The sequence below is a fragment of the Mya arenaria genome, chromosome 1 (genome assembly GCF_026914265.1).
Source record: "Mya arenaria isolate MELC-2E11 chromosome 1, ASM2691426v1".
Taxonomy (NCBI): Eukaryota; Metazoa; Mollusca; class Bivalvia; order Myida; family Myidae; genus Mya; species Mya arenaria.
In genome coordinates this window covers 44,690,381-44,797,970 of record NC_069122.1, presented here as the reverse complement: position 1 = coordinate 44,797,970, position 107,590 = coordinate 44,690,381, and the positions used below count along the sequence as shown (strand labels likewise).

The 107,590-nt window shown below is 35.2% G+C and overlaps 5 protein-coding genes across 8 annotated transcripts; 4 read left to right on the top strand and 1 right to left on the bottom strand.

Moving 5' to 3' along the window:
• The first annotated feature begins 4,480 nt into the window (after positions 1 to 4,480).
• On the top strand, positions 4,481 to 7,539 carry LOC128236284 (partner of Y14 and mago-like). The gene is made up of 3 exons (XM_052951175.1): positions 4,481 to 4,601; positions 5,250 to 5,346; positions 6,175 to 7,539. The coding sequence occupies exons 1-3, from the start codon at positions 4,550 to 4,552 to the stop codon at positions 6,635 to 6,637; spliced, it is 612 nt and encodes a 203-aa protein (XP_052807135.1). The 5' UTR covers positions 4,481 to 4,549; the 3' UTR covers positions 6,638 to 7,539.
• An 867-nt stretch (positions 7,540 to 8,406) lies between these two features.
• LOC128234742 (protein FAM221A-like) lies at positions 8,407 to 18,040 on the top strand. The gene is made up of 8 exons (XM_052949201.1): positions 8,407 to 8,548; positions 12,572 to 12,650; positions 13,046 to 13,140; positions 13,412 to 13,602; positions 14,721 to 14,930; positions 15,386 to 15,499; positions 15,719 to 15,843; positions 17,301 to 18,040. The coding sequence occupies exons 1-8, from the start codon at positions 8,472 to 8,474 to the stop codon at positions 17,391 to 17,393; spliced, it is 984 nt and encodes a 327-aa protein (XP_052805161.1). The 5' UTR covers positions 8,407 to 8,471; the 3' UTR covers positions 17,394 to 18,040.
• Positions 18,041 to 19,446: 1,406 nt separating this feature from the next.
• LOC128240129 (uncharacterized) lies at positions 19,447 to 27,665 on the top strand. The gene is made up of 3 exons (XM_052956651.1): positions 19,447 to 19,570; positions 26,348 to 26,497; positions 27,166 to 27,665. The coding sequence occupies exons 1-3, from the start codon at positions 19,510 to 19,512 to the stop codon at positions 27,375 to 27,377; spliced, it is 423 nt and encodes a 140-aa protein (XP_052812611.1). The 5' UTR covers positions 19,447 to 19,509; the 3' UTR covers positions 27,378 to 27,665.
• Positions 27,666 to 35,636: 7,971 nt separating this feature from the next.
• On the bottom strand, positions 35,637 to 76,842 carry LOC128239462 (uncharacterized). The gene is made up of 21 exons (XM_052956107.1): positions 76,802 to 76,842; positions 73,482 to 73,545; positions 73,082 to 73,204; positions 72,295 to 72,389; positions 71,596 to 71,714; positions 65,862 to 66,016; positions 64,586 to 64,755; positions 62,791 to 63,019; positions 61,487 to 61,575; positions 59,618 to 59,744; positions 59,006 to 59,076; positions 51,582 to 51,837; positions 49,720 to 49,868; positions 46,789 to 46,885; positions 45,332 to 45,531; positions 44,557 to 44,683; positions 44,028 to 44,093; positions 43,431 to 43,515; positions 41,991 to 42,195; positions 38,199 to 38,334; positions 35,637 to 36,341 (listed from the first exon to the last, which is right to left on the bottom strand). The coding sequence occupies exons 1-21, from the start codon at positions 76,805 to 76,807 to the stop codon at positions 36,196 to 36,198; spliced, it is 2,715 nt and encodes a 904-aa protein (XP_052812067.1). The 5' UTR covers positions 76,808 to 76,842; the 3' UTR covers positions 35,637 to 36,195.
• Positions 76,843 to 79,278: 2,436 nt separating this feature from the next.
• On the top strand, positions 79,279 to 101,754 carry LOC128239523 (uncharacterized). Of its 4 annotated transcripts, none has more exons than XM_052956173.1 (8): positions 79,279 to 79,431; positions 84,032 to 84,218; positions 84,735 to 84,893; positions 87,447 to 87,634; positions 88,444 to 88,612; positions 92,164 to 92,266; positions 93,761 to 93,915; positions 98,877 to 101,754. In XM_052956173.1, exons 1-8 carry the CDS (start codon positions 79,426 to 79,428, stop codon positions 99,266 to 99,268), a joined length of 1,359 nt encoding a protein of 452 aa, XP_052812133.1. In that variant the 5' UTR covers positions 79,279 to 79,425; the 3' UTR covers positions 99,269 to 101,754. The 4 variants fall into 4 exon arrangements, with proteins under 4 accessions (XP_052812133.1, XP_052812126.1, XP_052812159.1 ...); XM_052956166.1 differs by lacking the exon at positions 79,279 to 79,431 and adding an exon at positions 80,248 to 80,271; XM_052956199.1 differs by lacking the exon at positions 79,279 to 79,431 and adding an exon at positions 82,165 to 82,262.
• The last annotated feature ends 5,836 nt before the right edge of the window (positions 101,755 to 107,590 follow it).

The following is a 107,590-nucleotide window of genomic DNA, read 5'->3' as shown; positions in this document are numbered from 1 at the left end:
AAAATATATGACATATTCGTTGCAGATGTATCAAGTTGAATCATGTTTAAATAGTGATTAATGAATTAATTCAATATAATCATGGCTGGGAATCGCACCCCAGATTTTGACAGGAGTATTCTACTCTCCCCGGAGCGGGATGCAGTGTCGTCAAATGTAGACAAAGGTGTTTTTGTTGCTGAAGAAACATAATCTATTTAAAAATCATTTAAAAAACGCAAGATATATTTTAAAATGGATTTTCATTTTGCACTAGTCTCTCCGTCCATGTGAAAATTACCGACGTAAAAGGAGTTTCTCACTATTTGTGATTTAAAGAAACTTTCATTGTTCTTTTCCGGTATCAAAATATAATATATCTGGGACCAATAACAAAATCGTACTCCCTTATGATATAGATCGCCCTAGTGTGAAATTGATTGAATTAACGTTTAAACTATTAAATATGTAGACTGGTGACCACTGGGGATTCTAGAACCGGTAATGCTCGACGAAAAAAAAACGAGCGCAAAGTATTGTTCAGCGCCAATGTTGCTATCAAGTGAAGCCTACAAAATGATCGTTTTAACATTGAATCACGACAAGACTGTGATTCTTGCGTTGAATTCAAGGAATATTATAGACTCATACCCTTAGCAGATTAACTTCCTTCTACAAACATACGCTTCATGGACTAAAGGCATTCCGAACCGGATCTGGAAAAATAAGGTGGTGTTTGTTCGAGTTTCTGAATGAATCTAAGGTCTAAGTGGTGACTCATATGGGTTAAAGGGCTGATCGAACTCACGAAGTGGCGACTTCTTGGCAACATATCTTTCTTATGCCATTTATTTTTTAGTTTCAGTCCGCTAAGTGCTTGCAAGTGTGATGTGTGTCGGCGATTTCATAAAAAGTATATCTAATTAATAAAGCGACCGAAATTGACCAAAAATCGTTTTTGGAATTTAACAAAGCAGTCCAAAGTTCGATTCAAACATTAGAAATGGATTATGATAAAGATAAGGAATATACTGACCCACAGTATACACCGCGCTTAAACAACCAAAACCAAAACGTCTTTTCAAACAGGAAAAGTGTGTGTTATTAATTTTAAATACACTTTGAGTCGTGATGGCGCCACGGTGAGATGAAACCATACTGTACAATGTAACTTACTAGCGTGGGCAGACATTGGAACAAGATGCAGAATGACACGTTATTCGTGCTTTGCTAACATGGATGACGAGCACGTACGTTTGCAAACAGTAGTACAGTATAATAATACAATGGAAAATACAGGAACAAAATGCAAAATGACACTGCATTCGTGCTTTACTTACCTGGGTGACAAGCACGTACGTTTGCAAACACTATAACAGTATAATAATACAATGAAAAATACAGGGACAAGCCCAGTAGTTAAAAATATGAAAATAAATCCTGGTCATAAAGCCATATCAAATTGATAATATGCATTTCTACATGTTCGGATGGGTTGGTTTTCAGCTTTCTGAATAAAAAGACAATTTATATGACAAAAATATATTTTAAGCAAAAAAAATATTTTCTAAACTTTATTAATTAAAACAACAGTTATCTGAGTTAAGAACTATATCATTTACAGGGAGAACATTTCCAGACGTCAATAATAACACCAAAGGGCCAGTAAGTCCTTATGCAATTATATTTTAATAATCCAAATGATCCCAAACTAATAATACATGAAGTCAGGATGCATCTATTCTAAAAAATGTGGCCAGTGTTTTGAATTAGAGTAAATTACCATAAATTTGGACTGCGCCGCGTATGCATTGCTATGGTGATTTACCGTAAACATTTATATTTAAGCTCATGTTTATGGGCCTGCAAATGTATCTTGATACATTGATTAAAATTAGTGAACTCTGATATCAAGGGCATGATTAAATTTTAAATTAAATCTGGCCATGCTATTCTATGTAACAAAGTATTGTATTGGCTTAAGTAAGTTAGTGTTATATTTGGCATGGATTAAAATCACACTGCTGCATGTTTGAAAACTGAAGTAACATAAAATTTTAAGCATAATTTAGCATATACATGTATGGAAGTTGTCAATTATGTAAATTGTAAACATATGGTCAGTTCTATTTGACAGTTTTTTTGTTCAGAGAGTTCCAGTAAATAAATTCAAGTGATTGGTGACATTCAATGTTGCAATGCATGATATTTATGTTGAATAAAATATGTTTAAATTAATAGATGCACACGGTAATCAAATTAAGCATTTAGCTTAAGCGGAGTTGGTACCATTGGAACAATTAATCGACGCATTCATAAAGCCTCTGGCATACCAGTTCTTGCAAATTTATTTTAATATTAATTAATTTTGCGTTACTGCATTGTGCTGTTCTTACCTTAGGCATGCGATTGTATAACATACTATTGTTCATAGATTGACTTACATGTATTGTAATATTCACCCGCAGATTTTAATTTAGTTGGAAGCAGCTTGTGCATGTAGTTGGTTCAACTGACAGATTAATGTTTACCTGAACAGTTCTGGTAAGCATGTTTGCCATACATGTATGACATATTTTTTTCTTTGCTGTATTGTTTATTTCAAATATTGTTTTCTTATATTTGAAAATCTATTTTAATGGTCTTAGAGTAGGCATGTTACAATTGTGTTTTTCACCATTTTTAAATCGTTTTAATATCGTTATTTCATCGAAGTACATTCATCAAATTGAAACATCAGCCTGTATAGATGAAATGTTTTTCTTTAACAGAGAACTATTTATAAATGCAACAAAATCATGAATGTAAAACCATTAATGAGCGGAAAATATATTTATGTTTTGCAGCAATATACACAATGAAGCTTGTCACGATGATGATGTTCATTTGGGCCTCGTTCATTGGAATCTAGCCTGGTGTAAATAGAGAGAACATGTTACATTTTCAGTAGATTGGTATGCTATTATATATTGATGTTGTAATAAATGATTGGTATTGGAAAAAATCGTGCTTTTCATGTACTGCTACTGGTTTGTAAAACATACTGAATTAAAAAAGGAATAAAGGTATAAATTGTTTAAAACAGTTGCTTAAATTGTAATCAGACATTTTCTGAATATCTCACAGATATCCAATTTAATAATATTCTTCATATTATTCGTATAAAATAATAATTGAAACAGTCTTTCTTCGCCTCAGACCGTGAGACCGTCAAAAGTTTTTTAGACAACGGGGAAAGGAACATTTATCACTAGTGTAGTACTTAGTGTTGCTGTTAATGTTTGCATGATGGCGGTTTTAGCGTTAGGTCTGCCCACGCCCATCAGCTGCGTTAGGCTTGATCCCGCGCGCGCCGTTCGTCCTCTCGAGACTTCACTGTATGTATTTTTTTTAAATTCAAAATCGGGCACGAGTTCGAAGATGAGCGACAGGTTCTGTAAAGAGGTCAGTTTGCTTTCATTAGATCATGGAATAGAAAAGCTCGCCAACTGTTGAAGAGTGTTACGTGCGCCGTCAATCAAGTTTACAAACACCAGATAGCTGAGCTTTCTGGCGTAATGAAACAAACACCAACAGATCCCTTCAGGGAAAAGCATGCTCGACCATGAAGGGGTCCACTGGTCTTTATATACACTAACTTCTCTATTCTCACATAGCCCGGGCTTTGCTAATTTGCATATTACCAACCAAGTTTACATCCGGTATGAACGTACTTCCGTTTTATACGGATTATTATTATGAACGCACCACCCGCCGCTGTAGACCTCTGCCGCCTACAGGGGACTGTTACACTTCAACCATCAGGAAAGCTGAGCTTTCTAGCAAGTGCATAGAAGTGGAGACTGTGAACGCACATCCGCCTATAGCGGACCGTTACAAGAGTAAGAATCTTCACAGTTGCATTTTCTTCGAACACCATGCTGCTTATCTGTAAGGACACCATTCTTGTCGATGTGATTCATCATATAACTCAATGAGATGTGTTTCAGGAGCTTACAACACATGAAGGTCAATGACACAGGTCGGTAATTGCTGGCTTTGAAGCGATATTTTCTCTTGAAAAATGCAGACATATTTTACAGAAGGTAGACGTTTGATAAAGATGTGACAGGAGTATATATGATATGGGAATCATGACAAAATCCTTAACCCAGATATGATGTACACTTGCTGACTAGTTCCTCAAGCACACGACGACTGGTATTGTTGGTTTAAATATTTGCTGTGGCAACTGGTTCTTTACGAAGTTTTCCTCCATCTTTCTTCCATAAGTGTACAGGGACCACCCACCCTGGAGGATCTTCGTCTTTCAGGGATGTGAAGCCCAAGGCACAACATTCTTTTCGATTATCATTTTGAGTTCCAGTTCAAGTTTTCAATAAAAAAATAAAATAAAAACCAAACAACTACAATCATAAAAGAAACCTCGAGCCGGTTGCCTTTGAATGGTTTTCTATGACCATTTTTCTTTTTGGTTTTATTTCTTTCCTTCGATTTTGCAACGAGTACTACCCGAGAAAGCACAGTGCAGTCGGTTTCTTTGCCTTTGGTTTCTGTTAGAAGAAAAGAGATGGCAGCTGCCCCGATCGAACGAACGGGAATTGTTCAAGATGAATTAACAGGTGTTTATCATTTTAAGTGTATCTTTTTTGTGGGTTGAAAGCTAGGTAGTGAAATTGTGTGTAGAATTCGGATACACTAGTTTCGGATCTTAAATTTATAAGTTATAACGCGGACCTATATAAACCATGTTTAGTTAATAGGTCCGTGGTTTTAAATTTCACATTCTCGCTATTTATAATTTTATATTTTGATGTAATTTTAATACGGCTAAAACTAAAAAAAAACATTTTTCTAGCTCAAATTTTGTAACATGTTAACATTCGAACATTAGTTTGCTATCAATGTAATGCACCAGTCAATATTGTATAAACCAAGGCCCACCCAGGTCCAGTGGTATACCAGGGATAGCTGGAGAAATGGGCCATGGTTTCACCTTTCAGGTGGCCCCGCTGTGCCGGGTGAATACTACGGTTTTGTCTTTGCAACAAAAATAGCAGGGTTACCTATGGTCCCTGGGGTGCGGAGGCATTTACTTGGGATTTTACCGTAGGGCGGGGATTTTACCCAGGCTTGGCTGGACCAAAAGTCAAAGTCCCCTTATTCTCTGGACCTGGGGGGCAGTGGTTACAATTGACTGGTGGATAATACTGCTGTACTCATGTCGCCTTTGACATCCAGTTCATTTTATTTATATTTCTTCAATGCAGGTGAGAAATTTATTCCTGCAAGCCGGCGCCCTGATGGGTCATGGAGGAAACCACGTCGAGTGAAGGAAGGTTATGTTCCACAGGAAGAAGTGCCAACGTAAGTATATCAGATGTATAAAATAAGGCTGAAATTGAGCCCAACTCACATTTGCTTATTTTGAAAGAATTTAAAATATAGCACTGAATTCTTTTTTTAAATTATTGTATAAAAAAGATGTCAGACTTTCAGTGACTACCAAATAGGAACTACATCGCTTTTTTTAACCAATTTTGGGCTGAAATTTTTGTCCACATTCCCAGTGATAAATCATATATACTTTTGAACCAAGTGTGAAGATAAAATTCCAAATTGTGTGGTATTTTTTGTCAAAAACTATTTTTTTGATATTAATTTTTTTTTAATTTGACACTCACATTGTTTTTGTATGAAATAGTTGATAATTATACCTTTAATCTTTTATGTCTATTTTTTAAAACCAATCTTGTTCATTTCTAGGCAAATTTTTAATTTCCAAATTCAGTCAAAATAGAGCATTTTTACCAATCTGAAAACAGTGGTTGAAATTAACACAAGCCTGCAAGCCCTGCACTAGTTAAATGTGTTCCGGACTTGCTCAAATTCTGAATTTTGTTATAGCAGGGCTTGTTAAAAAAATTCATGCCAAGCAGTAATAAAAGAATTCAGGCTTGTTCATCCAAAAGTTTTATTTCAATGACTGTGAAAAGGCCCGGCTTAATTCCTAAAATGGTAAAAATTATGGTCTGAGTCGAACATTTAAGGTTTGAGATATCTTTCGTGAATTTTTTTTAGATGAAATTAAAATCAACATACAATGTACCTTCTCTGATCAAGTATTTGAAGGAATCCAGGTATATAATTTTTTGACATTAGATAAGATCACTGACACGACAAACTATTCTTTAGGTATGAGAACAAAGGTGTTCAGTGGCAGAAGAGCAGCATGTCTTCCCTTCCACCGGGCCTCAATCCTGATACAGCGCCACAAGCAAGCAACAAACAACCATCAGAAAACACAGAAAACATGTCCAAGGCAGCAAAAAAGAATGCCAAGAGAAAAGAGAAGAAAAAACAACAGGATGGTCAGACAGTGTCGGTAACTCAATCAGGACTTCCGGTTGTGAATATCTCAGAACAAATGGCTAGAACTTCTTTGAATGCTAAAAAAGACAAGGTTGAGGGTGACAAGCATGACACGCTGAGGAAAGTCAGACAGTTGAGAAAGAAGGTGAAACAGATTGAGGACTTGGAGAGAAGGATAGAGACAGGGGAGTTGAAGCAACCAGAGAAGGACCAGCTGGATAAGATCTCAAAGAAGCAGTCCCTAGTTGATGAGATGGAGGAGTTACAATTGGAACTTGATGATTGATTGTTGGTTTATGTAAAGTTTTAACTTTTAAGTGTTTTAATTTAGATGCTGATTGTTTTAATTGACAATCAATTTAATGAGATAGAGGAGTTACAATTGGAACTTGAAGGTTGATGATTGGTTTATGTAAAGTTTTAACTTTTAAGTGTTTTAATTTAGATGCTGATTGTTTTAATTGACAATCAATTTTAATGGAGTTGAAACTTGGTGATTTATTTACAGAAAGTGCATTTAAATTGGAAAGCTCGGATGGAATTGTATAACATGCAATTAAAAAGAGTCATGACCGAGAAATTAAAATATGAACTTAACATAATGCAGAATGGCATATAGTTAGGGAGTCAATACATAGTGTTTTAATTGTCATGTTTTATTTCTTAAACAATCTGTGAGTTCATGTATACTTGATAAATAATGTAGTAGTTGATATTTAAATGTATCATAATTTTATTCAATGTAAATACATGTAAGGGTAGTTGTGAAGTAAGGAAATGAATATGTCCATATAAGACTAAACAAGTTTTTAAAAAAAACCACTGTACACAGTGATTAACAGTCCTGGGGTTCGTTGAATTTAAGGTCTTTAGGTGTAAAGTGAAAAAACCTTAGTCAAGTTAAAAATAAAAATTTACTGATACCTTTAGACTTAAGTCAGACAATTTAAAACACATTTGAGGAAATGAAAGAAGCTAAATTGTTACCAGTTGTGATGTTCCTACCATTATAAGATTTGTGGAATTACGACAAAGATCCTCCAAGGTGTATATACAGATGTGTATATTTTAGCATTTGATTTGATTGGTGTGATAATTATATTTTATTAACTGATTGTTATTACTTACATGAATGATTTTTACCCATTGCAATGTAAATACAAAATAAAAATAAATAATAAATGTAAAATAATATTGATGTTTTTTTTCTATGATGCTGGTAAAAGAGCAGATTGAACCCTTTCATGTCATGCACGCAGAAATCCTTCTATGATAACAAAGGTTTTATATATTAAATGAATGTGTTATGAAGTAAACAATGGACACATCTGCATTTAAGGGACTTAAGTCACAGTTTAATATGATGATTTTAACTGTTTGCGCTGATATTTGAAGGGTCTGGAAATTGTAACACTGCCAGTGATGTAAACCATCGACTCATTTTTCACGTGTTTGAAAGATTAGCAAATATTGATACAAAATAAAATCAGTTGAGATTTTACAATACTTCCAAGTGTTGTTTTCATAAAGAGTAACATGATTGTAGGGTCCCTTATACTCTTATACCCTTAACCAATCACAGATTCAGGGATGGGGGATGCACACCAGTCCTGCTAATATTTTCTCAGTGAACTTTTTATTATAAATATGGCAGAAAAATATTTAAAAAATACTGTAGAATGCCCAATTAGATACCAAGTTTTTTTTTTGCATGAGAATCCCAAACCTCTGAAACTCGCTTACACAACATCTTTTTTGGATCTAGGCTGGGGTGGACGTCAAAGTATAGCCCCCTTTTACACCAAATCCAGGATCATGAGTATGAACACAGTTGTTTTAGAATATAATGGAAGCTGAGAGGATTTTTATAATAGCGTATATTAAGTGCAAATAATGAAATGGTTTGAAGTTTAAAGTGTTGAATTGATAAAAACAATAAAATGGGTTTAATGATTGATTTTATTAATACAAACTAATAGTTGCTTTTAGCCTGTCACAATGTTAGTAGTAGTGTTTAACCAACCAAGCGTCTAGTTAACACAGAGTTTGTTTACATATAGCAACACACATAATTTTGACAGTTACATTGATTTGTCATTTTCTACGTTGAAAGCAATAAAATGGGTGATCGTATGGTGCATATGAAGTTTGGAGGAAATGCTGCAGCCAGTGTGGACGCTTATCTAGAATACAAAAGGTAGGTGATCTAAAATATTGTCACGAGAATCACAAGCAATATGCATGTTTGAATAAGTGTAAAATCTAGTAGAAGCCTTACTTTGTGGTAATTATTACAGTCTAAAAAATAGACGTGTTATACGGGATTCTTCCAATCCCTAATGGTGAAGGATTTGCCATATCAAAAATCGTAAAAAAACCGTCAACGTATCCTTCAGTAAAAGGTGTCTGCAATTTGGACTAGTATTTTTACTGAGTTGAAGCTGGAACGTACTGTCCAGTAATGTTTAAAATGTGTTGTCAGCAACATTCTGAGAAAGTACGATGAGACATTTAATTTGTTCTTTTTTGATATTTTGGATGTATGTCATATCAAATTCGTTAGAAAACTTGACATACGATTTTTTGGACTACATGACACCTTAGTTCCATAGACTAACGCATGTTAGGCTGTAAAACTCATGTAGATTGCTCACGTGCCGTCTTAATAGGGTATTAAGGTATACGACCCACACAATAGCTAGTTACTTAATCTCTTGCATTTGCGATGATGTTTAATGTTTAATCATCACATATAAACTTCATATTTCTTTTGGAAAGTGTATTACTTGTTGATAAATCATAACACAATGATAACATTACTGTATCAGGGTGTGCAGTGTGTATTTTTGTTCGTTATTTAAACTAAATTTGGATGTGAAATGAACAATTTTGCAATCTTTCAATGTTCCAACAACCTGGTTGTTATACTTAATACGTACATTATTAAATGCCCTATTTTCATTCAAAGCTTGTGTTACGTTTTCCCTTCATCCATACGAGTTCGACCCGGCCTGTGACTTAGTACTTTGACGTTGAGCAATACATAAAATACGTATCATGGCGTATGGCACAGTATAATTCCATATGCATTCTTTATCTAGACATAAAACCCTTTCAAATGCTGCCGAAATAACATGGGCACACCAAGCATTCATTGTTTTTAACTTAAGCACACATGTACAGTCTAATACATATACAACCTGTGCGAGTGTAAAGTTTTATCGTAATATCTATCTTGTGTCAAAAGTAACGAAGGCAAAATCTCCATTTCCTGCCGAAAAGGGGTCGCTTACCAGTATGTGTCAGTTTCATGCATGGATATTGTTAGTATTTACGCATAGATAAAACAATCGTTATTTTTTCAAATCAAGAATGTGAATAATTTAGTATCTTAAAAATATTATACATATCTGTGATCATTTGAATTACACATATATAGTTCATCATATTTTTGCTATCTTTTGTTCTATTGTTTGTCAAAAATATGTTGAATAAATGAAGTTTAAACTGTCTTCGTCAATACTGTATTGTACACAAGTATATAGAATGGGTATTGGGTTCGCGAATAGCTTTCTTTATCGATGTAAAAATTGTATAGAATTTCAAATAAATGTCATGTTGCCAAAATACATGAATTTCAAACTAGTCTATTCATTGTTTAAACTATATTAATTTCACGGCGCAATACTATACAGTAAGTGCGAATAATTTGTCAATAATCCCATGCACTTACATCAAAGTACAATTTCAATCATAATAAAGTAAATAAACACATCAAATGGCAAGATTTTAGGGAGAAGGATAAGCATGCATTGTAAGTTAACAAAGAATGCCATATTGAAACTACATGTATGCAAAACATATATATATCTGCAATACAATTAAGCTTTTCAAAAGTAACAGAAACAAGGACGGTTTCTGTTTGGTCTTTTCTTTTCAAAATAGCGCGAACAGATGGCATGTACAGAATGGCGATTATGAACTCCACAATATGGTGGCCAATAAAACAATTACCTGGACACTGTACCTGAAACATTCAATTTAGATAAATGTTATCTATGATGTAACAGATATCTTCTTTTAAATTGCATATATTCATTTAGGTGCATTGAATTTGCAGTGTGAAGAATGTTTTTTAAATGTAAGGTAGAGCAAGACGGCGCAACAAACGACGCCAAGTGACGTTTCATTTTCTACTTTCAGGTGATTTATGGAGATTCATTAGTGAAATAAAAATAATAGTTCACTGTTTCAAACTGTTTTTAAATGTTAGCCCGCTCTCAATTCCAATTCAAACGTCACCGCGCACAGGGCTGGGACACAAATACAGCGGCGTCATTTCCGAAATGACCTTTCGTTCGGAAACAATTTGGCGTGCTTTTTTGATAAATTACAATGAACTGTCATTTCAAATCCTTTTTGGGCATAAAATAAAATTAGTACTTACACAGCTTGACCGATTTAATTTTTGTATGTTTATTTGTTATAAACCTCGTATCACATGTATTATGTGTGCAGAGTATACAATAAACTTTGTAACTTTGAAATTTTTTAGGCATAAAATAACAACGAAATTGTTTGTTTAAGGTGACCGGGTAAATTCATTTTTGTGAGTGACTTTATTATTATTATTATTATTATTATTATTATTATTATTATTATTATTATTATATACCATATTTCTATAGCACTCTTTTCATACATAAAGTATGTTCAAAAGTGCTTTACAATGTGATATAAAACAATAGACAAACTAAAATGCTTATAACAATATTAACGCTAGTCAATTAAAACAAAGTGTTTATGCATAGTACATATGTACAAAATTAATATAATATAAAATGTTTGAAATAACTATAAAATAATAGAATAATAATTTCAGAGTTAGTGAAAACCAATAAAATTTAAAGATAAAGTAACAACAAGCTGTTAAATCCCGGATAGATCCATGCACTCGGAAATAAAATAATAAAACACTTATCGTCCATAATACTGTATAAAATAGTGGGTTTTCAGAGCCTTCTTAAAACTTTGCAAGGTGTTACAGTCTCTGATGTCAGATGGTAGGGCATTCCATAACTTAGCTGATGCTGACTGGAAACTTCTGTCACCATAACGCGCCGTCCGACATTTAGGCACAACTAACGTCAGTGACTTATTTTTCGACCTCAGATTTCTGGATGCTCTGTATATTTCTAACATTTCCACAATGTACGCAGGCGATTGGTCATGGAGCGCTTTAAATGTGTGTGTTAGAATTTTGTACTCTACTCTGCATTGAACCGGGAGCCAATGTAGTTCCTGTAGCACGGGGGTTATATGGTCGTACCTTGCTGTCCTCGTAACAATTCTAGCTGCCGTATTTTGAACAGTTTGTAGTTTGTTTAATATCTGCTTTGGAACACCGTACAGGAGAGCATTGCAGTAGTCTATGCGAGATGTAACAAGAGAGTTTACCAGAGATTTGGTTGCGTTCAGTGTTAGATAAGGTCTTATATGGCCAATGTGTCGCAATTGTGCTTATTGACGTGTTGATCCAGCTTCATGTTTGAGTCAAGATAAGCGCCCAGATTCCTAACACTTGGTGATTGTTTGATTACAGAGCCATCGACGGTGACGGAGACATTTGAAACTGTTTTTGAGTTGTGCTCAGATGAGAATATGATTAATTCTGTTTTGTCCGCATTTAGCTTTAACATGTTGTTGTTCATCCATTTCACTATGTCATTCAGACAGTGTTCAATGCGATTGACAGATTCTTCAATTGAAATTGTGTTTAATGGTTTGAACGATAAGTATAATTGCGAATCATCCGCATAGAAATGGTTGTCCAATTCATGGTTTCTACAAATAACAGGCTTTGTGTACATTGTATAGTTTTTGGCTTATAATGACTTATAATTATTGGTGATGAAGAAAATTCAAGATTGTCCAATGCTTAATGTTTTGTTAAATGAGAACGCGTATTATCTCGACGAAAATAAGTTTTATGAAAAATACAAGAAATTCGTGCTCCGTTCACATTTTGACGTCATCATTTTCTATCACTTCCTTCATGCCTTTAAGCCTGATTCTCAGAATGTTTTTTTTACCTTATACTGCTCATACATAGACGAAAATCCGCAATCTGTTCAGACAACAGTGTTCTTGTAAACTGTATATTTGTTGACGCATCATAAGGCTCCGTCAACGTCATGCAGTTTTGTCTTTTGTTTTACAGAATAGTGGGAGAAGATGACGGCGGTGTAACGTTTACACCAGAGCAGTATGAAGCCTACAAGAAGAAAGTGCTTCCCATGGTATGTGCAAGAGAACTAATGGAAAAGCAATGTCAGTTTGCTGTCTCATACAATCTTTGAGTACAAAAAATATGAAAGAAACAACGACGTATATCCCGCTTTTACCATGTTTTTAATATGGGAAAACTTCTATAAGCCGCGAAACACGATTTGGGGCTCTTTGAACTGCATGTATCACACAACTATTGATTCAACTAAACGAGGAATTGGTAACTTTCAATACACTTTGTTGTTGTTGTTCTTCTTCTTCAGTAAAATAACTTCTTTATATATATATTATTACCAATATATATATATATATATATATATATATATATATATATATATATATATATATATATATATATATATATATATATATATATATAGGTTTACCATATGGTCGATTATTGCAGCGGATGAAAAATCGCCTATTTACCGCCTGGACATCGTCAACTGGCATGGACTGTAATCTGATTGGTCCCCAGCATAACTGTTTCTGTGAACATAGGTCAGTTGTTTACCATCAGTGCTGTAGACCTTATTAGGGTAAAAAAACACCAGTATGGAATGCGTGGGGCAGTCGTCAGACAAGTTGACTAGTACAACAACAAAATTGAAAACTTTATAGGTAACTAAAATTGTACATATACTTAGTAAACCGACATTTTGGCCTATAGATGCCTATAATTCTGTCTGGGACCAGTGTTAATGGTGATTAAAGAAAGAAATCTTTGAGGTAACGAATTTGATAATGACCAGGAATGTTATTTAATAATCAGGTACCATCAACATAAGACAGACTTTGAAAAAATACCCACGGAACGTCCAATCCTGCTCCCATGTAAGGTGAAAGGCTGTGGTTGCCTGAGCTACCATTTTGTCCCCAAGGTCGGTACTCAGCCCATCCGGTGTTCCTGCAAACATTTCTCCACAGATCACTCAGCTGTTCCGCCACACAAATGCAAAACAGGTATTCATCTTTAAAGCTCGTCTATTTTCCAAAAAAATGTCATGGTTTTGTGAAAGCCCTCGTTTCGTCGTCGGCGTCGTCGGCACCGCTGTGCAAATTTTTTAACCAATACTCAAAAATGGCTCAATATATTCGAATACAACTTGGTATACATGTTACCAGAGACAATACGCTCATTTACAGCAGGCCCATAACTCTGGCTGTAATTTTTGTCCTCTTATGTCCCTTGTTAGACTGAAAAACACACAACCCAGACGAGTGCTCTCGTTTGGAGAATGAATTTTCTTAAACGGTAGTTACTGTGAGCCGTTCTTAGAATAGCCGTTCGTTGCCAATCCTAAATACTGGCGTTTTCACTCTTAATTACATAGCTATTGGTATTTTTGGTAAATTCCGTTTTATGGCCTTTTTGTGTGAGATAGACAGTCCAAATAAATTCGTTCGCTCTTTTGTTTGGAGAAAATAGCGCTAAACTTTTAATTATATAAATGGTTTATAAGTTGTCTGGTTTTCGAAGAAAGAAATTGAGGTAACGTCGTTGTCGGCGTCGGCCTCGTCGTCAATCTATCGGAACATCTCGGTCACCATCTAACAGGTCAATGCCAAAAATGGCCGAAGTGTAAAGATTGTCCGTCAGCGTGTTAAGCCTTTAACTTTGGTCATAACTTAAAATGGTTCAAGGTATTCAAATGTGCACAAACATACGTTACTGATAAGCCAACGTCACACATTAAATAGAACATTTCTATGAATAAATCAAACACATATTGTTCGAACTGACCAATCAAAACCCTTTAAAAAAACTATCACAATACAAAAAGTGATACGTTATTTGGCGCTCGTACCTTAACTTTTCAGGCAGGTGTACATGTGGCTGTTTCACCAGCACATTAACCTGTGGCTGTGGTCAGCCATAATTATCCAACTCAATATGATTGGCGACGAAGACATCGTTGAAAGTTTCAAAGATACTTCAGAAATTAGTTCCACTGGTACGCTATTCTAGGCTTTTCCAGTCTTCCACACCTTGCTTCTCACACATCCATGATTGTTGTCTAAGGAATGGCTGGAGCTGCTCATGGATCACTCTTGTAGATTATCAATTTCTGTATATCCAGGCAGTTGCAAATGTGGCGGTTTCACCAGCTCCTACACCTGTGGGTGTGGTCAGCCCTACTTTGCTCACTCCATGGTTGTTGAGACCCGAGAGGAGAGGTTGGCCCGAGGGCATCCCGTGGGCCAGGACGTACCTTACCAGGCCATGGGAGGACTGACGGGGTTCTCGTCTCTTGCGGAAGGGTACATGCGATTAGATCCTAGTGGTCAGGGTATGTGTGAGTTGATCTTATTGAATTAAATTAGGTTATTCTGAGAACGTAAAGTGTATTAAATGACTTTACTGTAAATGTATATAGTACATTTGTATATATTTCTACATATTCACACATAGTTATGAGGGGTGGGTACGGACAGAACCTGACTCTCCATTTTTATTTCTCACACCAAAAAATTCATAAATCGACGAGATGTATAATAACGCTTTGTACACTACATGTATAATAGTTTCAGAACGTGTAGTTCGTAACTTACACTCTGCTTCTACTTATCCACTGTTTTGTGGTAAAACGAATATACCTGTAATTCTAATATATACGTCACTAATACCGGTATGTTCAATGACCTTAACATTATGCATGATTAATTTGTATATTTTAACAAATACTAATCTTATATTGATTTTAAGTCTGTTTGGAGACTAGACTTTAAATACCCTTTGTTTCAGGAGCGCCGCCCGATGAGTTTCTTAACCAGCCCATAACATCATCAGACCATCCGTTTCTACGTGTAAACGCAGAGTCTATAAAACAACATAAGACCAACCAAAGGGCTATTGCAGGTTCAAAAAAATTAATCAAAGTGCCATTTCTCTTTTTAAATGAAATAATATTTATTTCTTTTCTAAAGAAATACTAGTACGAGACCAACCATGTTTTGCTAACTAGTGCATTTTGTACTTGGTATTAATAATTCAAACGTGGAATATATATATAAAAAAGAAGTCATAACAATCCAAATTCAATGATAGTTGTCTCATTCCATTTGTCCCATTTTTAAGCCCGACACGGTGGCCAGGGTCCCAGCCAAGAGGAAATAGATGCTGATCTGGCTGAAAGAATGTCGGCCATGAAACGGCCAGGGGAGTCTGACATGGACTTCTACGAACGGAGATACCAGGAGAGGGTAGGTTTTAAGAATCACAAAAAGCTGCTTTTAATACCTTTGTAGCTCTGAAATAACGGACGCTGCATTTACTGGTCCTCATGGACTTCTAAGAATTGGCAACAATGCAAGTAGCGGGCACCAGTAGATAGCATGTTTGTTGTTGCCTATACTGGTGGACTTCCTCGAATGGACTCGCATGCAGCTTTACCAAAAGTTTTGTAATATTGCTAGTAGTAGATAACGCAACTGGTAATACTGGACTACTTTAAGAATAATTACCAGGAGAGGGTAGGTTTTAAGAACCGTATGTAGCTTTCACCTCTGATGTGTATCACTGCAAGTAGCAGGCACCAGTAGATAACATGTATGTGGTATCTACAAGAGAAGATACTGAAGCGGGTAGGTTTTGTAACCTCTGATTTGTATCACATCAAGTTGCATGCACCAACTACAACATTCTACCAGAGGTGATGCACGGAAAATGTTGGTCGTAAAACCCCCAAAAAGCTGTTAACTAAAGTAGCTGACACTAATGGATTACTTCCTTGGAAGAGGTACAGCGATAGAGAAAACATGTTTATTGGACAAACAGGTGTTGATATTTGAATCCAGCATCTCAACATGTAGCACCAAAAGAAGTCGGTAATAAAACTAATACTCCTTAGTCCTTACTCATAGATTAATTCGAGCGGAGAATAAGCGTCAGTCCTCTGTAAAACCTAAACGCTAAACGTATTGTCATATCACTGTTGTCAACGTTATCGTCATTTGATTGTTGTTGTTTCCGCTGTAAGTACTTTTTTGTTGGCCATAACTTGGATATATAAGATGCACTCTTACTCCCAAATCAGATGTACCACAATTAATACAATTGTTTTCATTTATCGTAAAGGATGAATAAATAGCGAAAACAATGATTCTAATGAAGGACACCGTGTTTAATTTGAAAGAAAACACGGTATTTCTACCTTATAACTGATCACTGTAAATCTTTTATGACCCACCAGTAAATTAAAATTTGTGTATTTTCAGCTATTAAATACACGATAACATTCTTGTTATCAGTAATTGACATTTTCCATAAATGCATTGCATGCATTTAATAAGTAGTGAAAGGTTTATCACTCAAAACTTGTGTTTGTTATACAGGTGTATGTATTGATTTTAAATACAAATGCCACTTTAAGGATATCCGCATGGAACTTGGTATCCATTTTAGAGATGATATGCACATGTAAAGCAAGTCTCATAATTTCTGGATAAAATATCTGTCAGGTTATGTCCCTTTTTAGACTGGATAGGTCCATTTAAGACTGGTTGTGTCCCTTTTGAGACTGGTTATGTCCCTTTAAGACTGGTTATGTCCCGTTTGAGCTGATTTTGTCCCTTTTGGGACTGGTTTTGCGCCTATTAAGACTGAAGGTGGCATGGGTTACCGTTGCTGTTGTTATTCGATCTTGCTTCACACATTTCAGCAAAAGGCCGAACGAGAAAGAGCACGGGCGTCCCGTGCATTGCCAGCCGGTAAACAAAGAGTTGGGAGAAGAATCGAGCCTCCAAAGAAGTGATTTTGTTTATAATTGTCCATATGGCTATGTTTTATATAAAATACTATTTCTCAATATGTGCTATTGTTAACATGACCACGCCTCTAAAAGCTGCACTCTCACAAATGTTATGTTGAAAGATATAGTTTTTTTAAAGTTGTTAAAATCATCAAACATCAACAAAAGATATCATTTGAACCGACTTTGGTAAATCCAAGCCCAAAAGCATTGAATCTCCAAGTGCTAGTGCAGCTTTTCGGCAAAATAGAACATTTTCTGTCACTTTTTAAAATAATTATTACCAAAATATTTCTGATTTTAACTTTTGATGACATTTTATGTTTGTTACAAGAATTTCGTTTACACACACGAACTTAGTTATTTCTATGTCTGACCCTAAAAACGTGGACGAGTCCCTTAAAGGGGACAATTACACCAGAGAGAATAAGTTTATTGAAAATGTATTAACTAAGCTATAAAACAGTGAACTATTTTTTTGGATTAAAATCGAAGATCATGTATAAATAAGTATATTTATGTAGGTCTGTTACGGTGATCATTTTGATGATTTTTTTCTTCATAATTCATTGACAAAATGTTGTATGACCATGTCTTGGGTGGGCTTGTTTGTTTAGCTTGTTGTGTTTGTTGAATAAATCTGTGTTTTATATTGCCGTTTTACTGATAAAATTTGTTTTATTACCATAATATATGGAGTGTATTGATTTGGAGGTCAGTTTGTCAAAGGTCAATATCGCGGTGACCTTCAGTTGAAAATTGGTTTAAATTTTACTCTGAAGAACACTTTGGTGCAGGGACCTCAGTTTTTGTTATTATGATTTGTCATGACCAGCAAATGAACCATATTAATTTAAAGGTCGATGGATTAAAGGTCAAGCTGTAGGTGGCCGAAAGCTGAAATCGGTTTCCAATCAATATTTGAAGAACGCTATGGCCCAAGGACCTCAAACTTTGTTGGTAGGCTGGTCATGACCAGGAGATAAACCCATTGCTTTGAGGTCAATGCGTCAAAGGTCATGGTTGTTTTGACCGGAAGTTTAAAATAACGCTTAATCATAGAGACGTCGAATTTGGTAGATGTCCCAAAAACATGACCAGCACCCTAATTAGTTTGACTTTATTTGGGCAAAAGTCAATGTCGTGGTGACATTGAGCTAACAATCCGATTTCGTTCTATAATTGAAGAATGTTTGTATCCAGGTACCTCGAAAACATTCGCGGCGTCTTTGACGCGTTGCATCAAAATTAGTCAAGTGATTTACTTAAATACAACCTGTTACATGCTTAGCTTAAATTCAACCTTTAAAAATGGTTAACATTAATACAACCTAGTATATGGTTAACATAAATAAAGCCTGTTTCTTGGTTAATAAAAATACAACCTGTTATATGGTTAACATAAATACAACTTTTTATGGTAAACATAACATGTAAACATAATAAACATAACAAAAAAACATAATAAAACTGATGCTATGCATGAGCCATAACCATTTAAGGCACCAACTGAATTTATAATTAGTCCATGACCTTTTCTCGGTTATATATAAAAAATGCAGACCTGATACTAGGAACTATATGCCTATTTTATAGCTACTATCAAGTACGCATTTTTTATTGCTAAGTTAATGATTATTTTGTGGATGGAATGATACACAATGACTTCAATCATGGTCACATCACAAAATGGCGGATACTGACATTTAACCCTTTGCATGCTGGGTAAATTGTCGTCTGCTCAAAAATGTCGTCTGCTTTATTCTAAATTTCTTTCAATTTACTTAAAACTTTGGGGATATATTGACTGAGTGGCAAACAGCTTGGAACCTGACCAGGCGCCGAGTTACTCGGTGCCTGGTCTGGTTCCAAGTTGTTTGCAAAGCCTTTAAAATCGCCATCAGCAGCCTAAGGGTTAATTTCTGAAATTCGAACCTAGGTGGTAATCGAAATTTATAGTACGCCAATAAATGAAACACAGGACATAAATGACTTGCTCTTGTTAACTGATTTGAAGTGATGATATATCCTACAACAAACACAGGAAGAACAAGTACTTTGTCATCGATTACTAACAGTTATATCCTGTTCGTGCGAATCTTTTGAATAAGTTGAATCTATGTATATTGATGACAACATGGATAAATTAATAATTAAAATGATATTGATGATGCTGCCGAGTAAGATTTATTATTTTCAGACTTTGTATTTATTGATACCAATGTAATAAATTATCAATATTCTAAAGAAATAATTTAAACAAATAGTAGAAAAAATACTCTTTAGATCAATTATTGATTATGTTTTCTTTATTGTTCACGGAGAGAATCATAACGGGACAGAATGTTATCAAGTTATTAAAACTAAATCTAAATCTATTGAATGTTAAGAAAATCATCGAACTACCTTGATCAGTTGTTTGTATATCAATTGTGCACCGAATTTAGTCATGGAGACGAAAGAAGATAAGAATACATATATTGCAGGTTAAAACTTTTTGTTTGCAAATAAACTTAGCGAAAGGTGATTGTCAAGATACATATCAAAGCCGTGTAAATAAGAGTCAAAGTAATTGCATTTTAATGCATCAATTTCAATTCTAAACATAAAAAGCGTTTAAAAGTACATAATAATGGATCAGTCAACGAACAGTATCTGATGACGTAACAATTATACCGCAAGTCACAGACTACAGTACACAGGTCATGGTTCAAGATCACGAGTGTTTACAAACAATCGCCACATGTTGAATGGATTTAATTCATGTTGATATTGTTGGATGTTCAAAACTCAACCGATATAGAGATATTTAATTTATGTTGTAGTTAAGATTTTGTCATTCACCACAGGAATGAAATTAACTATCGTTCAATGCTGCACTGTTTTTAGTCATTCTAAAATGCCGTCCAGGCTTTTTTTTAATGATGGTTAGCCTAGTCTATTTGATACGATAGTATAGTGTGGCTACTGTAGTCGCCCTGTTCTGTGTTCTGTTACATGATACGATAGTATAGTGTGGCTACTGTAGTCGCCCTGATCTGTGTCCTGTTACATGATACGATAGTATAGTGTGGCTACTGTAGTTGTCCTGATCTGTGTTCTGTTACATGATACGATAGTATAGTGTGGCTACTGCAGTCGCCCTGATCTGTGTTCTGTTACATGATACGATAGTATAGTGTGGCTACTGTAGTCGTCCTGATCCGTGTTCTGTTACACGATACGATAGTATAGTGCGGCTACTGTAGTCGCCCTGATCTGTGTGCTATTACACGATACGATAGTATAGTGTGGTTACTGTAGTTGTCCTGATCTGTGTTCTGTTACACGATACGATAGTATAGTGTGGTTACTGTAGTTGTCCTGATCTGTGTGTTATTACACGATACGATAGTATAGTGTGGTCACTGTAGTTGTCCTGATCTGTGTTCTGTTACACGATACGATAGTATAGTGTGGCTATTGTAGTCGTCCTGATCTGTGTGTAATTACACGATACGATAGTATAGTGTGGTTACTGTAGTTTTCCTGATCTGTGTTCTGTTACATGATACGATAGTATAGTGTGGCTACTGTAGTCGTCCTGATCTGTGTGTTATTACACGATACGATAGTATAGTGTGGCTACTGTAGTCGTCCTGATCTGTGTTCTGTTACATGATACGATTGTATAGTGTGGCTACTGTAATCGTCCTCATCTGTGTGTTATTACACGATACGATAGCATAGTGTGGCTACTGTAGTCGTCCTGATCTGTGTGCTATTACATGATACGATAGTATAGTGCGGCTACTGTAGTCGCCCTGATCTGTGTTCTGTTACATGATACGATAGTATAGTGTGGCTACTGTAGTCGTCCTGATCTGTGTCCTGTTACATGATACGATAGTATAGTGTGACTACTGTAGTTGTCCTGATCTGTGTTCTGTTACATAATACGATAGTATAGTGTGGCTACTGTAGTTGTTCTGATCTGTGTTCTGTTACATGATACGATAGTATAGTGTGGCTACTGTAGTTGTCCCGATCTGTGTTCTGTTACATGATACGATAGTATAGTGTGGCTACTGTAGTCGTCCCGATCTGTGTTCTGTTACATAATACGATAGTATAGTGTGGCTACTGTAGTCGTCCTGATCTGTGTTCTGTTACATGATACGATAGTATAGTGTGGTTACTGTAGTTGTCCTGATCTGTGTTCTGTTACATGATACGATAGTAGAATGTGGTTACTGTAGTTGTCCCGATCTGTGTTCTGTTACATGATACGATAGTTTAATGTGGCTACTGTAGTCGCCCTGATCTGTGTTCTGTTACATGATACGACAGTATAGTGTGACTACTGTAGTTGTCCCGATCTGTGTTCTGTTACATAATACGATAGTATAGTGTGGCTACTGTAGTCGCCCTGATCTGTGTTCTGTTACATGATACGATAGTATAGTGTGGCTACTGTAGTCGTCCTGATCTGTGTTCTGTTACATGATACGATAGTATAGTATGGCTACTGTAGTCGCCCTGATCTGTGTCCTGTTACACGATACAATAGTATAGTGCGGCTACTGTAGTCGCCATGATCTGTGTCCTGTTACACGTTACGATAGTATAGTGCGGCTACTGTAGTCGTCCTGATCTGTGTCCTGTTACACGTTACGATAGTATAGTGTGGCTACTGTAGTCGTCCTGATCTGTGTCCTGTTACGATAGTATAGTGTGGCTACTGTAGTCGTCCTGATCTGTGTTCTGTTACATGATATGATAGTATAGTGTGGCTACTGTAGTCGCCCTGATCTGTGTTCTGTTACATGATACGATAGTATAGTGCGGCTACTGTAGTCGCCCTGATCTGTGTCCTGTTACATGATACGATAGTATAGTGTGGCTACTGTAGTCGTCCTGATCTGTGTTCTGTTACATGATACGATAGTATAGTATGGCTACTGTAGTCGCCCTGATCTGTGTCCTGTTACACGATACTATAGTATAGTGTGGCTACTGTAGTCGTCCTGATCTGTGTTCTGTTACACGATACGATAGTATAGTGCGGCTACTGTAGTCGCCCTGATCTGTGTCCTGTTACATGATACGATAGTATAGTGCGGCTACTGTTATCGCCCTGATCTGTGTTCTGTTACATGATACGATAGTATAGTGCGGCAACTGTAGTCGCCCTGATCTGTGTTCTGTTACATGATACGATAGTATAGTGTGGCTACTGTAGTCGCCCTGATCTGTGTCTTGTTACATGATACGATAGTATAGTGTGGCTACTGTAATCGTCCTCATCTGTGTGTTATTACACGATACGATAGCATAGTGTGGCTACTGTAGTCGTCCTGATCTGTGTGCTATTACATGATACGATAGTATAGTGCGGCTACTGTAGTCGCCCTGATCTGTGTTCTGTTACATGATACGATAGTATAGTGTGGCTACTGTAGTCGTCCTGATCTGTGTCCTGTTACATGATACGATAGTATAGTGTGACTACTGTAGTTGTCCTGATCTGTGTTCTGTTACATAATACGATAGTATAGTGTGGCTACTGTAGTTGTTCTGATCTGTGTTCTGTTACATGATACGATAGTATAGTGTGGCTACTGTAGTTGTCCCGATCTGTGTTCTGTTACATGATACGATAGTATAGTGCGGCTACTGTAGTCGTCCCGATCTGTGTTCTGTTACATAATACGATAGTATAGTGTGGCTACTGTAGTCGTCCTGATCTGTGTTCTGTTACATGATACGATAGTATAGTGTGGTTACTGTAGTTGTCCTGATCTGTGTTCTGTTACATGATACGATAGTAGAATGTGGTTACTGTAGTTGTCCCGATCTGTGTTCTGTTACATGATACGATAGTTTAATGTGGCTACTGTAGTCGCCCTGATCTGTGTTCTGTTACATGATACGATAGTATAGTGTGACTACTGTAGTTGTCCTGATCTGTGTTCTGTTACATAATACGATAGTATAGTGTGGCTACTGTAGTCGCCCTGATCTGTGTTCTGTTACATGATACGATAGTATAGTGTGGCTACTGTAGTCGTCCTGATCTGTGTTCTGTTACATGATACGATAGTATAGTATGGCTACTGTAGTCGCCCTGATCTGTGTCCTGTTACACGATACAATAGTATAGTGCGGCTACTGTAGTCGCCCTGATCTGTGTCCTGTTACACGTTACGATAGTATAGTGCGGCTACTGTAGTCGTCCTGATCTGTGTCCTGTTACACGTTACGATAGTATAGTGCGGCTACTGTAGTCGTCCTGATCTGTGTCCTGTTACGATAGTATAGTGTGGCTACTGTAGTCGTCCTGATCTGTGTTCTGTTACATGATACGATAGTATAGTGTGGCTACTGTAGTCGCCCTGATCTGTGTTCTGTTACATGATACGATAGTATAGTGCGGCTACTGTAGTCGCCCTGATCTGTGTTCTGTTACATGATACGATAGTATAGTGTGGCTACTGTAGTCGTCCCGATCTGTGTTCTGTTACATAATACGATAGTATAGTGTGGCTACTGTAGTCGTCCTGATCTGTGTTCTGTTACATGATACGATAGTATAGTGCGGCTACTGTAGTCGCCCTGATCTGTGTTCTGTTACATGATACGATAGTATAGTATGGCTACTGTAGTCGCCCTGATCTGTGTCCTGTTACACGATACTATAGTATAGTGTGGCTACTGTAGGCGTCCTGATCTGTGTTCTGTTACATGATACGATAGTATAGTGCGGCTACTGTAGTCGCCCTGATCTGTGTTCTGTTACATGATACGATAGTATAGTGCGGCTACTGTTATCGCCCTGATCTGTGTTCTGTTACATGATACGATAGTATAGTGTGGCTACTGTAGTCGTCCTGATCTGTGTTCTGTTACATGATACGATAGTATAGTGTGGCTACTGTAGTCGCCCTGATCTGTGTCTTGTTACATGATACGATAGTATAGTGTGGCTACTGTAGTCGCCCTGATCTGTGTCCTGTTACATGATACGATAGTATAGTGCGGCTACTGTAGTCGCCCTGATCTGTGTCCTGTTACACGATACGATAGTATAATGCGGCTACTGTAGTCGCCCTGATCTGTGTCCTGTTACATGATACGATAGTATAGTGTGGCTACTGTAGTCGTCCTGATCTGTGTTCTGTTACATGATACGATAGTATAGTGTGGCTACTGTAGTCGCCCTGATCTGTGTTCTGTTACATGATACGATAGTATAGTGTGGCTACTGTAGTCGCCCTGATCTGTGTTCTGTTACATGATACGATAGTATAGTGTGGCTACTGTAGTCGCCCTGATCTGTGTGCTTTTACATGATACGATAGTATAGTGCGGCTACTGTAGTCGTCCTGATCTGTGTCCTGTTACACGATACGATAGTTTAATGCGGCTACTGTAGTCGCCCTGATCTGTGTCCTGTTACATGATACGATAGTATAGTGTGGCTACTGTAGTCGCCCTAATCCGTGTTCTGTTAAATGATACGATAGTATAGTGTGGCTACTGCAGTCGCCCTGATCTGTGTTCTGTTACATGATACGATAGTATAGTGTGGCTACTGTAGTCGCCCTGATCTGTGTTCTGTTACATGATACGATAGTATAGTGTGGCTACTGCAGTCGCCCTGATCTGTGTTCTATTACATGATACGATAGTATAGTCAGGCTACTGTAGTCGCCCTGATCTGTGTTCTGTTACATGATACGATAGTATAGTGCGGCTACTGTAGTCGCCCTGATCTGTGTTCTGTTACATGATAGGATAGTATAGTGTGGCTACTGTAGTCGCCCTGATCTGTGTCCTGTTACATGAGACGATAGTATAGTGCGGCTACTGTAGTCGTCCTGATCTGTGTTCTGTTATATGATACGATAGTATAGTGTGGCTACTGTAGTCGCCCTGATCTGTGTCCTGTAACATTATACAATAGTATAGTGTGGCTACTGTAGTCGCCCTGATTTGTGTTCTGTTACACGATACGATAGTATAGTGCGGCTACTGTAGTCGCCCTGATCTGTGTTCTGTTACATGATACGATAGTATAGTGTGGCTACTGTAGTCACCCTGATCTGTGTTCTGTTACATGATACGATAATATAGTGTGACTACTGTAGTCGCCCTGATCTGTGTTCTGTTACATGATACGATAGTATAGTCAGGCTACTGTAGTCGCCCTGATCTGTGTTCTGTTACATGATACGATAGTATAGTGTGGCTACTGTAGTCGCCCTGATCTGTAACAGGACGACTACAGTAGCCACACTGTACTTTCATAGCATGTTATGGATCACAGATCAGGGCGACTACAGAAGCCACACTATTCTATCATTGCATATTATGGATCACAGATCAGGACGATTACAGTAGCCACAATATACAATGTACTATCACAGCATGTTATGGATTACAGATCAGGACGATTACAGAAGCCACACTAAACTATCATAGCATATTATGGATCACAGATCAGGACGATTACAGTAGCCACACTATACAATGTACTATCATAGCATGTTATGGATCACAGATCAGGAAGATTAAAGTAGCCACACTACACTATCATAGCACATCATGGAACACAGATCAGGACGATTACAGTAGCCACACTATACTATCATGGCATGTTATGAAACACAGATCAGGACGATTACAGTAGCCACGCTACACTACTATAGTATATTATGGATCACAGTTCAGGACGACTACAGTAGCCACAATATACTATCACATCTTTAATCAAACCCACTTCAGAAACACTACAGTAGCCCTGATATACTATGATACTAGAAATTGAACACAGATCATAAGCCAACAGACTAAGAAACAAGTAACAGACAGATTTTAATAAAGTTTACGATATATATAAATTAATGCTAGGCCAGTGCAATATAAAGGGAGATACTTTGTGTATATATACTAACGTATGAATTTCATGATTTCAGGTCTATGCCTTTCCATGAAGTGTTTTGAGTGTAATTCGGAACAGTTGCCACGGGAATGCAGCTCCGTCTTCAAGTTGACCAAGGAAAATGCTACCTACATCAGAGATGACTGTGACACGTGTCTCAAGGTGTATTTCGTTAATGGCTCAAGTAAGTTACCAATTGTGTTCAAACAGCGTGATTTTAAAGACTATAATGTTATATATATAACGAATAAGTTGCATATAATATTTCCAAGTTATTTAAATACTAGTAGCTAAAAATATCTACACCCAATGCCTAGTCATGAATCCTTGATTGCAGTGTGTGTATACCACCTGATAAATTACGTGCTACGTCGGAATGCAACGTTTTGCTCCGAATGAAGACTTTATATAAAATAGCGCAGTCCACGCCGCTTTCGGAGCCCCGCCTTTGATCTTTTATCAGAGTTTGATTGAGAGTTTAGTTTCTTAAAACATCTCGATAAACCTTTTCACAAAACGGCCGTCTGACGGTGCACTGTCAAAACATTACTTTGAAAACAGGTTTGTCGAAGTGTTTGATGAAACTAATCACCTTAACAAACTCCGGTAATAAAACGAAGGCAGGATTCTTCAAGCGTCATAGACTGCCCTTTGTTTCATTTAAAATGGTGTAGTAAAAGTAAAGTTTTCTTTGTTTTAAGTCTTCATTTTAAACAAAAAATGCCTTCTGGTGTAGCATATATGACGTAGTTTATCACGTGGTTTATCCAGATTGAGATATCAGAGTATTTTGTTCATGGGCTGTCCTATAGAATGCGAGAGTCCTATTTAACAGTGTCATCGCATTTTCAGGTTACCAGAGACATTGTCGACCCAAGGTTTCCAGTGGCTACCACCTATCTCTCGGATGCGAGAAGGATGGGGACAAACGTACATGTTATTGTCAAGAGGAATTGTGCAATGGAGCTAGGAGTGAGCTCGCTGCGTTCACTATAATGATTTTTGTTTGCATATCTGCCTACCTTTTGTATAGTTTCATGTCTCCGGATACCCTTCATCTCTGAATGATAAATAAATACTCGGATGAAGTTTTATCCGTACCTTATTCGACGCAAGCTTTGTTTTATTACGTTGAATGGAGAAACCACAAACTATCATTACCATTGCTAGTGTGAACTCTTAAACAGGATCTTGGTTAAAATTTAGGCCACTGAATGGGCTTGTCTCTGTACAAAGTTTCCATTGTTTTATCTATGTATACAAATCTATATCAGTTTTCCTTTTAACTCGTTTACAGGCCTGTTTGCGAGTGTTTCCGTTTTTTTCTTCCTTAAAATAAACATAAAACTTGTAAAGAATGAGTTGTTGTTTTCAATAAGACCCTTAAAGGATTTTAATGTAACATTCTGGAAAGTCAATCAGAAACACGAACTAATCGCTCTTTTTATCGTTTCTTTCGGGTTGAAATCTACTCAATAGGCTTTAAAAACGGTTGTCGACAATCAAAACTTAAATCCCATTTTATTGTATTAGTAATTTACTAGTTATTCTTTCTATTTTTTTTTCACAATCTGTCATAATGTTATATACAACAAGGGTGTGGGGTTGGGGTATGTAATAAACACACACATGGACACAACTGAATGAATTTAAAAGACGTTTCAATCGTTATTATTTCGTAAATACCCTAGGATCGGGTACGCTTGCCAAGGATTTTTCGGCGATAGCTGTTCAACTTCAGTTTTGACCTATATATCTAGACAAATGACCTTTTTCTGCACAAATCCGAAACAAAATCGAATAATTTCAAATCCACTGTGTTCTTATTTGTAAACAAATCGAAGATATATCGACAAATAATCGCCAAGAAAGGGTATCTGATTTTCAATATTCTGCACTACCTCGCAGCTGGGACCAGTATCAAAATCAAAGCACTGAGAATGTTGCACGGCTTAAGCGATGATTTCATCTATTGGATTTTTAAAATAGTTCATATAAATAATAGCAATCTTTTACATATTAGGCCAATTAATAGTAACAATGCTATATGGAAAAAGGAACCATTAAAATGTTCATTATTCATAAAATTAAAAAAGCAAGGGTGTATACTTTTTGAACTTGCACAAACATACATAGCAATGCAGAGAAAAATGACCAAGCTAAATACCAAGAAGTTAAAGTATGATCCCCAATATATATGTTCGCAGAATCCGAGGTATATATTAATGGATAATGACATAGGATAAATGTTCTTCTATCTAACATAAAATGCTACTGGGTATATTTCGAACATTTAGCTAATTTAACTGCTAGAGCAGTGCAGAAGGATGGAAATTGCACTTAATCAATTATGTATTGTATATCTGAGTTACATCCCTTGTGGTATCTTACTTTTAAATGAGGTCAAAACGAGAACTGCCAGGAGTTTTCAAGTTTAAAGGTGTTTTCCCTTTCATATCCGTGTTTGATGAGTATGTTACTGTAAGTATACGCAAACTATTACGCATTCTTACTTCAGAATGGATATGAACTTATTTTATAAATAAAACATTATTCCAGGTATGGTTCACAATCTGAATTTTATTGAGATCTGGTACTTTCGCGTATGTTTTCAACTACACATAAACTCAGTTGAATTTTGTGGCCTATTTCAAAAGCATTGAGCTAATGCACCCGTCTAATCATACACTCAGCTTGCCACACTGATCTGAGTTTGACGAACCAAAATATAACGTTGGAAAAACCAAACCAGTTCAGAACTTGCCACTAATCATTCTGATACGTCAGATTAATGCCATTGTGATAACCATGATGTCTACCTAGTTGTGCAAACAGTTTGCTTTGACTATAAAAGGTACTATACGTATATTGAAATAAGACTTGGCACATACCTTCTCAATGTTATTACGCACATGTTTAGCAAAAACAAATACTCTGCCATTAATATTATCACGGACCTACGCTACAGATCCTACAGGTCCTACAGATCCGTGATATAATTGAGTAAGAATTGTGTGTAAAACTAAACTTTTTTCAACCTCAGCATTACTTAAAACACTATTGATATTTAAATAAAATCATGTGCAAGTTGATAACTAGTCTGATAGATTCCATATCTCCTGTGTAATGGCTCTTTGTCAAAAGCTAAGCATTTAAGGATTGATTCTTATTTTTTGTACGTTCATGCAATATGAACGCTCGGCCGCGATTTTGCATATCCATGAACAGCGCTAGCTATTCTTCTTTTATATGAGGGATACCATTATATCATTCTTATGATGAAAGCAGATCGTAGTAAGATATCTATGGACGGTGATTCACCAGCGCCCAATCAGAGCGTTGCTTTCTTGCAAAACTCCGCCTACAAAGGTCACGAAAGGTCGACCGGTTCATGCAAAATGAAAAAAAAAATATCGTTCAGAAAATCAAGTACGAATGTATATATATTGACATGACCATTTACTTACTTAAATTACTTGAAATTTATCCACTTCTTACTTAACAAGGTTACAATATATCATATCTTGGTTACATTTGATTATCGGTCTGGTAGCTTTACAAACTACTGAGTTACGCCCCTTGGTCAAAATTCGACAAGGTATTGTTTTTTTTTATGTTATTGACAATTTAACACCTTAAAAGGGTATAATAATCTCGCATTTTGTATTTTACACACTTTTTTTGAAGGAAAAATACCATAGATTTCTACCTATTCGGTACGAAGGAAACACTAACGCAGGCGTACACATCTTAGGTTCATATTTTAATGTTCATTAACAACATTTTTTAGGTGGCAAATCGATTAATGGCGACCAGTGGTGTTTATGCGCGTCTGAACTACACATACAGGGACAGTCGTTGGACAGTTTGCCATGTAAACAGTGAAGAATTCAAATCAAATCAAAATTCCAAGTAAACTTGTTTTGCTTGTATGGCCAATTTAACGTTAAGGTTTGGAATGTAATGGATGGCACGAGAGTGCAGATAATAAGATGTAGATCATCTTCTACTTAATCATATTTTATTGCTTTTTTGTAAACATAATTATTTTGCATACAATTTACACGTACATTTACAATCAAATAAAACAAAAAGAACAAATGGGTTGGGCTACAAGTTATTACAACATTAGTTACAGCCCTTCCCAGACGTCAATATAGCGTCAATGTCGTTTAAATCTATGATTAAACGTAACTAGAAAAATGAGAAAACGTTAATTACTTTTGAGAAAAAAAAAGAATTGATTGCCACCAAAAGAAAATACAATGTTATAACATCCCAGACCGTTCATATTGTGAATGAGGGTGATATCAAAAGAAAGGTTACGTTAATTTTATGTACTTGAGAACTTCAAGAAAAAACACACTGTTTTCATCGACTGTGTTATCTTCTATCCCATATAATAATTTAGATGTTCTTAAATGATGAAATATTCGAGTATTTCGAAAAAATAAAACGCGTACTTTGCCGTATTTACTACATATAAAGAAATAATGTTCTACATCTTCTGTGCCTTGTCTACAGTCACAAATAGGATTATCACGAAGAAAGTGTATGTGGAGATATGCATTAAGGTTGCTACAAGCATTTCTGATTCTTGTATGGTGTATATTTGAAAGTCTATCTCCGACAAGATAATATTTCGGAACAATTGAGCCTTTGTATGTATCTTTTAAACGTGCCTTAAATTCATTAAGCGTGTTTCTGTTACGAAGGTGAACATCAAGCCGGTTCCACAAATCTATGGAAGATGGGATTGTTGATTTCGAGTAAATACTTACACGTCTATAGAGCTAGGTATGGTGATATAATTATGTCTGTTTCGAAGCGGATAATTGGTTGTTTGTTCAATTGTCTGTGGTATTTGTTCGCGAAGATACTGTGGCAAGCTACCGAACTTTTGACGATACATGAAAATTATTTTTTGCATTTCCCTGCGCTCACTTGGTGGAATCCAACCAATTTCAATTAAAAGTCTATGATTAGAAACTGATCGGGTTAACCCAGTTACAATTCTAGCCGCTTCTTATTGCATTCCTTCTCATAGACGGCACTATTATCCGAAACTATAGATGAATATTCAAGCAAAGGTCGCATAAACGAGATGTATATTTGATTAAGCGTTTTTCTACCAAGTTTATATTTTAACAATCTCATTGACCCAAGCACTTTAGAGACTGATTTAATAATTTGGCTTATATGTTCGTGCCATGCTCCATTTGCTGTAAACCAAAGCCCTAAGTGTTTATGGTTTTGAACAAAAGTTCAACATGTTGCCCTCGAACACGATATTTGGTAGAATCTGATTGCACAGCGTAAAAAAACATAACTTCTGTCTTAAGGGGATTGAACTGTACAAGCCATTGTTTTGCCCTATTTGAAATCTTTTTAAGATCGCTATTTAATGTAGATTCAATATGGCTGGTTTATGACGAAGAAACGGCTAGAGAGCTATCGTCGGCAAAGAGTCGCGTTGTACTTACAAGGGAGTCGGCAATATCGTTAACATAAATAAGAAAAAGCAGCGGACCAAGTACAGACTCTTGAGGTACTCCAGCATTGACATTGCGAACTTCAGAAAACGTTTGTCCAACAATAACTCTTTGTGACCTACTCGACAAATATTGATAAATCCAATCTTTCACATTGTCTTCAATGCCATACTGTTGTACATCTTCTACTACGTGTCTGATAGCTATGTAATTGCAAAAAATCAGGTTTTATCATTTAATTAATGTTTTTTTAATAAACCTTATACCCACACCCGCCGGGCTTCCCTTCATAACCTGCCTTTCTAATACATTCTACAACCACCATCCTGTTGGACATAGTCATTATGTACTAGGGATGGGTTTTGTATCACGATAGTTTATCAGCGTATCGCAATATGTGTCGCGGTGTATCCCGATATTTCATCAGTGTATCGCGTTATGTACATGTATAACATTTGAAATAAAAAAGAAAGGAATCATAATTAATTAAGTGTTCATGTTTATATCATCATTATGTTTGTTCACATAAAAATCCAAGCTACATGAGTGTGTTGGGGTGATACTGAATTATTAAGGCCATTGCAGCCGACCGTTTCGTTCTGCCAAAGACTGTATTGGTTGTTGCAACGCAAATTAGTAATGCATTTAATGGTCTGAAGAGTGAGAAAGAAAGCACAAAGAGTTAGGTGATGACGGGTGATACATAGGAAACAAGGGAGCGCGAAATATAGTCAGGAATACAACAATGGGCACTGGGGAAAGTTTACATGACCACATTAATTTCAAATCATCGATGCAATTCTGAACAAAAGTACAGATATTGTTGTTGAAATCGAGGTCGAGGGCGGTATTTCCATTGGAAATGAGTCTACTTTCGTCCTTTTCAATCCCAGATCCGGATGCGTGTTCATAGTCTGCACGAACCTGTTTAACCTTGAATGGCATTCACTCATGACATACTGAAGTCGACGTTCATGCTAGAATTTGAAATACCTCTTATCGGCGGCATGCGTATAAAACACGTTTAAGAACAAGTATTCATAGTGTCATTTGGAAGCTTATGTTACAACAGGCATTCGTGTGGTTACCTTTCTACTTTATTTGATATGTTTTAACGATTGTGAAAACGTTAAAGGTTTGGTTGCAAGTAATTATTAATTCAGACGAGTAATATATTACAATTAGTGACTAGTGAGCCATTGAATATGATCTGGTATTTACTGGCATATACAGTAGTCAGCGAAGCGCAATTGGTTCCCGTTTTATTCGCAAATTTATAAGACTTTAATAGAAAACTAAGAACCAAACAGGAAAAAAGTTGAATTTATTAATAGATTGGCATTCTATATTTAGATAAGGATCATGAGATATGATATATTTTGCCTTGTCAATGGCTTAGTGGACCAATAAGAGACTATTTATTTTTAGGTCTCATTCTTATTTTGATGATTTGTCTATCTGAGCCGTGTTGTTTGTTCATATTCTTTTATTTTTTATATTAAGTCGGATGCCTGGTAGCTCCGTGTTTGTTCCATTTTCAAGCACTCATTGATACTGAGTGTAGCGAAGGAATAGGTTAATAGGTCACGGACCGTGATTTTGTTCATGCTTTTTGAGTTTTATCAGTGAATTAACAACAGTGTAAATTTCAATTTGATAACTAATACCTATTTGGTTTTTGGAGATCCTTGTCCTGTATGGAGGCTATTCGTTGCTAAAAGTCCAGACGTGTAATTCCCACAATGTGCTTCTTAATCGTACTAAATAACTCTTACATTTATCAATGTAGACGTGCTATTTGTTGTTTCTATTCGTCAGTTTTTCCGTATTGATTTGTCATTTGTCATTATAGTAGTCAAAATGTATATTTGTCAGATCGACCCTGTATAAACTCACTAAAACATAGATCGTATAACTTGCCTTTAACAATATGATGATCTAATATAGAAAGCCGAATCATGCATATGTAAAACTGTTATCCTACAATCGACACTCGCATTCGTAGAATGAACATTTGCAGTCCAACAAGTCCAGGTTTACAAAAGTCAATTGACAAGTTCAGAATTACAAGGATAGACGATTTCGCCTATACCTTATATGGTAAATGTCACCGAAAGAAACGAAGGTGAATGGGCGGAGCTAACGAATCAGATTTTCTTTCGTTTATTTCCGTCGAATCAAGCAAGGGAGATGACATCTTCGCCTACCTCCTATGTGATAAAATTGTGAAATCCTTGACGGACGCTGGTCTTGATGTTCAATTGTGTAGGTCGCAAACAATGGATGGGGCTGGTAATATGTCAGGAAAACAGGCCGGATGCGCGGCACAGTTTAAGTTGATCTCACCAAAGGCAAACTACCATTACTGTTCAAGACATGATCTTAATCTGGCATTGTGCCAATCTTGTAAAATTAAGGAAATTCAATTCATGCTTGATACACTTTAACAACTTGGTTTATTTTTCAAATACTCACCAAAACGAAGTAGGCGGTTAGAGGAAGCCATTGCCGATGTCAATTATAATGTGGCAAACTCAGATCAAATTGCAAAATCGAAATTTCATGTTTTTTTGTGAAACTAGATGGGTAGAATTTTTTTCTACTTTGCGTGACTTTCACACTATGTACGAACCGATGGTGGACTGTCTAGAGGCAACTGGACAAACTGAAACTGGCTGGGATACAAAAGCGACCACTGATGCGTACGGCCTTTTGGAGCGTATCACTAACTCGGGCTTTATAATGTGCTTCCAGACAGTTTTACACATGTTCGGATATGTAACTGGGTTAAGCAGCAAACTGCAGGGCTCAACACTGGACATCATTGAGGCATATGAAATGGTCAATACTGTCAAAAAAGCTGTGTCTGCTGCCAGAAATACCGATGCTGAAATCATATTTCAAGAGTCGTCTAAAACAGCACAGAAAGCAGGTCTCGATTGCCTCCAAATGCCCAGACGGTGTGGCAGACAGACCCAGAGAAATAATGTCCCAGCTAACAATACCGAAGAGTACTTTATTAGAGTCATTTTTAACCCCTTTGTAGATTCACTTATTCAACAACTGGACATGCGATTTAATACAATGACTAGTCAAGCATGTTTGGCTCTCTGTCTGTTGCCCAACAACATCGACAAATTAACGGAAGACTCCGTCAGGTCACTAGTAGATCACTACCAAGATGACATGCCGCAGCCGGAAACATTCCAGCAAGAGCTACAGCTTTGGAAACGGACTTGGGGAAATAAAGACGAAAAGTCGAACATTTTATGTACCCGAACATTATGAAAATTCTAACGTTGATGATGTTACCATCAGTTAAATCTGCAAGTATTGAAAGATCAAATTCATCTTTGAGTTTTATCAAAAACGCTCACAGAAGTACAATGGGACAGGATCTGTTTATTCATAGAGATATCAACTTAGATTTAGAGCAGATAATAAATATGTATGCCAGAAAATATCCTCGCCGTATGCTACTTCTAGATCCTTTATCAGAATAAAGATATACTTGTATATGCACTTAAGTTATTCATCGACGAAATCGTGTTTGTACTTTACTGTTCTCTCTCGCTCGCTCCAACGCTGTTTAATGTCCAATAACTTAAAAACAAAGAATAAAAACAGTCATAATAGCTGTCCTATAAGGCTTGAGCAGAACCAACAAATGGCAAAAAAGTTACGCCCCCCCCCCTAAGACCAAATCCTGGATCTGCCCCTGTTTAAATCAAGGGCTAATCGGTATGCACGGTGAGAGGGGGTTACGCTCTAACGGAACAACTTCTTTTTGGAAAAATGACGAATAGGCGTTTATGTGGCCTGCATTTTTAATTTACATAATTTGACAAAACTAGATTATTTAGCACTGTGTTACCGCAACTGTAACAGAGAAACAGGAACACAATAGCATGCCTTCTTTTAAACAGAGTTTCAACGGTAGTAGAATAAAACAATAATGCCATCGAATGTAAGAAAATTGAAAATAAGGTATGTTCGTTTTAACTTACAAAATAGCTGTTGAAACAAAGAAACAACACTTCAACATGCAGAACTTTTTAATGATAAATCAATTATTTATTAAAATGTCATCAAAACTTACCGGATTTTGTTAAACCTGACCTCGATTAATAGTATGTAAAATCCTTCGATGTGTTTTATCCAATTAAAAGGACAATTTGATAAGGAATTCACTCATTGTAAATGAAGTCTCAATATTAACCTTTCATGCATTATAAGATTTTCATAAAACATACCACTTAAATAACATGACAAACTAAACGTTAACAAATACAAAACATTTCAATGTCGCTAAATTGCCTAAGATATTGGAATGAGTACACAAATCTGATTATTTATAATAGGAGAATGTTTGTCAATTGATGGGAGCATTTTATTTAAAACTATTTAAAACTCGGCGTTTATAAGCCAGCATTCCACCAATTATTGATGCTTCCATCAGAATGATAGCCAATAGTCCTCCAACTCGAGTCCAGAATTCAACACTTGAGAAGCAGGGATGTCCAAAGATGATGTCATCTAAAATATTAAAGTTATATGATAATGTAGCCCATATTAGTAAATTAAAAGGCGAACAAAGTGTTACCATATTAAACATATTCTGGAGTGACGATACTCCAGAAGGATGAACTACATCCAACATACAGTGAAAACTACAATGAAAAAAGTAGTAGAAAAAATAAAAATATACCTGTTTAGAGGCACAAAGCAAGGGCCAAAACGACTGTAAACGTATAAACACCACAAACATAAATATAAACACCACAGACATAAATACAAACACCACAAACATAAATAAAAACACCACATATTGACCACAGACTACTTTCAAAGTTTAAAATATAAATCATTCCGTCAAAACACTGTCAAAATCCACTAACACCTATTTCCAAGGGTCATTGAGACATAACCAACGACTCAGAAGGATCATACAGTACATAGCGACACTGGTTGCGAAGTACGGGGTACAGCCACCACAAATCACAAAATATAAGCTGTAAGTGTAGCTGTCCTGCCTGATCAACATGTGCATCTCCGGTTGTATTCATAACACGTCTAAGTGAAACTTTTCGACTTAAATGCATTATGCTCTAAAGTTGAATTTCAAGAAAACTAACAAAAGTGTTTACACCAAAAAACACGTAAGCTACCTATACACCAAGTTCATTAACTTCACTCCAATCCTACCTTTATTCATTGGTCGGAAACCATTTTTTCTACTTAACCTTGACCTTGACTCCTAAAAGTGTAATCTCTAACTAGTTCTTTACATAATGTTCATACACGACAAACTTTATTACTTTCTATCAATTGTAACTAAAGTTTTGGGGCGGAAACTATTTTCCTCATAAGAAATTCCAAGCTAGCTCTATACATAATCTTCCTACTCACCAAGTTTCATCACTATTCATCAATCCTTACAAAAGTAAATGGGCGGAAACCGTTTTTTTTTCTATTTTAAGTAGCCATGAGCTTTACCTTGAACCCACACATCTCAAAAGCAATCACAATCTAGCTCTTCAAATGAACTACCTACACACCAAGTTTCATCACTTTTCGGTAATGGTTTTATAAGTTGAACTTTTTTCACTCTAAAGCTTTATGAATACGGCACATCTGGTCCATGGGTAAAACCATTCAGTTAAGTGTAAATTATTACGAAATTCCTATCTTGAATTTGCCTGGCATTTATTTATTTGATAGCTATATATCGAAACGGTCTAAATTCCATCGAATGTAAATTAAGTTGAAAAAAGTAAGCAAACATATTTGTTGGTTATAGTTTTTTTTTTTACCATAGATGAGGTTTCTAGCAAAATCCAATTGAAAATTAGGCAAAAGGTATGAAATTTTGACAAAGCAGTAGGAGAATGTAGTTTATAATACGAAACTCGAACATGAATATAAGTGAGTTATACACAGTATGATTTATTTACATCACTTAAAGAACATTTTATAAAACAACTAACATGTTCCGAACATGTCTTAGACCTATTTCATTAAAACTGTGATATAATTAAGCTGTTGATGACAGTTTAAAGGTATTGAACATTGTATAGCGAGTACGCAAACTCAAGCTGGTTTTGAGGCGCTTTTGCCTCATGTGGTAACTTCGGAAAATATAATTCAACGAAAATAGAGCTTACTGGACAGAAAAGAGTTGAAATAATAGAAGCGATTGTGAAGAAGTAGGACAAAAGAAGGCATTTATAAAAAGTAAAAATCAGTAGGAAAGAGTAGGAACGCTGGAAACCCGGCATAGTGTGGCATATGTCTCTTTCAATACATGTATATTTAACGATGTAACCATAGAAACTACAGGGACAAGCCCAGAAGCCTGACATTTAATTAAGCCTGAACAATATGTAATTTTACCCTTCTCATATTCCGGCTTTTCCTCTCGAATCGCGTCTTTAATTTCAGTCGAATCATTCCGATGTAACTTCAAACTTGTTATAGCCCTCCTCCCGGAGCCTTCCTTCTTTCTGTCCGATGACCGACGTTTCCGGCACTATAAATATCATACAGCATTATTTACGACTTGCAATAAGGGTGTTACCATTTACAGTTCTCAAAAAAACAAAACGTTGCCTGTCTTATCTACCTACTTTCAAATATACAATCTTACATACAAAGTTTTATTTAATACTACTGTAGCGAAATTTGGCCGTGTGATAGGTCATTAAACTGTTGTCTGCTTCTTTTACAGTAAGGCATAGGATTTTGCCGTTATATAATTTCACTTTCGTTTTGAATAGTTAGAAAACCTCTTGTTTTTCAATCGTCTTAAAGTAATATTTTTCATTAGCAAATAAACCTTAAAAGAATAAGAGGAAATAGAAAATAGTTAGTATTCATAAACAACTATATCTTTGATATGTTCCCAATGCTTAAATTTTAATATGGGTATGGAATTAGTGAATTTATCTATGAAAACAACAGCTAATTACACAACATGTTAGTCAATTGAAATAAGATGGTTGAATAATAATAATCTTGATGCAAACAGCGATTTATAATATAAGTGTTGTTTTCTGAAATTATGAAAATATGAGCTGACCCCCTATGGAAAAGACGTAAGGAACTTAATGTTAAAAATCGACTACTCCAAGTGGTTAGGACCGTCCAATGTGGTCACGTGATATCGTGAATATAAATACAGCAAACCAGCGGGTTTTATTGATCTTTATGCTGACTTCTGCAAGTAAACCAAATTGGTAAAACAAGGTGTAATATATCTATTTTTTGTCTCTAATAGGGACTAAACACTATTTGTCCTAGCGGCATATATACATGTTAATTTCCTAGGGATTTATACAGAACTATCTATATTTATAAGTGATGGGCCGATGATCGCCCATAATCGATTATATCGGCAGACATTCGTAACTCGGCGATCGGCGACCTCATCGTTCCTTAATCGAATAATCGAAACAAAAAGTTTGCTTGAATCTAGTAGAAGTAACTTAGGGAAGTTTAATACAATGTAACCGCTACTTTGAGTTTTAACAGTACTTTCCCTTAGTTTTTCTTTGCGTTCAAATCGCTTTTTGATGGCAGACAGCGACCCCGATCAAAATCATTTGATTACCCTGGCAATCGGTCGTCCAGGTGCTGGTAAAGTGCAAATTATTCCAGCGAAATTGTTAGAGTCATTCAAGCCCAGATTCTTATGAAACTAGGCTTGATCGAACCTAGCTGTGCTCACATATTGAAATGAACGTCAAAATCACTCGATGTAAAAACAAGAAATATTTGAAGGTTCGAAATATTTGCCGTCTTATTCCGAAAATACGTGAAAAAAAGGTTTGCTGTTTTCATTTCCGATAACTCATTATTTTTAATAGCTAATACCATCCAAAATCAATTTGTTATGTCTCATCTTTTTCAATTTAATTTTCAGAACCAGTTCAAGTCATCGACAAATGACAAAACATATGTATTATACAGGATAAGACATGGCTGACCATCGCTTTAAGTTGATAATTGCCCTAGTGAAGAATAATTACCCTCGGGAAATTATTCTTCGCACTGAGGAAAATTATCATCCAAAAGCCAATGTCAACAATGTATAATTTTATAAATAACAGTCAACCTAAGTAAACCTCACCATAAATGTTCCCTTACTTCATAAACCTTGGAATATTAATTTTTAGACTTATTCAATGTGCCAGAAATCATATCTGTTTTCCGACTGAAGCATTAGAAATGAAATATACATGAAAACTAAGGTCCTTATTGATATATATCAGAAAATGATGCTTTTGTGATACTGTCCGATTACAACCGATTAATCGGATCGATCAGGGTCTCCGATTTATCGATTATGAGAATCCAAGCCGATTGCCCATCACTAATATTTTTTTTATCGATGAAACTGTGAACCATAGAGTAATAATAGAAAATCACCTCCTTAACAATAGAAGCCATGGAAATAAACTCAAACCTCCTTACCTTACATTGAAATAATACCCTAAGAACATTTTTAAATGGAAAGCTAGGGATATAAAAAAGGAAGATAAATTAATATTCCAATCGTTGTTGATTAATCATTGATTGAACGATTATTATTTTCACTATCCAATCATTTTAAATAATTATTAAAGTAAATTATTTGGCAAATAGCCAAAGAGGAAAGTCTGATATATAACCATTAGCCCCGGCACGTTACACTACGCACAAGTGTTATACAAAACAAAACAATGAAATCACGTTTATATTTCCTCATTTATGAGTTGCAGCATTTTCATTGTGTTGTATTGTATTAGGTATGTTTACATTTCATAAATGCACATGACATTAGAAAAAGGATCAACATATTTTTTCATTGGTGAACGTTCATTTAAAAAGACGCAACAATATATCAAACGAAGTTAGGATCAGGGCAACGCCCTGGCCAGGGATTCAAAGGGTTGAAAGTGTTTTCCTAAAAAAAAATGACATTGGAAGAATGTTTTGGTCATCGTCGGTTACATTCTCGTCGGCGTCGCTATGAATGCCACCGTCGGCGTTATCAATGCAACCGTCGTCGTAATGAATGCCCCCGTCGGCGTATTCAATGCATTCATCCTCGTTATAATTGCCCCGTCGGCATTTTCAATGCAACAGTGATCGTTATGAATGCCCCCTTCGGCGTTTTCAATGAACCGTCGTCGTTATGAATGCCCTAGTCGGCGTTTTCAATGCATTCATCGTCGTTATAATTTCCCCGTCGGCATTTTCAATGCAACTGTCATCGTTAAAAATGCCCCCTTCGGCGTTTTAAATGAACCGTCGTCGTTATGAATGTCTCTGACGGCGTTTTCAATGCATTCATCGTTGTTATTACGGTTTCAAGGAACCGTCATCGCTCCAAATGCCCCCGTCGGCGTTTTCAATCCAATCCACGTCGTTATGAATGCCTCTGTCGGCGTTTTCAATGCAACCGTCGTCGTTGTAATTGCCCTGTCGGCGTTTTCGATGCATCCGTCGTCGTGATGAATGACCCCCTCGACGTATTTAATGCAACCGTCGTCGTTATGAATGCCCCCGTTGGAGTTTTCGATGCATCCGTCGTCGTGATGAATGCCCTTGTCGGCGTTTTCAATGCATCTTTCGTCGTAATGAATGCCCCCGTCGGCGTTTTCAATCCAATCCACGTCGTTATGAATGCCTCTGTCGGCGTTTTCAATGCAACCGTCGTCGTTGTAATTGCCCTGTCGGCGTTTTCGATGCATCCGTCGTCGTGATGAATGACCCCCTCGACGTATTTAATGCAACCGTCGTCGTTATGAATGCCCCCGTTGGAGTTTTCGATGCATCCGTCGTCGTGATGAATGCCCTTGTCGGCGTTTTCAATGCATCTTTCGTCGTAATGAATGCAAACGTCGCTATTAATGCCTCCGTCGGCATTTTTAATGCAACCGTCGTCGTTATGACTGCCCCCGTCGGCGTTTTCAATGCAACCGTCGACGTTATGAATGCCCTCGTAGGCGTTTTCAATGCAACCGTCGTCGTTATGAATACTCCAACGACGTTTTCAATGCAACCCTACTAGCATTGAAAGCCTCCGTCAGCGCTTTCAATGCAATCGTGGTCGTTTTCGATTCCCTGTCGTTAAAATTTGAATGCATGTACAGGATATTAAACTAGTGTATTTTCCATTATCTTAATGAATATTTATCCTACCGTAGGGTTAGCGCAAGTTGTCTCCAAATCGCCATCATAACACACGTCGTATTCAACTTGAAAATACACGTCCGACTCTGACGTGATCTTGAAAGCGTCAAATGTTTCCGAATCCAGCACCCAGTAATCATCAAACAGACTACTCAGATCGGTGTTGTGGGAGAAGGTGCCAATGCCGCTGAATATTTCAGCTTCAGTATTGCAACTGTAAAAATAACAAAGACGTGTTTATCTTGAACATAGATATAAAGTCAGGTATATGGATTCGTATAAGTTATCGTTCCTACTTTGCAACTGTAGCGCTTCGACATATTTGTTACGTACGTAATCGAGATGATCATATACACCGCATACAGGAAACATAACTGACTTATCCTCTCCATTTTAAGGCATCTTGGTACTATATGGGAAATGGTATTCCAATTTTAAACGCAATACAGCGATTCCATTGGCGAAAAAAGGGCAAACTTTTAATTATGGAAGGGAGATCCGTCGGACCCACTTATCCAACTCAGCTCTACTCAATTTAAAAAAAAGCTGCATCCGACCCAGTATACAACATAAAACAACGTTAACAGTCCTGTCTTCTTTGTGTTTAATCTGTTTTCAACTGCCCTGCAGTCCGAAGACTGAAAACAGCAATGTCAGACTGTTCATTGAAAGTCGTGGTAAGTTAAACACTGTCGACGCTCTTCCTTTAAGAACCATTAGAATACACCCTACATTTGAAGCCAATGGAATTGCATATAGGCAAGAATCAAGTACTAGATTTAAATAAATCATTATGAATTTCACCTTTCGCGGGTGTTTTAATGCCCGCCTACTGCCACTCATCCAATACAAACTCGCTGTCACAGATTTTGCGTAGTCAATGTATCAACCACTGAGGTTTTAGTCTAAGTCATATAGATGACATGAAGGAATTCCTTAATGACAAAAAGGACTCGATTTCTACGCTCACTCCGCCCATTTTTATTCATAAAGAATTATCTTCATGTCATCTAACTATAACTAATTTTAAGCGGAAAATATAGACTGATGCACAATAGAAACCTATTAATGTTAATGAATTATAATGTTAAACTCCATTGACTTAATAATTAAACGAAACAAAAATAATCTGATGTGTGTACAGATAACAAATATTAGCCTTTATAAATGACGTTTTCAATGAATATCAACGTGGCTACAAATTCCCGAGCAAAAAGAGCGCCAAAATATCGCATTGCATGCTGGGATGTTTTAGCGTATCACATGACCGTCATTTTCAACAAACGTTTGCCATATTTCGAGGGTATTTTGACGCTTTTTAAAGTGGTGAATTTGACAAACAAACCCGCAAATGGTAGTAATGTACCGCCTTAAACTGTGTAAATGTCTTTGTGTTTGCAATATTTTTGTTTTACGTTTTTATAGTTATGAAACCTTAATAAAACTTACCCGCCGCTGATAACCGTCTCCATGTTTGAAGAATCAAATGAACCAAGAACATCAAACACTAACTTATCGACTTCGATGCCTCTTTCTAAAATCAGATCGTTCAAGCATAATTGTCACTTTTATTCTATGATATTGTTACATTTTTAAACTGTTTTATAAGCTCCACACTTAAAATCAAAACAATATACATTAACCAAGAAAAGAACCATCTTTCCAAACCATCGTATGATTTGTGCTGGAACGATGTGGTCCCCTTCCGAAATATTTTTGTCGGTTTTCCGACAATATTGAAGAACTTCCTCGATATGGTCGGGAAAATTCGGAAAGATAAAGGAGTTGTCCACCTTGTGCACATTATTGTTCTTACTACTAAGACTTTGAATTTTTCTATGTTTTTTTTTACGAACAAAATGCTTTTCGAATGAAATACATGTTCGTTAATCCAGCAAATCATGCATAAATGCATAGGGGTAAATAAAACATGCCATAACCTTTAAAATGGTAAAAGTTTAGTAAATATTCCGATTAGTTAAACCACAGCCTGTCAGAAAATGCTATATTTCGATATGTAACCGAAACAAGTGAATAAAGATCTACCATATATTTCCCCTAAAGCCAAATCTTCGTCAACATTTGTGTCGCCGTTTATTGCACCATCATCGTCTGAAAACAACAACCACAAAACATCAAATACTACGGCTTTTCTAAACGAAATAATTCAAAAGTGGTTTTAATGAACTAACATTATGATATAACGTATAACTATTTTTAAATCAACCATACACGCATGTATTTATTCGATGTATTCACACTAATTCAATGTATTTTCTCATGGACATATTACGGTCTCTCACATGTGCCTGAACACTGACCAATGACAGCATACCACTAATAAAACAATAGTACGAGAGTTATATTTATACATGCTATGTATCTTTATGTGAAGGTGATATTTATATTTTATATAATTCACTTAAATTCATTGCATAATTAAAAGTTATGCTATGTTAACACCATTTTAGGTCATTGATTTGGTTTTTGTTGACTATGTCACTCGCACGCACACGCACAAACGCGCAAAAACGCACACGCACGCACACGCACACACACATGCACACAGTAATACTTATTCCATTGTTAAGCTCCTCATCGACGAGACCGTCACAATCGTTATCCAGGAGATCACCAGGTTTTGTGCTAAAAGAGGCACCGAATGCAGGCGAAAAAGTGTGATCACTCGTAGTCGGCGTACACTACAATAAATGTCGGAACAAATATCATTATTGATCGTGAAAAGTCAAGAACAAAATAGAAAACATCCGGCTGATCCACACGACCGACGGGACTTTAACAATAATTTAGGATGATGTGATGACCTGTTAAAGGTACCTTGATAACATCACGTGTTAATGTCAATCAACCAATCACAGCCGTAATTAGTTTTCAATCGCGTTATAAACGCTAATGAAAAGTGTGGTCTTCAAAGACGATATTTCAGCAAATATCAACATTTGTTGAAAGGTTCCAGCTTTTGGTACTCTTGTTTTAACACTCCTCATGATTTGCCCCACTTTATTTCGTAGTTACAAAAGTGCATTTTACAAACTTTAAGCGAGTCACTTTAATTTGACAACAAAACATTTAGGAAAATGATTTCAGAAACTAAGTTCAATCTTGAAGAAAATAATTTACTTACGATGTTTTAAAATACCACCCCAGATCAAATGTTACAACACAGTACCTGGAAATGCTTTTACGGCTTACAACACATCAAGCAGTGTCAGAAATATTAAGGCGACGTATCGTATCGTATCGTATTGTATTGTATTGTGTTGTATTGCATTTTTGTTTTGTATTGTATTATATAACATTATATTGCATGATAATCCAAGTTCACTTACAAGATTCGTTGTAGGGTACCTAACACCCCATGGCGAATACGCTTGCCTCATTGTGCCGTCCGCGGCTTTCTCAATAATCATCAACATGAAAGGTCGTCTTGATCGAAATTCAACCAGACCCGATTCAGTGGCAAACGCATCGGTGTCCTCCACCTCAAAGTCAAGCAGAAAAAAGTACTCAAACCGTACCCCAGTTTCACCTACAAGTAATGAAATGTTTTAAATTAGCAACGCAACTGAAGGACGTTTGCAAAACGCACTGTATGGACGTGTACGGAAACACAACCCGCTTGGCTAGTTCAGGAAGTGGAGCTTCGTGTAAGTATTCGAGCGGTCGTTGGCTAGAGTCTGGTACGAAGCGCAGTTAGTTTTTATCAAAGATAAAGATAACTCATTCTTGGATAAGACAAGATGTTTTTTTTAAAAGAATTGACTGTGCGTGGGTAAAATTCAGTCGCCCTATAGTTTGTAATTATACTAATTTCTTTTAGCTCATTTGTGACGAAAGCTGTAAGCTTATAGAAACACTCTCGTGTTTGTTTTTAAGAGGCCGTGAAAAAGTTCCACACGTGGGATCGAACCCACCAACTCTTGGGTGATAAGCGGCTATCTATACCACTAGACCACTTTCACTCTTTATAATACACCCCTAGTATGTAGATTCAAGCTAGAATTTATGCTGTCTAGGGTACGAGAACGTCACCAGAAGCATTTTACCTTTAACAGTTACTTTATTTATAAGCTCTTAATCTTAAATCAGAATTCGGAAATCGGACACTGGTGTCGACTGCGCTATTGTACATATGTACTAAACGGGAAACAGTTGATGTTATCTTATTTTTTATTTGATTAAATAGTGGTTATAACACGACGTTAAGCTAAGCTGGATTCCAGTAGTTAACGCAGTATACATTTATATAGTAAACGATATAAAAATGAATTGAAGTGTTACATCTGGACATTTTACTGAACGTAGTCTATTGTTCAGCCTGGACATTATACTGAGCGTAGTCTATTGTTCAGCCTGGACATTATACTGGTCGTAGTCTATTGTTCAGCCTGGACATTATACTGAGCGTAGTCTATTGTTCAGCCTGGACATTATACTGAGCGTAGTCTATTGTTCAGTGAGGTTAACAATGCTATGGAGACTACATGGACAGTCCCAGTAGTATCACTTTAGAAACCCCCGTTTAAAGGCGCTAGGCTGAGGCCTAGCAGACAATCAACGAGGGAAAACACGTACAAAGCAACGCAGACAGACCACACGTGCAAAATAACATTTATGGATTGATTCTATTTTTCTATGAACGCTCGGTCGCGCAAAATAATGAAGAATTAGCAAAATCGCAACATAGCGTTCATACTGCATGAACGCATGAAAAATAAGAATCAATCTTAATTCAAGACAAACAGGTTACTCTTTTAAACAAGAAATAATGCATTTACTGTAATACCTTGAACTCTTGGGACGTCCGCCCGATTAGTGGAAAAGCTTGCTGCGTCCCCCAACGATGGTCCAGTAAAACTTGTTGTTATGGTCCCTAGTTTCAACTGAAAAAGTTAATGTTCATCTTGGTCTAGCAAATAGATAATCATTGTGAGATTGTATACGTTCGTTGTACTCGTATTCCAGATACTTTTCAGTTTGTTATACATGTATTCTTGAATGGTCATGTATCCTTTCCTCAGATCGCCCCAAATCAAGAAAATATTTCAGTCAAATCTCAGTCTTAATCTCAACTCATCTTACCACATAAAATCAAATGGTCTTAAAAATGATTACACCTTAGAAAGGGGGAATTCTCTCATAGAATATGTTTATTCTACAGCAAAAATAAATATACAAAAAGAAACCATATAATTTGTGTACAGATTATAAAAAGTAAACGCCTTAATTAACAATTAATTGCCACAAATTCCACAGTTCATAAAGTTTCAAAATATCCTCAAACAACTCATTGTTTTTAACATCTTCTCAATTATGATTGTTTGCCCTAAAATTAATTTTCTTTGAAGTATAATTTATATTTACAAAAAGTTTTTATCAATCCATTTTATCAGAAAATACGCTACCAAAACGAGTAAAAATTTTACAAGAGTTTTAATCATACTTCGCATTTATGTGGTTAAATTAGTTGAGAATGAGATTGAGATTTGACGTTAGTGTTTTTGTGATTGTTGGGCCCGGCTCAACTTCAGATTAAAAACATATCAATACGGACTTGCAATTCGAACAATCCGGATAGAGATAGTTATTTTTAACGAGTTTGGTGCGAATACGGCTATTAATAGTATCTCTAAGCATTTATAGATTGTATTCTGGACATATCTTTTAAGAAAATGTTCTTTGAATTGTAAAAAATTGTTTCCTGATCAAATTTTAATTTTACTTTTGGAAGAATGTTTCGGATTGCTTTCTGGTTCGGACAATATATACGCATACCACAGCTAGCCCCAATTTCTCGAAACGTCTTGAGTCACATATGACAGGATTAAGCTAAGCTCACTACTTTTGTTTTTCAAAAGTGTGTTTGATATTTACTGCTTATGTGTTTTTATACTTTTTTACTATCACTATTCAATTAAAGTATGTAATTTGGCTAATCGAAATAAGCTACTTAAGCCTTTTAAGCTTAAGAAATTTCGAGATTGGGGCCAGATTTGCAATTCAAACTCAACGGACTAAACTAATTCTGGAAATATCCGTGACCGCGAAATGGAATAAAGTTAATGCCCCAACTCAACTCAACTCAACTCAACATCTTTATTTCCCCCATGGCTATTATATTCAACAATTTATTGACATGTCAATTAAGGCAACAACCATTGTTCCATATGAAATGTACAAAGCATCAGCTAAATGTTACAGTGAAATTTAACTGCTGTCTGTAAAGTTAGGTCTCAATATGACAGTGGCTTGATTTCTAGGACCGGAACTCATAAAACATCGAAATCCCCTTTTTTACATACCATGACACATAAATCATCTAAATAATGCATTTCCATAAACATAAAATGCGATTTCACTAAATTGAAATATGGCTTACGTTGTTACATCTTATGAAAATAAAGAGACGATTCATGTGTTATTGTATGTTAAAAAGGAATTTCGATGTTTTATGAGTTAAAGATGCACTCTTACAACCAAATGAGACTTACCACAATTAATACAATTGTTTTAGCATACTTAGGAGGATGAATAAATGTCAAAACAATGGTTCTTATGAAGGATACCGAGTTTAATTTAAAAGAAAGAAACAGAAAACACAGTATTTCTACCTTATGATACGTAAGTAGATTACAGTAAATATTTTAGCACTCACCAATCATTTAATATTTCTGCGTTTTCAGCTTTTAAATTCACGATTATAATCTAGTTATCAGTTATTAATATTTTCCATAAATGCATTATTAGGTGTGTATTTAGAGGTTTATCACTCAACATTTATGTTTGTTAAATATGTACACGTATGTATTGATTCTGAATAAGAGTGTCACATTAAGCACCTTTAATAAGCCACTATGGAAAAAAGTGGGGTTTATATCATAACCAAAAGATTGATAGAAACGATACTTTAAGCTCCAATAATTTGATTTTGAAGGGAAGCGACATTAAATGTCACACATAAACACAATAATTAACACAATGCATTGACTGTGTTTTTTTCATTATGTCAAATGCTTTTTATAAATCTAACAAATTCTGAAACACTCTAAACCAAAATGTGTGGTTTTATGTCAAGAAGCCGCGTTAAGGGTTTGTTTCAGTATAAATGAAAGTTTTTAATTTCGCTGAACACCATATTTCATGAACAAGCGGTATAGGCGCTCTTCCAAAGAACTACATTGTAGTTCAAAACACATTAAGAAGATAAAATTCACATAGACACAATATTTGAATTACTGTGTCATTTCAATGACTCCAAACAAACTGGCATCATGCAGTACTACTCAATGACGTCTAGATTGACTAAACTCGTTTCGAAGGCAGACCCATATAATTGCTAGGTAGTACTTCATGCTACGAAATTAAGGTCGTTATGTCTTCCTGCAGCGAGGTAGAATATGCTGGTGACCCCCTAAATTTACTATTTAGATCCAATGAAAGGGACTAGGCACCAGATAATACCGTAGCCAGATTCTTTTTGGCAAAAACTTACATGAAATTGAAATTGTTGTATATGAACCTTACATACTGGTACATAACATCGCTAACGATATATATGTACATATTCTGTATTTCTGGTGACTTACAGAAATTTACTTTGCTATGAATGCAAACATTATATGCGGCCTTCTGACATCAAAATTAAATTTCAATTAAATTTCAATTACATTGACCTGTAGTTATAGCTTTTTCAAAGGAAGATATCTCAATAGTATACCTTTATTTCTGCCATGTCGGTTTTGTACGCTACAAAATATAGGTCGTATTTTCTCCCTTCAGTAGCGTAGAAATACTGGCGAACACCCCACTGAGAGATTGACGGAAGAGTGAAGGTTGCTCTATCCTGAGTGGTTGCAGGATCATTGTCTGTAAAAAAGGATAATATCATCTCAGTTTAGCATCGCTTACGCACCAGCCAATTGTAGCCACGCCCCCTAGGTCCGAGGGTATAACGGAAATAGCAGGGGAAATGTGCCGTGGTTTTACCTTCCAGCTGACCCCAGCCGTGGTTTCATTTGATCGTTGCATTATGTCCCTAATTATGCAGCTAATCTGTCAAACCGGTATTTTAAGTATTTTACACAACAATTGGCATATACAACTACACATTAAACACCCACACAATTGGAAAAGGACATCAGAAAGTAAGTAATTACTAATAACTGAATCCGGCTAATGCCTTCATGGGCATTTTGTGCACAACACATACGCTCAATGTTTGCATAATTAGTATCACAATTGGATGTCAGAACAGAACGAACGACAAAATGTTAAGTTACTTATTAATGTTAAAGCACTTATTCACATATGGTTAACGTTGATTATAATATATATAGTATAATATTATATATAAAATAACACAAGCTATTTATATATTGACAGGGTGATTTTTGACTATCAAACACATAGATAACCATAAGCTTTAGCCTTAAATTCTTCAAGCAAATGATATCCACCACGCCGGACCTGGATTTCTTGCACACCGGTCAGGAACTGATCAGGCATTTCATGTGAATGTGGCAGACAATCTGTCTAGAACCCCAAACGCCAGAAGAGTCACGACCATAACACGCCGTTTTTCATTTCTTTAGTGCGAAATCAAATATATATTTAAATTTTAATTACCGAATGTCAATAAATAATCTTTAAAAACGTGATTTGGAGAACTATTTGTCATCAACATGTTACTAAAATTACTACGCGTCGTTGCGGGTAAAAAGCAGATGTAAGGGACTACTATTTGATGACAGTTGTAACACAGTCGTCTTTTGTATAGTATATCTGTTCTGTTTGATAAGTTTATATTCTAAAAAGGGATGTAAATGCTGAAAACGCGAAATTGATGTTTGTAATACAAGTAGACTTGTCTGTCACTGGCCATATTTTGTTTGTATTCGAACGCGATTTCAGGGTATTTATAAGCATATTTATACAATTGGACTTTTTCTTGCAATACCCATATTGTTCCCTGTAACTTATATTAAAGCACTAATCTTACTTGTTTACCATTTTTAATTCTAAGAATGTTAGTGAATTTGTATTTCAGATATGCTTTGATCTTTGGAAAATAAACATAAACAATTCAAACTCACGGGCATATTTATAAAATGGAGTATAAAAACCCGGTACATACCTACACTCAAATAAGTTCAAAATGTTAAATATTTTACTATTGTTTTCTTTCAAGAGACTGATTGCCATGCTGCAATATGTCCTTTTTGACTTTACATGGTTACTTTCATAAATGTTCAATTTATATCGGGTTTAAGCATTTATTTTCACAATTTAAATGTTGACAAATGATTTTTTTTCCCGTGACACTCTCTTTTTTTCCTGTCGGGAACCTGGAACAAGTTAACGTTCTTGTATGGCCAATGTTGAAAAGTAAACTTGTTCGAATGTCGGCCAGTATAAGCTTTAAATATTGAGTTTCCCTTGAAACAGAATGGAAACAAAATTTAACATGGTCTGGAGTGAAAAAACATGAATCCCAACCCTCGTTTCGGATATTTTAGAGAAACTCGCTAATATTCGTGTCCGTTAAATATCTAGCATTCGAGATTTGTGACATTTTCGTACCTGGAAAAACTCCATATACAGCTATTGGATTATCGGACATGATTTCAAAAGCATCCCCCGTAAATCCACTAAACTGACTCCTCTTTTTATCAAAATAATTGTAATTTTCAGTGCTCCCGCCTTTTTGTTCAAGACCACCTGGTGTAAGAAAGCTAACTCTCTGGTCGTCCACTGGGTCAACCATGGTATAGGAGTTATCAAAACTAGGCGGGTAGAAGAGAACGTAGCGTTCTGCACTGTTGTGGCTTGGGAGGAGCTGAAATAACAAAGGCATAAACACATAAACACGAAATTTTGAATATAATTAGATACATTTTTTTTCAACCATGAAGAAGAAAAACAATAAAATCCTTCAAATAAATGAAAAAGAGACACAAGAACAAACATCAGACAAATAGAGAAGAGTGGCGACATACAAGAACATACTTCAAACAAAAGGAGAAGAAATACAGGAACATACTTCAAACAAATAGAGAATAGTGACGACATACAAGACTTTACTTTAAACAAAGGAGAAGAAAAACAGGAACATACTTCAAACAAATGATGAATATATACCAGAACATACTTCAAATAAGTAATGAAGATACACCAGAACATACTTTAAACAAATGGTGAAGATACACCAGAACATACTTCAAATAAATGATGAAGATACACCAGAACATACTTTAAACAAATGGTGAAGATACACCAGAACATACTTCAATTTAGTAATGAAGATACACCAGAACATACTTTAAACAAATGGTGAAAATACACCAGAACATACTTCAAATAAGTAATGAAGATACACCAGAACATACTTTAAACAAATGGTGAAGATACACCAGAACATACTTCAAATAAGTAATGAAGATACACCAGAAAATACTTTAAACAAATGGTGAAGTTACACCAGAACATACTTCAAATAAGTAATGAAGATACACCAGAACATACTTTAAACAAATGGTGAAGATACACCAGACATACTTCAAATAAGTAATGAAGATACACCAGAACATACTTTAAACAAATGGTGAAGATACATCAGAACATACTTCAAATAAATGATGAAGATACACCAGAACGTACTTCAAACAAATGATGAAGATACACCAGAACGTACGTCAAACAAATGATGAAGATACACCAGAACCAGAGCATACTTCTAACAAATGATGAAGATACACCAGAACGTACTTCAAACAAATGATGAAGAAACACCAGAACATACTTCAAACAAATGATGAAGATACACCAACACCAGAGCATACTTCTAACAAATGATGAAGATACACCAGAACATACTTCAAACAAATGGTGAAGATACACCAGAACATACTTCAAACAAGTAGAGAAGAGTGACGACATACAAGAACATTAGAATGATACCATACAAAAGTATATCGGTCAACGGGCATCAAAACGTTACATGACGCCTGATGGTTTATGGTACGACAAAACAACAATCTTAATTGTGCATCGGATACTTTAACAATACTTTAATATTTCATCACTCTATTAATCACATATCTCTAAGTTTGATTTCGATATGAGTTTTTGTTCTCTTTTATGATATCTTTTTGTATGTTTTTTTTTTTTTAAATTTAACTTACTTATTTCTTTCTCTTTTCTTTGTATTTATGCCATACTGTTTATAATCGTAAAAAAGCAAAAGTTTCACTTATTTTTCTACAATGTTATTTGTGCCAATTCTTAAAAAAGCGCCCTCAGCGTTTCTCATTTCCGTCGGACGACTTATTTTGGACGTTTATTTTATTTATACAAAATAAGGGAAACGAAAATAGGACAAGTATGTAATTTGAGTTCTTGCAATTACAACAATTTTACTACACAATGATGGTTTCATTAATATCCGATTGTCCTTAACAATATATGTATAAACTACACCGTATTAAGGTATTTCACGCCGCCCTGAGATGCTTTGCATCAATAGTTTTTTTTAAAAACCATGATATACGTATTTATAATATAACACTGTTTTTGACAACGATTCATTTAAGTTTTTAGTTAGCTTAGATATCTTTGCATTTTTAGAGACCTGGATAGAATCAGAGGATAACATACCAAAACTGTTTACAAATTTTGATTGTCTTTTTTGTAAAGCTATTAGAAGATTTTTGTTTGGTAGAGCAATGTCAGGTATTGTGGTATATATTAATCAGAGAGTTTCAAAATATGTATCAAGAATATTCGATACTTGCGATTTTGTTATATTTATAAAGATAGATCAAACGTTCATTAATAGGAATACTGACAGTCAAATTATTACCAGGCAAATTTAACAAAGGTATAGATATGTTAGAACAAACTCTTTACGAGTATAACATTGACATTGGTAATAACTTCATTATTGCGGGAGACTTAAATGCACGTACTGGTTCGTTAACAGAAACACTAAATTTTAACCCACATATTAACATTTTAGAACCATATGAAGATATTTTAGATGATTTACACATTCCTGCTAGATCTTCACTAGATTCTAAGACTAATTACTTTGGCCTTAAATTGATAGAATTTTGCAAAACGTTTGGTTTAAAGAAAATCAACGGTAGACTGTTTGCTGATAATTTCAAGGGAGATTACGCATACATTGGTCCAAATGGATGCAGTGATTTAATACGTTATTTGTTCTGACGATATTTTTAACACTATTAGCAATTTCTATATAAGTGAAAAGAGTAATTCAGCCCATATGCCGCTGATGTTCTCATTTAAATGTGATGCATATATACAAGAGGTCAACATAGACCCTACACCATGTAAGAAGTTCAACTTTAGTGAGGGTAACACATTAAAATTTAGAAATCAGATTACAAATTGTTTTTATCAAGATTATACCCAACAATATATACATGAAATTAATAACGGGAATAAAAGCATATCTAGGGAAATAAACGATTTTAATGCTGATCTTAAAAGATGCTTCGAGGTTTGTGCAAAAAAGCTTGTTAAACGTAATACTAAACAATGTGTATCCATGAAATACCTTAAAAATAAAGCATTGCGATTATTCAGAAGAAATAACATAATTGCAAATCTAAATAAATACTTAAGGCAAAACGGGCGCTTAGAAATACATGCGACAAGAGAAAACAAACATTCTATGATAAATAATTAAATGAACTTATATCGACATGCGATGATCAAAAGTACTTTTGGGTAAAACTTAAACGTATGACAACCCAATATCAATACAACAATGTGAAGAGCACTTTGAAAACCTATTTAAAAGTAATATAAATGAAGAAAATGTCTTGCATTAATCAACCAATCTTGAGTTCAGCAATGATATAGCAGATACTTTGTTTAATGATGAAATTACTGATGATGAAATATTACAGGCAGTAAAAAACCTAAAACGGGGTAAAAGCGGTGGAAATGATTTATTAATCCAAGAGTTCTATATTCATTCAATTGATTTAATTTTACCGATTATACGGACAATTTTTAACAAATTATTTACGGAGGGGCAGTTCCCAGATCAATGGTGTGAATCAATAATCGTACCTATATACAAGAAGGGGGAGCGCACATCCCCCGGCAATTATAGAAGTATATCATTACTCAACGTGTTAGGGAAAATTTATACAAATATTATTAATAGACGATTGACTTTTTTGCGAATATTTTTGACAAAATAAGAGAGCCACAAGCTGGTTTTAGAGAGGGATACTGTACAATTGATAACGCGTTTATTTTACAGGGTTTGATTGAAAATAAACTGAACAGAAAGGGAGGTAAAATGTACGTAGCATATGTCGATTTTCTCAGTCAGTGCACATAAATTGTTTGAAACCTTTCATCTAATCGTGTATACGGTAGATTATATAAATCCCTAACATCAATGTCTATTAGAGTTAGAGCCAAAATCTGATCTAATAATAACATCAGTCAAATGAATTTGATTGCCCAACCGGTTTAAAACAAGGTTGCCTTTGATCTCCGATGTTGTTCATATTCTTTGTCAATGTGTTTGTTAAACAAATAGAGAATAGCGAACTAAAAGGGATTCAGCTCTTCCCTGATTGGCGAGAAATATTATGCCTACTATTCGCAGACGATTTAGCTTTAATGGCTGACACTGTAGTAGGCCTTCAAAGAATACTTAACAAAATATCAGATTTTACACAGGAGTTTAACATTACAGTCAATACTAAGAAAACAAAAGTCATGGTCTACAAAATGGGGGCACACTTTCGAAGACTGAAAAGTGGTACTTTAATAAGGAACGATTTGAAGTTATAAACGGATTCCCATATGTTGGTGATAACTTTCACAACAACTATCATTCCCAAGAATGGCAAATGAACAGGCAACTACTGGGAAGCTAGTACTTTGCTATCAAAACTATACAAATTTAGCCAACTTAACCAAAAATCGTATTTTAAGATTTTTGATACAAAAAAAGCGCCAATATTAACATATGGTTCAGAATTATGGGGTACTGAAAAACGTAACACAATTGAATCTGTCCAAATATACGCGTGTAAAAGTTATATGTGTGTCCCTCAGAAAAGAACAAACATAGCAGTTCTTGATGATTGTGGAAGATTTCCGATGTATATACAAACTATGAAAAAAGTAATAAAATATTGGCTTAAGATACTACATAAGCCAAATGATAGATTTGTGCGCCTTGTTTATAATATGCTCAAATATATGGACGAACTGGGGCACAGCAACATTGTGCAAAGACTTAAAGACCAATACATGCAAGATTGGACAAGGTTAATATCAGAATCTCATAAGCCTATTCAGAAATCTGAACAGGGATTAAAGACATGCACCATACTTAAATAATGTAAAAATAAGAAAGTTCCGAAGTGCTTTAGCTAAACTTAGGTATTCCGCCCATAATTTAGAAGTTGAATCAGGCAGATATAGTAATACTCCCTATGAAAATATGTTAATTAGAGGTTGAGACTGAGTACCATTTCATAATGAAATGCACTATTTTTAATGATCTGAGGATCAAATATCTCCCCAGAAAGTATTACAATAATCCGAACATGCATAAATTTCATCTCTTTCTGAACACAACAACAGATAGCACAGTTAATAACTTAGCAATGTTTATCTTCTATGCCTTAAAATTGAGGGAAGAATTTGTAAATAATAATTTACCATAACAGTGTTGAAAAACACCATACTGATATATATTTATTCATAACTATATATAAGATTGTTCTACTTTGTGCATGGTATTATATGCACATTTATCACTACATATATTCTATGCCAAATAATTTTCACATGCAACTTGTGTTCACCATTCACCTGTAATTGTCTCATTTGTGTTTGTTTGTACATAACGATTGTTTCGGGCCGGTGGCCTTTATCAAATAAATGATTTGAATTAAATTGAATATATAACGGTGTAAGTGTGTTTTCCATGACTCAATTACTTAGGTTCATCTTACCAGTGAAATATCGTATCACATTAGCAATAACTGTTTGATAAATCACATTTGACGGAGTGTATTTGCATTAGATATGTTATTATTGCTTAATATTAAATTATATCTTGATTGTGCGATCTATTTTACACGCTCGTTGCAAAGCGGACAGGCCTACTACTCCCCATAAATAGGGCAGGCCAACTACTCCCCTTAAAGAAGACATGCCCACTATCAACATTCGATAAATTCTTTTTCCTACACGCAACAAAGAGAACATAAACAAAGAACAACATTTTTTTTTTGTCAAAATAGACGGTACTCACTGACGACTTATGTTATCAAATATATATATAGAAAATCTGAAACATTTGTACATCAATGTGATAAGTTTAAACATAAACTCAATTTCATTAATATGATGATAAAAAGTACATTAAATAATAATAGAGGCATTATGCAAGCAGAAATTTATTTCATTATTTTGTAAAATGTATTGAATACATTGTTAAAAGTTAAAACAGATAATGGGGCTTGAAATTCACGCTTAACTACATGTTATGCTTACCCATATTTGAAAATTCACCTGTACAACAATATATATAATAATACACCATAAAAACACAATTACAAATGATCACGTTGCTGTACCAGTCGCAGCACAAACACTTTTCTGTATGAGTATCTCCATGCTATTAATGGTTATCTGATGATATTTAAAGTGAACCTTACATATTGTGTAGAATGAATTCAATACAAATAAACGTTTCAGGTCACGTACCATGTCAATACAATAGAGGCCAACACTCTGGACAATAGAGACGCATCACAAACTCACCCATTTACGTTCGTTTGTACATGATGTGTATCATATAATATTTGTGAGATCATATAATATTTCACTATTTTCGATATTGTGACACTTATTAAAAGGAGACAAGTGTTCTGGTTCAAACAGATGTAGCACAGACGCATTCATTTTATATTAGCTAACAATACGTTGAAAAAGCAACTGAATCTGCCAAAGTGAGTATGAAGAGTTTGAAATGAAATCTTTCTAGCCGTATGCACACATCGACGGAAGATCGGTTAAACTGTTGGCTACTTGATGGGTGGACCTACATAATTGTTGGTTTGAGTGACTTTAAATCAGTACTCCAGAACTATGTATGTAATTAAGCTGACAGCTCCCTCCCTCCTCGCGAACCCAGTATTCGCTCGAGCTTCATTTATCATAAATAAAATAAAATGACAGATTGTACAAACAAATGCAGTAGCCAACCATCTAGAGATAACCCTGTTTGAAAACATATGTAGGTCAAGGCCTTACAGACATTTCTTCTAAGTTATTACTAAATTATTAATGCTCGATAGTGACGAAAGCTCGAGTCCGTTCTAGTGTCTATTTTGAGAAGTCATAAGAAAGTTCTCCTAGTTTTGTTCAAACCCACCTCTTGAGTGAGAGGCGGACACCAATACCATAACACCACATTCACCCTCAAACATATATTTAACGAGTGTACTCGGTTTGTAGATGTCGTGTTGTGGGTACAAACTACAATAATTTTAAACAGCATGTGGTATTATTATTTATTCAATGTTAAAGATATAGGCCTTAAAAGGGAGTTAGGCGAAAGTGCAACACTTGTGGATGTAAACAATGCAGGGTCCTTATTTCTGCAATTGTTATAAATTATATTCACAAAAAAATTCTAACTGAAGCAAACATACAAGAAACTCCTTTTGGAAAACATGATTTCAACACGTGATACAATAAACATTAACTGCACATTCTGCAACCTTTAGATTCATATTTTACAACGAACCAAGGTGTCGACTTGATAGTTTATTCATTCGTAAAGCATTTACTTTTCAAATGAAATATATGTCTAGTCTTGTGAGTAAAAAACATACGTTAAAGCATTCATTTCGTTGGTAACGGATAACGTTATTTTACACGATCGAATAAAAAACCTCTTACAATCTACGTGCGCCTAAAATTGTTATTGTACATACCATAGTCGCAAGGTCTTCGTCATAGCTAGAAAAAGTCCCAGTAGCCCGAGTAACCAAAACAACAAACGGTTCTAAAAAATAAAGGTTATGTATTAAGCTAGTTGTATTATTGTGTATGGTATCAATGACATCAGAATATTTTGAAAAAAAAGGAAAAAAAGGTATGATAAGTAGCGCAATTCTAATTAATATATAGTTAATAATTAATAGTTATCTATAAAACTCTCTTGCAACGATTCACAAAGTGCACCATGTTCAAGCACGCTTAAAATATTCATCTCGCTATAACATGTATAAAGTAACTGGATTGTATTAAGATAAATTCTACATTGATATGGATCATTTAGAACAGGCCCCGAGTTCTTTTACAATCAGAAGTCCGTTATTACAGGATGAAGCTGAGCACACATTTTCCATTTTGGTACAAACTGAGTAACCTTTTTTATTTATATTATAACGATAAACAATTTTTGTTTTGAAACATCATGTTTACGTATAAATTTAAGTTTGAGTATGAAATTTACGTTATGGTTAGGTATAAATTTAGCTTAATGGTATGAGCTGCTTGTTACGCCTAAGGTTGTTCGAGCTATTGGAGCCCGTTCAACTTACCACTTGATGTCAAATGAATATTTGCACACTCAGCGGTAGGGCCACATCTCAATTCAAAAACATCATATTCCGACAGCATAACATTTTCATTGGTAGATCCAGAAACTACAGCGGTTCCATCTATTTTCTTTTGTAAAAAAATAAACATTTATCAATATGAAATTATATCAGTTTTTAACAAATATTTTTGAAAACGAGCATGAAAATATCATTAATATGACAGTAGGATATCAGGGGCCGGACGCATAATTCCTCTTAGTGAAAAAAAATCATCTTAATGATAATGTTTCCGAATTTTTAACACTAAATATTTTGAATACACTCTATTTACATTAGATTTATGCATATGACTATTATTTGGATCTTTGTTATGCTTTGTTATTTTCATTTTAGGCATAAAAACATAGTTTTATTTAAAGTCATCTCAGGATTCATGTTTTTCACTAAGTTGATAGATTTCACTAAGACACTTATAAATACGGCCCCTGAATAGCATGGACGATCAATTATATGATTAGTTCAAAATGAATAATAACAAAATTTAGATTTAATGGCTGAAGATTATTATGAAAATGATGTAAAAACGGATTATTTACTAATTTACGGGGAAAGTATGGTAGGGTATGAATTAATAAAGATATTGAACATTTACATGCATTAAGGGCCTAAGTCGTTTGAAGGATCAAAACAAAATATGTTTAAAAAGTTCATTTTTTATTTATTTTTCAGGTTCAATATTTAGCAAGCGGCGTAATACACGTATCCGTTGCAACAGTGTTAGGTGAAATTAGGAGTTGAGCAAATTCTAGCAGTTTTCCATATTTCCCAGTTATTTTTTTATATGTAATGCTGTTGAGAAGAGTGTTAAAGAGAGATTAAAGGTAGGTTAGTTATAGAAAGAAGGGAGAAAATAGAGAAAGATAGTTTGGTTCCCGGTGAAAACTGAACAAAAATTATCACAGTCTGCTTTGTACGTAGAACTGTTATGTACATATTTTGTTTTTAATAATAGTAAGAGGGTATGTTTTGCAAATAAAAACTTGAGTTTTATTTGGTTATTCCAAGACCAGTCGATTCCATTTTCTATTATGTATGTTCAGTTTGTTTTTAGTTAAGGCTATATGTGCTTCCATTAACAGACGTATAAAACACGGATATGAAGGTTAAACTCCAATAAAGTGGAAAACTCCTTGAAGTTCTGATTTTTGTCTGGAGGGGTATTCGAGTGTTCGACCTTGCACTGAACCCAACATGTTTCGAGGTATCCGACCCACAAATATGTTAATTTTAGATGACAACTGACCCCATATTGTTTAGGATCATATCAGGGGTTATATTTTGCAGAAAGAAAATATTAAGAAAATAGGATAGCCAAACATTTTCCGGGGCAAATTATGTTGTTTAAAATCGATAACAGTTGAAATTAACAGCAAATATACAAACTGTAATAACTTAATGCAATATGCAATTTCGGTAATTTATTTTACATTTATTATAAATCAGTAAGCAAATACACTTCAAATGATGCCAAAACAAGATATCAACTTTTAATTGACAGGTATCAACAGGATAATGGAACTTTCAAAGAAATAGCTTATATGTGAATCGGATTACTTTTTTCTCATTTATTTTTACATAGAGTATATATCAGCACACAGTTTTAAATTCTCAATTATCAATCTATACAACAATTCTATGCATTTTGATAGGATACACATATACAAAAACGCAATAATACTCACACACACATACCCATACATTCGCACACCGAAGCGCACGCATAGAAACAAACGTAAATCACAGGCATAAGCGCGTACTTATTTAACAAAGGATCAAACTATCAAATATAAGGTCAAATGTCTAACTTACAACGCCGTCGGCTGCAGCATCGTAGTCGTTAAACGCAACATTAATCGTACTTGATCCAAATGGTATTGCTATAACTTGAGCAGTTACAGCTGTGGATGAGAAATAAAATAAGTACAACAAAGAAAACTACATTGACAAACGCCGGAGAAGCCTTTACATGTCTTAACAAAATCCCGATTAAAGGCAAATTGATTACTATCAAAACAAATTTCAGACAAGAGAAACATAATGCTACAACTCATTACATATAACACTAAGATTTAAAAATCGCAAATGAAGCAAACATGAGAAAATTATCCTTAAAAGTTGGCACCAATTTCTCGGAAGTTATGATGCTTAAATTTGCCAGTTTGTTTTCTTGCGTTTATAATGTATGAACGCAGTAGGGCATGCTAGCAAATTCCATGAACCGCTTTTTGGTCATATGTTCGCTTGTCCATACAGCCTAAAGCAAGAAAAAATGCAATCATACTTATGTTTAGTATTATTTACATTTGAGATAATTATTTATCTGGATAAAAATATCATTTTCTTCTGCAACTTAGTATTTGAAACTGAAAATGACACCGACAACACACGTTTGTTTAAAAGAATAGCGGATTTTTTTATAGCGAAAAGAGATATAGTAAATTTTTGCATGATGAGTTTCTGGCACCGTTAGACCTACTTATCTTCGTAAATAAACTTGAACATGCGTACTTGACAATCGTGTCAATCGCATGAAGCACGCGATCCCCATTAATGACACAAGAAAATAAACCGTTTATACTTAAAGAAAGAGAAAAAGAAAGACTGCTTTATTAGCACTTTATCGGTGTTTGATTGCAATTAATGATTCAAATCTTGTAAAGAACCATGACACGTTTTGACGATAACCACCTCTTTATTTTCATTCACGCCAGGATAATATTTCAAACATACTTATTTGTAAAGGAAGCATTGTTGTTGTTTTTTAAATGTGTAGTAGATATACCCTTCTATTATTTACCTTAACCTATTTAACTTCCCTCAAAAACTTATTAAGTTCTCATAAAAATGAATGAGTTATTTGTGTCGGCACCCGCAGTTTTTTTGCTGAGTCATAAAACATTTTTAATGGTTACAATTATACTAGCATCAAATTGACCTCCCGGAAAGTAAAGTAACCTGCCGCTCGTTATCGATTTCAATGATTGTTGTTGTATCCTTTTGATATATCATACATTTCTGTCTCGAAGGGTATAGAGATATTTTTAAAATTGAATCGGCTACCTTTAAACCAATCGGTCAGGCCATTTCAAACATCCCCTTTATAATACCCTTACCATCGATATTGTGGAGAGTGTATTCATAAGTGCTTTCATGCGAAACAGCGTCGTCGGGTATAGCTATGAACGATCTCTCGGTAAAGGATCCGATCGCCCTTGAAATGACCTTGACTCCTATTCGATCGTGTAGAGCTGTTATTTTGATGGCTTTACCCACAATTTTCCAGTTTGACTTTCCAGCTCCATTGCCGGGGCCATAATATTCGTTTGGTATTGTTATCTCCACCTGAAATAAATTGCGCATTTTGAGGGCTGAAAGAGAATAGGCTCTATCTTATTCTTCATTTAATGTCACTTAAATCCTTATCGCTGTCTTACATTTTATATTTTCATTTTGAATTAAGTCCTTTTTTGGGTTATCCTTGGTTGATATATCTTTGTATGATATGGTCCATTTTTTTATATTATTTTGTGATGTATCATAATAAAAATAACATACATCCATAATACATCCATAATAATTAAACTATGATAAAGCATGTGTTTGCATAATTATTCGTTTATGTTTATTCAAAATATGAAAATGTTTACCACGTTGATACATGTGCACTTTATGCGAAACTAAATCTATCTATCTAATTTTCTACCTAATTTCGACTTACTGAAGGTCGGAATGTTTTGTGATTTTGACAAAAGTAACGCTAGCATCTACAACTAAGACCATGAATCAAACCAACTCAGACGTAAAATTTAATCAAAGTTAATTTTCAGTGTATTTACTCCGTCGTGTTACTCGTTTACAATGAAGCGTATGATTAATCATACGTTACTGATACGAAATTAAGTACCTGATTCAGTATTGAGATTAGCATTCATAAAAAGCCCACTATCTATTAGTGATAAGTATTTATTTGATATGAAAAAGCCTTCTTTGGTTTGTAAACTAAAACTCAAAATGTACACGATACAAAGACCAGAGGGAAGCATGAAGATTAATAACGGGTCAGTTATACATTACTTTCATCATTATTCGTTGTTCTTTGTAACACAAGGCATACTTGTCCGAATTACGGAAACGCTGGTAATGTACATATTGAGCTCATTTTCATTAAACCATCTTAAATAGAAACATTTAATATTTATTTTAGGCATATAGTTCAAAACTTTTCACATATGTACATAAAACACCTGTATTATTAGATCTCAACACATACAAATTCATATTGTATCGATTGTAGGCTGTTATTAGAAATTACAAATGGAGACCATTTTAATAGAATGCAATCAGCAATAATAGTCATAAAAATCACGAGTAGATTCCCTCCTTAATAAATATCTTTATAATTTTATGATATAATGTTAAGCTTTTGTTAAACTATGTTACGCTCCCATTAAGACATAAACACATATATGTCAATGATATGAAATGACCAAGTTAGTAAAAAAGTCTACTTTGATCACATACATTTATAATTGATAATTTTTAGCCGAAGTTGATAGTGTTTGCCAAGGGTTTACAAGAAGCACTGTTCCCTTCAAGTGGGGATATTTGTTTTATTTTACCGAAAAAAAACTAACTTTATTTTCATCTAATACAAAATACAAATAAAGCGCCTAATCGGTAGAGCGTAAAACCCGTAAATTGAACATCGTACCATGACGTCAGCAGGTTACATGGCGCTAGCGGGTATCAGTTCTGAGTTTCAGTGAAATTTATTGCCCGCTTAAGTTTACAATATATTATATAGGAAATAAAAGGAGCGAACTATACTACTAATCATTGAATCACAATTTACAAAACAACAACAAAAAAACATAACAAAGTATCTATATAGCAAAAGCATAGACATACCGCGCTATCCCGTTTCACTTTCGAGTAATAGATGAACTCATTTCCATCAAGTTGACCCTCAATTTTCACTTCCGTCCCCAGACCAGGTGTCATTATCTGGATGATCAATTCTGTCTCTCCGAAGTGCGGGGTGGACCCCGTATGAAAAACATACCCGAGATTTTGAGGACCTGTACAAAATAAATTACTTACAAATATTTTTGAGTTAGCATTTAAACAATCCATATAACATCTTAACACGTCTATGGAAGCCCGGTAGATAAATATCGCCATTAGTCGTGAGGATGCTGGGTTGCTCAATGCAGGGACGAATAAAATAAAGGTTATACATATATAGATGTTAGTATCTAAAGGATCATTTCAACGTCGCAACGCGTCTTTGAACCGAGTATAATATAGTTTGCCTGTGGTCGGCCAATGTCAGGGCCTTCTTTATTAACCAATTAAGTGTACCGAAAAAGGAAGAAGTGAAAACATACTTAATATATATATTATTTGAACTTATTTCAAGGAAATTCGCAAACCATCAGCCAAACCTTTTACAGTTGTTTTTATGAAGTGATTTTTATCCTTTTGGAACTTCCAGGGACTGAACCTTCGTGAACCTTGTTATTTGAGCATTCAAATTCGCACATGTTTAACAACCAGTTACCCATAATGACCAATACCTGGATCACGAAAACATCAACATTTAGATATAGGCATTGTATTGTGACGCGCATATTATTCGCTGCTGATCTTTGTTTAAATTTGTTTAGGGTCACAAACTATTCTTTTGGCCATGTATGAACGCCCTGTCGCACAATAATAAGTGTTCACGTGATGTACAAACTTTTGTTAGTTCGCGATTCAGACATATCTTCATGAAATACTAAAACATTTTATGCATAACTTCAAACGTTTTCACCTTGAAACGATTGTTAAAATAATTTAAAAAATTAGAATTGTGTGCCTTGGACATTGTTCGAACTATATTTGTTTCCGTATGACAACGAACAAGTACGATTGTTTTCATTTAGTGCCGTAAACCCTTTTTATTGTTATTATTATGATCGAAAAATAAAAATCAAGATATACTCCTAGATTGGTATTACTTGTAGATCTAATAAATATCCAACACCGATAGGGTACATAAGTAAGATCTATTTCAAAGATTTATTAGTTTGATGTTTTTTATAAAATGTTAAATCTTATCCCGGTTGGACACCACACTTTACCAATCTCTTTAAAAGGCAAACAACAACAGCAAGGTTTTATAAACCATATAAAAGTTTACCATATTCTATTGCTCCTTTGTTGTAGATAAGCCTCAGTTTGATATCCTGGCCTTCGTACACATTACTCGTAGGAACGTAACTGCCATCAGCTTCAACAACTTGGAATTTCACATCAGTTGGATTTGGTCGGTGCATGTAGTTTGACTTCACCGCTCTTAAAGGAAATGATGATTCTACGTTTAAAACTAAATTATGAAACTTAATAAGGTTTTTAATACAGCACAAAAAGACTGATTCAAAGAGCATGTCGGAGTAGGACATTATACATACTTCAACAAATGGCTACCATTCAAGAGAAAGTAATACAAAGGACTCGGCTTAGTAACATAATGATATTATTAACGTTATATTTAAGATATAATTAGCTTTTAATTAAATGTATATTTGTCTTCATACTGAATGTTTAGTACTTATTGCATGTCATATTTGATTGTCAATGAATGCGGAAGTGGTTGACAGCCGACTTGGTACAAATGCGCTTTGCGTTGTTAAGCTGTCATATTTTAAGTATTTAAGTTGGATCATTTTCGATGTGAAGAGGAGAGTGACGGGGATTTCCCGGTCGAGTCCTTTATGGACTGGAGTTAGGTTTTGGGGTGAGCTTGAATGGTATGCTGTATTTAGAACTATATTAATTATACCTAGAATGAACGTTGTAAAATAAAGAATTAACATTCGAACAGCTGTTGTTTAATAAACTAAAGAGTTCTGACAAGCTTAAGTGAACAGTAGTATTACGCGACAGCTTATTTATTAATTTACCTCTTTTTAGATGACAACATTTATGGAACAAGATCTGTCACAGGAACGTGACAAATACCTCCGATTGGGTTTGTTGGACGGATAGCCATCATAATAAAACATTAATGTTGTACGAAGAGTTTGATTAAAATCCCATTTAGTATATCAAATGCCTTCAATTTGTGCTGTATAAATCAGTGAAAACAATACTAATTCCTACGAACGGGTATAACGTCAAAGCTGTATCACGACGTACACCGCGCAAAACTCATACTGTGCAACATTGACCTCAAATTGATACCATTGAGATAACAGCGCAAATACCATGCGCGAAAATTTTATCTATTGAACTTTACAGGTAGGTGGAATTTCATTTATATTTACAAATATATGTATGAAAAATACAATCTATTGCTATGAACATATATACCGTCAACATTTACCTTCCAATGTGACATTGACCTTTGAGATAAGAGCACAAAGATTGATTAGATTCCCATTACTAATTACAAAGTTATCAATTGAACACAAAGTATCGATATGAAGTCTATATGGTATTACATTGCCCATCCAAATGACCTTAAGATAACAGCACGAATGACATGCTTGACTAACCTTCCAATAGAGCTTGCAAATCTGAGAATTTCATTTATCATGACATAGTTGTGGCTGAAAAACTAAGTATTGCTATGGAGCCTATATTGAATATTTGACCTCCAAGTGTGAAAATTGACCTATAAGATAAGATCGCGGATAGTATGCATGGCATACCTTACCATGGCGCTGTTAAATTCGATGAAGTTTGATTGAATACCCTTTAATAAATACAAAGAATGGCGGACAATGAAGTATTGCTATGCCGTATATATCGTACAACATGACCTTTGACCTTGACCTTTACGACAAGAACACGGATTTAATACGCGCCACACCTTACCATAGCTCACTACAATTATGTTTTGTTTAAGAATTTCGTTCGATCTTAATTTCGATGTGTTGCGCATTTGCAGAGCAGTGTTTACGTGCAAAACGGTGGAGTAGAAATGTACTTACGATCAGCGTGAAATTGGTTTCTAATCGTACAGCGTCTGTTTAGTATGTCGAAGCGTTTTGACGTAATTATTTTACTATTGTTTGCAAGAACGTCATAGTTGCTTAAACAAAATTGTGGAACGTGGTTCTTGAAACGTAAATGTCAAAACAAATAAAAAAGCAAGGTCATCGTCGACCAATCAATATGTGCAAGGCAAATGCAGGATATTGAATACAAATTGTATAAGGCTATTTATGGCCCGCAAACTGCTATAAGCAACCACTTACGCCCAAATGTCCGAACACGACAATCAAATTAACGAACAAAAAACAGAAAAAGATCAGGTTCAATCACCATTTTTCCAAGCCAACTGAATGGTAATTACAGAAAGGTTTAAGATTAAAAAAGAGTTGAATGAGCATATTTCATACATGCATTTCAAAATGGAAACTTTTGAAAATGCATTAACACTCATTACACAAGAAAACATATTTTGCATCAGTTGATTTACGCCATGCATTATACTCTGTACCAATCGCTTCTGAACAATATGAGATATATTAATATTTAAGGTTAATTTGAATGAAACAATATCAATACATATAAAAAAAATTATAGCTTGGCAGAAGGACCACGCATCTTTACTCAGCTTCTCACGCTAGTTTATTAAAAGTGAGGGGTTTGGATTACATAATCACTGGGTTCATTGATGACATTCTATTATATGGGAACACCATGCAAGAGTGCACTAAAAATGTTTATACCATAACTGTTCTAATGCCACATGTAGATCTTATTGCAAGTGGAGGTTTTCGCCAACCACTAAAATACTATGAAATGTTTATTCCTTGGGTTGTAAAGCTGTCATATTTATACAAAAAAGTAGTACTTAAGAGAGATGATTTTGTATGTAAAAACAGTTGGATTAGAGAAGGCAAGAAAGCGGCCTTGGGTCCTTAATAGACGGCAGTTAGGATGCGGGATTACCTTAAATGTCATGCTGTATTTAGAACTTATTATTATACTTAGAAAGAACGTGGAACAATAAAGAACTGACATTCGAACGGTTGTTGTTTAATAACTGAAAGACTTCCAACAAGTTAAGTGAACAGTAGCATTACGTGACAACAGTCGCCAAATTCGATTTTAAGACAAAAATAATATTCATGTGCGAACATTCTAAGGGCCGCAAAATGGTAACCGATAATCGGCCCGGGCCGCAGAACTGATAATTCTGAGCCTTGCAAATAATGGTGAAATTCCTGTACAAATGAGTTACTATATATAGTAACACATGTACTAATTGAGATTACTGACTTGAAAATTGAGTAAGGCCTGTGCTCATGGGCGTTGCCAGTTTTGCATTTACTAATGCCAATGAGTGGAATCAAACCAAATCAAGGCAACTGTTTTATTAATACAGTATAATCTATCTAGGCAGCATTGTGAGCAAGTTTAAATATGCACTCTTACTCCCAATTAAGAAGTACAACACTTATTAAGAATTACTTTAATTTACCGAAAAGGATGGATTAATAAAAAACCCAATGGTTCCTATGAAGAATACCGTGTTTAATTTGAAAGAAAGGTGCAGAAAACACGATATTTCTACCTTATGGGATGAAAGTTGATCACTGTAAATATTCAAGGACCCGAGAGTCATTAAATATTTGTGAGTTTTCAGCTTTTAAACACACAGCTACAATCTTGTTATCAGTTATTGGTATTTTCAACAAATTCATTATTTTGTAAGTAGTTAAAGGATTATTAAAGGATTTATTACAAATTCGCGTCATCGATAGAAATAGCGATTGACTCACGAACTTCCCTCAATTCCGCATATTATGATCGTCAAAATATCCCACGAATATTTACTTTGTTAAAATGGCTGCGTTACGTCTACAGGAAAGGACGATTAGTGTTTTCTCGTAAATTAAATGCCGTTTTTTTTGTATTATTTTGCTTAATAGAGTTAATTCTGTGTCTTCTTACTTCGTTTCGCTGTAGTAGCCTCCATTGACTTCATAACTCAAAACTGCGTAACACATTCGAAAAATAAAAAGGAATACTTAAATGGGTAGGTATATAATAAATGGAATATTACGATAACACGATTTTCTGGTGACCTGCATCACGTCTCCTTCGGTGCGGTCTCGACGGATACGTGTTTACACAGAACTCGACGCGATATAGGTCACCAGAAAAGCGTTCTATCATAATATTCCCTATATATTGCTTTTAAATACTAGTGTTACTTTAAATGTACAAAACGCATGGCTTATCAAACACAACCAGCTACACATCGCCATCATCGCTTTTTATTTTGTTTTATGTAACCACTTTTGAACGTAACTTTATTCTGTGCTATGGCATAACCAATCGTTCAGAATTTATGGCCGTCGTTAAGGTGAAGGAATAATAAAACCCCGAGTGTAATTCATTCATGCGTGAAAGTTTATGTTTTCTGACGTCAGCAAATCATCGATGCATCTAGATTGAAGGTTAAGATATACTAGTAGTAATTAAACTTTATGCGATCCTGCATCATTTGTGGCTATGATTGCTTTATGGTGTCTGGGTTTAAGTTGTTACACCCTAACACTAGGGAAGATATTTGAAATGATACTTTTAATGTAGCGTACCCAAATAAAATATCCTTAGACTCGAAATTATGTTCAGGCGTGAGATATTTTCATCAGTTTCAAATTTAATCTTCAAATATAATTTGTGTGTTTTACCAAGCGCGAAATTGTAAAATGACTAAAAGTATCGAAATTATCTACGTTTTTGTTATTAAGCAAGTTTGTTACAGCCAAAGAATTCATCTCTTAAGCACTCTAATTTATTTTAATGCCGGGCGAGTTAATATGATTCAGTTTGAATGAGCCTAAGAGTGCGAAAATTACGTTAAAATGACACATACGCGTACCTTATCCCATTCGGAACTACTCGGGCATTTTCTATCGAAAACAACCTCGGATGTAGGCCAGAACATCAGTTGAAGTAGTTCGTAAAATTTTAAATAACAGTATACATTAAAATTGGTATTTTAAAGTATATGTTGTATTACTAAGTTTAAATTGATTAGCATTGAAGTGTATTATTGCATGAATAATTAAGATGGAAAGGGTAAAGTCCTAAAGTTTGACTACAAAATTGAAATTACTACGCGATCTACTTGCAGCGTAGTTAAACTGTATAGAATTCTGACATTGTTAACTGTCCATTTACATGCGAGGTTGTTTTCGATCGAAAATGGCCGAGGAGTTCCTTATGACCCTACCCGTATGCAATAACTCTTGGTTTGTAAAATTGTTACTTTTAGAGAAATAATGGAAAGCACTCACGTCCGGCTAAGAAAATAGCCATCAAGATTATGTATAAATATGGCGTTCAATCACATAAGGCCGATTGTTCAGAACTTTTTTAAAATTAACAACGAGATTAATGACATCGTTGTTAAAATTTAAACCAACACTATTTGATGATGGTCTTATATATTGAAGTATAAACAAATGAAGCTGAAACAGCCGACATAGGTCCTTTTAGCAGTACAGCAAACCAAAAGCGTGTATATTAAACACTAGAGCAGTAATGATTTGAAAGTTAACAACGATGACGTTAACAACGGGCCGTTTTACAGAACATTGTTAACAACATGATGGACTACATCGTTGTTAATCTTTAAACATGAAACATTTCATTATGTGCTCACATATTTGAATATAAACAAGATAAGCTGAAACCATTGTCTCAAACCTTGTCGGAATACAGCAGATCACAAGCGTATCCTTTAAACGTCCATAGCAGTTACGATTTGAAAGCTAACAACTGTGTCGTTAACAACGTGTTTAACAATAACAAAGTTCTGAACAGTTGGCACACTGTTGTTAAGAGTAACATAACTCTAAACAATCCGCCCATTGCTGCACACCGTGGTTAATTACCAACACACTTACGATGTTTGAAACTCCGATGTTTTAACCGTACTTTTCAGAAGGCTAGACGTATCACACTGTATCTCGTAGTAATTTACCGTCCCTTCAGCGCGAACTAACATTTTGTAGACCGTACCGCTCTGAAAATGAAATGAAGATACATGAATTGAAGGCATATTAAATGAGATATGTCAACAACTACATGGACAAGCCCAAGCAGTAACAAATATATACAAATACCATGTTTAAAGGCACATAAGTAGTTCCTTACATGAACTGTAGAGAGTCATAATCACCTTTACATGATAACTTAACGCCAGCTCCACCAATTATCGGTGGTGCAAAGAAAATGAGCTGTCGACACTTCCGTGGTGCAGCTGTGCCTTGTGTTTACTTCTACACACGTGAGTATGATTTGTGTTTAATTTGATAATTTTGTTAAACGGACATTTTTTGAAATTCGGAGAATGTGGTACCGTGTTAAACACTTTTACTACATGTTGGCTACGATTACGTTTCAATATTGTGCGAACTGTGGTGCCAGGAGCTTCGCTCCCTAATCGGACTTGTGCCTGTTTTGAGATCTGCTAGCATTTCAAGCAGACTTCCGTTGCTGCCACTGCTTCAGACAAATCTGGCGCATGCAAATTTCACAAAAGCTTTTTTTCACGATAGGCGTAATCTTACACTGCAACAAACTACTATCATGTATTTACTTACGTCTAATGTAGCACCACATTCGGATGTGCCTACGTCTATGGTGGTGCTGAGCTCGTATATTCCGCCACTTAACGTTGCCGAACACTCTGGGCTAGCTAAAAAATATTTCAGTCATTTATATCATTATATAATCAACCGAGATTTGATTTTTTTCTTAAAATATTCCGAAAACAAACTAAACACCGAATACAAAGACCTTTGTTGGCGATTCAAATTGTGTGCGTGCGCGTGCGTGTGTGTGTGTGTGTGTGTGTGCGTGTGTGTGTGTGTGTGTGTGAAAGTGTTGTTCCAAGAGAAATCACATTTCAATCGTTCTCATTTTATGTTCATTATAATTTTGATAACCGATCCCCGACTTAAGCATATAGCCCCACTAATTATTTCTGTTAATGATACTGGTTTTTGGTTTTATCGACAATCATCTAGAAAGGCCACCGGGTTTAAAACCCACCGCTTCTAGCCGTTAAACAAATTTCCAAAAAAATAATCTTGTTTTTATACCTTTTACGATTTTTTTGAGTTCGAGTGTGACGCACGTATAAAATATATCTTTATAACTCCTTAAGTAAAAAAGTAAACTCTTGTTCCAAAAGCTTCATGTAACCTTCTTTATTATAAGAAAAGTCAATTTTTATCTCCAAATTGGAAATGCTAGTCCTCAATTGCTATATAAAAATAACTTAAGTTACTTTTAAACTTTCTGTTGTAGTATGATAAGTTAACATATACATACGTACATGTTTCTATAGCAACAAAAGTAAACAAAACATATCAATAATTCTCTTACTTAGCACGGTAGGTGATACGTAAGTCTTAACACCAGTGATATCGGTGTTGCTTTCTGGATCCAACCGGAAGTTCAACCGGAACTCCTTATCTGCAACTGTCGTCTCATGGCACGTATAGGAAACTACAAGAAATAAAAAGACTTTTAGTTTCTGGTGGGTCTTTCTTCAAATTTCACTGCGCCAACAATGCATTTCCTGTCAGTAACTTTTTCGTTCATAATAATTGTTAGATTATGAAATGATTTGGTAGTAATGTTTATCATATCATAATGCTATTTTGCGTGCAAAACCAATGTCCACAGGTCGAAGCTGAAGGTCAAAATTGTACTGACTGGTCATTGAATGTATGACTAATAGGGTGAATCAAACCAATCTGCACATATAGAACATTTGACTTACCTTTGACTGCGAATACACTGGCGCATTGCAGCAGAATGGATAGGAGGAGAGCAGCACCAGCACTCTGACCGATGGGTGAAAGATAAAAAAAACATAATTATACACACATACCATGTCATAAAGTTCCATTAGTTATTACATAAAAATAGCAATACTTATTTAAAATATCTAACGATTGTTCCCGTCTACAATAGATTCAATAGGTCATCATTGTTTGGGGTTTGATGTTCGAAACATTAATACTATTTAAAGAGTGCGTGTTTATATCTACACTTCAACTCTATATGAACTGCCTTTTGGCAATTGCGAATATTTTCCGATAAACGCAATATCTTTGGATATGTTCGGAGCGCGAACTATCGCATATTAATATAAATGTATATTGAAAATTGTTTATCTTGTTATTGTTTGTATTATGTCAGCAGGTCCCGATAAAATCAACATGTTAGTGTTAATTTATAATATGTGAAAGGTATTGTTGTCATTAGTGTTTCATTTTTAAGTTAAAAAGTGATTCGAAGTGGTTGATTTTCTTGCGTTATTGTGACGTCATTTAATGTTAATGTTTCCGGTTACGGTCGGGTCGTTCTATTTATAGTATAGGAGATGAATAATTACTGTTAGGTTTACATAAATGAAATGAAGTACTTTCATATATATATATATTATTGGCGTAAATGTAAACAATGAATCGCATGGTCGATGTCACTATCGGGGGTATGAACGCAGTAGGGCTGGTTATAGTACGCGTGGAGTCCTTCACACTTTATCCAGCCAAACTGCGTTCATATCCCGCAATTCATTCCTTAAAAGTACACTGACTAAATGTTTCAGCTTCGGACTCCACCCATTTTGAACAGCCCCATTGCATACCACACCCCAATAAAATGCATCATGTCGAATTTTAATCCTTAATTAAGAATATCGGTGCATACACAGATGCACCGATATTCTTAATTAAGGATTAAAATTCGACATGATGCATTTTATTGGGGTATGGTATGCAATGGGGCTGTTCAAAATGGGTGGAGTCCGAAGCCCAATAAAATGCAACATGTCGAATTTTAATACTTATATTTACATTCATTTAAATCTACATTTCTGCTAAAATAAATTGATTATTCAAACGCATTTTCTCTTTTCTTTCTCTCAATGTTCTCAACGGTGGGTAAATTAGAACAGCTATCGTAACCTAATTTTATACGACAATGAATGCACAGATAAAATAGTTCCTTATTTATATGTTTATTTTCTATGTTTTCAAGGTCAAGAATATTATAAATACGTATTATTGCATACAATGTGTGTTTTCGGTCCGTTATCGTGGTGTATTAAAACGCAAAAACCCGGGCGTTATCGGTAGAAAACGTGCATTATTCAGTAAATTCACGTGCCGTTAATGCCCGGTTTTTTGCTTTACATACGCGCTTTCAGGGCCCGCATCATAACAATGAAGATTGAGCGACCTGGTTTCTGACCGAAAGTTGGTCAACGATGCAAACTTTTCCACAAAAACATATTTTAGAATATATAATGTAGCTGCATACAAATACCAAAACATGAAATAAACCACATATAACTTACATATTTTCTGCTGAGTTGTCTTTTCCTGGCAAGCTGATGTGTTTACCAAATAGTTTTTTCTGCAGTTGTTTTGACTAATATTAACACCTCAACTTCCATTCCTTAAATGAACGTCATTTCGGCAATTGCGTTCATCAATCGATGAACGCAACATCTTCGGATATGTTCGGAACGCAATTCATTGCATTACAATATACATGAAAATTATATATCTTGTTATTGTTTGTATTGTGTCAGAAGGTCCCGTAAAATATAAATCAACATTTTAGAAAATGTTAGTTTTTTTTAAATTTTAAATGTGTAGTTGCCATAACTGTTTGAATTTTACGTTTAAAAGTGATTTCAAGTGGTTGATCTTTTCCCGCGATATTGTGACGTCATTTGAAAAAAATGCTTCCGGTTAGAGTCGGGTCGTTCTATTTACAGAATGGGTAGGAATGGGTTACTTAAAAGTTTTTTTTTAATGAAATTAAGTTTTTTTTAACAATTCTTGAATGAAATAATGAACTATTGGTGTAAATATAAGTAATGAATTGCGGGCTTGATGTCATTATCGGGGATATGAACACAATTGGGCTGGTCAAAGTACTCGTGGAGTCCTTCGGACTCCACACACTTTGACCAGCCCTTCATATACTGTATTAATATTGTAATTTATATAATTTATTTGTAATTACATGTATTGTGTTTTATTCATATTTCCCCGATTTAAGGGTGATTTGGCTTCTATTGTTCTGTATCAGATTTGCGTTTTTGATATTTTTCCGCTGCGTCCTATCTTATATATTAAGGGTTTTTTACCCGTTTTTTCAACTATTTTTTTGCCTGCGTCCTATCTATGCTAGCGTCCTATACATGATATAATACGGTAATAATTACGCAGCTTCTTTTCGGCCAAAATAAAATAGATTTCATATCATGTGTTTTTAATATTCCCGACATAATTTAGCGGCATCTTTAACGCAATATTGGCAGCTAGATTCTAAATTGTTTGTGAGACGATATTTATGTAGTATTAATATTCTAAATTGTAATGAACATATATTGTATAAGTCTTTCAAAATCACAAAATAAATAAAATAGACGTTTTGAATTGTTTGGCTTATATTACGGTAATGGGGCATTCTCGTCCACGTCAATTTTGTTGCGTTTGGGGGCAATTTTGGAAGCTATGCCATTTAAAATTGTGATGGTCTAAAATGCTGTATACTAATTAAATTAGAACTTATTTGTTAAGTGTTAAACAATCAATACGTTGATTTCTGACCAAAATCCAAAGGAAATGCACAGCTGTTAAAGAAACCATTCATTACGGGATAATTTGGCGGCCATTATGAATGCCATTTTGAACGTGCCGTTGCCAAAAATGTTGTTTGAATATTTTAGGTATATTTATTTGACCAAAACAATATCATTATGATTATGTATGATGAACCATCGAATCAAATAATGAATATTCTGAAGAATAGAGCTCCTGTCAAACTGTCTTACATTTGTTAATATTCAATGTAGGCCTTTAGTTCCTAAATCTAAATATTGCTAATCATACTTAGTAGTTAAATTTCAGACTATCAAATATCATTCCTAAAGAAGAGTTGAAAAGTATTCACATACCCTACAAAAAAACAAAATTGTTGAATAATATTTCATTTCAGATAAATTATAAATATGAAGACAGTTCTGTCTTTACAGGAACAAATTTATAAATAAAAAATAAAGATAAAATAAAATCTTACGCCCATTTTGAGGAAAAACTATCCGGATAGTCCCTTTAAACGAGTATGAAGTTTCAAATATTTAAATACATTATATAGTCCTTAACGGTTGATTTGGTAACAAATATTTAATATTTCCTAATTTGTGAGCTTTCTTTATAACAACCTGTGATCTTTGAAGTGCAGCAGTGCGTGCGGTAATGGATGATATGATTGAATGCGTGTCCCTATAGTTTTTGCTTTTTATGATACCTTTATAACATATGTCAACGAAACACCCTGTACTGGTATTTCAATAGGCTCTGCTTATTTTTTTTTCGATTTTTAAATCTACAGTAATTTTATTATAAAATCGAGTCATCAGTATTGCTGAGTGTTTACTACGTGTAGTATTGCTATGTTTGATAATCAAGATAATGATATATTTTATGAGCGATTATTTAACTTTTTGATATATTTGTAAGAAAGAATATACCCCATAGCAGCATTCTATCAACGAAGGACCTGCTAATTATCTGAGGAAATAATTATCGAATATCAAATGCAACTTCCTAGCCGAATGGGTCCGACCTGAAGTTAGGGTAAAAAACACCAGCATTCCAATACGGGATTTGGTGGAAGTGGTCTAGTGGTTGTGTAAAAAAATCACTGGGGTTATATAATTGACAATTATTCAAGCCAAGTGGACACTGAGCACCTTTCAAATGGCTGTGATCATTACAATAACTAAAAATTTGAACCTGTATGTGAAAATACCTTCAAATCTAGAGAGGTACTGCACTACATCATTTTTGACCGTCAATTCGGCGGTCTGGCATGTCATTGACACACACTTAACTTATCAATCCTTATGTATACGTCATTGTCCATGGGATCCCCAACATCCTCATCTAACACTGTCGAACCAACTGTCGTTGCTGAAAAATGATATACATCGTGCTCAACCTCTCGTGCCTTGCCAATGTTACCCAAAACTTGACAGATACCGGATTGTACATGTGATCCGTCTCACCCCGTGTGCGCGCAACTATGCAGTCAACTCTTGTTTACTATGTGTCCCCTGTACACTACTTGACAGGGCTTCGGAACCTTTTAAGCAGTTGCTCCCGGGTGCTGGATTTACGACGGCGCTTTTCAAATCACAGCTGTCTACGCTGCTCTAATACTTGCATCGACCGGTGAAAATGAAACCGATTGGCTAAAAATGTGTACACAAAAACTTACAGCCACCACACGGAGATATGTCACCTGTATATTCGCCTGTTACAAGGGCCAGTCTTCCGGTTTAGGTCGGCGCGAAAGCATGTCCACATTCACGTGTTTCTGACCTGCATGATACTCCGGTAACATGTTGTTCTTGGGCAACTCCTGCATCAAGCTAACAAGTTGGCAGTGTGGTTCTTTGAAATTAAGTAAGACTCGAGTCGTCAGTTCTGAGCTTGAGAGGCCGCTTACCCACCAAAATGTGCTTTAATTGATTGGTATCTCACAATAGCAGGATCTCTTTTCTACTGCATGGTGCAAAAACTACGCTGCTCTAATGTAAAAGCATAGCTTCCATAAGCTACTGCATTTCCGTGCCATCATGCAACTGCAAGCCCATGTTCACTAAGGTCTTCAGTCTGAGTCACAGACCCAGAATGGCAAATTCTTAAATGTTACTAAATATCTTTAAAATAAATATTTTCGACAAAAGAAGTCAACTTTTTGCTACTGAGCTTGTTTCTGTAGCTTTTCGCATAAATATTAATAATATGCCCTGTACATAGGGCGAGGTCGAACGCAACAGCGTTTAATAAGAACTTTCCTTTATAATTGCAGATTTCGCATTTATTTATCGTTTACCTTTTTGGTCGACTATATATTTGCTTGAATTCGTCCGTCCGTTCGTCCGTCTGCACGTATTGTTCTTCTGTAGATCCTATCTTCAATATCAATTATCGAATGGGTGACGTGTTGCGCGCACAACACCCATTCAGGTCTTTAATTAATCCAATGTCAAATAAACATACTAATAACAAAGTAAGTAGACACACGATCGAGAACGTAATCGCACAAAGTACTTGCAAGAAAATTCAATGATGTCATTTCCTGTGTGACGTCATCTGGCTAAAATTTGCGAGATTTTTAAATTAAATATATTTTTTTGTATTCTCTTCTTATTTTTTATTATTATCCGCCTTAAAATTGTTGCAGTGTTATGTAACAATATTTTTACACCGTGGACAACCAAGGATTTTAGTTCAATCGTGTAGGTTTTTAACTCAACATAATATCATGGAACAGCATGTCGAACAAAATTATCGGTTCCTTGATTTTCTGCAAACGGATTTCGAAAAAGCGATCTATAAATAGTTATTTCATGTAGTTTCGGTTTAGTTAAAACATATTTATTTTTAAATTACAACGATTGTGCAACAAGTTATTACACCATTATATAAATCACTCTCGTTGGCACCATTTTACGCGAGAGTGTGGTCTTGTGTTGTGGTGGGACCCGGACAACCCGGAGAAAACCCGCATGTCCGGCTTGGTGATCGCATTCCAAACTCACATGCGCTTTAGTTTTGGTTTAATCGTACATAATACATGACACACTCGTATCGGTTTGTTAACAATTTAATCTTTTGGTGTTTGATTAAGGAATGGAGGTAAGGTTGTTTCATTTTACCAATAACTGAATTAATAATTTAAAAGCTGCAAGCTTGTAGTTCATGATGCTAACGATAAATTCAAAGCATAAACCCCCCAAAAATATCTAAATATCAACCAAAACTTCCACGATTTCTCCCCCAATATATATACTGTTATTACTAAAAGAAATAATAGTGTATATATATATATGTGGACTATTTCTTTCGTTGATTTTTGGTTGGTATTTAGTTTTTGGTGATTAATGATTATGTTCCAATCAGTTTTGGTCTTGAAAATATTTATTTTTATTGTTTTTATTGTTGTTGTTTTTTTGGCGGGGGTGTGGGGGTAGGGGTGGGGCGTTCAATAAGATAGGTCCTGTCAACGTAACTACCGCCGATGCTGAAACCTGTATTGTGCCTCTGAAAGATGCTCTAGCGTGTTATGATGTATTTCTGTCGTGAAAATGGATTTATGGATGAATCTAGGAAGTGAGATCTGTATGCTGATATTTGCATATATGTGTCTGCCTATATTAGTATGCAGTATACACATTTTTATAAATGTGCAGATAATTGACCTTAAAAATAAACATTTGTTTAAATGAAAACATTGCTTTCGAACATACAAGACAAAATATATTTATTTTATTATTCTTGATTAAAAACCATGGAATTGAATGTCAAACTAAAGAAATAATCAATCGAAATTTTCTGCAAACGGATTTCGAAATATCGATCTATAAATAGCTATTATATACATTAGTTCCACTTTACCCGAGTACGTGTATACCTTCGTGTATACCTTTACCATTGTGTTTACAATTCGATCGATTGATGTTTGATTTAGGAATGGAGGTAAGATTGTTTCGTTTTAACAATAACTGACTTATTTCGATACAAGTTTGCAGTGCATGCATGATAATACTGATAAAAAACACAGCATAGATATATCATATATATAACGTATACAGATAATGTTTTAAATGATGCTGAACATCCCGGCGGCATTATATTTCACAATTATTGGTTAATTTACATCCTCATTTGATGTAAAAGGTACTTTTCAGACACAAAAAGCCCCCAAAAAGCCGAAATCAATATGCCGACTGTTCAGAATTTCGCGAAAGCTAACATCTTCGTTAAAGATGCACTCCCACAGATTTAATGTTTTGACAATTATTTATTTTTGTCTTGGAATGAGCATTTTTGGTGTAACTATCTGCAAACCAGTGATATTATCAGACTGCTGACAAAAGATTAGATCGCAGATTTTCATATTTGCGTTCGAAAATTAATGTTTTATGGCTAAAAACGTTATTAACGGTTTAAGAAAAATGCATAAAACATCAATGTTTGAACTTAAATATGAAAATTTGTGATCTGATTTTTTTCAGAAGTCTTTTATCACTGGTTTGCATATATTTACGCAAAATGCTCATTCCAAGACAAAAAAGTCGTCAAAACGGTAAATCTTTGGAGTGCAGCTTCGTAACATGTCCATATAAAAAGATAAAACACATACAGCTAAAACAGGTGTCATACAGCTGAAACAGGTGTCTTGCATGTTGTTAGCAATACTGCAGTTCACAAGTATGTCCATTTTAGTTCCACATCAGTAAAGATTTAAAAGTTTACAACGATGACGTTAAAAAGGCTCTGAACATTCGAATCAATATGTCATTTATATAAAACATTCGTACACGGTGTATATTGCTTTTTTAGTATTATATTCTAGCTTTTTCGTTGGATAATTAAACATCTTGTAGGTTAAATTAGTTAAATAAACATTCTGTATCGGGGTTGGTCGTCGTGACTTTCACACGACGGGAAAGTGCATTTTAAATATTGTCACTTAAGTGTATGATAGAGTCCAACCACCCGAGTTATAGCATTATGAAGGGTCTTACTCTTTTATGATCCGTGGTATCATTATTGAATGTTAATCGAGGGGTCACACGATCGATTCTTTGCCGCACCACTAAAAATATAATCTGAGAGGGCGTTAAATTGGGGTCCCTTGCGACAGTGCTTAACACTGGTGCACGTTAAAGAACCAGAGTAGCTGTAGTACATTCTATCTGTGCAATTTCCTACAAAAAACATAAAGTGACTAACAATGTTATCGGAACACTTGCTGAACGGGCCTTGCCCGAGTGCGAGTATAAATAAGCTTACACACCTTCCTGTCAGGTGCCCTGTATATAGAATATATATCGGAAGTAAAGGTATTTATCAATCAATTCCAGCGTATTGGCGGCATTTAATTTAGAGAGGTGACACTATAATAAACACACGCTTTATTTTTGCTTTACTTACTCAATTCGTGGGGTTCTAGTTGAATCTGTCAATTATGTTTAGTATGGTTCTCTGCAGTCACATGTTTAAAACTCTATTGTTAATTCTTTGTTTGGTTCGTTAGCCATAATGTTTATTGATTGGTCAATTTTATCTTATAAATTACTACTAGTCAATCAAATCATTTGAATGTGCAAACTAGTCAAAAGATAACCATTGGCATTGGACAATTTATCTAAGTGTTTACAATAATTTTTGCTGCTGGAGATTACAACGTTCACAAACCATTTCATAGTTTCAGTAGGGTCGTCGATTTAAAGGGAAGTAACTGCTACACGAAACAAACAATTGCTTTATAATTTAATGCAACCGCAAAATAACATTCGGAACTCCTCAGTCATTTTTATCATAGGTTGATAAAATAATACGTCGTGAAAATTGGTCATTATTTCCCGCCATTTGTCAACACCATAATAGATAATTAGAACTTGGCATTTGTTTGGTATATATTGAGTTACTGATAACGGAGCTGTGTCCAGCCGTTTTTACAGGTTTAGGAAGATTTCCGAAAATTCAATATGATATTATACGAAGACTTCATTTTCTTGTTTATGTTTAGTTCATGTAAACAGCCGCTCAAAGTCTTCGACGATTTTTGTGTTGGCGACGCTACGCCAAAAAAAGTTCCCTATACGCCCATAATTGTGGCTAGTTTATGTTATGATGTATCGACATCAGGGTTATATTTTTATTGTTTGAACGTCAGGTTAAAATTAATTTCTGGTTTTATTGATATGTTGACAACTTAGGATGATAAGTGCTCACAGAGTGTAGTCCACCTAAATGGCCGTCAACTAGTCTTTTGATGATTTTTTTTAATATGGCAGACTTGTGACGTCACCATCCCAGCAAAAAGTAGCAAGCGGTCCTTGCGCAGAGAATCCTCGCGGCCACAATTTTGAAATTATCTCCGTTATAAATTCAAATTTCTACGCAAATATTATTGCCTACTATTAAACACATATTAAGTTATGTCAGTATGCCCCAAAAACATGTTATGTTATCATAAAACACTTACAAGTGTCGATCATTTATCAAGTATCCCGATATCGGTAAATCTGGGACAAATCTGACTGGTTGTGTACATGTATAACAGTATTCGTGACCCATAATATATTAATGTGAAAATAACAACTCTAATGACAAATTAAATCCAGTTCAGATCACTGTCGGATAAAAATTGAAAAACTTTGTCATTATTATTCAACATCAATGCATATTATTACAGTATATCATTTCGCCCGTTGTTAAATGGTAGAGAGTTGTAGCGTTACAGGGATACATAAGAAATGACAAAATAATAAAAAAAGTATCCCTGATCGCTCATTATTGTAGCTATCACAGAGCACAAACCCATGACTGCTAGAACACTAGCACAGGGCTTTAACCGACTGAGCTAACCGGGAGGCTGGTTCTAACCCCCACACACTATGCACCAGTCAATTGTAGTCCAAATAATTGTACGTTGACGGATTTTTTTACGATTTTTGATATGGCAAATCCTTTATGTACAAATTGTTTTGTACCTAAAGTGGGTTGTTGTTCTGATATGGAGGGATTCAGGGTTAAAGCATATTGCATGTATAAAATATCATAAAAACAAGAAATATTACTAAATAATGTTATTTTATAATTTAGTTCCGTACACAAAAAATAAATATCCAACGAATAATTATGAGTTTGATGGGGTTTTCTTCATTTCATTCTGTCAAAACATAACAATAGGCTGCAGTTCACAGCCATGGCCGAGTTGTTACGATTGTATTTATGAGGTCTATCACCAAGCTTGTCCGAGGTGGCCCAGTTATGACAATTGGGTCGAGTTGTTCCGCTCGGCATAATTGTTGTCTGTGTCAGTCAAGTTTCCTTTTATTTATGCTTGTTTTGTGCATATAGTTTTGTATTAACATGTAAAAATTTGAATATAAACCTTTTTTATCCATTTCAAACATTACATACTTCACTAAAAACAATTTCAATATTTTTCAAACCCACCCAGTTTTTGCCCAAACCCTTTTAGCAGTTCGTGATTGGAAGTTTCCCGTATAACATGTCTATTATTTTAGACTACAGTCAATTGTAACCACAGCCCCCCCCCCCCCCCCCCCAGGGCCCCAGATATTTCATCAACAATTGATTTTCCTTTCTTGACTTAGCCAAATCAGGCGGGGGATATCAATTCAACAAATTTGCTTGTTTCTTTAATTATTATCTGATAATCTTGGAATCATTATTAAAACTAAAAATTGTGTTATTTCAGTCAAAAGTCAACATGGCATCGTCCGAACATTGGCGAAAAAAGGGAAATGAGCTATATGTAAGTGTAAAGGAAGGCCTTGCTCCCACAGTGAAGACAGAAAGGTACAAGCAAGCCATTCAATGTTACAATCGGGCCTTTGATATGGGAAAGACGGAAGATGATAAAACATCAGCAGCGAAAAACATTGGTACTTCTCGTTGTTTCTTGTTCTCCTTACCTGAAAATCATCATTTAATGCTTGAAAAAATATATCTGTAAGGTTTATGTTATGTGTTGTAATTATACAGAGCTTCAAATGTAACTCCCATAATTGTAAGGTGCGAGTGAAATTTTACTATTGTGACTGACATTTGCCCCAGCTTACAAAAAATCATTTAACAGACTGATCATTTTGAGGTCAGTAGCCTAGGTCAATTCAGATCAGGATCAACAGACTTACAAAAACAGACAGTAGTTACAATAATTCTGAACAGTTTGACCTAGGATAGTTCAACAATAAAGTTCTGTGGTCAAGGTCACAGTTAACAGTCTCCATGGACAAATTATCTACAGTTCAAATTTAGTAACATTTTTCTGCACTTTTATAAAAAAATTGTGTAGCCATTATTAATGGCTTTATGTTTCTGACAAAGTGGCACTCATGGGTACAATGGGTCTTGTTTTAGTTGCTTACCACGGTAATATTATTATGAATTAATTTAAGGTATGGCAAGTTGGCGACTGATGAAAGTTCATTCAGAGAGTGACTGTTACTCTCCACAGTACAGATACACCCTGTTCTATCACATCAAAGAAGCTTTCAAGTTCTTCTCCTTTGCCTACCAGCACGGCTTCAATGTAAAACCCCTCTCTTGGGTCACAGGTTAGTCATTATACCCCCCAAAACAAAGTTTGGGGGGGGGTATACTGGAATCGGGTTGTCCGTCTGTCTGTCTGTCCGTCTGTCCGTCTGTCCGTCCGTTTTTTTGTCCGGGATTCATCTTTGTCGTTATTGAACAAATCTTTTTCAAACTTTCAAATATAAATGACCATGATGTAAACCTGTGCCTCCGTGGATTTGGTCAGAGTCGCATGATCCTGAGTGGAGTTGTGGCCCCTTAATGAGTTAAATTGGGCAAAATTAGCTTTGTCCAGGATTCTTCTTTGAAGCTATTGAGCAAATCTTTTTCAAACTTTCAAATATTAATGGCCATGATGTAAACCTTTGCCTCCATGAATTTGGTGGGAGTCACATGATTCTGAGTGGAGTTGTGGCCCCTTAATGAGTTAAATTGGGTAAAATTAGTTTTGTTCGTCCTACTCCTTCGTCATTTTTGAATGAATCTTTTTCAAACTTTTAGCCATGGTGAGAACATTTGCCCCTGTGATTGTGGTTGGAATCACATGATCATGTCTCCAATTATGGCCCCTGAATAAGTTAAAATAGGCAAAAATTATACAGCTTTGTCTAGCCTAATCCTTGGTCATTTTTTCTCATTTTTTCTATAAATCTTTTTCAAACTTTCAGATGTCAATGACCATGATATGAACTGTTGAATATGTGATTTGGTGCACCTGTATTAATCAGAATGTTTGCATGGCCTTAAAAAGACCTTTAATTGATTTTGTCCTTAAAAAGACCATCAAAAGTCCTGAAGTTAGGTGCATACAGGCCTTAAATTTGTTACAATATTCGCTTTGGTGGCCTACTCCTTTGTCATTTTTCAATATATTTTTCTCAAACTTTCAGCTATCCATGACCATGATGTGAACCTTTGTATATGTGATTTTGTGCACCTGTATTATTTCCTTGGTACTCATGTGTGGGGGGAGGTGGTGGGGTAGGGTAAACAGAAATTGGGTTGGCAGACTGTCAAATTCACCCGTCCACCTTCATTTTGGAATATCCTGTCAGGAGTCATGACCCCTTTATGGTGAAAATGAGAGAAACAGGTTTGTTATCTCCCCTGAGGTGGGTGGGAGTGGGGTAATATTCGCTTTGGTGGCCTACTCCTTTGTCATTTTTCATCATGACCCCTTTATGGTGAAAATGAGAGAAACAGGTTTGTTATCTCCCCTGAGGTGGGTGGGAGTGGGGTAATATTCGCTTTGGTGGCCTACTCCTTTGTCATTTTTCAATATATTTTTCTCAAACTTTCAGATATCCATGACCATTATGTGAACCTTTGTATATGTGATTTTTACACCTGTATTATTTCCTTGGTACTCATGTGTGGGGGGGTGGGGGTGGGTAAACAGAAATTGGGTTGGCAGACTGCCAAATTCACCCATCCACCTTCGTTTTGGAATATCCTGCCAGGAGTCATGACCCCTTTATGGTGAAAATGAGAGAAACAACAAACTAAATAAATGTATTGCCTTGTGCTTTCTAATGATACCATAACTAAGGCCAGGGCAAACAACCTAGACAGGGAAGGGTTGGGGGGTATTCGTTAGCCTTTGGCTTACAGTTCTAGTTTCTTTCTAATCTGCCTCCTGAAATGGCTTCAATGTGAAACCTCATGAATCCCTCAAATCAAAAGGCATGTATTAGTTATTTTATCTGTTTAACAATCAGACAGTTCCTTGTCCTGTTTTTAGCTTGTCTGTAGTTCAAAGAAAATAGTCAAATATTGTCTATCCTTGGTGTTGTTGTCATTTTTGGCGTTTTCTTGTAAAAACTAGAAGCTTGGCCGTGACTCAAAAACTAGCTTCAAGATAATTTAATGATATAATATAGGAGTAAGCATGTTTGTCTGTTAGTCTATTTTTTTTTTTTAAACCAAGGTTTATGGATGGTTTCTCATGAAAGGGTCAACAGATAAAATGAATTTAAACAGTTTTTTTATACACAAGTTAAGAAGTATGAAAAACTGGTCAAGTTTGAAGTTGGTTATAATGTTTGGCCAATGTTATTGCCCTTTTCAAAGAAAGAGTTTCATCGAGGGGGCATATTTATCACAACTAAGACAGTTTTAGTTACACTTGTAGTCAGACATATGTTGGTACAGGTACACCAATGCCTATAACTCTGGCTTAAATAATTGTGAAATATGCCCTCTTAGGCCTAAAAGCAACAACATTCTGTTCCGGTTATCCGACTAAACCTACGAAACAGGCATTGACCCTACCATTTTATATAGTACTCAGTTAAAAAAAAAAAAAGAGTAAAGTGTGTGTTTAATATGTAGTTTAAAACCTTGAAGGCTTTATAAAGATTACTTTTACACAATTCATTAATGATGACAATAATGTTCTTACAAAAAGCCTCATAAAAAAATAAAAGTAAAAGAAGCCTACCTTCCTTCCATGTTTTCTGCAAGATTCCAACTCAAGATTTATTTTTTGTTAAAATGGCAAATCCTTAATGTAGACCATTATTGCATAACAATACAGGTGAAAAGGCACTCACATGTGTTTCCTTATATATTTTAAGGTGTTCTCACATCCTGTAGAGCATGCTGGGAAGATGTGGCGACCAATGTTCTTGATGTTTTTGACATAGAGCTGCGTTGCCAGGCAATATATGACATTGCCATGGCTATAGAGGTCAAGGAGGTCAAGAGTGAAGCCTTCCTAAAACTGGCAGAGTGCCAATTCCACAGAGGAATCGTGGCAATACAGGTAATTTAGGTATTGTATGACACTTTCACTTTTCAGGAATAAAATATTCATTTCAGAGTTTATACTATATATCTATTTGCGACATAACATTATTTAAAAAAACAACTTTTTAAAGTTGCACTCTTATTCAAAATCAATACATACACATGTATAACAAACATCGTTATTGACTGATAAACCTTTAACTACTTCCTAAATAATGCATTTATGGAAAATATTAATTACTGATAACAAGATTGTAACCGTGTATTTTTATAGCAGAAAGCGCAAAAATATTAAATGATTGGTGAATGCTAAAAGATTTATTGTGGTCTACTATAGTCTCATAAGGTAGAAGTACTGTTGTTTATGCTCATTTCTTTCAAGTTAAACTCTGTATCTTTCATAAGAAACATTGTTTTCGACATTTATTCATCTTTTTTTGGAATAGTAAAACATTATTAATTGTGGTAAATCTTATCTGGGAGTAAAAGTGCATCTTTAAGGATCACAAGACGATATGTAATTGATCTTTTGCTGAAAAATTCATTTAAAATGACATAAAATAGTACTGAACAAAAATATTTTTTTCCAAAATCTATTGTTATTAAGTCATGTTAAATTAAAAAGGAAATGACAGCATTTATATTTTTGCCCAGCCGTGTGTGCACTGATGTTTGATTAGGACTGCAGAATTCAAATTTTTAAAACTGACTTACCACGTTTTGTTTTTATTCAAATGTTATTTTGTGTTTAAAGAACAGTGGGATATTAGTTATTCTACACATTATAAACAACAACAAGAGTACCACCTTACCATATTCTTCTAGGACAAGGATTACAAGAAATGCCTGAATGCCATGAGGGAGTGCTATATGCCGATCAATGAGGCAGGGAGGATCAGCCCAGAAGAGCAGATTCAAACAGAGGTTCGAGTCCTTGAGCAGGATGTCCTAATGCACACGTGCATGGCTGAGTCAATGCAGGCCAGAGATATAGGTGATATCGCATTTTAATTTTTGTCTTTTCATGCCTTTTGAAAATTCTCTGCATTGACTGGACTAAGTAAACATTATAATTGATTTTTGGTTGACTTAATGTCTTGATTTAGTTTTAGGCTGGTAATCAATCAAATCACTATTAAGTAAATGCATTTTCTAATATTTTATCCTGAGGTCAGGATGGCAGGGCAGGTTGTTTTTTTCCGCCTCTTTTAGAGATTGAAATTTGGCCCCCATTTCCCTCTTGAAAAAGTATATATTTTCCCCCAAATGAGGTGATTTTTTTCATCTTCCTTTTTGGAGGTCAGCATTGTTCTATAAACATTTAGCAATAAAGTGCCATTCATGAATATGAAGTTATATATGAATCATGTTAGTATTTTTCCCCCGTTTTTTTGGCTAAAACACTAATATTCCCAGGCCCTGCCACCATTCTCTAAAAAGTGGAAAAACCAACTGCAGGGACATATGGAGGGGTTGGCTTAAAACAGGCAGGATTTTGACGAGTAACCTAGCTAGTCACACAGCCCTATGACCGAATGTCCCTTTGTGTAATTTCAGTATTTTGTTTTTAGCTCACCTGTCACGTAGTGACAAGGTGAGCTTTTGTGATCACTCTTCGTCCGTCGTCCGTCCGTCCGTCCGTCCGTTCACAATTGCTTGTGAACACAATAGAGGTCACAATTTTGACCTTATCTTTATGAAACTTGGTCAGACTGATCATCTCTATAAAATCTAGGTCAAGTTCGATATTGGGTCATCTGGGGTCAAAAACTAGGTCACTAGGTCAATTAGTAGAAAAACCTTGTGAACACAATAGAGGTCACAATTTTAGCCTAATCTCAATGCAACTTGGTCAGAATGGTCATCTCTATAAAATCTAGGTCAAGTTCGATATTGGGTCATTCGCGGTCAATAATTAGGTCACTAGGTCAATTAGTAGAAAAACCTTGTGAACACAATAGAGGTCACAATTTTAGCCTAATCTCAATGCAACTTGGTCAGAATGATCATCTCTATAAAATGTAGGTCAAGTTCGATATTGGGTCATCCGCGGTCAACAACTAGGTCACTAGGTTAATTAGTACAAAAACCTTGTGAACACAATAGAGGTCACAATTTTAGCCTAATCTCAATGCAACTTGGTCAGAATAATCATCACTATAAAATCTAGGTCAAGTTCGATATTGGGTCATCCGCAGTCAATAACTAGGTCAGTAGGTCAATTATTAGAAAAACCTTGTGAACACAACAGAGGTCACAATTTTGACCTAATCTTTATGAAACTTGGTCAGACTGATCATCTCTATAAAATCTAGGTCAAGTTCGTTATTGGGTCATCTGGGGTCAAAAACTAGGTCAGTAGGTCAATTAGTAGAAATACCTTGTGAACACAATAGAGGTCACAATTTTAGGCTTATCTCAATTCAACTTGGTCAGAATGATCATCTCTAGAACAATATAGGTCAAGTTCGATATTGGGTCATTCGCGGTCAATAACTAGGTCACTAGGTCAATTAGTAGAAAAACCTTGTGAACACAATAGAGGTCACAATTTTAGCCTAATCTCAATGCAAATTGGTCAGAATGATCATCGCTGTAAAATGTAGGTCAAGTTTGATATTGGGTCATTCACGGTCAATAACTAGGTCACTAGGTCAATTAGTAGAAAAACCTTGTGAACACAATAGAGGTCACAATTTTAGCCTAATCTCAATGCAACTTGGTCAGAATGATCATCTCTATAAAATCTAGGTCAAGTTCGATATTGGGTCATCCGCGGTCAACAACTAGGTCACTAGGTCAATTAGTACAAAAACCTTGTGAGCACAATAGAGGTCACAATTTTAGGCTAATCTTAATGCAACTTGGTCAGAATGATCATCTCTATAAAATCTGGGTCAAGTTCGATATTGGGTCATACGCAGGCAATAACTAGGTCACTAGGTCAATTATTAGAAAAACCTTGTGAACAAAATAGAGGTCACAATTTTAGCCTTATCTTAATGAAACTTGGTCAGAATGATCATCTTAACATAAGCTAGGTCAAGTTCCATATTGGGTCAACCCAGGTCAAAAACTAGGTCACTAGGTAAATTAGTAGAAAAACCCTGTGAACACAATAGAGGTCACAATTTTAGGCTTATCTCAATTCAACTTGGTCAGAATGATCATCTCTAGAACAATATAGGTCAAGTTCGATATTGGGTCATTCGCGGTCAATAACTAGGTCACTAGGTCAATTAGTTGAAAAACCTTGTGAACACAACAAAGGTCACAACTTAAGCCTAATCTTAATGTTACTTGGTCAGAATGATCATCTCTATAAAATCTAGGTCAAGTTCGATATTGGGTCAATTACCGTCAATAACTAGGTCACTAGGTCAATTAGTAGAAAAACCTTGTGAACACAATAGAGGTCACAATTTTAGCCTAATGTTAATGCAACTTGGTCAGAATGATCATCTCTATAAAATCTGGGTCATGGTCGATATTGGGTCATCCGCGGTCAATAACTAGGTCACTAGGTCAGATATTAGAAAAACCTTATGAACACAATAGAGGTCACAATTTTAGCCTAATCTTAATGCAACTTGGTCAGAATGATCATTTCTATAACATCTAGGTCAAGTTCGACATTGGTCCATCCGCGGTCAATAACTAGGTCACTAGGTCAATTAGTAAAAAAACCTTGTGAACACAATAGAGATCACAATTTTAGCCTAATCTTAATGAAACTTGGACAGAATGATCATCTTAACATATGCTAGGTCAGGTTCGATATTGGGTCAACCCGGGTCAAAAACTAAAAACTAGGTCAGTGGGACAAATAAAAGAGTGGCCTCTAGGGGCCATACTTTTCATTGGATCTTTATGATAATAGGTCAGAATGTTCACTTTATTTAGCAAAGCTACAGGTGAGCGATACAGGGCCATCATGGCCCTCTTGTTCAGTATATTATTTTATATACACATGTACATTCATCTACAGAAGAAGAAGATTTATTACACATCCAATAAGCCATACGGCTTATGAGGACAAATACTATTACCGTAACAAATATTTACAATCGTACATACACATACATGATAAGGACAAGGCACACTATAATTGTTTAAACAATACTCTGAAATAAATAATGACACTTGTAATAGAAAGGTATCTAACATTGTAATAACTGTATACAGTTGTATTATTATAGAATAAGTCAGACTTGAATTGATAACAAAACCATTTAAAAGAAGTTGACGTAATGGAATAAGATATTATAATGCTTGCATGCTTAGAATTATAACAATTAAATGATTTATAAATAGATATTCAAGTTGCATATGTTTATACATTAAATGTCCAAGTCTTATTAACATACCTAACCATGTAGGGGTAGACCTAGCCACTGGTCGAAAACGAAAGTGTGTCTAGGACAGGGGCAGACCTAGCCACTGTTCGAAAACGAAAGTGTGTCTAGGACGTGTTCATATATATATTCACTCTCCTTTTCTGTCACGGCAAAACATTCCTAACTCCTTCCATGGTTCTCATTTCAGGTGACGCCCTATTTGAGAAGGTCCTGAGGGACGAGGAATCTCTTAACATTGACATGGTGTGGGAAGTTATTGATTGGTACAAACAGGCCTGTATCAGGACCAGGTAAACTATGGAATACCATTTGGGTAAAAAATTACCAGGGGCAATATTACAGAATCATCTTAAAGCTGCACTCTCACAGATTCACTGTTTTGATAACTTTAATGCCCCCAGAGGTGGGCATATTAAAATCGCACCGTCTGTCCGTGCGTCCGACTCAATAAATCGTGTCGGGGCTGTAACTTTCTCGTGTATGGACTGATTTTAAAATAACTGGCCACATTGGTTCATCATACCATTACGAAGTGTCGCATGCAAGACCCATGGCAAGGTCATATTTAGTGTTTATTCACAATGGAATGCTGCATATAAGTACAATGTCATAGAGTATAGCTTGTCATGTCCAGGCTGTAACTTTATCTTGTATGGACAGATTTAAGAATGACTTGCCACATGTGGTCGACATACCAAGACGAAGTGTTGCGTGCAAGACCCATGTCCCTACCTCTAAGGTCGGAAAGTCACATGTTATGCAAATTTCGTAATGACGTTTGCGCTAAAATAGATTTGCTTTCGGTTTTGTTGCAATTTGTAATTGCTATAAATGCAGCATTCTAAGGGGTTAAAAAGTATCAAAACGATTAACAGAAGTCATTTGGATATGATTACAAATAAATAAAATAACATCCCATTTAATAAGGGGTCTGATAAGATGGCTGGAGTAGAGTACAGTAGACAATTTCTATTAGGATAGTATGGCCTACGTTTGACATTGTATATTATTTTGATTTTCCATTTATTTTAAGTTTATCTCATAATTTCATAATAGTATTTTTTAATTTTATGGCACTTTTGTATGCAGGCATGAGACAGAAATCAAAATATTGATGTATGTCCATTTTTTTGGTAATATTTCCATGTTTTTTATTTATACTTGCCCATATATTTTATCAATAGAATAAAAATTTGCTAATAACTTGAGCTTCATGTACAATAAAATATTATGTTTTTGCACGACAATGTGTTAATTAAATGCAATCTAAGGCTCTTAAAGTGCTAATACCCCATGCGCTTCCACAGGGGCACTGCCCTGGACTTGTAAGGGGCCCTTTCGCGACCCCCTTAAACCCTGGTGAAAAAGTGGTGACAACTTTTTAGAACCCAGAACCTGAAACTTTAGTCATTAACCATTAGTTTTCGAATGTAAATATGAAAACTGTGATCTGCTTTTTTGTCAGCAGTTTTATATCATTTATATATTTGTGTCTAGATAATAACACTAAAATTGGCTGTAACCGAGACAAAAAATAAAAAAAGTTTCAAAAGGTGCTTCTGTAATACAGACCAAGGTAGACAATGGAATACCATTTGAGTCAAAAACCAAATACTTCTGGTAGATATAGGGTGAGAAAGATAGACATGTGCATGAAGATAATGGTGTAACATCAAACTTTTTAGTTATTAGTATTTTAATAGTTATATATCAAACATATATAATGGCGTTAATTCATTATTTTATTTATGATATAAATTTCTGTATTATTTATCATTCTCCAGGGACATCACAGAGGTTGAACTGGAGGCAATAAGCCTAAGCCGTCTAGGCCGCGTGTATGGCCGCGTCCTTAAGCTGAAGTACAAAGCCAAGGAGTACTACAAGCTTGCCATTCAACTGGCTCATTCCATGTACCCCCGCACTTTTGTTCTAGAAGGTAGGCTCATTCGATGTTTCCCGGCATTTTTGTAGTAGAAGGTAGGCTCATACCAGTTACCCTCACACTTTTGTAGAAGAAGGTAGGCTCATTCCATTTACCCCCACTCTTTTAAGTAGTAGGTAGGCTCATTCCATGTAACCCTGCACTTTTGTAGTAGAAGGTAGGCTCATTCCATGTTCTCCTGCACTTTTGTAGTAGAAGGTAGGCTCATTCCATGTACTCCTGCACTTTTGTAGTATAAGGTAGGCTCATTCCATGTACCCCACACTTTTGTAGTAGAAGGTAGGCTCATTCCATGTTTTCCTGCACTTTTGTAGTAGAAGGTAGGCTCATAACATGTACCCCTGCACTTTTGTAGTAGAAGGTATGCTCATTCCATGTACCCCTGCACTTTTGTAGTAGAAGGTAGGCTCATTTCATGATCTCCTGCGCTTTTGTAGTAGAAGGTAGGCTCATTCCATGTACCCCTGCACTTTTGTAGTAGAAGGTAGGCTCATTCCATTTACCCCTGCACTTTTGTAGTAGAAGGTAGGCTCATTCCATGTTCTCCTGCACTTTTGTAGTAGAAGGTAGGCTCATTCCATGTACCCCTGCACTTTTGTAGTAGAAGGTAGGCTCATTCCATTTACCCCTGCACTTTTGTAGTAGAAGGTAGGCTCATTCCATGTTCTCCTGCACTTTTGTAGTGGAAGGTAGGCTCATTTCATGTACCCCTGCACTTTTGTAGTTGAAGGTAGGCTCATTCCATGTACCCCTGCACTTTTGTAGTAGAAGGTAGGCTCTCTCCATTTACCCTCACACTTTTGTAGAAGAAGGTAGGCTCATTCCATGTACCCCCACTCTTTTGTAGAAAAAGGTAGGCTCAATTCAGGTACCCCTACACTTTTGTGGTAGAAGGTAGGCGCATACCATGTACCCCTAAAACTAGGGGTAGTTAGGTCCAAAAATGTGTTGGTTACTAGATCATCTGTGGTGTGCTCTGGGGTGTTTTCTGTTCAGTTTCAGTCAATTAATTTACCAAAATGTTCATTATATTGTATGAATATTGTATGTTTGACAGTGCTGTAGCCAGTCTTGATAGGTATGCTGTATAGTGCGTCCTGGCAAGGACTTATGGTTAATAGGCCCGTGGTCCTGGGCGACACTTTCGGCTAAAAACCAAATAATTTTATTGGCACTTTGAAAATACTTCTATGTTAGGGAGAATCCCACAATCACAAAATATCCGTGCGGTCTATTGGAATGTTTTTATGAATAAACATTAAAGCCAACCCATCTAGTCAAGTGTCTTTCATGGTTGATCGTGTCCATTATATGAGTCTTCTTAAAGTACTAAAACTGCGTTCAAACAGGAACTCAGAGGTAAAATTAACTGAAAAATTGCATTGATGTTAAGACACAGGTTTTTTTAATGTTTTCATTTGAGTGTTCGCATCTAATAAATTTACTTGAAAATTTGCTTGTCATAGGAAGATCATTTGAAATTGTTTGTTTGCTTTTGTCTTCAATACTACATGTAAGGTGGTCATGGTTTCCATATTAAACGTCATCCAACTGTTCAGGAAAACCAGAAGTAAGGTGTTGAATTACGTGGTATAAAATTAGATAGAAGTGATTATGCTTATAATGGTCCAACGCGGAATTTGTCCTGTGGTTTCGTCTACCAACGATCCGTGGTTTCCCTGGCACTACAATATTTATTTGGTTGGGAAGTTTTTCATCATATGTGCTTTAATCCAGTCCATAAAGAAGTTAAAATTGCTATCCTCACATTTTTGATCTTTTAACCACCGCTCTCTAAGGGCTATTCCATTTAAACATATGACCCCGGGGGTAAGGCACTTTTAAAATATACCACCCCCCTACAGAAGCAAATTTACTCTTTAGGGATCCAAATTTGCGGAAAAAGACACCCACCCATATACTATTTAAATAATTGCCTTCCCCCCGTGGGTTATGTTTTACTGGAATAGCCCTAAGAGGAAATCCTCGTGATGAAAGTTTTATAACTTCAATTATGGCCATAAGAACATGTCTGATTTCGATTATTTTATCGGAATAAGCTGTGCTCAACGACACATTTTTTTATTCCGTTTTTCCTGTACAAACTGTTTATAAACATCACATTAGCGGTTACCGCATCAATGTGTTTTAGAACAGTTAGAACAATTAAACCAAAATTGCTTAATCCAGACAAACACCTGTAAAGAGTATGGAATAAAACACTGGAGCATGCAAAGTAGTTACGACATGAAGTGATAAATACTGTTGTCTGCTTTCGAATTTTGCACCACAACAAATAGTTTTTATAATAAAGATGTTTTATTTATAGGTAGTACTAGTTTAAACAGTTCTTCACAATGAATCGTTGTCATGACCCAAGTATCACTTTGTGTAAGTCGTAATGTAATGATTTTGTAGCCCTTACGTACATCGACCGTCAATCTTCGCAATGAAGAGGAGCATACCACTCAAAATGTGTCCAGGTCCATAAAAAAACCCCCAGAAGCGATCGAGAAACAACCAATTCTTGCCCTGTACGTAGCAATGTCTACCATTGTAGGCTAAATTTCATGCGGAATCTATGGAACAATAGCGCGCGAGCAAAAATCACTGCCGTACAGTTTTATACATTGAACAGAGTCCGACCGGACAGAGACAATTACAGAGAGGATGGTGCCTCAATTTGCCTCAGCTACAACATTTTGCATAATTATTTGTACATAGTTCTGTTATATTGTAGTGGTGTCTCGAATTCAGATACAAATTTTAATATTTTTCATTGCCTTTTTATGTATTTTTTTTTTATTTTTGCTCTGCAAATTTTAACCGAGGCAGCTTGGTGTGCCTCAGTGTGGCTACAGCGCTGGTAGAAGGTAGGCTCATTCCATGTACCCTCATACTTTTGTAGTAGAGTATAGGATCATTCCAAGTATCCCCTTACTTTTGTAGTAGAAGGTAGGCTCATTTCATGTACCCCCACATATTTGTAGTAGAAGGTGTGATCATTCCTTGTACCCCCTTACTTTTGTAGTAGAAGGTAGGCTCAATTCATGTACCCCCACATATTTGTAGTAGAAGGTAGGCTCATTCCATGTACCCCTGCATTTTGTAGTAGAAGGTCCCATGTACCCCACACTTTTGTTGTAGCAGAAGGTAGAATCATTCCGTGTACCAAACACTTTTGTTGTAGCAGAAGGTAGGATCATTCCATGTACCAAACACTTTTGTTGTAGCAGAAGGTAGGATCATTCCATGTACCAAACACTTTTGTTGTAGCAGAAGGTAGGATCATTCAATTTAACCCGCAATTTTGTGGTAGAAGGTAAAAATGATAAAATGGGGGACAGGGTTATGTCTGTGACTTGTACCCAGATTAAGAGAAAAATATTCTTATAATACTCTTTTTAATTTGAATGTTAAGAGAGAAAGAATCGAACACATGTGTTTTGTTGCGTCAATTTCTGTGGTTCTTCACATTTTTGGTCATGTAATTTCTATGCTCCCTCACAATGTTAGTATATTGCAAAGGTGGTAATTCAAGTACTATTTACCAAGATTTTTGTCAATTTTAGAAAACAGAACATCATTTATGATATTATATTGTTTAATTCACTTCAGGGACATGAACTGCTATTGCATTAGCATTATGAAAAATGGACAACTCTGCATTTAAGTGCCCCAGAGTTATAATTCTGGCAGATGCACAACTTCACATCTTGTGTCTGAAGATCTATGTAATAATGTTCCAAGTTTAATTCAATTCCCTCATGTAGTTTTTGAGTTCTTCAAACAAAGAATAATATAAGTAAGAAGAAGACTGACAAATACAGTATTTGCCATCCAACTGGAACCATATTATGTAATTCATTCTCATAAAAAACAAGGGTTAAAAACTTTCACTCAGTTGAGGGATTTAGGGCCATCGGATTTAGGGCCATTATGGCCCTCTTGTTATAATAAATTGGAGGTATTGTCAACCTAAAGCTTAACTGTCGTTATTGTCTGCGGCATTGTGGAAAAACCTTAATCTACAAGGTGGTACCTAACAATTCTTGATAAACATACCTATTTTTTATATATAGTATGTATGCATTGTGCTGTTTGTGGAGTTTTGTGCTGTTCTGTTATGTTTCTTGTTTGTGATTTTATGTTCTATGTCTTTGGCGTTTACCCAGTGCCACTAAACTGGGTTTATTTAAAAACAAATTCTACTGAGCTTGTTTCTGTAGCTTTTTGCATAAATATTGGCCATTACTATACAGGCAACATATTTAAAATAAATAAAACTCTGAACAAATGTTTTCAAAGAGTATAAGTATCTATCCTGTGTATGTATCCGGTACGGATAGAAAAATCCGACCCTTGGGCACGTGCATAAGCTGGTAAAGAGGCTTGCCGAGTAACCGGCTTTGCAGCTTGCCTGAGGGTCGGATTTATCGATCAGGACCGGAAAAACCTGATTGATATTCTTTCTTGCATATCTATAAGTATCAAATTGTGGAAAAAATGACGTAGAAAACGCACTTTGATACATTTCATCAAAACATGAGTGCGACGTTGTTTACTGAAATCACATTTTTTACGATTATTTATTTTCAATTTAAAAGTCTTGCATACATATATATTTGATTGCGTTTTATTGAAATGGCATAATATACTTTTCATAAACCTTACAATAAAAGAAATAAGAAGTGGCGTGTTGTTGTGCGTGACTCATCTAACATGGGGTATGTAAGACAGGTTTTTCCAGCACTGGTCACATGACCGGAAACGCTCGTCCGGTATACAAGAAAATATGCTCATGCACAGCAAGGCCCTTAAGTATGTCTTAAATAGTGGCACATTATGCCCTTTGCCAAATGTAAAAAAAGCCTTATTATTTGCTCTTGAGGTGCTCCTGCTGATCAAAACTTGTTCTCCTGATATGTTTTTTACTTACATTTGTTTTTTTCCAGACTGGTTCCAAGAGGCCACCACTAGCCTTGCTGAGTACCAGTCTGAAACGGTTCAAGCTGAAGAAGAAAGAAAAGCTGCTGAAAAGAAAGAGGTCCTGAAAACTCTGGAGAAAGAAATCAAACTACTGGACTCAAAGGTAGATGTAAGTCATGACGAATTCCTGAAGTTTGTGTACAATAAATTCCCACCAAAGGACAAATCCAAAAAACTGGTTCTTCCGAAACAGACGGAAAGTGATAGGCTCACAAAAATAAAAAAGACGCTTCAAAAAGCAGTTGTTCATTACCATCCAGATAGCATTGATGAGAAGTTAGAAGGGCAGAAGTGGAAGGTTTTGTCCGAGGAGATTACAAAGTGTCTCACAAGGAGGTACGAAACAATGAAGGGATAGAAGAGTTTAAGAACTTTTGAAACAATGAGAATAGTTTTAAGAACTTGAGATAGAATTTGTAAGAACCTGGGATAGTCTTGAAAAGAATAGTTGATAGAATTTGAAGAGTTTTAAGAAGTTGAGATAGAATGAGTATAGTTTAAGGAAATTGAGATAGAATTTGAAGATTTTTAAGAACTTTACATAGAATTTAAAGATTTTCAGATCTTAAAATCAATTTTTAACTCAAGACTCAAAGTTGCAAATCTTAAATTGGTATTTGGTGAGGAACAGTTATAAACATTGCTTCATGTTACAGATGACATGTTTAATAAGTATTTACACATTTTTTTTGTCAACATTTACTGTATATAATATATTTGTAACATTAACAAAAGTTTCTTTTCTGAGCCAGTGTCTCAAATTCAAGATAAATGGTGTATAAATGTGCTCAGAACTTACAGAACAGTTTCAAGCTTGAATTACTGAGAGAGAAAAACTTGTGGAAGAAAAGTTTTCAGAACTTTTAAAAGCTTGTGAAAAAAACTGGAGACAGATGATATTTTTTATGTAATAAATTTGAGATAGAAGTTTTATAAATATGAAATAGAACTTTTTTATAACTTGAGATAGATATTGAAAGAAATTGTTAGCTTGTCTGTTTTATTTTTCAAAAAATAAAAGTCAGGGTATTGTTTTAGCCTCTGTGTCTTTGGTATTTTTGTCAGCATTGACTACGTTGGAGTGCAATTTGAGTAATCTTGACCTTTACTCAACAACTGCGTTAGTGTTAAAATAAAAATTGTAACTCATGTTGCCAGAGACAATACACATACTTACAGCGAGGCTTGTAACTCTTGCTGTAATACTTATTGAGTTATACCCCTTGTTTGACTGAGAGAGAAAAAACAACATAGATGAGTGTTGGTGTTCCCTGTGCAGCCATTTTGTTCTGAACTTGAGATTGTACTTCATTAGTTTTTCAGAACTGAAATAAAACTTGTTCTTCATTAAACATTAGATAAAATTATATTTTAAGTTGAACTAACAGCCAATAATGTGGTTAGCGTTTGTGATTATAAAAGTGGTGATAATGTTTTATGGGCCTTGTGGGCTATTTGTTGCTTTTTTGTGATTTTTAGCATGAAGTGTATTTTTTTGAATTTGGTGAAATGTCTAGTCCATGATACACAGAAGAATTATCAAGCCTCAAAGTTACCTTTATTTCTCAAATTCCTTTTTTCAAGTTTTTTTTTAAATTAAAAAAAGAATGTTGGACATATTTTGAGAATAAACTGCATTTTGTTATTATTTTATTCACCATGAATATCATTTTGTAGAATTTTGAAACTTTTTTGTATAAATTTCAATTTTGTTCGAAGTTTTTGTTTCAATTTGATGTTCCTTATTATATACTGTGTAGTCTATATTTTTAAGAATCAACGCTTATTTTTAAAATGTAGGTGAAGTGTATATTATTGACATAGTTAAATCAACTGTTTGCTAAATAAAGTTTTATTCGAGGGACAAAGTTGGATTTAATCAGATAATGCCAGTTATTTTGGTTTCTAAATCACAGGCACTAGCATCTGTAAATTTCACAATTTTAGTGTTTTTTTTTCTATTTTAACAATCATAAGGGTGCTGGCCCTACTCACATGAAAGTTCCTCCTTTGTTTACAAAACATCTAAGCTTTATCAACTCCAGTTTTATGGATCAAAACATATACTGTAAAAATCAACTCACAAAATTTGAATTATGCGTGATTTTAATACTGCATCAGCTTAAACATAATTAGTATAATCTTTACATATATATTTGATATTGAAATAGAAATGAAAAAGAATTTCCTGTATTAAAAAAGAAATGTGCATATCTTAAAACTGTGACATAGGATTTTCTTGCATTCCGGAAGTGTTCCTGATCATGTGACCTGAGTGCACTGGCAGTGCTGGGAAAAAACCGCTTTATGATGTCAGTAAACAACGTCGCACACGCATTTTGGTGAAATGTACAAAAGTGTGGTTTTTACGTCAATTTTCCCACAAAATGATAATTTTAGATATGCAAGAAAAAATATCAATCATGTTTGTCCAGTCCAGATTGATAAATCTGACCCTCGGGCACGCTGTGTGCCCGCTAAAAAGGCTTGCTGGATTTTCTATTGACCGGAAACACATGATAGATACTTAAATTAATTGAAAACCATTTTTATATTTGAAACCTTAATACCCATTATTGGATATTGCAGGAAAATCATACTTGTGTAACTTTACTTTATCATGGTGGGTTACTTTTCAAAGTATTTTATATATATACAAATGTGCTCTTTCAGTGCTTTGTGTGTGCTACATAATAATTCTTTTATTGCTTTTATGTTTTTTTGTAATCTTTTTATGATGAAAAATATAATGTCTTTCTTGTTTGCATGTTTTTAATGTTACTTGTAAATGTTTGTATAAATACTTTCTTGTTAAAATGTTAATTTGTTGAATAAACATGCTTCGAATTGGATTTTGAGGAACAACTTGGGCTTTGTTTTATTGGCAGAAATTTTTTTGATGATAATTTTTGGCAAGTCAGTTTTTGTCATGTTGCGAAAGCCTTAGTATCATTGTCGTAATACCGAAACTTAAAACTGCACTCTCACAGATTGAACGTTTTGACAACTTTTTTGTATTGGAACGAGCCAATTTTTTTGAAAATCCTTAGAAACCAGTTTTACAAGACTGCTGACAAAAAATCGGATCGCAGGTTTTTATATTTAAGTACAAAAAATAATGTTTATGTAAGCCATAAAAGATTAATTTTCATACAGAAATATGAAATTCTACGATCTAATTTTTTGTCAGCAGTCTTATTTCATTGGTTTGCAGATACCTACGCAAAAATTTGACCTTTCTAACACAAAAAATAAGAGTTTTAACAATGGTAAATCTTTAAGAGTGCAGCTTGAAACGTTGACCATAACCTTAATGGATACATGCATTTCCAGAGACAGTTAGTACAAACATGTCTGACAAGGACCATAACTCTGGCTCCATTAATTGTTCGGTCATGCATCTTGTTCAACTAAAGAAAAAAGACAAGCGTTGGCACTTACTACCTAGCGCTCATGGTAATACGCAAAGATTATGGTAACATGCAGAAAACTTTAATAGCTATAAAAAGTAGTGTTTGCCTTGAATTATCCAATGTGTAAAACATAATGTGACAGTATCAGTATTATCAAATGTGTAATACTTAATGTGACAGTATCAGTATTATCCAATGTGTAATACTTAATGTGACAGTATCAGTATTATCCAATGTGTATACATTATGTGACAGTATCAGTATTATCAAATGTGTAATACTTTATGTGACAGTATCAGTATTATCGAATGTGTATACATTATGTAATAATATCAGTATTATCAAATGTGTATACATTATGTGACAGTATCAGTATTATCCAATGTGTAATACTTTATGTGACAATATCAGTATTATCCAATGTGTATACATTATGTGACAGTATCAGTATTATCAAATGTGTAATACATTATGTGACAGTATCAGTATTATCCAATGTGTAATACTTTATGTGACAGTATCAGTATTATCCAATGTGTATACATTATGTGACAGTATCAGTATTATCAAATGTGTAATACTTTATGTGACAGTATCAGTATTATCAAATGTGTAATACATTATGTGACAGTATCAGTATTATCCAATGTGTAATACATTATGTGACAGTATCAGTATTATCAAATGTGTATACATCATGTGACAGTATCAGTATTATCGAATGTGTATACATTATGTGACAGTATCAGTATTATCGAATGTGTATACATTATGTGACAGTATCAGTATTATCAAATGTGTATACTTAATGTGACAGTATCAGTATTATCCAATGTGTAATACATTATGTGACAGTATCAGTATTATCGAATGTGTATACATTATGTGACAGTATCAGTATTATGGAATGTGTAATACTTTATGTGACAGTATCAGTATTATGGAATGTGTAATACTTTATGTGACAGTATCAGTATTATGGAATGTGTATACTTTATGTGACAGTATCAGTATTATCCAATGTGTATGTATACATTATGTGACAGTATCAGTATTATCCAATGTGTATACATTATGTGACAGTATCAGTATTATCAAATGTGTAATACATTATGTGACAGTATCAGTATCATCCAATGTGTAATACATTATGTGACAGTATCAGTACTATCCAATGTGTATACATGATGTAAAAGTATCAGTACTATCAAATGTGTAATGCATTTTTTAACAGTGTCAGTATTATCAAATGTGTAATGCATTATTTCACAGTATCAGTATTATTACATGTGTAATATATTATGTAACAGTATCAGTATTATAAATGTGTAATACATTATTTAACATGTGGCATGAATTTCCCAAGACCTGTGAAATGTGTAATACTAAATACTTGACTGTGACCTTAAGAAATACTCTCTTATTTTGAAGCTACAGAAATGAAATTTGGACCATGTTTACAGTTTTGAAAACAAATAATAATGTTGTACTTGGATGACATTGACTGTGACCTTTTGACCTACTTTCTTAATTTTGAAGCTATAGCAATTAAATTCGGACCATTTGTACAGTTTTGCAAACAAGTAACAATGTTGTCCTCGGATGACATTGACTGTGACCTTTGACATACTTTCTTATTTTTTGAAGCTACATCAATACAATTTGGACCATGTGTACAGTTCTGATAACAAATATCAATGTTGAGCATGGATGACCTTGATTATGACCTTTTGACCTATTTTCTTATTTTTGAGCTTCAACGATTCCATGTAGCATGATTGGTTGATTGACATCATCACGTGATGTTATCATTTTATTATTAAAAGTTCAAATTATCCATCGACTGTTGTATATGTGCTTGTGACCTAGTGGTTTAGGCGTCGGTTTTCATTTTTTTCCTAGACTTAACCAGCATGTGTTCACACCCCACTATTAAAAACCAAAATAATTTTTTTTATAATTTGTATTTTTTTTCTGCAATTTCGGTACCATTGAGTAAAATAATGATTAAATAAGTGTTTTCAGATGCATTACCGTGAAAACTATTTTCGGTCCAAAAACATTACAAGTCCCTTTCTTATAACCATCGATCATGTGTTTCCGTTACGGATAAAAAAATCCGACCCGTTACTTATAGTTATATTTTGCGTTATAACGATTATTTTAGGGCTCATCGGGTCAAAGGTCAAGGTCACAGTGACCTTTAAAGATAAAAGAATTTTAAAGCTTGTCCGAGTGATTACTCAACAATGCCTAGACCTATGGTCAGCAAACTAGATATGGAAGTTAGACCTGACCAGTAGATGACCCCTTTTTTGGGGGGGGTCATCAGGCCAAAGGTCAAGGTCACAGTGACCTTGATTGGTTAAAGTTTGTCCTAGTGATTCCTCGACAATACCTGCATCCATGGCCCTCAAACTTGACTTGGAGGTGGGGCCTGACCAGAGGATGACCCCTATTGATTTTATGGGTCATTGTGCCAAAGGTCAAGGTCACAGTGACCTTGAATGATAAAAGGTTGTTCAAGGTTGATAACACAACAATGCCTTCACCCATGGCCCTCATACTTGACTTGGGGCTGCCTCTGACCTGTATATGACCCCTTCTGTAACAAGTTTCGTTATTTTTGTTCAAAAATAGAATTTTATGTAAGATCCTTTTTTCAAATAACACACACATTCGTCCACAAAGATGAAGATTTTATTTAAATTTATGTTTGAATAATTGGACATAGTGCTAATATGACACTCGAAACTATAGAACTAAATAACTGAAATAAAACAAAAATGCACTAGAGTATGCTTAGTAAAGTATTTGTATGCGTAATTTCCTTTTTAAGCCCCATTTCCTGATTCGTCGTCTTCATCTGTGTCATCATTGAATACTAAAAGTGAAAACAGACTGATGATAAAATTGAGGCATGCGATATGAACAAACGTTTCGCTGCTGCACGTTTTTTTCTATTTTTCTTTTCTAAATTTTGTTATTCAAATAAATGTCTTAATTTAGTACAGACATACATCTTTTTCGCCGTGTATGGGAATGAAAATGACAATTCATTTGGTAGAGCAAACGGTTTTGCACATATTTTAAGTGATATTGTCCAGGGAACCGTCTTGGTTAAGGTGACAGTCTTTAAAAATGCCATATTTTCGTTAGTTTGCTACATATTTGTGCAGATTAACCATGACTGAGTATCAAAATTGAAAACAAAGTGTATAAAATTACAAGAGCTGTCTCAGTAACAGTGTGCTCGACTATTCTGTCGCTTTTAAGTTTAGGGATCGTAAAGTTTTGGTGAAACATGCATGGATCACTGTAAATTAGATTACATGCAAAACCTAAAACAGTTCTTTGCTCTAGAGCTTTGCTCTACAACGTCCCACCGGCTGACGCCTCGGGTGACATTCTTCTCTCCGGTTGACAATATCAATGCCACACATGCTACCATATGGTATTTATATAATGTCAAATGCTTAGTAATTGTGATATACTGGGCAAGTATTCCATCTGGCCATGGAGCTTTGTCTACGGCAAAGACATTAATAGATGGAAGAAATTCTTCGGTAAACGATGTATTTAATGTATAATATATTCAAACTTCTCCCGATTTCCCAACTCCTTTTCTATCTCAATATCGTTAACTTTTCATTTTACAACGCCCAAAAGTTGTGAAAAGTGCTCAAACCAAGCACCAGGAGACATTTTATCGTTATATTGCACTATGTAGAGCATTTCAGTATTAACCAAAACTCCTGAGGCTTATTCGGTTTTTAATAAGCTCAATTCTTTTTCCCCTTTGTAATGTTATTTATAGCTTAACAATCAATAATACTAGTTATGTAATGAGCACAAGGAAATTTTGCAAAATATCTTTCCGCTTAAGTACTATCCTACGCGAACTTTTCGGGCACCGAGAACATATTTGATGCCCTATGTTCACTCAAATCAACATTATTAACTACGTTATGAGCACATGGAAATACAAATGTAATAAATAAATGTACAATGAACCAGGAAATGGTCAGATTTGTACCTTTCTACAAAGATAGTAAAAAAGCTTTGTCGATCCAATATTTTAGTCAACCAAGGATGCCCCTTCCCCGCCGATACAAGTTATAATTAAGGATTAAAATTCGACATGTTGCATTTTATCGGGGTATGGTATGCAATGGGGCTGTTCAAAATGGGTGGAGTCCGGACTCCACCAACATTTTGAACTGCGCCATTGCATACCATACCCCGATAAAATGCAACATGTCGAATTTTAATACTTATATTTACATTCATTTAAATCTACATTTCTGCTAAAATAAATTGATTATTCAAGAGCATTTTCTCTTTTCTTTCTCTCGTTGTTCTCAACGGTGGGTAAATTAGAACAGCTATCGTAACCTAATTGTATACGACAATGAATGCACAGATAAAATAGTTCCTTATTTATATGTTTATTTTCTATCTTTTCAAGGTCAAGAATATTATGAATACGTATTTTTGCATACAATGTGTGTTTTCGGTCCGTTACCGTGGTGTATTAAAACGCAAAAACCCGGGCGTTATCGGTAGAAAACGGTCATTATTCAGTAAATTCACGTGCCGTTTTTTTGTTTTACATATGCGCTTTCAGGGCCCGCATCATAACAAAGAAGGCTGAGCGACCTGGTTTCTGACCGGAAGTTGGTCAACGATGCAAACTTTTGCGCAAAAACATATTTTAGAATATATAATGTAGCTGCATACAAATACCAAAACAGGAAATAAACCACAAAAGTCATATAACTTACATATTTTCTGCTGAGTTGTCTTTTCATGGCAAGCTGATGTGTTTACCAAATAGTTTTTTTCTGCAGTTGTTTTGACTATTAAAAGCACTAAATTATATGTCTAAAACGACTAACTCCTCCGAACTTTTAGTTATTTCTGTCGATTTTATTCAGAACATACGACTTATATGGACATGATTCCACTATGTCGTATGCAATAAACAAAGAAATTTCAAATATTTTTTTCTCTGATGCTGAAGATGCTGTACATTTTATCAAGAACATGTTTACAAAATTTTCAGACTTGAATTAGTTATCAAAACAAATAATGGTTAAAGTAGGACTGAATAGGTAATTAATTGATTACCCAATAGGTATTGTGTGTAAATAATCCCAGTAATCCAGTCAATTTTCGAAAAACAACACTTTCAAAACGAATGAACACTGCAAAAAATGGCGTCGAAACAAAATGCAGCTGCCGAGTTATGTTGCGGCCCGAATCGA

Coding starts and splice junctions, on each gene's coding strand:
- LOC128240129 (XM_052956651.1), top strand. CDS start 19,510: ATGTATATTGATGACAACATGGATAAATTAATAATTAAAATGATATTG. Junction 19,571..26,347: donor GATATTGATGATGCTGCCGA/GTAAGATTTATT, acceptor TCATGATTTCAG/GTCTATGCCTTTCCATGAAG. Junction 26,498..27,165: donor GTATTTCGTTAATGGCTCAA/GTAAGTTACCAA, acceptor TCGCATTTTCAG/GTTACCAGAGACATTGTCGA.
- LOC128239462 (XM_052956107.1), bottom strand. Junction 61,576..62,790: donor CACTCTCCACAATATCGATG/GTAAGGGTATTA, acceptor TCTCATCCACAG/CTGTAACTGCTCAAGTTATA. Junction 42,196..43,430: donor GAGACGGTTATCAGCGGCGG/GTAAGTTTTATT, acceptor TTATTTTTACAG/TTGCAATACTGAAGCTGAAA.
- LOC128236284 (XM_052951175.1), top strand. CDS start 4,550: ATGGCAGCTGCCCCGATCGAACGAACGGGAATTGTTCAAGATGAATTA. Junction 4,602..5,249: donor TGTTCAAGATGAATTAACAG/GTGTTTATCATT, acceptor TCTTCAATGCAG/GTGAGAAATTTATTCCTGCA. Junction 5,347..6,174: donor CCACAGGAAGAAGTGCCAAC/GTAAGTATATCA, acceptor ACTATTCTTTAG/GTATGAGAACAAAGGTGTTC.
- LOC128239523 (XM_052956166.1), top strand. CDS start 80,251: ATGTTTGATTTAGGAATGGAG. Junction 84,894..87,446: donor ACCCCTCTCTTGGGTCACAG/GTTAGTCATTAT, acceptor ATATATTTTAAG/GTGTTCTCACATCCTGTAGA. Junction 87,635..88,443: donor GAGGAATCGTGGCAATACAG/GTAATTTAGGTA, acceptor ATATTCTTCTAG/GACAAGGATTACAAGAAATG.
- LOC128234742 (XM_052949201.1), top strand. CDS start 8,472: ATGGGTGATCGTATGGTGCATATGAAGTTTGGAGGAAATGCTGCAGCC. Junction 13,141..13,411: donor AACTGTTTCTGTGAACATAG/GTCAGTTGTTTA, acceptor TTTAATAATCAG/GTACCATCAACATAAGACAG. Junction 15,500..15,718: donor CAACCAAAGGGCTATTGCAG/GTTCAAAAAAAT, acceptor CCCATTTTTAAG/CCCGACACGGTGGCCAGGGT.